Genomic DNA, 116179 nt, shown 5'->3' with positions numbered 1-116179 from the left:
CTTTAAAAAAAAAGGAATTAATTGAAACAAAAATAAAACTACAAATTACTCTTCTTTTTTTTATTTAAGCATTTTTTTTTAAAACAAAAATTATAGGAAAATAATGATGATGATAATGATAATGCTTCTTTCATAGGCACAAGGCCTAAAAATCGGGAGAGGCTGGAGTTAGTCAATTAGTCAATTAAATCAAGTACTCAACCAGTACTTTATTTTATTAACCCCTGTAGGGATGAAAGATCCGGAACAAATATCTTAAGGTATTTTGTCTGATGCTTTAACAATTCTATTATTATTATTATTATTATTATTATTATTATACAATAATGCAAAATCTCTCCTTTATGTATAGTTAGCATTGATCTCATATGGACCTTGCCTCTGAACATCTACAACAAAACTAATAAACAAACAAAAACACTAATTAAACAGCAACAATTGTTGAGTTTTGAATTGTGTTGGTGAGTACCCTAATAAGAGTTTCTCTTACACACATGCACTTATGCACACACATACACATGCATGCAAAGGACTTTAGGTTTTGCCTGACAGCTCGTTCAACCAATCTGATTGAATATGCTATCATGCAAACAATCAAAATGAATTTTAAAGAAAAATTTGACTCCACTTTGAGTACTGGGTCACCCGATTAGTAAATTATCTGTTTTTAAAATTGCATTAAAATAACAACCCTAAATAAACAAATAAGCATTTATATAGACACACACACACTAATAGGAATTATGATGATGGAAATGAGAAATTACTGACAGCAAACAAAATATTGATTTCTAACATAATAATAATAATAATAATAATGATGATGGTAATTATAATAATGATTTCTTTCTTTGGCTATATGAGCCCAATATGTTGGGGCAGTGCAAGAAGAAAATACAAATGATGAGGAAGACAACTTCTCTGTTTACAGAAGATGTTGAAAAAGATCGAAGTGCCTTGCACAGTAATACGATGTCCACAACAGGACGTGATTACACAACTTGGAAGTGAAGATGGTATCATCGACACATGGAAGGATGATAGTAATAATAAAGTTAATAATAATCTGCAGAGTAAGGGGAAGGAGTAGCAGCAGGAAATAAATCAAATACTATGCAAATGAAATGTGCATAATTTTTCTTTTGTCTCCGCCCCTTTCAGTGGTACTGGCAGCATCATCATCTTCCTATTTATATATATATATATGTGTGTGTGTGTTTGTGTGTATGTGTGTGTGTAAGTATTTACTCTGATTTTCTTGTTTCCGTTCTTCAGGAAACTCAGAGCAGTGATGGCGTGAAGCTACAGCTTCAAATAAAGGAATATACTCTAATACATGTATTGAGTACTTTTTCTCTCATTTATAAATGCGAAAGTATATAATAAAAATATATATACATGCACACATACATATGCATATACATACATGTACACGCAAACATATATATGTATATATATTACTAACATCATAAGAATTTAGAAGCCTCAAGAGATATGAAATAAATTGATTTAAACAGTGGAACACAAAGCTGTGTATAACTGTAAAATTTTGAGTTAAAAGACACCATTGGATGGAAAAAGTTGAAGGCTGCCAATCCAAGTGTTTTTTAACCCAATATTCTACATGCTAATATTTTTAGCTTTATCTACTTCAAGTTCCACTGTTAAATACTATATATGTATATATATATATAATTGTCACTAAATATGACAAGGGTGTTAGAAACACCTACATTGCTAAAAATAAGAGCTAAAATGCTCAAATGCTTTGACTACAGCATTAAAGCATTTTAGCTCTTATTTCTAGCAATATTTAGTGACAATTATAGTTTTCCCTTTTGGTAAAACATAGCTCACTGCTGTCTATATATATATATATAGAAAGAAAGAAATATATACACACACACACATACATGCATATATGTTCATACATATTTTGTTAAGATTTAAATATAGAACAATGTTTCACATTGTACATGTGTAAACACCAATTTGAGATTAAAAATGAATCAAGAAAGTCAATTGGTGTGGTTTGAATCGAGCCGTGTATCTATTACTTAGATGCTATTAGTTAAACTAATACAGAATTTCTCTCTTGGATTATGCATCAATGTCTATATGCTTTCACTGAACCTTTTGCTTCCACAGTTTCATTGGAATAATTCTTCAGCAACCCAGCTACCAAGTGACCAGTTCTGACCATAGCAAGGTATCCCATCTTGATTTGATGTTTAGACATGTTGTTTTACTGTATTCTGGACTATGGCTTTGCAGGGACATGGCTTTGAGGATATATTTGATTATATTTAGTCTATTACATGTAACCAGCACATATTTTATAAACCTTGGAAGAACAGCAAGCAAAGTTTGGCTGATTTAAATTCACATACAGATGTAAACAATACCTATTTCTTTACTGCCCACAAGGGGCTAAACACAGAGAGGACAAACAAGGACAGACAAATGGATTAAATCGATTATATTGACCCCAGTGCGTAACTGGTACTTATTTAATCGACCCCGAAAGGATGAAAGGCAAAGTCAACCTCGGCGGAATTTGAACTCAGAACGTAATGGCAGACGAAATACCGCTAAGCATTTCATCCAGCATGCTAACGATTCTGCCAGCTCGCCACCTGGGGTCAATGTAATCGACTTAATCCATTTGTCTGACCTTGTTTGTCCCCTCTATGTTTAGCCCCTTGTGTGTAATAAAGAAACAGATGCAAACAATACCACAAGGTACTTTATCAATATACCATACATCAATTCTACCCTATACAACCCATATTATGTATGTAATATAATGTATATCTGTATGTATGTATGGATAGATGATCTGTGCAGCAGTAATGTTTTCAAGAATTTTAGGATTAGTAGTTTACCTTAATAGTGGAGTACTCAGCCAGTATCTGAAGGATATGGGTTCAACTTCCATAGCCACCTGCAAGTAACTTTTTAATGAAGGCATATGTCTCAGTGGTTAGAGTGTTGGGCTCACAATCACGAGTTAGTGAGTTTGATTCCCTGACTGGGCTGTGTGTTGTGTTCTTGAGCAAGACACTTTATTTCATGTTGCTCCAGTTCACTCAGCTGTAGAAATGAGTTGTGACATCACTGGTGCCAAGCTGTATCGGCCTTTGCCTTTCTCTTGGATAACACTTGTGGCATGGAGAGGGGAGGCTGTTATGCATGGGCGACTGCTGATCTTCATAAACAACCTTGCCCAGACTTGTGCCTCGGAGGGTAAATTTCTAGGTGCAATTCCATGGTCTTTCATGACCAAAGGGGATCTAAAAATAAAGAATGTAGTGGGTAAGATGGCCCTTAGCAAGAACAAAGTTTTTTGTGATGACTGATGACCTGCTGCTCTTCTGAGTTACAGGTTCCTCTTGTGTAGTGGGGAAAGTAGTGAGGTGTTGATTGAGGTTGGTTTCCTCTCCCTGTGTGTCTCACTATATCTGTGTGAGTGTGTCTATAAATATACCCACCTCTTTCCTTGTTTCTGCTCGGGCAGTAAGTAAATGATTATACAAATAGTAAGAAATCTATTGCAAAAACTTGATTTACATTTTCTCTCCCACAATACTTTTACCCAATACTTCCACCAGATGAGAAGAAAATGTGACTTGGTGGGACGGCAGGAAAGTTGTGAGCTTACTTCTGCTAAAAGGAAACAAAAGCTTCTAGTACAATTTCACCCTGTTTTTCATTCAACTCTTCCTTCCTCCCCCATCTTTCTCTCTCTCTCTCTCTCATATATAATGCCTGTAATTTTTGCTTAGTTGATGCAGTTAACACCTCTTCCATAAATATACATATTTTCATATTCTGGGCAGTTAGTTAAACTGGCAGCAATAAAAAATTTATACTTCCCCTTCTAATTTATCCAGATTAAAGGAGGTGTCAAACCATCAACTGCTGGATATTTGGTGGTGTATCTGTACTTTATTTTGTCAACTTCATGAATGAACCAGAGACTACTAAACTGACCTGTATGTGAAGGGACATAACCACAGTAGAAAAATAATACCATAATTCATTTTTGTCTACACCACCAAATTTTTTATTTGCTGCTGATTATATACATACCATACTTTGATAGTGTGTAGACTGAAGTTCTTATTGGCAAGCCATTAGTAGTGTAATCTTTACTTAGGTTGAGTCTCCTGATTTGGATTGTAAAAGCTGTAATGTTTCTTTGATTTAGCACAACTATACAATCTACAGTAGATGCAATGTTCAAATCCTGATGGTGTTACAGCTTTCTGGCCCCTCTTTGTTTTATGTTATATTTATATCTACCTATCTATCTGTCTGTATAAAGATGCATTATCAATGATTTATTTAGCTTACACATGTTTCAGATAGCCTGACATGATACAAGTACTGCTTGTTGCAGTATGCATATTTAATTGATCCTTCATTTGATCAACTATCAGAAATAGAGAGCAGCTATTCTTATCAAAGTGAAAATATTTTGAGAAGCATTTTGGCTTTGATAAGAATAGCTTGGCAGCTATCTACTCTGTATTTCTGGCAATTTAATCAATCAAATGAAGGATTGATTAAATATGCCTACTGCAGTATGCAGCTCTTGCATCATGCCAGGTTACTCAAACTGCAAATGTTCATTTTGTTTGTCATTGTTTAACGTCCACTTTCCATGCTAGCATGGGTTGGACAATTTTGGATGAGTTCTGGTGAGCCAGATGGCTGCACCAGGCTCCAAACTTGATCTGGCAGAGCTTCTACAGCTGGATGCCCTTCCTAACGCCAACCACTCCAAGTGTAGTGGGTGCTTTTTATGTGCCACCGGCACGGGGCCCAGTCAGGCAGCATTGGCAACGACCTCGCTTGAATCTTTTTACACATGCCACCTGTACAGGTGCCAGGAAGTGATGTTGGTAACGATCATGCTCAAATGGTGCCCTTTTACGTGCCACGGGTACGGAAGCCAGCTGGCTGCTCTGGCAACGATCATGCTCAGATGGTGCTCTTGGCACCCTACTAGCACAGGCATAAGTGCCAGTAAGGCGACGCTGGTTTTGTATGTGAATATACATACACACAGACACATGCATGCAATGTGTGTCTGATCAGTTTTTGTCTACTGAGTTTCACTCAAGACTTTGGTGTGATAGAAAGCAGTGATCCAAAGTTCTTGCCCAATGAGACAAAAATTTAAAAACAAGTTTGGGGGAAGGGTAAATCGATTATGTTGACCCCAGTGTTCAACTGGTACTTATATTATCAACCCCAAAAGGATGGAAGATTAAGTTGACCTCACCAGAATTTGAATTCAACGCATACAAACAGATAAAATACTACTAAGCCTTTTGGCTGGCATGCTACCAGTTCTGCCAGCTTGCTGCCCTAACAATAACAACAACAACAACATTACGACCTTTTTGATACTCAGTTGTAAGATACAAGATTCTTTTGCTTATGGCAGTTATTCAGTTCCTACTTCCTGAAAATTGCCCACTGAACCTTTCTTCCTTGAATTATGATAGTCAAATCCTTGATGTAAAAAGACAGTTTGTCTAACAACAAATGTATTATTAGAACATTATATTTCAGTAGTCTTTCTTTTAAATTTTTTCAGTCTTCACTGTTTTTCTTTTTTTTTCTCTTTTCTTCTTCCAATTATAACACAGACAACGTAGAATTAAGAGGACTCTTCAGTGTTGCTAAAGGCAAAACAACTTCTATGGTGCCACAAAAAAAAAAATGCACTTAGTAGATAGTGTTAAAAAGGGCATACAACCAAAATTAAGACATTGTCCTCCAACCCATCAGATCCTATCAACATGTCCAACCTTTGGTGGTATGGAAAGTGGACAGAACTTAAAGATAAAGTCATTCACTGTCAGATATTTAACCAGTTTACTAATTCTTTCCAGTTTAGATTCAAAATATTACAAATGTATGTGTATCTACAATTATAGGGTAATCTCAAGATCTCTCAGTAGCAGTCCTACCTATCCCTTAACTCTTTTAATACCAACCCCCCTCAGACTTCTTCTGACCCTGTGATACACACTTCCTGATTTAAAGGGATCTAAATTAAAACTTTCCATCAACATTTCATATCATTTTTTGTTCCAAATACCAGCTTAATAATGACAGTTATTCCACTAAATTCTTCACAATTTTCAAAATTAATCGAAGCAAAAATAGTATATTTCAGCTGAAATATGTTAACAAAATGCTTAGAGACAGGATGGTCATGGCTGGAAATATATAGATGAGTTAGTGATAAGGTAGTCATGGTTGATCACTATTTTTGATCAAAGGTCTGTTCATTCAGTCCTGACCAGTCACACTGGTCAGTCATCTTCATGGAAGATTGCAAATGAATGGCACTATTTGTATGATAATGATGCTTGTTCACAAGTGCATGATGTCAGAACAAGAACACACACTCATATAAAATAGGCTTCTTTCAGTTTCCATTTACCAAATCCATTCACAAGTCTTTGGTCAACCTAAGGCTATAGTAGAAGACACTTGCCCTCAGTGCTCATGACTATTTACAGAGCCTCAGAATCTAGTAGGAGGGAGGGTCTTTGTTTTCAACTAGTCCCTTTCTCTTCAAAACTGCTGGCATTCTGCCTAAATTAGACACAGTAGTTATTATTACTATTCTGCCTCCTTTCAGTAATTTTTTATATTTCTGCTACAAACCCAGCTCAGTTTTCATGTTTCATTTGTCTGACTGCTGTGCTGGTAGGCTAACTGTTATCTAATTCTCTTTTTACCTCTTTCTTTGTCAATCTCATGCTTATCTGTTTCTGTAAACCATCTTTCTCAGCAGAGCCATTGCTTTCTCATTCTTCCTTCTCTAACATGACATAAAGACGAAAACTAGCAAACAAAAAAGATAAAAATAGGACACATAACTTGGTGGTTTATATATAGAGATTATTATTATTATTTTATTCAGTGTGGTGGAAAGGTAGACTTGGCAAAGCATTGGCAAAAATGCCTTGTGATACTTGTTCCAGTTCTTTATGTTCAAATCCTACCATGGTCAACTTTGCCTTTCATTTCTTTGGGGTTGATTTATTCAACAAACTCCCTTCTTCAAAATTGCTGGCCTTAATGCCTTAGAAACAATTATTATTAATCAATAGTTGCAGAAAAAATACCTAGTGGTATTTCGTGGCTATTCTTTCAGAATTAAAATCCTGCTGTTTCCAACTTTGCCTTTTATCCTATCCTATTGTAATCAATAAAAAGCTTATCAATTAAGCATTGGGAATCAGTTGAATCAATGATACTGTTCTATAAATCTGAAACCTTGTGTCAATGTTAAGAATAAAAAAAAAAAAGAACAGAAAGATATGGGGAATTGGAAAAACAATTAGAGCAGTGGAGAAAATGCTGTTACATTCTGAATTCAAACCTCACCATGGTGAACTATGCTTTTCATCCTTCCAGGATTGATAAAGTACTTCTATCGGTTTAGTGAACTAACCTCTCATCAATTGTAGCTGTGTTAGAAATAATTATTATACAGAGTAACTGAAGCCGACTAAATTTGATATTTTTAAACACTTGTTATGTGTACTGTTTACATTAGTCAAGATGGTGTCCTCATCTTGATTGTTGCTTTCACTACATTTTAGTTGCATAATATGTAAACAGTATACATAATATTAATTCCTCATCTCAGAAATATAGAGTTGCACTTGTTGTTTGTTATACAGATTTACGTTGTTTTTGTTTGTTTTCTTTTTTAAATTCTTTGGTTTGATATCATATAATAGATATCAGTAATACACAGGAACAATTCATTCCAATTAGCAGTCTTCCCTCAGCCCACTTCCACTGCTGCATCAAGTGTGAATTATGAATTCTAAGTGTTTTCCAAGTTCAAGGCACTCTTTACTTTGGTGGAAAAAGCATAAATACCACATCTTCCAATATCTCCCAGCCGCTCCATTTTCTTAAAATATTCAACTTCATGTCAGTATAATCAAGATCATGTCAATTTCGGTAGGATATGGCAGAAACAGTGGAGCATCAAATGAAATCCTTTGCAATATTTAGTTATATTACTTTACATTCTGAGTTCAAATCCTGCTGAGTTTGCTCATAGTCATGTACTGGAGTTGATGTTAACTGTATTCCTCCTTACAATATTTGTTGCCTTGTGCTGTGCCAATGCTAAAAATAATTATTACTGGAGATGGCCAACAACAGAGTGCCAGAATAAATGCATTATTATATTTAGTTTCATCTCTCTTATTTTCCAGGTTCAAAGCCTTAATTTTCAAGCATATACCAGTGACATATTAGAGTTGAATGATTGATTTTATACATTCTCTCTTTTACTTGTTTCAGTCATTTGACTGCGGCCATGCTGGAGCACCGCCTTTAGTCGACCAAATTGACCCCAGGACTCATTCTTTGTAAGCCTAGTACTTATTTTATCGGTCTCTTTTGCCGAACTGCTAAGTTATGTAGACGTAAGCACACCAGCATCGGTTGTCAAGCGATGTTGGAGGGACAAACACAGACACACAAACATATACACACACATACATATATATGTACATATATACGACGGGCTTCTTTCAGTTTCCGTCTACCAAATCCACTCACAAGGCTTTGGTCAGCCTGAGGCTATAGTAGAAGACACTTGCCTAAGGTGCCACATAGTGGGACTGAACCTGGAACCATGTGGTTGGAAAGCAAGCTACTTACCACACTGCCACTCCTACATAGGTAATTTTAAATTTGGGTATACACTTGGTAGTATGCCATTTAAAGCCCATTCACTGTATTTGGCTATCTGATGTCATCAACAGTATGGATATAAATGCCACTGGATTTACTTCATGAATTCCTTGTGTCTGTAGAGTTTACAGTATGAGAGAAAGAGAAAGAAACTGGAAATTACAAGATTTTTTATTAATAACTACAATCGTTTTGACCCATCATGCATTGGTCCCTTGCAGGTGAGATTCTGTAAAAGTAGTCGTGGTGCAACATTCAATGCAGATGTGCCTCATCAGTTGATTTGTCAAAAGGTACCTCATTCTTTAATCTCCATTTCGCTTATTTTATTTAGAATACATTTTGGTATTTTCCTGTAGCTAATTGCATACAGAAAAAAAACATGAGTTGGAACAAAGAACAGTTTTCTTATATGAAAGAATTGTTCTTCATTCTAACTCCCGTTTTCTCCTGCATGCAAGTAGTTACAGGCAAATACCAAATATTTTCTTTCTCTTTGGCCATGTGCCTTATAAATTATATTTCTTTTTAACCTACCTTCACACCTTAATCTGTTAGCAACCAATTGGTTTTTTTACTGGCTTAGACATGAGTAATTCATTGTTGCTATGTGAGAAAGTTTGTGTGGTGTTCATTTAAAGTCAGTGCAAATTGAATATAAATCTCTCTATTGCTAGGTAATTCTCTTCAGTAAAAGCCTACTTCAAGTATCTATTACTCACAGGTAGTAGAAAAGGGTGTCTTGCTATGAAATGACTTGTGGCAGAGTTGAGCTAAAATTTTATCATGGTTCCTATTTTAACTGTCTGCATGCAATTATTGATTAGTTAGGTGTACAATACTAGTGGTTGTCACTTACCTTGATTTTATATCCAGTATGTTTCGATATCTTGATATCTCACTTCACCTCATCCACCCACCTACCTTTCATCATTGACCTTCCTCTACCACAGCTAACTTTTACTGTCAACATATAAAACTTTGTCACTTAGCATTCCTTGTACATTTGCATTATGTCCATACCAACAAAACTGCATTTTATTCCCAGCAGCTCTTATTTCTTTACTACCCACTAGGGGCTACACACAGAGGGGATAAAGAAGGACAGACAAACAGATTAAGTCGATTATATAGACCCCAGTGTGTAACTGGTACTTATTTAATCGACCCTGAAAGGATGGAAGGCAAAGTCGACCTCGGAGGAATTTGAACTCAGAACGTAGCAGCAGACGAAATACCGCTATGCATTTCGCCCGGCCTGCTAACATTTCTGCCAGCTCACGAGCAGCTCTATTATGCTATGACCTTCATGTTAGATTACTACATTTATTTATTTCCCATTTTAGCAAATCTTCAGTGCTCAGTGAAATATACAATATCATTAGAAACAGAGGAAATCAGCTGGACTAGTCTCAATCTTGTTTTGAGATTTTCATCAGTTACTGAGTACCTTCTTTAACTATCCACAGAGATACTGCTTTTAACCCTTTAGCATTAGATTTCTTTGTCAAGTGTATTGCTTATTTATTGACACTGTTTTGAATTAACCATGCATTATCTCTTAGCTTTGATATTTCAATGATGTGACTATTTTTAGAATGACATTGTAAAGTAGGTGTGAGAGGCTGGATCTGGGCTGTTTGAACATAAGATGGATGAAATATTTTAACTGGATACAGCTGGTTTAAATGCTGAAGGGTTAAACCAATAATAATTAAGGGCTTAAACGAACTGGATAGACCAATTTATATATATATAACATATAAATAAAGTCTTCAGTAATGATACTGTAGAATAATAGACTATCATAGCTATGTAAATTAGTTAAATATCATCAGCTATTTTTCAAAAATTGAAGTTTTGCTATAGCTTAGTCATTTGAAATATCAACACCTTCCATTTGTAATGTCTTCATATTCTGATAACTGAGGGGAGGAGATGTCTGATTTTTTTGGTTTTTTACCCTTTGATATCTAACTGAAAGCTTGATTGAAAAAGTAACTAATGCTGTTGCTAGGAATGTTAAAGTACTAACTCAAAGACTCAAGTCTTCTGTGATAAAAAAACAAAATATCAGTTTGTGTCAATATATCTCAGCTGTCTTTATCTTGTGGCTATTTTTTTTTCAACAGTAATTTCAGTTAGCTGTAAACAACACAATATAGGAATATTATCAAAATTTTGCTTATCAAAGTGTCAGGAACTGGTGATAAGATAAGTTTCATTCAACACAATTATTATCAATTGTTGGTATTTAGTTAATCACAAATGTCAACAGGTAGGGGTTTAGATTCAGTTGTTTAGTCTCAGGTTAATCCTGATTGAACAGCAACTGTGACCAATCTTTTTAAGTATTATGGGACTAAATCATATGTTGCTTCCTTTGTTAAAAAGGTATGGTTTGACTATTAGGAGATTTGGCTGCCATCTCCCCCAGATCAGTCGACCTTCTAGAGCAATGGTTCTCAGCTGGAGTCCATATAAGATTCTGTGTTAAATTTATGAGCAATAAATTGCTTATACTTCTACAACATTTCAACAATTTTTAAAAAATACAACTCCTAATAGACGTAGGAGTAGCTGTGTGGTAAGTAGCTTGCTTACGAACCCCATGGTTCCGGGTTCAGTCCCACTGCATGGCACCTTGGGCAAGTGTCTTCTACTATAGCTTCAGGCCGACCAAAGCCTTGTGAGTGGATTTGGTAGACGGAAACTGAAAGAAGCTCATATATATATATATATGTTTGTGTGTTTGTGTTTGTCCCCCCAACATCGCTTGACAACCGATGCTGGTGTGTTTACGTCCACATAACTTAGCGGTTCGGTGAAAGAGACCGATAGAATAAGTACTAGGCTTACAAAGAATAAGTCCTGGGGTCAATTTGCTGGACTAAAGGCGGTGCTCCAGCATGGCCACAGTCAAATGACTGAAACAAGTAAAAGAGTAATAACATTTGATTATAAAAGTTTTATATGATTTTTCAAACATTGAATAGCTAGAAGGGTCCACTTCATTAAAATAAGAATTAAAGGAATTCATAGGTAAAAATAGGGTTAAGAACCATTGATCCAGAGGTTCATTAATCTTTCACTTAGTTCAAATTTCATCATTTGTCAGTAAGGTCAATACTTGGTTCACAACATGTTTATTTGCCAAGACCAACATATGATCTATCACAGGTGTCATTAGTGATGTCATCATTCAGTATATTTGCTTTGCCACATAACATTTAGGTCAGTGGTTGGTTTACCACAAGCATCATCATCTGTGCTTTAGGGCATCCAATTTAGCACAGATGTCAGCATTTGGTAGTTAAGTCAATAATTTGTTACTGTTTAGCTTCAGGTCAACCCCAATCAAACAAAACCAATGAACATGATCATTCCACATTTCTAGGGGTTTTATAAAACATTGCTAATATGAAATAATAATGAAATTATTGTATACAGTACTCAGGTGCACCACAACTTGTCAAAAGTGCATATAAAGAATATGCAGTAATGTACAAATGTCTGGAAAGTGAACAGTGTATGAGTCAGATACATGCTTACATGTGTATGGAGGGGAGAAAATCAGGTGTAGTGTTGGCGAATCTCAGGAAGCATGGAAGTTTTGAAGGATGCAGTGCTCCGACAACTAACAACTAATGCCAGCAGTTTGTTCCATGCTTCAGCAACTCTTAGTGTGAAAAAAACAATTTTCCCCTTTTCTAATTCTTTTAACACTAACCTGCCTTAGATCACTTTGGTTCTGTGATACAAATTTCCTGATCTAAACTGATCTAAAAACCTTCCATCAAAATTTTTTGTTCATTTATGTTCCAAGCATCAGCTATTGAATGAGTTATTTACTAAATTCTTCATTATTTTCAAATCTGACTGAAACAAGGGGTTAAAGTGATCTAAATTAAAATTTTTCATCAAAATTCCATGTTAATTTATGTTCTAAACACTAGCTTAATAACAACAAAACTATTTTACTAAATCATTTTTAAAATAAAGGTAACTATCTCAACAAAGTAAGAAAAGGGTTAAGACAGTGGAGTGTAACTTGAACAAGATTTAGCTGCAGGCTGATCCACCATGAAGGAGCTTCTTTCCCTGATTTGACATCATTTGACAGTAAGATCATTATTTGATCTACTCCCAAATGTCATGCAGCAGGTGGATTAAAAAAAAATTATGGAATAGTGAAATATCCATTGCTAAGACTCTGAATTCATAAACGTGTCAGTTCGTGTGAGAGCTACTGCTACTGTTGATGAGGATAAGTATGATAGATGAGTGAAAGACTGTAATGAGAAAGAAGAGAATGAGTTAGGTGTTATATGTGTCAGGCACTGTATAATTGGAGCAAGGTTTTATAACAGTTCTTTCATTATCATTTTCAACAGATTTACATCTGGCTGGATTATTAGGGTATCAGATTGTTGACTGATAAAGTAGTGGTTCATATTTTTTTTACTGGTGCCATATTTTATCACTCACTTAGTCATTTTACTTGTAAACAATAACTGGAATGAGATACAATTCACTTAAGTAAGCAGCTGACTACACGTGTGGGTGGTTTTCCACCTTGCAGCCTTCCAATCAGAGTGGCCCATAATAGAAGACCCACCACCACACAAATTATAATTCTGTTTAATCAGTCCTATCAATAGTTTAACAATAAGATCTAATTGTATTTATGACCACAGAGGGCTTTTGAAAGCTGTAGCTAAGTTCCAGTTTCATGGTATGTAGCTCATAAAAGATAGGATATTGGTTTAGTGGAGATACACTTGACAGCTAGTTAAACTGAATTAGGTAGACTTAAATACTTCCTAAAGAAACATCAAATCACTAACAGCAGATATGAACTCGCTACCTATGAGCTGATTGTCCAGTACCTTATCCAGAGAGCCATGTCATATCTACTCTGATAAAAGTAGATTATATGTATGAATTGACATTTAATAACTTTCAATAATTGTGGTATGGCAACAAGTTACAATAGTGATTCACTCATCACTACTTCAACAAGTACAGTAAAGTCTATATTTGTTTATTAGATCATAATAAGAAGGCAAATTGGCAGAACCATTAAGTAGAAAGTCTTGTGCTATTTATTACAATGCTGCACTATAAATTCAAAACCTGCCAATGTCACCTATGCCTGTTATCCTTTAAGGGTTTGATATTAAAAGAAAGAAAAAGTACCAACCAGAGTTAGTGGAACCTTTTGAGCAGTGGTTCTCAACCACAGTTCATATAAGATTTTTGGGGATCCACAATTTTTAATGGCTCCTGAAAAAATTTTGCTTTAGATGTATGTATTGGTATGTATTTCAAGAAACAGCTAGGTTTCTATCTCAGACATATTACATAATTCAACCTACATAAATGTGTGAACATCAAAATACGAATTTTTTAAGTATCTGAAAATCTAGTTTTTAATCATTGAATGGCTGTGGTGGTCCACCAGAATAAAATAGTAATTAAAGGGGTCCATAGCTGAAAAATGGTTGAGAACACCTGCGTTAGAATCAGAAAGGATGACTTGCAGTATTTGGTGTTTGTTTTGGCCCTGAAGGTGACGAGCTGGCGGAACCGTTAGCAGTGTATGTAGGCGTGTGGTCAACTCAGAATTGATTGACAAAAAAAGCCTTATATAATAATAAAAAATAAAAAAAAAAAAACATTCCAGAGTTGTCTCCCATATTTGCCAAAATAGCTGAAATAATAATAGCGGTTTTTTTTTTCGTAGTGATCATTTTAATAATCACAGAATTAAATATGTTAATACTAACTTAAATATTGTTTACTTTAGTTTCTCTCAACCGTGGATCGTGGTCAATCTCATTGGACTAAAACTAACTAACCCACTCAAGGTGTTTGGTTTTCACAAACGTGTCGAAAGTAAGTCAGCTTGGTAGAGACCTGTCACCAAGCTATACCTACATTCTATTTTATTCACAAAAATCCTCAAGTCATTTAACATCTGCTAGTAATGGTTAAGTTCTACTTCACTAATGAACTCTAACGAGACTGAGACATTGTCACTATACTGTCAGACACACTCCTCTCTACATTTCATAGCTAATTAAAATTTCAAAGTTGTCTACCCTCTCTGATTATACTTGCTCATTTAGCAAATAATTATTCTCAATGAAGCAGACATTTCTAGGTATTTTCTCTACCCATCCAGTTATTTTTATATCAACATATCTACAACAGTACTTGGCACTACAAACTTACAAAATATTTGTCAGTATGTAATACTGCTGTTATTTAGTTTTCTATCTGTTCTTTGCCTGTGGGTTGACCTTTTGAGATGCAGCGCACAGCAGTAATTCCTTCCTTAATGGTATCTATATATAGTTAGCTTGGGTATATTAGGATTAAGGGCTTCTGACAAAAATATAATGTAATACATGATACAAACTGCTAATATCTCAGCTAGCAGTCCCATTTCATAGCAACTTAGCTATGTCTGCTTTACAGTTGTGAGTGGATTAGGCTTAATGCTGGCAGAGAAATACTTTAAGTAACTAAGGTATGTAAAAGAAGAATTAAGCTTATATTTGTCACAGGTAACAGCAATGGGGATCCCTGCATATGTACTGCAATCAGGACTAATAGGAACGTTTTAATGAGGTCCTCTTGCAGACTACAAGAAACTTCATTATTACAGCTGATGACTTTAATTTTTCTGATACTGTATTCCTGTTGAAATACACTGCCTTTTGCTTCAATTAATTTTGAAAATAATGAAGAATTTAGTAAAATAAGTTTATTATGAAACTGGTGTTTGGAACATAAAATTAGCATGAAATTTTGGTGGAGGTTTAAATTCAGGGCAATTAAAGAACAAGAACTTTGTATCTTAGAACCAAGGGGAATTGGTATCAAAAGATTACAGGGCATGTTGGACAATGACATGATGGCTGCTATAGATATGGTACAAAGAATAAAGAGAGGTCAAAGCTCTTGGAGTTTTGTGATACAAATGTCCTATTTGGAAACTAACCAGCCACCTGATCATTAACCCAATTGATGAAGACACAGGCTATATAAACTTGGTATTTGCCAGGTAATGGGATAGACAACTGATTGTAAATGTTAAGTTCTCCTTGACAGTGAAGAATGTCTCATTCAATATATCCTAAGTTACTGGTCATCAGTCTAAGAGCTAAATGGACCCAGAGACACAAGCCGATATTGAGAAGGAGGGTATCAAAACCAAAAGATTTTCCAGTCAGTTAAATTCAAAGAGGTATTACTCAATTCATGTAACAAAGAGGAACTTAGAAACTTATAACAGAAGACAGCTGGAAGATTCTATGAGCCAACTTGCTATAAGGTACTGACAAAATCTGTGGATGGATCAAGGTTCCAGCCAGATAGGAGGTGATATAGAGGAATGATACAATAGATAGAATCATAAAAGTGACAAGCAAAGTTCAAAAGAAGGGCAGAGAGTAAGGAATGGCATTAGGAAACTAGATGTAAGTTTACATATCAAAAAGAGAAATTGAAAACTAGATACTTGCTTTGCAATGCAGAACACCTCATGCTTCTTTCTGATCTTCTTGTCATAGGCAGTGAGATACTGCCTCAAGTAGATACAACAGACTGACCATCTACTGAAGTTGATAAGATATAAATACAAGGAAAGCAACTGGACCATCAAAAATAGTCATTGAGATGCTAAAAGTATGTAATGAAGTAGAACACACATCAACCAGTATGACTGTAGGATTTGAGATGTCAGTTCTAATGATTCAAAAGTAGAGGAGAAGTTCTAGAAAGAAGCAAGTACAGGAGTATCAAATTAATGGACTATGTTATGAAAGCAACAGAAAGAATTATAACATAACCGATTAGGAAGAGAATTAGCTAAGATGGCACATCATTCAGAGTTATGTTGAGTTGAAGTATAACCAGTGTCCTCTTCCTAATGAAAAAATTACAGATAGTTCCACTATACTTAGCATTCTTCAGAATGAAGAAGGCACCATGCTCTCTAGTCTGGTGGGCATTAAAATAAGGCTAGTAGTAGTTGTATGGCTTGTGAAAGCCATGCAATCCATGTACAGAGATGCTGTCATCAAGGTACTAAAGAAGAATTTAGCTTGCAGGTAAGTATCCATCAGGGTTCAATTCTCAACCCTCTTCCTGTCTGTTGTAATTCTTCAGTCTATAACAGAAGAGTTTAAGACCATGGAAATTCCTCTATGACGTCTCAATTGAGTCGGTCTAAGAGTTAAAGGAATTCCAAACAGCAAGACCTAAATTCAAGATGCTTCAAAGTAAATTTTGCAAAAGTTTTATTCAACTGAAAAGAATAAATGACCCTACTGCTAACAGAGTGGTGGCCTCAATATACAGAATAGGAGTAGATAGGAACACTGTGTTATGTACCAAGTTACAAGTGAATAAGAGATGCAGTGCGATCACAGGTTGGCTGACAATTTTTTTCCAAATGTTTGGAATTAGTTGACAGTTTATGTTACCTTGGTAATTTATTTAACAGTGGAGACGAGTGTTATGGAAGCTTAGTAGCCAGAATAAAGGGAAAAGTTCAGGGATCTTATTTTTGCTAGCAGCAAAAGTATTCTCTGATTGTATGGTTATTGGATAAAAAGTGTGCTTTTGTAGGGTAGAAAAACATGGGCATTAAATATGAATGATGTGTGAAGGCTGGAAAGAAATGCAATGAGCATGCTCTGCTGAATGTGTGCATGAATGACCAAGCACAAATAAACTGAGAAAAAAACAAAGTATAAGAGGAATTAGATGTATTGTAGACTTGTGCTTCTTATAAAAGTAGATAAAGAAGTGCTTAGTAATATAAGTGGAAAGAACATGCACAAAAGAATGACATAGCAAGTATTAACCTCATGATAATAATAATAATAATAATAATGAAATTATTGTATACAGTGTTCAGGTGCACCACAACTTGTCAGAAAGTGCATATAAAGTACATGCAGTAATGTAGAAATGTCTGGAAAGCGAACAATGTATGAGTCAGATACATGCTTGTGTGTGTATGGAGGGGAGAAAATCAAGTGTAGTGTTGGCGAATCTCAAGAAGCATGGAAGTTTTGAAGGATGCAGTGTTCTGACAACTAACAACCGATGCCGGCAGTTTGTTCCATGCTTCAGCAACTCTCAGCGTGAAAAAATGTTTCCTGAAGTCATGGGAGCTGTGCTGTTTTCTTACTTTGTAAATATGTCCACGGGTGTTAGATGGGTGGAGTTTGAAGAGGTGCTCAGAGTTATTGTTTGTGCGATGGTTGATAATTTTATGGGTGTCTGCCAAGTCAGCTGCCAGACGTCGGAGTTTCAATGTGTCCATGCCCAGGGAAGTAAGGCGTTCAGGATATGGCAAATGCCTGATGGAGGGTATTCTTTTGGTTGCATCTCGCTGAACAGCTTCCAGACGATTGATGTCCTGGGCAAGATAGGGGTTCCAGACCGGTGATGCAAATTCCAGGTGAGGTCTTACCATAGCCATATAAAGCCGCAGATAGATAGCCGGAGAGCGGCTCACAAAGGATTTGGTGAGTGATGCCAAGACACCCTCAGCCTTCTTGACAATTTTAGCGATGTGTTTTGTCCAACGCAAATCACTGTCGACAATAACATCCAGGTCACGTTCACATGAAGACTTTTTGAGACTAGTGTTGTGGAGGGAGTAGGTGGACGCTGGGTTTCTCTTCCCAAAATGCATGGTGGTACATTTGTCCACAGCCAGCTTGAGTTGCGAGTCCATGATCCACTGCTGCATTGTGTCCAGGTCTGCTTGCAATAGAGATCTATAGTGTACAGGATTTGACCTCTTTATTTCGAGGTACAGCTTGATGTCATCTGCATATTTCAGCACTGTGGCATTCTTTAAGTTGGCATCTATGTCATTAACATATACAACAAATAAAAGGGGGCCAAGAACAGATCCCTGTGGTACACCAGATGTCATCTCATAGGGCGAAGAGTGCTGTCCTAGAACTGTGACAACCTCTTTTCGGCTGAAAATAAAGGACTTTAACCAGTTATAGAGTTTGTCTCTTACACCCAACGCAGAAAGCTTCACCATAAGTCTTTTGTGTGGCAATAAATCCGAATTGTGACGGCTGGATGAGGCTTCCAGAAGTTCCAGAGGGTTTCTCTGATACAGGATTCCATCAGTTTGGCGATGCAGCTAGTAAGACTGACGGGGCGATAGTTGACAGGCGATGTGCGGTCGCCTTTTTTGAACAGAGGGATGACACTGGCAGTTTTTCACTGTTCTGGAGTAACACCATTGATGTCAAACTACATGAAGGAAAAATATAAAGGCAAGCATGTGCTGCAGAAGACCTATGCAAGTATGATAAAATGGATATAAATATGATGACAATGACATCGCTAATTAGAGAAGTGTTTCAATATTGATATTATTTTTATCAAACTTTTTCCTAACATATTCTAACAAGCATATACTGTTTCATTTAATTTTCAAAATAAATCAAAAATATAGACCTGGTGTTTGGAATATAACTTGATAGAACATTTACCTGTCCCAAATCTCAGTAGTATATGTATAATAACCAAGATTGCAGTTAACTTTAACACAAGGCAGTTTGGAATCATGGATGAAAATGTCCCATCATCACCATTTTAACATTCACCTTTCTATGCTTGCATGGGTTGATGACTTTATAGAGGCAGAGCTCATCCTGTGGTCAATTCTCACCTGTTCTAGGCAAGGTAATAGTTCCCCTTGGCCAATATTTTTGCAGAATATTGGGAATGAGATTCATTTACAACATTATATCAAGACAAGGAGACACAAACACACATATGCAAACAACTAGAGTCTTTCAGTTTCTGTCTACCAAAGAACTTGCCCAAGATACCACACTGTGGATCTGAACCTGGAAAGCAAACTTCTAAACACTCAGCCATGCTGGCATCTTTGTGGACTGGCATTGAGAGGATTAAACCATGTGTTGAATGCACAGCAATTCCAGTTGCCTTAGTTTTTCTAATATCAACATCATCTCCTAGAAAAAACTATGCTACAAGAACTATTCAAAGATGGGTGAATATTTAATACAGTACAGCATTGTGAAATAAAAAAGAAGATTGTGTGTGGATGTACAATTTTAATGCTACGTGAACATTAGTAGTATGAATAAAAAGTCAACATTTACAACATTTTAGGAAACATTTAATTTACTTTCCGATGAATGAAAAAAAAATGAGCTGTAAGTGTTCAGTCCATGGTAAATATTCGACTTGCAATGTCCCCAATTAACCAATCCATTCCTTGCAGTAAATTCTCTCCAGTCAGGGCACTACAGTCAAGTATTAACCAATGGTGAGATTTTATGTTGTCCAGTTTTAAAATCTATAAAGAAAATAAGAGGGAGTTGTTACAATTGAAGGGTTATGAATGTGAATGGTCAGGATAGGGGGTAAATGATAGTGTGTCTGTATGAAAGAAAGAGAGAGAAAAAGTTAGGCTAGAGATTAAAAGAGAATGAAAGGAAAACGGTAGAGAGAATGAGTGAAGAAACAAGAGAGAGAAGACAAAAATGAGTTATAATAACTGAATGGTTAAGATATTAAATTATCATCTTACAGACTTAAGAATCAAAACTCTGTTAGTTTGTGTTCCTTATTGAAATATTACAATACTAGCCACAATGAAGTAAGTAACTAAAAACCCTTAATGGTGCTTGGTGTCCAGGGATCATTACAATAACAGATTAGGAAATTAAAACAAAAAAAAAACTTTGATATTATTTGGTACTCCTTGGCAAAACATTACAATACTAAAAACATCAAATCAGCAAAATACAGAAAAACCAAGTCAAAAATTGTGTTAAAAACTGTTGTGGCTTCACAAAATTTTGTTCATGTACATTGGATCTCAGCAGCCTCTAGAAGAGCCCAGAGTCTTGTTGCAAGCATGGTTGTGGTTACCAGTCTTCCTCTGCTCTGACTAAGTAATTGAAAATGAGGATGGCATTCCCAGAAGATTTAATAAGAACACTGCTTAAAGTGTTGAACATCTTGCCATGATAACTATTACCAGCTAGATTATTTAGGGGAAGGGGAATTAAGTGACCTTTGACCTTCCCAGGGCCACCATGAGATGAGTTGCTGACACTTAACAAACATCGTACATAGTACCATATTGATGTGATCAGATTTACAAGTGTCACTAATGCAAAATCAATCAAACATTTGTTTATTGTCAGGTATGAAAGGAATTACATATAATTATTAGAATTTGTGACTAGCACTTGTGTGAGGTTCTAAAAGATGATTCAGTAAACATCAGGGAAAAAACGGAGATGTTACGAAGAGAGGAAAATACCTAACATTTGAAACAGACTTTCATTGGAGAATGAAGCAATACTAGAAGATATCTTCTATGATCTTAAAATACTAGATGGTGTTTGATACAACTATCACAAAGATATTCTTTATGATCAGCACAAGAACACAAGAAAATACTTTTTATAATTATTACGAAAAATCCTAACATCTGCTATAACTATCAGAAGAATACAAGAAGATGTCTGCCATAAGTATGAATATAATATATTTTATACTTAGTTATATGGAAGGGTCAGTGCACATGTCCCATTTTAGGGTTTCTGAAACTGATGGGAAGGAGAGAAGGTAGCATTGGCATTCTCAAACAAGAGAGCTGGTCAAAATGGTTACATCAGTGTGGACTCTCTGAAAGGTGCCCAAGCACTAGGTGGTGGTGTTAAGCCGGACAATAGGTCTGCTATGACAATCATATGAATGTGAGAAGATATCCTTTGTCTTTCACAAAATGAAAAATCATTTTCTATGACTATCAAAGATTGTTTAACACTGCTTTATGAGGAGAGGAAGGTCACCAACTCATGAAACATGCAGTTATATCCCCTACAGACATTTTGTCATGTTTTGGGACAGAACACTTTATTTCATATTGTTTCAGTTCCCTTACTGTAGGAAAAGGTATGTCATTATTTGAGAATATTACTTTTCATATACAGATATCCTATCTTATGAAACCAAAGCTAAACGCACACACCCCTAACAATCTCCACTCTATATTCAAATGACATATCTTTTACATTATTTAATGAGATGTTCTAACAAAAATATTAGCTATTTTCTCTCTTCACTGCAATTACTAACAAAGCAGCTTTTACATGGTTACTTAACATACTTGAAATGGCAGGCAGATCTCTCTCATATCATCTATCATCTTAAAAAAATTACATCCTACCATCAATTTATGGCTGTTTATGATACTGGTGTCTTGTGGACAGATCAATACAGCCTGAGTGTTCATATAAAGAGTTACTGTCCTTCTAGACAGGTTGGTTTCTATGGCTGGGTGCCCTTCTTAAGATCAGCTACTTAACACATATACTGGGCACATTTTATTGCGGCACCAGTACTAGAGAGGTTGTCATGTCCTGGACAAGATTAAAGAGTCTGCTTAATCCTATGCTGTCTGCTCATTTTCAACCCCTTTACAGAGAGTACTGAGTACATTTTATCATAGTATCACCCCTAGTAAGGTTGCCTTCCACCCAACAAGACCAAAAGCCTTCACTAGTCAATAGTGTGTCCATTCTACATAAGTATGATACCTGAAAGTCTTCTCAATCAGGATTGACCTGGGGCTAAACAACAACACCAATTTTTCATTTTATTGAAAAGGTCCAGCTTGATGTAGGCCTTACTGATATGCCATAGTGCTAGCCAATAACAATATAATAAACCTTACAGGTTTTAAATCTCATTGGATTGGAAGGAACAGACAATCAAATTTTACATCAAATTGTGTGTCCCCTGCCCCTCATAGATAAGTGGGTAAATCTATTGATGCTAACATCCTTCACAACCTGGGACTTGATGTCATCTACTTGATTATCAGTCTAAAGGAGAAACTGGAAAAGGTTGGTCACTGTCATTGGTACCTCAGATGGTTGATTAAACATTATCTGTACACAGACACAATGGTTATAAGGTTACAAAGCTTGACCATTGATGATATGGTCAAATCTTAACATTAGCCATTGTCATCAGTTAAGCAGCACATTGTTTTGCTTAACTGATGACAAGTTCCATTTATGCTTTGTAGATAAATCATTACCATATTTTCCAGCATACAAGTTGAACTTTTTAGACCAAAATTTACAGCCAAAAAAAGATTGTTCAACTTATATGCCAAGTCGACTTTGGAGGATCAAAAATTCCATGTGAAATGCAGCATAATTTGGAAAAATAGTGACACTGTTTGAATGTTTTCACATGTTTACACTGTACTCAACTTGTATGCTGAAAAAGATAGTAAAAGGTGGTGAGGATGGCATCCACATGTAAAACTACCTACTGATCCAATAATATGCAAAAGATCATATTTTGTAAAGAAAAAAGCCCATCACATTTATGATAAGATGGAACAACTGAAAGTGAAAAAGAAAAAAATGAAAACGAAACAAACAAAAGTTACCTCTCTGATTTCTTCGGCTTTAAGAGCACCAGGTAAGTCTTGTTTGTTTGCAAAAACTAGTAGTGTTGCATCTGCTAATCGCTGTAAGTAGAAAGAAGTAAACTATTAGAATTAAATGCATCAACTAATTTTTTTTTTAAATGTTCTACAAATTTTAACCCTCTATGCTTGGAATTATGGGATCTCAGGAAAAGATATAAAAGGTCGAAATGAATTTTAGAGATTAAACAGTTTAAGAAATGATTTGAAGAGAAAAAACATGCTACCTTCAAGATGTCTACAAATCAGGATGAGAGCCTCTATATCAGTGGTTCCCAATCTTTTCATTACCAAGGACCCCTTATATCTAAATTAATTTTCCCTGTGGGCTTTTTGAAAGGTTTGTCTGCTCAATAAATCTTGAACTTAGCTCATAGAGCCTCAGTACTTTGTGGTTCCCCCAGGGGTTTACAGACCCCAGGTTAGAAACCATTGTTCCCAACCTTGTCTCTTGACTTGTTAGAACCAGGAACCCAATCTCTTTCAAAAACGAAATAAGATACTGAATATATGTAGTTCTGTATCAGTGGTTCTCAACCATTTTTTGCCTATGATCAAAAGTATGACTAGCTATGACCATTCCATTTTTTTTTACCAGGTATGGTTTATATAGAAGAGTAGTTCTCAACTGGGGTCCATATATGACTTTGTTAAAAATTTACGTGCAATAAACTGGTTATATTTCTACAATGCACAAAATATTTAAACAATTTCTTATACAATTCCTAATATTTAATCATAAAAATATAATAGGAGTTTTTAGGGATTGAATGGCTATGAAAGTTCCCCAACTCCCTGAGTAAAATAGAAATCAAAGGGTCCATAAGGTCTGCTTTTCTTCATCTTCTTTGTAGTCTCTTGAGTTTGCCAAAAAAGATGATTCTGAAAGTTCTTGTTGAACAAATGTTTGTGTAGCACATAAGCTCACCCACTCTATCAAGTCAACATTGCCGGGATAAGTGCAAAGTGTGCCACACATCAGTTGTGTTAAAGTGGTTGCAGAAAAACATGAAATAAAGTATTTTGCTCAAGAGCACAACATACTGCACAGTCCAGGAATTAAAACCCACAATCTCACAAGTGTAAGTGCAACAACCCAACTTCTAGGTCTGCTCAGTCAAAGTTAAAACAACATGAAGGATGTTTAAGTTTCTGCTTTATTTAGATCTTCATCAGCATTTGTTGTCCTTTTGTAAAAATTTAACCTACCAAACTAAAGTTGGTTCAAGATAATTGGATGCATATTCCATTGCCTTGCAAATACTGTGTTCAAATCTTGGTATGGACAAAAACAATATTGTAAGAAAGAATGTGATAACAAAAATAACAAATAAAACCAATAAATAATTTGAATAAATCATTGCAACTGACTTCTTCCACTAATAAAGCATCCAGTTCTTGCTTACAATCCTGCAGCCTCATTCGGTCAGCACTATCAACAACCCAGATAAGACCATCAGTAGATTCAAAGTAGTTTTTCCAGTAGGAACGGAGAGACTTTTGGCCACCAACATCCCATATGTTTAATTTATAACTGAAATGAGTGAAAATAAAAATCACAAATGGAAATATATTTTTTAATTATTTCAGATATTTTAAAGTTTCTTTGATTTGAAATTTCAAACCAGTAAAATTTGACATGTTTATTGGCATATTTTCATAAAACTAAATTAGAATGATACAAATGAAACTGAAATTTCAGTCTTTTTAGAAATTTTAATTAAATTTCAAAGACGTACCTGTCTTGCAAGTGATTTGATCTGAGATCATGTTTCAAAACTAAAACAATTAGATGACAGATACATGTTGGCCATTCAAAAACACACAAAAACTGTTAAGTTTACTAATCATTTATTATTTGGTGCCAAAATTTTCATCAAATGCAACCTGGTCACTGACACAGTTCTATTGCAACTGGTCTGAGATGAGGATGTTGACCAGCAGAATTCAGGTTTCAGGATTTTAAATATAATTTTTTTTTCTCATCTATATATGTTGGTCATTCTGGTTGCCATCAGCTGGTGTACATAAATTTCAACCAAAAGCCAAGGTAACTGACTTAGTTTGAGCATCAGGTTACAACAACTAGGATGACTGATCTATATAGAAAAAATATATTTAAAACCTGAAGCCTACAAATTTTGGCCAACAAGTGAACTGTGTTAATAACTAGGTTGCAGTCAGAGCAACAAAAATCTTGATACCAAATTACAAATAATTAAGTGAAGTTAATTGTTTTTTTATGTTTTTGAACAGTTAACATGTATTTTCCATACTGTAATTGCCAAGCTTTTAACTGAAAATATAATATCCTAATATCTTCTGTTTTTCCTTTCCAATTTCAAATTTATTAAAAAGAAATTAGTTTTATTAATAAGATAAAACACCAAAAAACTTTAATATTTCAATCTCTACTCAAAATTCTAATTGTATTATAAAAAAATGAAGAGAACGCAACTAAATCACAAATTTTGATTGTTTATGCTTACTGTTAGATGCAAACTTGAACACATTCTATTAAACAAAATTTAATTTTATAAAGAACATTTATAGTTACCATCTTGAACTATATATTTAAGAGACCTCATCAGATCTATATGTACTCCATACATACTACCTATACGCTTTCTTGGCTATTTGGTATCAACAGTCATCATTTACTCTCCAAGGTATCTATCTCTCTTACTATCCATCATTTTCTCACTCCTATTCTCTCTAGTGCTAGTGTCAAAACAAAGTACATCCAGTACACTCTGTTAAGTGTGCAGTTGGAAGGGCCCTTTAGTGTTGTTGATGACATAACACTCAACAGTTCCGGTGTCATAAAAAATGCACCTAATATACTTTGCAAAGTGGTCAATGTTAGGAAAAACATACAACTGTAGAATCCAAGCCCAAAATGGAACACCCAAGAAAGATGTGGTTTCTTGACTCGTCTAGGAGTGCAGCAATGACCTGTCTAACTCATGCCAATATGGAAAGCAGATACAAAACAAAAACAATGATGAATTGTTGTGGGTTGTCTTATAATTAGTAAAGCAACAGTATGCTTTCCTCCTTAAAGATTTGGAAAGCACTTGCTTAGATCATCCTTGCATCTATGTACCTTGGGTTAACTAGCCCAAGAACATGTAGCACTTCAAATCTAATCATCATCATTGTTTTCATCATTAATATCAGTTATAAAGAGAATTTCAGTCAGATTAGTACCTTACCTTAGAGGAAATACAAGACACTTTACTCCAAATGGACTAGCCTAGACTACAAAAAAATATATTTATTTTTAACTATTTAGTGTCAGACACAGTTCTTAGGTTATTAATCTCTTTAATCCAATGAACCAACTATAGACTGAAAAAAATAGAAATATTTGAAAAATATATATATAAAATACTGCATAGAATAAAAGGAAAACAAAAAGAAAACAAACTCACCCAAGATGTTCTAAAGTTTTAATGTTAAAGCCTAAAGTTGGAGATATGGTATCAACATCTTCACCGTTGAATTTTTTTAGCACTGTTGTCTTACCAGCATTATCTAAACCACTATTTGGAAAATTAAGGAAGAAATAAACTATTTATACAAAAACAAATATATATGTATACAGTGGTTGGACAAAATATTGAAGACACTTTGTTAAACTGAAGTTTTATTATTTAACATGGAGTAGTGCATTACCAAATGGAAGTGCGTATAAGTAAATCAAGAAGTTTAAAAGTAATGGTGCACTGTTTCACCATTACCATCTCTTGGATCACTGCTCATTTTTCTTCTTTGGTGCACATTGCTAGTGGAGTGGGCATGCTTACACTGTAAAGCCAGAAATAAAAATGACACAATCAAGCTCAAACTTTGATCACGTGACCACAATAGTACCATCTATAAGCAAGCATGTGCAGAAGGCGGTGTGACAATAATAAAGATATGTTATAGTGAAAGTGCAGATAATTTTTGACTTCTCATATATTGGGTTGTCTGGAAAGTTCAATCCGATTTATAGTAGCTTACCTTTTGACTTATTTTAGAACATGGTTGAGTCCATAAAATAGGATTTGACTACACCTCTATTTAGAGCACAGTTTAAGCTATCTTTTCGTGGAAAAAGGATTATGTTCCTATAACCTGTGTTAATTCTGTAACCTTTTAAAATGGAAGATAAGAAAGTTCATTTTCGGCACTTGATGCTTTTCTTTTTCCGTAAAGGGAAAAATGCCTCACAAGCAACCAAAGAAATATGCGCAGTTTACGGTGATGTTTCTTTATCCGAAAGAACTGTATGGAAGTGGTTCACAAGGTTCAAAGCTGGAGATTGTAGCCTTATTGATAAAGAGCGATCAGATAGACCATATACTACAGATGATGACCAAATCAAGTCATTAATTGAGAATAACCCACATTCACAGCCCAAGAATTGGCAGAAAGTCTCAACCTATCAAAATCAGTTGTTCATGAGCACCTGGTAAAGCTTGGGTACACAAATTGCTACGATGTTTGGGTACCACATGAGTTGAGTGAGAAGAACTTTTGGATCACATTTCCATCTGTGATTCGCTTTATAAACGGAATGAAAATGCGCCTTTTTTAAAGCAAATTATGACAGGGGATGAGAAATGGATTATCTACCGAAATGTTCAGAGAAAGCAATCCTGGAGTAAGTGACATGAGCCACCCTTAGCCACCCCAAAAGCAGGTCTTCACCCTAAAAAAGTCTTGCTTTGTGTCTGGTAGGATTGGAAAGGAATTCTGTACTATGAGCTTCTCCCAAGTAACCAGACAATTAATTCTGAGAAATACTGGATGAGTTAAAAGCAGCAATTCAAGAGAAATGTCCAGAATTGGCCAACAGGAAGGGTGTTGTTTTCCAACATAATGCAAGACTGCACGTTTCTTTGCGAACCAGACAAAAATTGCTGCAGCTCAGCTGGGATGTGTTACCCCACCCTCCATATTCAGCAATCTCATCTAATACATGTCTCTGTTTGCAATTTTCTTAATTTCTACAGTTGCCGAAGACCATCCTTCCATCCCTGTTTCAATGATGTGATAAGGATAACATTAAAATAAGAATGTGGATTCTAGTTTCATAATAAATTAATGTATTTCCTCATTTCAATAGCTGGAGCCTTGGAACAAGAGAATATCTTAAGCTGAAACTGAGGCACACTTTCAATTGCTTGTTGAAGCCATTTATGACATTTTAAAAGTTATTTTGCAAGGGCAGTGAATTAACAGACTGTTCAAGGAGTTGGATAAAAATGCCTTGACATATTTGTTCAAGCCTTTTATGTTCTGGGTTCAAATCCTGCAGTTTACTTTTTATCCCTCTGGGGTTCATAAAATAAAGTACCAGTCGAGGTCGACTATGCTAAAAATTATTTTGTATCATGCATTTTATGAAGAAAAGTATCCATATTATAGGTTTCCAACAGACCAGCCATTTATTCATTATATTTTTTATGGTAAGAGTATCAAAGGGGTGTCTGTGTAACTTGAAAAACACACACACACACAATTTCCCTAATGACAAAGTTATTTTATTAAATTTCTCATTATGTGTGTATTTACGTTTCCTAGTCCTGATATCGTTCTACGGGGTGTCGTTATCACACAGGCAGTGTCCTTCGTTTCCAGTCTTCCATGGAACATGTCCATCCAGGTGAAATAGTACTGCACTTGGAAATAGATGAAGGTCGGTGACGGAAACGGCATCAGACTAGAAAAGCTGGTCAGTTTCGTCTGGCCCATGCAAGTATGGAAAAATAGACGTTAAAACGATTGTGTGTGTGCGCACTCCTTTGCTAGTTTTAGTCCTTGGACAGTGGTCAATCGATTATATCGACCTTGGAAATTACGAAAATTAAATTTGACAGTTTATATTGCATATTTATGAAACCATATCACTTGTTTGGCTTACACCGGTCACGAGCTATTAACAGCTTGTCTTAAGAGCTATTTTGTTTAGCTCTATTTCCTCGCACGTGCTTTTGTCAATGATTGTCAAACAAAACTAGGGGCGTGGAAGACGCAACGGCAGTGACTTAGCATTAGAACGAGTCTTCTGCTTACCCAAGAATATATAACAGACCCAAAAGTGTCGTAACCATAAAAACGTGTACGGGGCAGACTTCACCCCCTACCATTAGCTATGCAAGTGTGCAACAATGCCTAAACATTTTCCTAATTTTGACTCTCCATTAAACTTCAACCTGATTTGGGTACAACTGTTGGTTAGAAACCTCGATCCCTTAAGTGAAAGCCTCCAGATTTAGAGAGAAAAGGTATTGTGATTGGGATGTTCATTTCTTCTCTCAAAACGAAATGTTTGAAACCGGGTAGTAGTGATGACTCGAAACCGAAGACTCGTTTTAGCAACTATTTATCGTTTCATTGGAGTGACAATTAAAAGACTGAGTGAAGTAGTTCAAGAATTTGGAAGGGTATAAAAGAAGCTATCGAAGAGTTTAGATACTATATCTTTCATATATGATTATTATGGAAGTACATAGGGATCAGAGTCTATATAAGAATGATAAATATAAAAATTACAAACCAAGAGTTAATATTTCTATAAAGTAACCTGAATTTAGATGGGATTCCTTCTCGTTATATGTTATAAAACACACGATATATATAAATATATATATATATATATATATATACATACACACACACTGACATAAATATGTAGTTTATGATGAAAATGATACAACACGCAATGTAAAATTGATAGGTAGGCAAAATTCGATAATGTGTGTGATATTACTGGTATTTATTTTATGAACATCGGAGATATTCAAGTTAAAATTCACTCCAGCAAGATCTGAACTTGGAATGCAAAGAGACTGGGGCAAAATTCTGTAGAGAGCACTCACTTCCTCTTCAGCCAGGAATGTTATGGTTGATTAAATCGATCGCTTAGTAATAATGGGCTTCCTCGCTTTTAAGGGTTCTAAATTCAAACTGGTGTTTCCACAGCACTTTTAGTCCTAAATTATAATGTTTCCATGCTGGTGGGTACACATGTGAAAATTACTATTGTCGACTCAATCGAGATACTGGTTGTTGCTGCTATACGCCGACAGTTTTTGATTTAGTACGTGCTCTAGAACTGGATGTGGTGCAAAAGTCATTTAATTCATAACAGTTGTGCATGTGAATAGTGTGGAGGGTCTACCAGACGAATTTCACATAAATTACATTGCGACGGTTATCGATGGAAATGCAGTGGATGTAATTTTGTAAAATCTATTCCTACTTGTTCGCATTTGTCATTAAAATAAATGAGAACGATTTGATCATATATTGGTAGTGCCGAGAACTTCCGCAAAAGTATGTATGGAGCGAATTACGAATATAATGTTATTTCTGGCTGAGTGGCACAATTTTTGAAGAGATCTGTGTGTAGAGTCGGATGTTTCAAAATTTAGTTTTAAAAAAAGAATTCAGGACTGTCACTTTTTCTGTTGACTTTAAGACCGTAAAAACGAGGTGCCTAGTAATAGGGTTATAATAATAATAATAATAATAATGAAATTATTGTATACAGTGCTCAGGTGCACCACAATAATAATGAAATAATAATGAAATTATTTTAACATTACTGGTTACTCGTTTTATCAAACATGGATAGGATGGAAGGCAATATGAAGCAATCCATAACCATAAAATGAAAAAAAATCGAAATTTATAACATGGAAATATACAGTTAGAGATAGATATAATCGTAATAAAACATAAATACATGAAAGGATACAGCATAAGAATTCGCATCTCTTTTTCTTTCTGTTTCATTTTTTTTAGTAGTGTTAACAGCCCCATCACCGCACAGACATACCAAATGAACAATCCCGGTAATTAATAGCAGAAATATTTATCCGTCGAAAGCCGACAACAAAACAACTGAGTGTCACTCGAGAAGCGAGTGACTCGGCGGCGTTTCGTAGTTGGCTTGTCATAAACTGGTTCGCAGCGCAATACTTCTACACACCCTTTCACTCTGTCACTTTGATTCTATGCTTGCTTTACTTTCGCTCCGCAGCGCAATACTTCTACACACCCTCCACTCTGTCGCTCTCACACTCACGTCTCTCTCACTTTGATTCTATGCTTGCTTTACTTTCGCTCAATTCGATGTAGTCGTGTATTTTATAATGACACTCTAAAAAAGCGTAAACATTTTTATTTTTAATTTTAAAGCAGTTAAGAACCGTTCTTAAAGTTTTAAATCTAAGCGTTAAAATCAGTTTATTTTTAAAGTTGTTCCTTTTGCTCTAAAAAAAAATCAATGTCAAATAAGATGAGAAACGTTCTTAATTCTTTAATCTTAACATTAAAAACTTGTGTTTATTTTAATGTCTTTTTTAATTGAATTGTCGTAAAATGAAAAACTTACGAACTCACTGTTGGTAAAACAGGTTGGTTCGACTTAGTAATGGCGACAAAAAAGTCACTGAATGGGGAGAAGATTTGGCATTTTGATGTTACGAACCCCGTAAAGCATTCTAACGGATTTACCATTTACAAAGTATCGTGTAAGGTTAGTATTTACTCGGGTTGTTTTCATTTTTTGCATTTATATACTATTTCATGCGTTTTTTTTTCTTCCTCTGCTACTATTATTAATATGTTCTTGGACACAGGTGCAAGACCAAGTTATATGAGGAAGTAATAATAATCGAATGAATCAATAAAACAGTATATTACTGGTACTTATTTCGATATCCTTACATTTTGTTTTAGTGTCAGGCATCACCTACAACTCATCTTATCAATATATATATATTTATCCATATATATAATTATATATATGGTTATGTTCATTTTTCTTAACTATATTTTTACAGTAACACCTTTTTTATTATTGTCACTATTGCTGTTAACAATTACCAAACCTATTTATTTTCTGTCACCTTAATTTAAGTCATGAATGAGAAGGGAACGCAAATAGATGTAGCAGCACACGCCAACAACAACAGAAATGCATTATTTATGTATTGTACGAATGACAATCCGAAACCTACTTGATATTAAAAAACACAGCTTTAAGTGATTTTTTTTTTCTTATATAAAACGAAGTCAATTTTTTTTTAAAGAAGTATATTTGTATTTTGTTTTTCGAATGACAAGGTGTGCGAATCTGTGAGAGGTACAGAATTTTTTTTTTATGGAATATTTAACTATTCACAATTTTCCTGCGTCTGCTAAGGTTTGGGGTTAAAATACTTAGGGATTATTATGTATGCGTGTGTGTGTGTGTGTGTGTGTGTATATATATATATATATATATAAACTGTAGACCTCTTGTGTCTCACAAAAAATACATTTATAACAAAATAGGGGCGTACACATCTGGAGGAATGGCATAGTGGTCTGAGGGCCCATCGCAGAAAACCTGTCAAGCCTGCTACAGGCATATGTCTGCAATGAGAAAGCGATTCTTGTACTCGAAATCGAATTGACGACCACTATATATATATATATATATATATATTATATATATATATATATATATATATATATACACATACATACATACATACAGAGACAACCATACATACTCTCTCTTACTCTAGACCGTTTACTATTAACACTTATTAACAGCTGTGTTCGGTCCGTGGTGTGATGTGATGCGACATGATCTGCCAAGACAAGGGTGTTTGCTCTTTCTCAATGTCTTCATCTACCATCTTCCAAAGCTTACAGGTGGTGGCGTGACGTATTCAATGAAGGAAGATACGTGTTTCTCCAGGTTGTTCACTGAACTTCAAAATTGAAACTACAAATATTCGAAAAACTGATGCGTTGTTATATAGTTCTTTACATCGGCCAAATCGTCGCGATTATCGCCATGGTGTGTAACACACACAGATGTATATGGTTTTAAAACTGCGAGGATTAAAAGCGACAATATTTAGTCGAATACAATTTCATTTTTCATTTTTGTACTTAAAAAAAAAAATCTATATCTTATCCTTCTGTACACTCCAGTGTAATGCAGCCTACCCTCCCAATTTTAAGCACAATGTTTTGTATATTTCTTAAAAATTTATACAGAAGTAAATATATTATATCGCTGAACGAGTAAGTACAGTCAGAGGAACATATTGATAAATGATAAACAATTTCTCTACTGCTACTAATTATGATATTTAGAATACTATAGAATAGATGGTCTCCAATTCAAATGTGTTGATGCATATACACATACATATGTGTGTGTGTATTATAAAGCATCGTTTACAATCCACTGTCAACTTTACACATACACATGTTAATGCTCATGTACATATATAGGTATTTCTGGTTGTACATAAATACCGAACTATATAATGTTTTGCCTCTTGATGAAATACAGTCTTCGCTGTGATGGATGGTATTTTTACTATTTTCTGGTTCCCTATAAAGATATAAGCTGATTTTTTTTCGACATGTCAAATGGTTCATTAGATAATTAAAATGAATGAAGGGATTTTGTTAATGTGTGTCAAGTGTAATCTGTCAACTAATCTCTCTCTCTCTCTGTTTATATATATATATATATATATATATATATATATATATGTATATATGTATATATATATATATATATTCAGATTACCTTCGTGTTATCTGTGTATGCTTATCTTTCTATTTTTGTATTTTAAAAAAATATTCATTACTCGTGTGCATAGGGATAAGTCGTTCTCTGAGACAAAATCCAATGGCAAAAGGCCATGTTCACTTTCGAGTGGGCAGAACGTGTTACGAATGGATATACACATCTTTTTTTTTTTTTTTTACTGCCATGCATACCCATAACATATTGGAAAGCCTTTACATGCTTTAGCTGTCTCCGTTTATCTCCAAAAAAACCCAAAAAACTGGCGATGTTTATCACTAAAGAGGTGAATCGCATCAAAACATTAGTGTCTGTTAGTTCACTGATGTCTCTTGGAGCTAAGTGTAGTGCTTAAACACATCTATAGAAAGTTGTAAATGAAACACAAAACGTTAAAAATGCATGCATTTAGTTGTATTTTATATACATATATATATACTGGTCAAAAAGCTGAAAGGTCAACTTGATTTCTTAACATAAATTCGACCTACTCTCAGTATTGAGTCACCATATCATTAAATGTTCTGTTGTTATTCTTAAACTAGCTTTAAAATAATAACTTTTATTCACTGTATATTGATTCCAATCATGGGCACTTTGTTTAGGTACAGGCATGACTGCGTGGTTAAGTCGTTCATTTCAGAACCATGTAGTTGGGTGTTAAGTTCCAATGTGTGAAAGTTGTTGGCTGATATTCTATACTATAACCACAAATTGACCAATATCTTATGAGTGAGAGTGGTAAGCAGATATATATATATATGCAGGGATATTGTATCTTCACTTCAATTATTTAGACAGAATGGTATACATATAAGATTCCTGTACCTTGTGATTAAGTTCCAATAGTATTTAAAATAGGTCATTCCAAGCATAGAGTTTGTAAACAGTGTTATTAAATCGAGGGTTTTTTTAAATCTTATATGTTTACCATTCTGTCTAAATATATGGAACTGAAGATATATTGTCTGTTAGTTCACTGATGTCTCTTGGAGCTAGTGTAGTGCTTAAACACATCTATAGAAAGTTGTATATCTCACGTCTATTTTCATTCCTCCACTTCACTCTCTATTTCATATCTTATCTAGAATAACTATTGCTTAACCATTTTCTCACACTGCCTTCGATGAAGGGATATATAAAATATCTTGGAAACAGCTGTGAAACCTATTTATAAATGATCTGAAATCTTTCACAGCCTTGGATTTTTATCTCATTGTTAATTTATATATCATCATCGTTTAACGTCTACTTTCCATGCTAGCATGGGTTGGACGATTTGACTGAGGACTGGCGAACCAGATGGCTGCACCACTCTCCAATCTTATCTAGCAGAGTTTCTACAGCTGGATGCCCTTCCTAATGCCAACCACTCTGAGAGTGTAGTGGGTGCTTTTATGTGCCACTGGCACGAGGGCCAGTCATATATATATATATATATATTTATTTATTTTATAGAAGGAGCTTCTACAGGACTAGAACTGTTTCATTCAAATGAAATCATCAGGAAGCTTGCTGTCAAAATCAGATTTTGACAGCAAGCTTCTTGATGATTTCATTTGAATGAAACAGTTCTAGTCCTGTAGAAGCTCCTTCTATAAAATAAATTAATTTACTCTGCTATGTATTGAGTACCTTATTTAATGTGGTTAACCCCGACTCAACCCGGGACCTACATACATATATATATATGTTTATCTGCTTTCATTCATGTTGCATTTATTTTTCCATGTTGGCATGAGTTGAATGAATACTTATTAAGGTATTATTTTATGGTTGGATACCCTTTCTTTCATCAACCCATACCAACTTTTCAAGAGAGGTGTTTGTGTGAGTGGATATTTTTTTTCATCTTCATGTGTGTTCACTGACTGCAAACAACAGCCTCACAATCACAAAAGTTGGTAGCTTTTGATTCAAGACAACTGCAAAAGTATGTTGATCTTCTGGACATTCTTTGGGTTGTTCATTGTTTGATGGACTAGGGGATTATTACACTGCGTGGAAACAAGTGGGATATGGCAGCAGGAAAGACATCTGGCTGCAGAAAAGTGTCTCAATGAATTCCATCTGACCCATGCAATCATGAAAAAGGGGATGTTAAAATGATGGTGTTTGTGTGTGTGTGTGTATATATATATATATATATATATATATATATATACATATATATACAGGGTGTGATGAATAAGCTATTGTCTAAATTACGCAAAAATGAAAATAACACTGATATCATTTTAACAGATATATTTACCAAAATTATATAAAAATATCATAAAATACTAAAGAGTAAATTTATTCAATAAAATCACCATTGGCTTCAACCATGGCCTCCAGATGACTTCGGAATCTCTTGCAATTCTTCTGGATGGTCTCCTTGTTTAAGTTGGTGAATGCTGCCATAATCCTTGCCTTCAGTTCATCTTTGGTGTTACAAAGAGTTTTGTTGGTCTCTTGCTCATCTATGCTCCATGCATAATAATCAAGGGGGTTGCAGTCTGAGGAGTTAGATGGCCACATGTTAGAGGTGATGTGGTCACAAAAATTGTCTGACAGTCATGACTGGGTTCTCCCGCTTGTGTGGCATGGTGTAGAGTCCTATTGTCAGACATAGGGTCTTCCAGCAGCTACCCTCTTCACCCAGGCACTTGATGTAGGCCTCCGTGTTGAGTCTGAGACCATGTGGGAAGATGAATGGAGGCATAACGTCACCATCACTAGTGATCACTCCAGACACCATGATGTTGCCTGGATGTTTGATTTTTATCACTCTTGGTACATGTCCTCAGATTGACGTCCAAACACTCTGAAATGTTTGTATTGGAGCTTCCAGTGCAAATGTCAAGCAGTACAGTATGTCATTTTCAATTTTCTGGCAGAGTGAATTGCATCATGGTGCTGTTTTTCTCAAAGACAGTGCCCAACTGACCCTACATTACTGTATCGTCAACAAAATCAAAAACAAACAATGCGCATGTGTGAAATTAAAAATATAAAATGGCAACAAATTTACCCATCACACCCTGTATATATATTGGGTCATCCCATAAATAATGCTGTGTTTTTATACTTTTTACTTTTCAAAATTAAGATAAACAAAGTTCTTTTTTAAGTTAAAATATACTCTCCTTCATTTTCTACAATACTCTTCCATCTATCTGGTAGACTTGCAAGGCCCCTCTTCCAAAATTCACTTGTCTGTGATGAAAGATACTCCTCCAGTACTGTTCTGATCTCATCTACACGTAAAAGCACCCACTACACTCTGGGAGTGGTTGGTGTTTGGAAGGGCATCCAGCTGTAGAAACTCTGCCAGATCAGAGAGACGTTAAATGATGATGATGATGATATAGCACTTAAAACCTCTCACCAGCATGAAACAAGTTGTCCATCTGTAATTTGCTAATTTAACTATAGCATTTTATGATTGTTGTGCCCTTTACCTGAAATTTCTGCACAGGTCAGAACTGCACTCTTATTCATGATTAGGAACATCTTTATAGCCGAAATATTGAAATACAAAGTAAAAGTGAAAACCTTTGTTTTTGTTTTGTTTTACCTCCTGTACCTTTAACTTTCTCTGTTGTGGCTTTCTCAATCATTTTTAATATATATATATATATTTATATATAACGTTTGCTTTCAATGCTGGCATAGGTGAGATGGTTTGACAGGAGCTAGCCAGGTAGATACGCACACGTACATATATGTATCTTCTTCGTAATCATTATTGATGGTTGCTATTGGTTTTCAATGCTTGACCTGGGTTAGATGAATTGTCATAATCTGAGTCAGTACTCAGAATTACTGCACTTCTAGATGAGTCAGAGGACTACATCTCATTCATTCAATTCAATGCTTGTACAGTTAGATGTTCTTCTCAACACCAGTCTTGGTACCAGCACTCCAGAGGTTGTCATATCCTCGACAGGACTAAACTGTTCTATCACACTCATGTCTTACTGTGTTCGGGATGCATTTTATTGTGGCATTGGCATTAGAGATATTACCCTATCAACAACATGTTAAAGAAGCTTTTCTACCTGCCATCTTTATTCACTCACTGCCCACAGTCCTCTAGGTGTTTTTATAGTGGTACAATCTCCAGGTTGGTTTGTATCCCATAAGATTCAACAGTCCTCACCACTTTGTAATGTGCTCATACATTCAGGGCTACAAGAGTAAGGAGATGAGTAGAAAGAGAACAGTAATGATAGAAACTGAATGAGTGAAAGAGGAGAGCAAGAGTATAATAGTAAAAACAGTTGAGAAGAGGGAGTGGGAGAAGGAATAAGAGAGTGAGGGATAGTAATAAGTGGAATAAATATATACATATATACATATGTATATAATTTATTACACATGTTGAAGCAAAACTCTTACAGGAATAAACTATTGATTAAATGTCTGAAATGAGTTATTGTTAATAAGATTATAATTTTTCAGATTATTAATTTCATTTGACTTGGTATGAAAAAATACATAAGTCTGTGTGTGTGTGTGTGTATATATATATATATATATTATATATAACGTTTGCTTTCAATGCTGGCATAGGTGAGATGGTTTGACAGGAGCTAGCCAGGTAGATACGCACACGTACATATATGTATCTTCTTCGTAATCATTATTGATGGTTGCTATTGGTTTTCAATGCTTGACCTGGGTTAGATGAATTGTCATAATCTGAGTCAGTACTCAGAATTACTGCACTTCTAGATGAGTCAGAGGACTACATCTCATTCATTCAATTCAATGCTTGTACAGTTAGATGTTCTTCTCAACACCAGTCTTGGTACCAGCACTCCAGAGGTTGTCATATCCTCGACAGGACTAAACTGTTCTATCACACTCATGTCTTACTGTGTTCGGGATGCATTTTATTGTGGCATTGGCATTAGAGATATTACCCTATCAACAACATGTTAAAGAAGCTTTTCTACCTGCCATCTTTATTCACTCACTGCCCACAGTCCTCTAGGTGTTTTTATAGTGGTACAATCTCCAGGTTGGTTTGTATCCCATAAGATTCAACAGTCCTCACCACTTTGTAATGTGCTCATACATTCAGGGCTACAAGAGTAAGGAGATGAGTAGAAAGAGAACAGTAATGATAGAAACTGAATGAGTGAAAGAGGAGAGCAAGAGTATAATAGTAAAAACAGTTGAGAAGAGGGAGTGGGAGAAGGAATAAGAGAGTGAGGGATAGTAATAAGTGGAATAAATATATACATATATACATATGTATATAATTTATTACACATGTTGAAGCAAAACTCTTACAGGAATAAACTATTGATTAAATGTCTGAAATGAGTTATTGTTAATAAGATTATAATTTTTCAGATTATTAATTTCATTTGACTTGGTATGAAAAAATACATAAGTCTGTGTGTGTGTGTGTGTGTATATATATATATATATATAGCTATGAATTTTTCAATTCTGAAAATGAAGTTAACAATAAGATAAATTAAAATCATATTAAAATATTGGTTTACCAGCCAGAAGGTTACACATTAAGGTCTGCTGAAGGTGTTTCATTGCATTTCTAAGGAAGGAGTTTTATTCAATATTGCTTCAGTTTATTTAAGAATAGGGGTCAAATTTTCTTAGAAGAAAATAAAATGCTGATCACCTATTGATATTTATCTTTCATTCACTCAGCTAATACCAAGGAATCACAATGAAGCAGTAACCCTTAAAAGTTTCCTCTGTAAATCTTAAGAGACATGTACTGTTTTATGTTATTTAAATATAGAATAAAATCAATGTGGATTTCAAGGAAACTGGTGATGGTCTATGTTAGCAATAATTAGAGAATAAGAGAGATCAATAAATTCTTTTCCATGAGTCTATTTTAAGCCTTGCCCTTCATCTGTAAGTATATATAAGAGAGAAAGTGTTGTTGCCCCTTGAGCTTTCCACATGATGAGTAAGACCTAAAGTGTTAGTTTCTGTACTCCACACAGCAACTGAACTTATAGAAGTTTCATTTTTTTAATATGAGAAGGATTAGCCAATTAACTGTGGCTTTGTTTGAATATCAGAAGGACCAGCTAATTAGTTGTTGCCTCAGTTATGTTAGAATTGTCTGTGATTGCAGAGTAGGTATGAAAACGTTTTAGTGAAAATCTGGCTTACTGTCTTATCAGACCACGCAGCTTACAATAAGTTTGTGAATCTCATTTCTGTTTCTTCTTGGGAACATGCTGCATGGGGATCAGTAAGAATGAGTTAGACTTAGTGCAGTTAGTTTTATTGCTTAGCTCAAAGTTATTTCTGAACCCGCAGGATCAAATGTAGGATCAAAGATGTTCTAATCATGATCATCCGATCTTTTTTGTTCCAGCAGTAGTTTATCTGCAACTGTATTGTTCTATGTGTCCAGTTTTTAAGATAGTAGGGTGTAACTTGAAGGAGATTAGTCCACTACTTTCTTACATATTGAGAAAGTGCATAGAAACTAACTCATTATCTCAGCCTACTATAGTTTGAAACAAATGGTATGGTTCCATAGCCTTAGTCAGTTTCATTAGCAGAGTTCCTTTTGTTCCAAGAATTCAAGGTAAAGCCCAGGTTGCTTCCCTGAGCTGACATTAACCTACAGATGTTTGGGCTGGCTCATGGTTACATCACTCTCTCTGTGTAGAAGCGCTTGCATAAGTCTTAAGTTCAAATCTATGAGAAGTAGTTCATTGTGTTTTTGGTGCATAGATTGATCTCCAATAATATTGAAGTTATGAATACTCAGACTTTGTAAATATTGAATTTTATTTTTACATAGCTCCTCTAAATCGGGGTTGGCAAACTTCTTATACTATTGACCCCTTTATGGATTTGTTGATAACTTATTGATCTTCATCATGTAAATTTCTAAAAGAAAATTAAAATGTATGGTTACTAGAAAATTTTTGTTTTAAAAACAAAGATTATGGAAATTGATAAATAATAAAAATTCAGACATATATTCATGTAGACAAAATATTTAATGTTTATCAACCTCTTGGATAGCAACAGAGACTCTCCCCTCCCAGGCCAATATTGACCACTTTGCTCACCCAAGCTTTAATTGAGGGATCAGTTTGTTTTTTAGAAAAGACCATCAACTAATTCTCTACTCTCCATTTGTTTAGCTGTTGGAAATACTTGCCAGATCTTTACCTGATTTACACAGTTATATATACATATATATATATATATATATATAATATATATATATATACAGTTCCCACTCAACAGTGTGCCTACATGATTTGCATCCAGTGAACAAAATACTAGTTATCTAAAATAATAATGTAGTAATCATTATATATGTAGTCCAACATGTCATTTTTTTAGTGATTAGTGTTGGAGAAAGGGCATTGTTTGTGAACTTTCTTTAAAAGGCTTTTGTGATTAATAGAATGAGTGACGGTATTGTTAAACTGGAAATCTGGTCCAAATACTTGCAATAGTGGACTCCAATAAAGGTACTGAAAGACCAAAAAGTGGTGTTAGACTGGGTTGCAGATTAAGTCAACTGCAAAAGTAATGGTGGGTCTTCAACTCAGATTGCCAACAACTGAAAAAAAGAAAAATACTGTATGGCATCCTGTCTGATACTCAAATGATTCCACCAGTCCACAATTTTGGACTGAGACTTGATTTATCAACTCCCTGGAGGAGGAAAGGCAAAGTTGAATTTAGTAGGACTTGAACTCAGAATGCAAGCAGAAAGAATAAATAAGGTACAACATTTTCTCCAATGGACTTGAAACAACAGAGAATGGAGAAGCATCAGCAGAGGGCAGACCATCGAGGAGAGAAAGACTGATTGCAAAGATACAAGAAGGGAAGAAAGAGAAGGCAACACACTAGCACCCTATCTCTTTGCCATCATCCTAGACTATGTAATGTGTAGAATGTTCAAGGGCACAGAGGAAGAACTGAGATTCAAACTGCATAGGCCAAGAAGTAAACGGCATCCGGCAGTAACAGTAAGTGACCTAGACTTTGTTGACGACCTGGTATTACTAACAGAGAGGACAGATCAGGCACAGGAGGTGCTGAGCAGATTAGAGCAGGAATCAGGGAAGGTAGGATTGTACTGTAATGCAAAGAAAACAGAGCTGCAAGTATTTAACCATGAAATGCCTGTGTCAGTGAAAGTGGGAGACGGTAAGTTGCTCAAGGTAGTTGAAAATTTCAAATACCTTGGTGTGTGGACACAAAGTACTGAAAAAGACATTGTGGCAAAGAAAGCTCTTGCCTGGAGCGCATGCCATAAATTGAGAAAGGTATGGAGTTCAAAGTTAGCAAGGAAATTGAAAGTGAGGTTGTTTCTGGCAACAGTAGAGTCTGTTCTTCTATATGGGGCTGAAACATGGATGCTCACTAAAGCATTGAAGAAGCAGTTGGATGGTTGTTATACGAGGATGCTTAGAATGGTACTTAATGTCTCCTAGAAGAGTCATGCAACAAATGCCAACTTATACCAGGAACTAACAAAAGTAACATTGAAGATACAGCATAGAAGGATGAAGCTAACTGGACACTGCATCAGCCATACTGATGAAATTGTTGACAAGTTACTGGTCTAGCAACCAACAGAAGGAAGAAACAGGAGAGGAAGGAGGAAGATGACGTATATTGATAACTTGCTGGAGGATACTGGTATGGAAGGGGTACAGGAGCTGAGGACCATTATGGGAGATCACGATGAGTGGGAAAAAGTGTGGAAACAGTCTTGGGATGTCCTGAGGGACGACCTAGATAGATAGATGGTACAAAGATTTGATTTATTAAATGATAAGAAGCAAGGCAAAGAAACAGACAAATTAGTGGAACAGGAACTAAAGCAAATAACAGGACATTATCAGGGAAATTCAAATGCTGGATACTGCAATTTGGACTATACCCAAGGATAATGTGGTCATTGCAAATGTACGAAATAGCCTTGAGTAAAGTAGGAAGGATGGTACAAAGACGTGATGTGTTTATCAGAAAATGGCTTGGTCTTCCAAAACCGCTGAATACAACTGCACTATATGGAAAATCCATGCTGCAACTACCAATAACATCAATCTTTGAAAAGATACTGGGAGCTGGCCATGAATTTGGAAAGATTATTAATATGTCCACTCATAAAAACAACAAAAAGACCGGACTTGATCCTATGGAATACAGACCAAAAAATTGGAATTTTGCTAGAGCTGCTAATGTGGAGCAACAGAAGGAGAGGAGGAATGATAGGTGGGCTGAGGAAATCATTTCTTTCATTGCGCACCCTCCTCCCTTATAATTCAGAGGCTTGTATACCAGACAGCTTGTCAGCTGTGGCTGCTGGAGTTGAAACTCACATGACTCTGTTGGAAGGTAGGTCTAAAGAGGGCGCGGGCTAAAACTATGCACCCTTACACGGGCTGTTGAAGCTTAGACTGTGTCACATGACAGCTTGCACTAGCTGCTGGAGCCTACCTGCAAGTATTTAAGAGGAAATTTGGCAGGGTGGTTATTTGCCCTCTGACATTTGTTGACACTGCATGGAAGATGATGCAACCAAAAAGAAAAAAAAACAAAAAAACGCACTCAACACCAGAGCTGAAGACACCTCTGAAAGGGGTGCCCCGCCACATCAGAAAAGGGTAGAGGAGTAGGGGCTGAAACCGGACGTGGTTCCTCCAGATGATGTCCTTAGCCATTGGATCCTATGAAGGAGTTGTTGAGTTTGTGAACCACAAAACATATTTGGAATTCCTTTCACTACTCTGATAATTCGCAGTGTTTTTATGATAGACAAAGAATTTATATAGCTTAAAGATCTTTGTGCAAGCTGACTACTAAAAGTAAACATTGGTGATATGTCTCCTAATTTATCACTAATCTACTTTATAACTGAAATGGAAGATATACAATTCTTCCTCACTTTGTGCATGTAAACATACTTAGTTGTATAAAGTATTATTCACAGCAGCATTTGTTACATTTGTTACCTTTTTTTGACCCATTTAATGTGTTTTTATTCATGTGTTCTTTTTTTTTCTTTCTTTCTTTTTTGGTATTGAGAATAATCACAATTGTTGATTTGCATGTTGCATTCATAATGACCGCACTAATATTTGTATGTTTCTTTCATTTTTATTAACCTGGAACATTTGCATTTACCTATATACGACTGATATATAAATAAAACAGCATTCAAGAAATATCAAATGAAATAAGTCTAAGTTTGTGCTGCATAATATGCTAAATAGTAATAACTAATGACAACAAATTAAGTAGAGAGAATGCCATATCACAAAGCTGACTTAGTTTCTTAGTAAAGAAACATAGCAGAGGGTGAGCGATCATCTTACAGAATAAAACAAGAAGGTTCCGTGCAGACTTCTAAATGGCTCTGCCTAGGGTTCAGCTCTCCAGCTTTTTATAACCCCAACAGAGTTTCTGTAATGTTCAACCAGGCTATTTGGTAGGAAGACTCACACACTTTGAAGTTCACCAAATCATTTTTTACAAAGCAGCCAATGCTGATTCATCAAACCATGTTCATGTAAGTGTTTATGCCTTGTTTAGAAACATACTTATGCTGGGGTTCTAAGCTAGAAGCATTTGAACAAACTCAAGCATCCCCTCCAACCAAATATGCTGAGAGTGATAAAAATCAAACATCCAGTCAACATCATGATGTTTGGAGTGATTACTAGTGATTGCAACATTTATGCCTTCATTCATCTTCCTACATGACCTCTGACTCATCAAAAAGGCCTACATCAAGTGCCTGGAGGAGGTAGTGCTAATCTGCATGAAGAGGGTGGCTGCTGGAAGATCTTGTGTCTGGCAATAGAGCTCTGCACCATGCCACACAAGCAGGAGAATCCAGTTATGGCTGTCAGACAATTTCTGTGACCACATCACCCCTTAACATCTGGCCACCTAACTCCCCAGACTGCAACCCCCTTGATTATTATGTGTGGGGCGCAGTTGAGCAAGAGACCAACAAAACTCTTTGTAAAACCAAAGATGAACTGAAGGCAAGGATTATGGCAGCATTCACCAACTAAAACAAGGAGACTGTCCAGAAGAGTTGCAAGAGATTCTGAAGTCATCTGGAGGCTGTGGTTGAAGCGAATGCTGATTTTATGGAATAAATTTATTCATTAGTATTTCAAGTTATTTTTATATAATTTTGGTAAATATACCTGTGCTATTTTCATTTTTGTGTAACTTAGACGACAATATATTCACCGCACCCTGTGTATGTATGCATGTATGAATGTGTGTGTGTGTGTATATATATATATATATATATATATATATAATTAGATATATAGATAGATAATGCTAGAGCTTCAAATGCAAATTTTTACAGTAATTAGTTATGCTCATCTGGGTTCAAATCCCACTAATAATGAGCTAGACTTGGTGTCAGGAAAAGAGCCACCCATTGAATAGTCTTAACCCTTTAGCATTTAGACTGGACATATCCAGCCCAAATATTCTACGTGTTTTATATTTGAATTAGCTAGATCTGACTTCTCACATCTACCCTACAATGTCATTCTAAAAATAAGCAATCACATTATCAAAATCTCGAAGCTTCAAAGTATGCAGGATTAATTCAAAGCAATGTGAATAAATAGGTATTACATCTGACAAAGGAAATTGGAACACTAATGGGTTAAGAAGTCATATCTAACTCAAACTAGATATATTGTGTAGAAAAATGCAACTGTGTTCTACATGGATCTTTTTTTTATGACAGCCTTTTCATATTTTCATATGAGTTCCTTACAGTTTGTTTGGAACAGTAAAGTTCTTAAATTCATCATGGTTTCAAGACCATCAGAAGTTCATATTCAGAATGGAGTACTATTGGTGTGTATTGCTGCCTCTTTATAGTTGCTGGGAGCCTACATTAAAGAGGTAGCAACGCATTGTTCCAAGTGAACTTGCAGGAAACATTGTTAAAAAAAAAAACATGAACATAGGCATGTCTTCAATATAACATGCCTATAAGATAAGCTGTTCCCCATATATATCTGTGTGTGTTTGTATATGTGTAACTAGAAAAAAAAAAGCTTTATTGCATTGGCCCTCCCTACTATGAACTCACACAAACTCATGTGCAAATGGTTAAAGAGTACTCAATATTTGAAGTTTTGTGCTTGATTTAGTTGCTTCTTAGTGTCTCACTATATACAATATCACAGGAACACTAATGTACTGCATTTAAAAAAAAAGGGGGTAATGCATTGGATTATGCTACATGCATGTGCATATGCACACACAAGCATGTGCACATGCACACATGCACACACTCACACACACACACACACACACAGAGTCAGAAATGCACAGACACTAATATAAATAGTACAGAAATGTGGAAAAAAAATTGTGTGCTGTGCTCATGCACACAGCAAATAGCTGACAAGTGATGATGATTCATTATTCATTGGCGGATGTGTTTCCTCTCTTTTACTAGACCTTTATTAAGACAGGGCTGTCATTGATATAAAGCAGGACAATAATTATATCCACCCTACATAAAGATATGTTTGACCTGTAGCATCTGAAACTAGAAATCAACTTATTTGTTTTTTGCTGTACAGTGAAAAATGTAATCATTTCACCTAATATGTTTCCTTGCAAAGTCATGTTAAAATAATCAGGCACATCACATGACTGTAAAAATCAGGACAAACAGTAAATTGCCAACATTTTGAAAACAGCAACAATAATATGGATAGATGGAGACCATCCTTCTACTCATCTCATATGTTCAGGGTTTATTCAGATACATCGTCACCACCCAGTTGTTCCCATTCTCTCTTCTACACTACAGCAAGAAACCTGTTGTACTCTGCTCCCTTCCCTCATACTTTAAACCCTAATTTCCTAATATAAAGCTACCCTCTTGAGATTCATGGTCTTGCAAACTGCATGGTGACCTCACTTGTGCTGGTATCATAAAAAAAAAGAACCCGGTACACAGTGTAAAGTTGTCAGTAGGAAAGGCAACTAGCTCTAGAAACCATGCTAAAGCAGACACTGGAGCATTATGCAATCCTCTAGACCCATCAAATTCTCTCAAATCACCCAACCCATGCCAACATGGAACATGGACAGTAAATAATGATGATATACATAAATACCATATACATATATATATATGTATTAGAAAAAGTGAGTGAACAAGCAAAACATGTGATGTAACTTAGTAAACCAAACCAAGCCCTTATAATAATATGTATTATATTACATCATTAGACAAAATTTTATATAAATATATGTATATATACACATATATAACGGGAAGCTTTATGAAAATAAACAAAAGACGAAGGCAGGTGGAATACAAACAAACAATATATGTATGTGTGTGTGTTTGTATGTGTGCATATATATATATATATGTATAGGTAGATTATATACATATTACATATAGTTTATATACATACACACACAAACATATACTCATACAAACATATATATATATATATATACACACACACAGATGTACATATATGTACATATGTGCATAAAGATATGGTAATTTACTCCAAGTTTCATCTCTAATTTCCCAATGAGACAATGAGTAGACTGTCAACTTCTGATCTAAACATACCTATCCACTCTCTCAAACATATTAAGTTTTTTATCAGATAATACTACCTCTTTGTAAAATATAAATATATATTTGTATAAATCTTACTCACATTACTATATATATATATACTAGCAGTATTGCCCGGCGTTGCTCGGGTTTGTAAGGGAAATAACTATATAAGCATTTTTAGAGAGTTATAGCCAAAAAATAGCAAAAAATGCATTAAAAATGGGAAAAAAATGATGGTAAATTTTTTTTAAATCGTTGACTCATCGTAGACATTTTTAGAGAGTTACTTCCCTTATATAATAGCGAAAAATGCATTAAAATGGAAAAAAATGATGGTAAATTTTTTTTTAAATCGTAGACTCATCGTAGACGCGCGCTAATACCCAGAAAGGCTCGATATGAATCACGACTATAAGATACCCGGTTTTGGTTAAACTGCACCGCAAAATGTGGGAGTAGTTAGGAATCTAAATCGTTGGAGACAGACACACAACTTGACTTTTATATATAAAGATATCTCAAAAATGTAACAACACATGGTCTGTTGGCAATTTGTTCTTCTCCTCCTTCCTGGGACTTTCCCCTTTCTTCTTTCTAAGAGCTATGCTCGAAATGTTAAACTTATTGAATGTCAAACTAATGTACTTCTTTTCCACATCCTCACATTCATTGTTTTTCTTTTTACTTTTTTTTATCCATTTATTTGAATTGTCTGTTTATATGAATTGACTATATATTTTTATTCTCTCTCTCTTTATTTTCTCATGTTCCTTTCTGTTGAAGAGCGTAGGCTTGAAACGTAAAATACTTTCTCACCTTCCCAAGCATTAAACTAATACACCTGTTTGATGTTTACACACCTGTCTCCATCTTTTGTTTTTTGTAAATTCCTACTATATATACTATATACATACATACATACATATACACAGACACACACACGCACGCACACATACAGGGAGAGAGATATGCATGTGTGAATGAGTATATATATCTATATATTCAAAAACAATGCCTTCTCTCCTTAGTAGTCTGTATTTTTTATGTTCAATGGCTGTGTGGTAAGTAGCTTGCTTACCAACCACATGGTTCTGGGTTCAGTCCCACTGTGTAGCGCCTTGGGCAAGTGCCTTCTAATATAGCCTCGGGCCATCCAAAGCCTTGTGAGTGGATTTGGTAGATGGAAACTGAAAGAAACCCATCATCTATCTCTTATTATAAAAGGCAGATTTTATCTGCCTCCCTTTGTCAGTTATCTCTTATTATAAAAGGCAGATTTTATCTGCCTCCCTTTGCCAGTTATAGAAATCTACAATATAGGATTTCTTCAATTACAATTTACCTAGCATTTTTAAGAGTAGAATGCATCGAGTCATGCCAGGTCCAGTTTTTAAAATTTAAACTCCAATTAAGCAAAATTTACAGAAAATTCACATTCTGGTGTGTATGTCAAATGCTTTTCTTAATGTGGTTTACACCACATGCACACGCACACACACAGTGTGCAACAAATAAAATGAAAGTAATTCACTGTGTGTGTGTTGACAGGTAGACAATAGAATGCGATGGCGATGTAATATTTGTTTCTGTCTATCACGCTGATAGATACATGAGTAAAATGTATGGCAAGCTAAGAGATAAGAGTGAGTGAAAATGTTCTTGGAAGAGAGTAAATAGCGAGTGTGATTTGAGGAAGACTTTACATTAAATAACCGTAGTGGCTTGTATATATATATATAATAAGAGATATATACATACATAAGACAGTAAGGTGTGATTTGAGGGAGATTTGGCTGCTATTTCTACCATGTCTAGCTGCCATGTAGGGGTCTCCCTCATAGGCTCATACATACATATATACATAGATAAGACAGTAAGGTGTGATTTGGGGGAAATTTGGCTGCTATTTCTACCAGGTCTAGCTACCATGTAGAGGTCCCCCTCATTGGCTCATATATATATATATACATACATAAGACAGTAAGGTGTGATTTGAGGGAGATTTGGCTGCTGTTTCTACCAGGTCTGTTAGGCCTTCTCATGTAAACTCAAGCTTTCTCATGCCTTGAACATAAGACCAAAGCAGAGAATGTATTCTTTTATTCTTCTGCTTTTTCCAGCCATTGGTCTGTGGCCATGCTGGGGCAATGCCTTGAAGAATTGTAGTTTAATGAATCAACTCCAGTTTTATTTTTGTAAGCATTGTACTTATTCTATCTGTTTCCTTTGTCAAACCACTAGGTGACAGGGATGTAAACAAACCAACATTCGTTGTCAAGCAGTGGTGGAGGACAATCACAAGCACAGACACACACACACACATACATGCATACACATATACACACATACATACATACATACATATATATATATGTGTGTGTATATATATTGCAGCGTGGAAGGTGTTTGTAAGCCATTTAAGAAACACACAAAAACCGTTAGATTCACTTCAACATTTAAATTTAATTTGCCAAAATATTTTCCTCGCTTTGAGACCGCGACCTGTTCACTGACAAAAATATTGTGCTAACAGGTCGCGGTCTCAAAGCGACGAAAATATTTTGACAAATTAAATTTAAATGTTGAAGTGAATCTAACAGTTTTTGTGTGTTTCTTAAATGGCTTATAAACACCTTCAACGCTGCAACTGTTTTCGTTCCAGCACACGATCTCAGATCAAGTACATCTCTGTAACTATATATATATTTATTTATATATATATATATATATATATATATTATATATATATATATATGTATATTGGTAAAAACAGTAAGATAACAAAAGAAAGAAAGAGACCTCAATATTATGTAAATAGAGGAAATCTTTATATATAAAAGTGAGGTTGTGTGTCTGTCTCCTACGATTTAGATTCCTAACTACTCCCACATTTTGCGGTGCAGTTTAACCAAAACCGGGTATCTTATAGTCGTGATTCATATCGAGACCGTCTGGGTATTAGCGCGCGTCTACAATGAGTCTACGATTTTAAAAAAAATTTACCATCAATTTTCCTCATTTTTAATCCATTTTTGACATATATAAGGGAAGTAACTCTCTAAAATTTATTATTAAATCTCAGAACGTAAAAAGCTACAGTAACACCCCTCCCCCTTTGTGGTTAGCCATATTGAGATGGCTATTATACTTTACATCTCTAAAAATGCTTATATAATTATTTCCCTTACAAACCCGAGCAACGCCGGGCGATACTGCTAGTATATGTATATATGTATGTGTGTGTGTGTGTGTGTTTTTGTGTTTGTCCCCCCCCCCACTATTGCTTGACAACGGATGCTGGTGTGTTTACATCCCCATAACTTAGCAGTTTGGCAAAAGAGACTGTTAGAATAAATACTAGGCTTACAAAGAATAAGTCCTGGGGTCAATTTGCTCAACTAAAGGCTGTGGCTCCAGCATGGCTGCAGTCAAATGACTAAAACAAGTAAAAAAATATAAGATATATATATACTTGTATATGTGTGTTTATCTTCTGAATATATTTAATTATATATATATATGTATGTATAAAGCCTAATCATGTTTATCTGCATCACTATCCCCATATCAGCTCACCTGGACTTTTCTTATGCCCAGTCTTTATCCTGTGGACTTAGAATCATTCGAGCACTATGTGCTTTCTATACCAGGCATTTTTAGCTCTCACATTTTGACTGTATATGTATTTATGTGTGTTGTTTTTTCTTTATTCTTTTACTTGTTTGTGTCATAGGACTGCAGGCAAGTTGCACTGCTTCAAGGTACCACTTAGAGTTTAGTCAGTCATTGATCCCATTACTTATTTTAAATCTGGTATTTGTTTTATCAGTCTCCTTTTGCTGAACTGCTAAATTACAGAGAAGACAACTCCACTACCATTTGAGAAAACAGTGAAACGCAAAACACATGATGAAGCAAACCTATGTTCAAAGGCACTCTAGCCATAACAATCCCATCTGATTTTTATTTATTTTGAGACATAATGTATCTAAGACTATACTATTCAATGTGTCCTTTCATCTTTTTGCAAAGGTTAGTGGGAGGTTGAGATTTGGCTGCTGTATGATGGTATGGAATATAGCTGCTGTTTCTAGCAGGTTGAGCAACTACCTACAGTCTCCCACCTCCTCGTTAGCTTGCATTCGCTATAGTGGTGTGGAGTGGCAGAGTATGGTTTCATATGTTGTAACATAGAACATTGTATTCGTATCTTATTTTCTTTCTATAGTTTCAGTGAGATTCTATTTCTATCCATAATTTCATTAAGGAAAAAGAAGAAAAAAAATGTAATTCATTATTGATTTCCAGCATTGATTTCAGTGACTTCGTTTATTTATTTTTTGCTATCTGGTTGGGGAAAGAAAACGTGGAATGGAATAAGAGTTCTGACGACATCCATAGCAGTTCACTGATTCATCAGTATTGATCATTATTTCTAAATACATACTTTATTTACCTTCACTCAAGGATTAATTGATTTGATCAATAGCTGCTGTTTAGTATTCATATTGGAAACAAATCAACTGTAATCCTCCCTTATGTTGATCCTCGATAAGTTTCTTGGACATAAGCCTCCTCGTGCGATAGTATAATGCCCTGTGACTCAAATCAGCTCTTCTACTGCTTTCCCCTCTATTTTGTTTTTTCCATTTATCAACAGCATTAAAAACATTTAGTAATAATGTAACCCAGTCTACATTATAAAATATGTTGTTTACAAGGTGATAGTGTGGCTGAATGGAAATTTGGTTGCTATTTTTAGCAGGTTTGGTAGCTATGTAGAGGCTTCTTCATTGGTTTGTAATTTTCATTTATGCAAATGTAGGCACATTATGCATAGTATTAGAATGACTAATAATGTGGGCAGTGGATATGATAGTATTAAAGGAAAAATGTTTGTCAGTGTTTTCTCTCACTCCTCCATGTTCTGAGGTCAAATACTACAGATACCGACTTAACTTTTGATTTCTCCCTCCCATCCAGAAATTAGTGACCTTCTGTAAGAAATCATTTCCAGCTCAGTACTTCATAAAATAAAGTACAAGTACAGGGGTTGATATCAATAGAGTTACCTGCTTCCCCTACATTTCAGACCCTGTGCCTTTGTTAGAAATAAATTATTTTTGTTGATTTAAGTGACTGTTTTCCACTCTTGAATTTTTAATTTTGTGTCTGTTAGAAGCAATTGTAGTTGTATGCATACACGTATCATTGAAAATTGCAACATTGGCTTGGTTTTTGCCTTATTTTTTTACCAAATAATAATCATTCTAGAAAGACAACAGAGTAATACCATTAGTAGGAGAGGTAAGGGAGATGGATGAAGTACTGTAACTTAATAAATTAAGGGACGTTAAGAGAAGTTAAAAGCAATTAAGAACAAGACAAGAAAAGGTGAAAAGAATTTTTTAAATATTTTTTTCCTTTTAAGAAATATTGAAAAAAAAGCAGTTATGACCATTATGATCATCATTTAATGTCCATATTCCATGCAGGCATGGGTTGAATGGTTTGGCAGGATCTGATTGATCCAAGTACTGCATGATACTGTAGTGTCCCCTTTCACATGCTTTTCCTAATGCCAACCACTCTATGCTGTGTATTGGATGCATTTTTGTGCCACCAGCACTAATGATGTTGCCATGCAGTTTTTGAGACTATGAACTCTTAGGAAGATGGCTTTATGCTAGGAGATGAGGGGTTAAGATATGAGAAAAGGGGCCGGTGGCAAACAGGTTTCTCACTGTAGAAGAGCTGCATGGCTCCTCACATTTTAGAAGAGAGGGTGGAAGTGAAGCAGGGAAAGATAGAAATAGTGATATTGAGGTTTCAGGGTGCATCTTTGAGGTAGTAGAAGTGAGGGGAGACAGAGGAAACAGAAGTGTGAGTGGGTAGAGGTTGCAAGGGTGTATGGGGGAGTAAGAGATTGGTGATGGAGGAGGAGAGGTAGATAACAGCTGTAAAGATTGGGTAGTGTTTGAAGGCTAAAATTAATAAATAATTCCTTTCAAGTCTTCTTATTTGTAACAGGGGTAAAACCATGTTGGTTTTAGTTTTGTATTTTCTACAATTATGAAGTCATTGAAACTGAGAAGTATCAACTGCTTCAACCAGCTGAACTTATCTAGGGACACAAAATTTGTGACAGGATATGGACCATCATCAACTCTCTGATCAACAAGCCAGCATCTTAACAACTGAGTTTTGCAATAATACATATGTTGTTGTTGTTGAACTGGTAACCAGAATATGTTCAGTTTGAATTATGAGTTGAATATTTGGAGATGTGGTCTTTGTCCTAAATGTTCTAAATATGACACAAGCATGGCTGTGGTTAAGAAGTCCACTTTGCAACCACATGGTTTTTGGTTCAATACCACTGTGTGGCACTCTGAGCAAGTGTCTGCTTCTAGAGCCTCAGATTGACCAAATCTAAGTGAATTTGGTAGTCTGAGACTCAGAAGAAATCTAATATATTTGCATTTGTGTTTACTTGTCTAGACTTTGTGCATTAATCAGAAACAAACTTTTGTCATATAAGCAGTGACACTTGTTTGTTATCTTTTGTGGAAACATCCTGATTTGGTGAAAATATTACCTTTCTTAGAAACGAGAGGATTGGCAACAAGAAAAGCAATTAGCCATAGAATATCTGCCTCGATGAATCTCATCTGACCCATACCAAACAAGGAAAAATGGACATTTAAAAGTGGTGATGATAGTGGCTTAATTTTGTTTTGAAATTTCCAATTATATATTACTGAGGCTATTTGATTAATTCTACTAGATTGTGAAGTCTCTTTTACACATGTTAGTCATTGGACTGTGACTACACTGGGTTACTTCCTTGTAGGTTTTAACCAATCTTATCGACTATAGTAGTTATTTAAGTCTAGTACTTTTCTTATTAATCCGTATTTAATGCACTGCTAAGTTACTGAACATAAACCTATAATACCATTTTTCAAGCTCTGTTCACGTAAAGCCAGCAGTCACATTAAACAAACACACATGCATGTACACACAAATGACAGACTTTCACACAATTCCTGTGTATTAATTTTATTCGCAAGGCATTGGTCATCTTGAAGTTATAATAGAAGACATTTGTCAAAATACCATGCAGTTAGACCAAATCTAAATCATGTATTGTTAAGACAGCTTAACAAACAGCCATACCTGCATTAAGTCTAGTTGTGTTTTTTTTTTGTTTTTTTTTTCTCAGTTTAAAACTATGAGCTCATTATTTGGGTCATCCATACACATGACAGTTAAGTTGTTTTATTTACAGATCAGTATTGGAATGTATTTACAGTCACATCTGTGATATGTATTAGATTTTTTATCTTCTTTTCCTTTTTTAATCGAGAAGGAACTTAGTACCCATGAAGGAAGGTAATATCCAATTTACAAGGCCTGTGAAACTGGTGGTGGGAGGGTGGAAAGAGGAAGGTACCCTTACACCAGAGACCAGGTTTGAGTTCTTAAAACAGAGCAGACTCTGTTAAAGCTACTTAAAATGCCAGATGGGGGTGTTAAACCTTCAATGTTTAAACTGGCCAGATTTGGCCTCTCACCCCCTACTCTACAATGTCATTCTAAAAGCAAACAGTCACATCAAAGCTGCAAGATTAATTCAAAACAATGTGAATAAATAAGACAAAATGCTTAACCTGATTACTAAAAGGTTAAAACAAGTAGACTCTGGTGGAATTTGAATTCAGAGTACAAAGAGCTGGAGCAAATATGGCAAGGCATCTGGTCAGCTATTCATACTGTTCCACCAATTCACCACACTAGATTGAATCAAAGGCAAAGTTCAGTGGGATTTGATCTCGGAGTACAGAGAGTTGCAACAAGTACTGTAAAGTATTCTCCTATACTTTGCCAGTTAGCCACTTAATCACAGTTTATTGTGTTAATTGCATGAATTAGACAAATCTCAGTGTCATCATATTTAACTTTTTTGTTAATTTTTTTTCTGGTTGTTTATCTTCTCTGTTATCCCTTCACAGCATGGACTTGGTTGTATTTTACATTCCACTGGCCTAGAGATAGTGTTTGTGCTAGAGCTAAAGGGCACCTTATATCTGCTGTCAGTTGTTAAAAGAGCTACTGCGCTCTTTGGTGGCTTACCAAGCCCACAGCTTCTCTCTTCCTGTCTCAAAATATATATTATCATCATCTTTGGTGACAATGAGTATCCAGCTCTAAAAAATCTGCATCATCAAATTTCATCAATGTGATCGACCGTTGTTAAGACAAAAGAGCTATTAGCATGACCGTTAAATAAGGGGAAAGAACTGAAGGGAAGAAAGTAAAAATGCCCATAGAAATTATGTATGCATGCATGTACATATATACACATGTGCAGCCCCCCCCACACACGTATAGGTGTGTGTGTGTGCGTGCATGTGCAGATATGTATATGTGTACATGTATGTGTTTCACGTGAGTATATGCATATAGGCACACGTACGTGGGTGTATGTGCACGCATGTGTATGTACGTACATGCGTGCATACGCGATTTCTATCAGCATTTTTACTTTTATACTTTTTTTACTTTCTCCCCTTATTTCACGGTCATTCTAATAGCTCTTTTGTCTTAAAAACGGTCAATAACATAGTAATTTCGTTTTGTTTAACGGTCATTTTCATAGCATTTTTTGATTGCCTTGATAACTGATGAGATGCTGGAGCAGATTTCTGCCCCAACATCCGAAACTCGGAGTTTTATTAAGGCAACCGAATAATTGTCACATATTTATATTACAGATATATATATATATATATATATTATATATATATATATATATATATATATATAATGCATCCCCCACTTAATATTAGGCTAGAATGTTAGTGTTAAATTGTTTAAATAAAAGAAAAAGAATATTGTTTGGAGATTCAACCATCTTCCAAAATAATAATTTTATAATTTTTTCTTTGTCTTTTCAGGTCTTTACTGTAACTCTACCAGAAAGTATAACAGAGGTCAGTCAGATTGTTTTAATGATGATGATGATGATTATGAGGGTTGCCCTATATAGAAATGAGGTTTAAATATCTTAGAGTGAGGAGAAAAAATTGTATGGTTGTAGCATTTAAATTATTCCTTGGGACAATAGCTACGTGTATAGAATGTTGTATTTTATGTTAATGAAAATGCAGACAGTGATGATGATGTTTTCTGACATTGGCACTGAGCCACACAATTTTTGGAGATGGAGTACAGATAATAAAATCAACCTTGATACATGACTGAGGTTGATCTTTTAGCTCTAGAGTGATGGAAGGATAAGTTGATTCTGGCAGCATTTATGTTTGAAATGCCAAGAGATAATTCAAAGTACGAGGTTTGAAATAGTTTGATGCCATTCGCTAGAATATTAGCAATGTCTGTTAAAAAGAGAAATAAAATCAACGAAAGATTTAATTTTTGCAAAAAAAAAAAAAAACTTTGCACAATGCCAACTTCACAACAGTAACAATAATTATTCTCAAATAAGTACTGTTTGTGATTCAGTGTGTATATCCCAATTGTAGACTAGGTACACCATATCCCTGCATGTTGTAAGAGGTGATTAAAAGGGTTGGTAAACAGGAAGGGCATCTAGCCATAAAACATTGCTTCAATTAGTGAAACAAAAGTACAATTCAGAATGAAAAAGACTTATGGTGCGGAATCCACTAGGCTAACACTTTTAATATTAACCTACCTGCAACTGGCTCTGGTTCTATATAAACTTAATTTTTTAAAGTGATCTAAATTAAAATCTCTCAAAACTCCATGCTAATTTGTTTCCAACCAACTGATGGAAAAATTTTTTTTACCTAATACTTCATAATTTTCAAAATTGAAACAAAAGCAGTGTTTTTCAACAGAAATGTGGTAACAAAAGGGTTCATTATAATCTCGGATTTGAGATAGGAAAGTGTAAGAGAGTTTAGTGATAAATTTACATAGTATCTATCATTTTCTGAATAACTCCATGACTAATTAGACTCCTTATTATATACTATAAATCGCTTCTGATATTTTAATATTTACCAGATAATTGTCAGTCACTTAATGCTAGCAGGATATGAAGAATGTCTAACAGTCAGCTGAATTTACCCAAGCAGCAGTTGTATTCTGATAGAGTCCATCATGCTTACCTCTGCTTCCCTCCCACACACACACATAGCCTACAGACTGGACAGTGGAGGGAGTATATGTCACGAGTAGCCACACTGCATATCAAAATGTGCTGTATGATTCTCAGCTAGGCAGACATGGTATATCTGGAACCAGAGATCTCTGGGTTGTGTTGTGGTTTGGTTGAAATGGTCCATTAAATTGACCATTGAAGTTAAAGCTGACATCAGTAATCTGGAACATTAAGAACTGTTAATAGATTTTGCAAAGCATTTTATCAAGCACCATACTAATTCTGTCAGTCAAAGTACAAATATAGTTTTATAGTTATTCTTTTACTTGTTTTAGTCATTTGACTGTGGCCATGCTGAAGCACTGCCTTAAAGGGTTTTAGTTGAAGAAATTGACCCCAGGACTTATTCTTTGTAGGCCTAGTACTTGTTCTATCGGTCTCTTTTGCCGAACAGCTAAGTTAAATATCAGGGGTATATATTCTGGGTGTGCCAGGTGTGTGCTGCACACCCATCGAAAATGACAAATTCATTATAGATATTAACTTTACTCATTAATTTAATCACATATCTTAATGGAAACCTTTTGTTATACACCTGCTTGAAATTTGGTGGTATTGGGTGTGGCAGCATGCACAATACCTCAACCACCATATGTTGCACTCCTACCACACATGCATGTGAATGCATTATTCAGTTTCTTCTTCCATTTATGAAAAGTGGAAAAGTAGCAGAACCATTAACACATCAGCTGGAATGCTTTGCAGTAATTATACTGATCTGTACTTTGAGTTCATATCTTGGAAAGATTGTCCTCTGCCTTTCGTCCTTTCAGTATTGATATAAAAAAGATGTATCAGGCCAGATGCCTTGCAGTATTTTTGATGGCTTTTTGTGTTCTGAGATCAAATCCCACCATGGCCTATTTGGATGAGAGATTTAATCTGTTGCCCAGTTTAACACATACACCTTAACCTTTTTGATACTGATCTGATCGAGACTCATCCTGATTCTTTGCTACAAGCTTTCTGTTTTAATGTGGTCTGTATTAAAACTTTCCATCAAAATTTCATGTTGTGTTCCAAACACCAACTTAATAATGAATTATTTTATTTAATTTGTTATTTTCAAAACAAATCAGAACTCACAAAATGTATTGCCACAGGAATTTGGTAACAAAAGTGTTAGATGTATTTAGCCATGTTCACTCTGTTGCAAGCAGTCAGAGCAAATCTATAGTTTGAGGATACATTCTTCCCTCTCTTTCACCAGTCATAGAACCTCCAGAAAAAGGGTTCATTAAAAGAAAATGTCTTTGAAGGAAACTGCTACTAGTTGTAGGTTGAGCTGTTGTTTAGAGAGAGGCTACCTCATTGGCTCATCTGGTTGAAATATCACACCAAAATGTATTCAGAGGGATAAGCCCTTTTTCTCAAATATAGACTACCCTCGTATTTTCTTATTAAAAAATAAGTTAGATTTTTTAAGGACTCAGACAACTCTTTTTTTTTTTAAGAAGTATGCAATGTAATTCTGCATTATCCCTGTTATAAAATTATGGAAAATAGCTATCAACTTGTGGATAAATTACCTGTTCTGGATTAGTATCCAATCCTGTTCTGTACTGTCATCTGTTTAACACAACAGAAGCTAGAAAAGAGTATCAGTCATATTAATACCCATGGTATAAAAAAAGATGAACTTCTATTCAGGAGTTGATTGGTCTTTATCTTTATTTCTTGTTTATTTTTAATTGTTATTTCTTGTTATTCATTCATTGCATGTTGTTGCATTTTTCTAACGTTTTCTGGAAAAATACAAAAAAAAAAAAATTAAATCAGGTTGTGTATTTTATGAACTTACTATCATTCCTATTGTATATTTTATGAACCCACTGTTATTCTTCTAAATATAAATATATATATATACACACACACACATATGTGTGAGTATGTGTATATGCATGTATGTATGCATGCCCTTGCTTCTAAAATTCTTGTACTTTCCAAAATTTGTACAGGTATGGTTTGGCAAATCTGTAGAAGAAAATGTGCATGCTAATATTACTAATGAAAATAATAAAAATAATATTGCATTTACTAATTATGATATTGACTATTATAATGAGTTAGAAAAGTCTGATGAGGAGGGAGAGTTGACAGGAATGATGATGATAAGGAGGAAGAGAAAAGGAGTGAGAGTGAGATAGGTGTATTAAACCATCGTAACTGAAACAAAAGTTTTAAGGGTAGATTCCTTTTCTTCAGTGTATCCACCACCATTATCAGCCAGATGTGATGAGAGAAGCAGATGGGGATAAATATAGACCTTTTCTTTTAAATGATTTGCAGAGGTTTTTTTTTTTTACCAAGTTCTCTGACACATCAACATTATGTAAGCTATATCTCTCTAAGGCTATCCATTATCATCATAGTCTCGACTGGCTCAGTTGATAGGGTGTCAGACTGTTTGGTGATCAGATGACAGATTGCATTCTCTTGTTATTGTTGCACTTGTTCATGATCTGCCATTCTTTCCACTCTCACTAATGAGTCTGTCTAATTGTAAATAAAAGCAGATCACCTGTATACAGCTAGCAATATCATTATCATCATGATTTTATATCCGTCTTCCATGCTGGCATGGGTTGGACAAACCAAAGGACTGTGCCAAGCTCCAATGTCTGCTTTCGCATGATTTCAATGGCTGGATTCCCTTCCTAATACGAACTTCTTTACTGGATGTACATGGTACTAGTGAGGTCACCAATTAACTCACAAGTTTCTAACTTGTTGGTTTTGTAAGTATAATCAAATGTACTGCTCTCAGTATAGGACTAGCTCTTTGTTTATTAACACTGATATCATTGGAATTCAAAATATAAAAGTAATGAAATGTAGTCAGGCATTTAGTCTGTTACTTTACGACTTCTGTCAGTAGTAATTAATGAGTTTTATTTAGTGCCATGTACAAATCATTGTAAGAATCTCAGGCTATGATAGAAGTGCTCATAGTTTAGTCCTGATTAAATTATTTAACATCTCTAAGCAAATACAATAACAAAAACTTTGTTTCTAACTTGACTTAATTAATTTGACACAAACAGTGCAAGTAAGAGTGTGTGTGTGTGTGTGTGTGTGTGTGTGTTACAGCATTATTTTTAATAAAATCTGGTGAGCTACATCTTTTTCTACTAAGAGACACCTTATCTATAACAGATTCTTTACTAATCCTATAATCCTGAATTACTTTTGTGCATGCAGTATTCTGGCTTGTGTATTGTCTGCATTTCTAAATTATATTCACTAAACAAACAGCAATAGTTGATTCGGGTCTTTTTAAAGACTATCAATTTACAAAGGTCAGCTGCTATTTAGAGTGGTCAAAAAAAAAAACAATGAACAAAAATAAGATTGGGAATTCAAATATAATTTCTAGTAATAGGACATTGCCATAAATCCAAATCTCTAAGGTTAACATTGTCTCAGTAATCAAACAACAGATTTTGGTATATTCTTTCACAAGATAAAGGATCACACATTAACACTAAAATAAGAGTTTAGGGACTGTTTTTTATTTGTTATGAAGAAAAGGAACGATGCCCAAAATCCCTTTAAAAAGTTTTATCAATGCAGGAGCTAAAAATACATGAATGAAGCCAATGTGTAACATGAAAGTTTGTGGAGAAACCTTGACAGAAAGGCAGTTTTACACAGGAATATAATTTGAAGCAGAAAATATTAAGGAGAGTGTTTAATTTGAGCTCTGATAGTTAAGACAGTGGATGTGTGAGAGGAAAAGAGATGGATGCATTATATGGGTCTAGATAGAGGCAGTAGTGATTGAGAAGTTATGGGGGAGTCCTCAACTAAAACTAGTTGCTAGAAAGTGTTGGTAAATGAAGGTTTACTTCTTTAAAAAAAGTCCTTTATTTAAGTAGTCCAGAATATTTTTGTGCATTTTAAATGCACTAACTCAGATGTCTGATCAGTGTGAGGAATTGGTTTTGCCAAGAAAACATATTAGTTATCTTCAGATTATGACTATTAACAAATAACTGTTTATTTTAGAAACAAAGACACTGTGATTAAAAATTTTTTGTTTGTTCCATGACTAGCAGTATAGCCCAGCGTTGCTCGGGCTTGTTTTCTTTTCGACCCTTTAGAATTGGAGTTTTTGAAAAGTAAAAATTTTGCATTATGTAGCTTGTTATTCCCTTTAAGTGAACATTTTTCTGGTTGAAATACACCGTAAAATGGCGACACAGTAGTAAAAAAAATCGTAAAAAATAGGGATTTTCATAGAAAAAAATCACCTTTTTGATGTAAATAATTTTTGGTGTTAACATGGTCCGATTTGAATTTTTCCTTCTACGGAAGGAAGAGCAAGCCTTCTTCTATCATACTCTCAATTTTGGTCAACTTGCACCGCAGGGTCTCGGTGGAGATAGTGTTAGTTGAAGGCTACCAAACCTGCCATACACAGACAACTTCAGCTTTATATATATAGATTAGTCAACAAAGGTGTAAGTTATTATATGGCCATAAACCTATTCAGTGCTATAGCTAAAACTTTTTACAACAAGATACATACCTTTAAACTTCTACCTCATAATTCATAACTGGCTTTTTCATTCATTGTTATGTATATTTAGCAGAATCTTTATGTGTGTATTTGCATTCTAAGTTGAAATCCTGCTGTGATCTACTTGGGTGGTTGACTTAATATGTCATACCATCATCTACCACCTCGGATGCTCTTAGTATAGTCCACTCTGTTGTATGCATTTTTGTTTGGCCTCCAGTTTGAGGATACCTTCCTTCCTACCTTCCCTTCTGATGAAAAGATATTAAAAATAAAATGGTTTTATTATAACAATTGCAGCATGGAAGGTGTTTATATGCCATTTAAGAAACACACAAAAACCATTAGATTTACTTCAACATTTAAATTTAATTTGTCAAAATATTTTTGTCGCTTTGAGACCACGACCTGTTCACTGACAAAATTCTGTGCTGCATCTGATGACAAATTAAATTTAAATGTTGAAGTGAATCTAACGGTTTTTGTGTGTTCCTTAAATGGCTTATAAACACACTCCACGCTGCAATTGTTTTCGTTGCAGCGCATGATCTCAGATCAGGTCACTTGCTATGCAAGTACATCTCCGTAATTCCAAACGGTTTTATTATAAAATCTCACAAACAACATAAGGGGACAGCAAATAACTCCATGATATATATTGTATATTTCTTTCCCTCTTTCTTCTTATTTGAAGACTGTTGTTTAAATTACATATTCAGTACTCACTGTGCGAGAACAACATTAGGGAGCTACTACATGATTACTTACTATGCTAGAAATACCAGCACAAATCTTCAGATAAAATCCACTAGCTCAAACAACAAAGAACACACTAAATAATGCAGTGTTAGACGCCCTTAGAAAGACAGGATGATCATGGCTTGAATGTTATTGATTGTTGGTCTGCTTGGTCAGGGATGACCTATGGCTAACTAACAACAACATTAATGCTTTGTAGTGTATTGTTTGGACAATGTAGCTCTTTGACCTATTCAACGTAGCAACCAGTCTTAAGTCAGTACGTTACCACAGGATGGCTAGAAGTAGTTGTATTAACTGGAGCAAGGATACAGTATAATTAAGGAGTAAACATATTTAACTTACAGTGCTGCTATTGACCCTGGAAGTAGCTCTAGTAATTGTACCTTCACTCACTGTGTGCAGTCCTTGCTACAATCATTACTGCCTTGAGTAAATGAGTCTGAAATTTGTGAGTCATTGAACATATAGGTATTTTCAAATATGTTTACTTTATTCAACACTTATCACTTGTTTTTTTTTTTGTTTTTTTTTTAACCTCACATTAAGCTTGATCCAGCAGACCTATAATCAAAGACATTCTAGTACTGGTCATCTTTTTTTTTTTTTTTACCAGGTGGTGCATTGTATTCATCAGCAAAATACTAAAGCTTTTCATTTCATGTTACTCCAGTCCATGTGGCCGTAAATGAGATTCAGTAATGGCTCGGAAGTTAACTCTGCATTCGACTGGCTTCCCATTCATGAAATAGTGTTGTAATCTCACTCACTTAAACACTATGGTAACTGGGTTAAACTCCAGCATTTTGATTATTATTATTATTATTATTATGGTAATGAAGTGGTAAATCGTTAGCATACTGGACAAAATGTTTAGCAGTATTTCTTCTAGCTTTACAAACTGAGTTAAAATTCTGCCAAGTTGACTTTAGCCTTCATCCATTTGAGGTCGATCAAATAAGTACCAGTTGAGCACTGATGTTGATGTAATTGACTATACCCTTCCCACCAAACCTGCTGGCCTTGTGCCCAAATTTGAAACTATTATTATTTGTTAGGATGATAGACTGACAGTCATTAAAGCATGAGACAAAATACCATGAGGTATTTCTTGTGGCTCTCTACATTCTAGTTTCAAATACTGCTGAAGCCAACTTCACTTTCATCCTATTGGGATCAATAGCATAAGTACCAGTCAAGTATTGGGGTTGATGGTATGGACTAATCCCTTTCTCTCAAAATTGCTGGCCATGTGCATAAATTATCATTTAGGGCGGTGGATTGACAATTATAATGGAACCAAAAAAGGTGCTTTACAGCATTTGTTTTGGCTCTTTACTGTCAATTCAAATTCCATTGAGGTCAACTTCGTCTTTCATTTCTCTGAGATTGATAAAATAAGTACAAGTTGAGCACCAGGGTTGATGTAATCAACTATCAAACCCCCTCAAAATTTCAGGTCTTGTGCCTATAGTAGAAGAATTGTTAGGGCCCTGCTATATTTGTTTCAGCTGCTTATGTTCTGAGTTCAAATCAAAGGTTAGCTTTGCTTTTCATCCATGTGAGGTTGATAAACTAAAAGTACTAGAATCAGTTTAGCCAATAATCCTTTCTCCTAAAATTTGAGGCCTTATGCCTTAATTAGTTATTAAGGTTGTTGGATTGGCAAAATTGTTAGACAGTCAGATAAAATACCTCAATGTACTTGCTCCAGCTTTTTATTATGTTCTGAGTTCAAACCCCACTGAGATCAGCTTTTGCCATTCATCGCTCCTGAGACAATGAAATGCCATGCAAGTACAGGGCTCGATAGAACTGACTGCTCCCCTATGTCTAAATTAGAAACAAGTATTATTATGTATGATTGCACAGTTGTCAAGAGAGCAAAAGATGTATAGTTTGATTCCTGCCAGTTTGTTCATTGATATTTTTCACTTTTGAAATACTGCCTCTATTATCGGCCCTAAACACCACTCTATAACAAGTTCTCTCTCTCTCTCATATACACACACATGCACAGATATATTTTTTAAACAAGCCACAATGTGTCTTGTTAGTACATTAGTATCATTAAGTTTTAACTCAGTATTGTCAAAGTTTTTTTTTACTGGGAGCCTTGTGAGGTCAAATAGTCCACATATAATATTTTGGGAATCTGTGGTTAAAAGCACCTTCTTTGTGTGTGTATGTATGTATGTATATATGTGTGTGTGTGTGTGTGTGTACATGCATGCTACTGAATGAAATCAAATCTCACCCATTGACCCCGCCAACATTGGAACACTTGCAATGGTCATGGACACAGGCCCTTCCTCCTGACTAAAACATCAAAAAACAAAACAAGTTTTAACAGTGGAGGAACTAATATGTCTATGAAATACTGAATAATATAATTATCGTCATTATTGTCATTGTTTAGCTGGGTGACTCTGATCAAACAGACCTATAATCAGAATATATTCTTGACATGACTATTACATCTGTTTAGGATTATGTACAACTACATTATCAAATGTATCTTTTCTTTTCTAAGTATGGTAATTTGTTATTTGGTCACTATTTCCAGCTGTTTGAGCAGCCATATGGTGCCAGCTCATTGGCTTATGCAATAATTATTTTAAGACAAAGTAAGTGAAAGCTATCTTAGAATGATCTTCCTATTAATTGGCGTATTATTTATCAATAAGGAAAGTATATCAAAAGGGTTTGTGATTAAATCCTCTACAGTTGTTTTGTGGGGTATTTAGAATGTTAACTTAGTTTCGCTAAGTCTGTTAACTTGGATGTTTAGGGATCAGTACCAGATAATTTTGGAATATTATTTGTGATAAACTCCTACCCAGGAGGAGACTAATAAGTCTAATAAAATATCTTATCTATTTCACATTTTGAAACTGGAGCTGTGCATTGATTTATATGTGAGAGTCACATAGGATGATTTGAGTAACTTCTTGTCCATCTGGTTCATTACTACTGAGTTAAGTGAAGTCTGCTGAATCATTTTATGTTCAGGGTGACTTTTGAAGTGTTTACTCTGATCTAAACATTCAAACTAGAGCCATGTTTTCAAGTTAAGTATCAACTGCACCGGTCTCAAATGTTTCAAGGGGCTTGCAAAGACCATGGGAACTGCCCCTTTTATCCTGACAACCTTATTAAAAAAATATTTACGAAGACCAACAACATTTTAGCCCTTGCAGATGGATTTTCCAGAATCTTTCTATAACATTTTCCCTCCTGGTTAGACCATTACATTTCTGGTTATATATCAACCCTACATAAGTTGCCTTTTTCAAAGTTATTTTAGTCCTCTTTACTTAGATTGAGGGTCTTCTAGAACTTTAAAATATTTTAGAAACATCAATGCCCAGCTAACAACATACTTAAAAAATTGAGGATATCACTGAAGTGTGTTGGTGTTTTGTTAAGTAAACTGATCAATATATTCAGAATGTCAGCCATTTAGCATGTTAGCATGCCACAGACACCCAGCTATGTCTGATCTTCTTTCTCTTTTACTGCTGCTTAAATAATGTTTAATCAATCAAGTCTCTTTTAGTGTGTCTCCTTACATATTTACTTCCTACTAGAACATGTCAAGAATCTCGCCCAGTCTCTTCAACTTGTTTTCTTAACGTCTTCCTTTTCTTTCCTTCCTTCTGTCACTTCTACAGCTGCATCCCTTCTAGAACTCCCCTAGTCACAATTGTTTGTTTTAAATTCTATTACTCCTCACCTACTCCTATTAAACTATAATTTTTAAATACGTTACTCAACTCTATACTTCATCAGCTCTTATCAACACAACTGCATGCTAGACACTCCCTGACTTTTCCTCTTGCTAATGATTACTGAAAATGTTTATAGATATGAAATGACTGAGGTACAAGAGTACCAATTAACATCCTGAGTTACAAAAATTTATTGCAGGCACTATGTTGTGTATGTGTGCAATAAGTATAATTCGCTGTACATGTTTCACTTTCCCTAGTTGAGGAATGTTATCTGCATTAGACTAGTATGTTAACCAGATACAGAATTATCCTGAATCGAGATTAAAACTGGAACTTTGCTCCACAGCCTATGTGTCTTTTGGGGATTCATGTTCATTTACTGGTTTCAATCAGTGAACTGTAGCCATGCTGGGGTACTCTCGTTTCAGAAATACTGCTTACTGTAAATTCTATCTCACCAACAATGTTACTACCTGCAGCAGTGACTGTACAAAAATCACTCTGCTGCTCTACAACTGCCCTTATTGTATTTGTTGTTCTTAACTAGCTAAGTATTGAACCTATGTGCCTGATTTGTTTATAGCTAAGATACATTCAGAATTATCTTACTAATCTTGTCTCCAGACTATTTTTATGTGCAAGAAGCAGAGGAGGAGACACAGCAACACCGTTGCTTTTAGTGATTCACTTGAGCTGGAGCTGTCTGGACATTGCAGACAGCATGTCCAGACTGTCATACTGTAGTCTATGTGATATAGATGTGCTGTAGAAAATCTCTGGTTTCAGTAAGATATTTTACCATAGCTATACCATTTTAAAAATTGGCCATTGTAACTCAAGATTTTTTTACCAGAAGCATAAAGTCTCAGTCACTGTTTGATGTAATTGATGACTAGCCTAAGCATTTCTGTGGTCACCTCATGAACAACACAGCTGCCTGTCAGTGTGTGCTATGTACTCTGCAACAAACCATAGGTCTAGTTTATCCCCAGTGGTCAATCTTTGAGTCACACCAAACTTGTTTGATCAGTGACTTGTGTTCTACTAGTGACTTTTGCTCCACCTGGACTAACCAGGAGTATGAAACAACAATAACTAATGGTTCCTAAGGTGGATCATTACACCTTTAACTGGGATGAGAAGCATTGGAACCTTTTAACATTTTTGTTACCTTATTTCTATTGATATACACTGCCGTCATTTCAATTAATTTTTAAAACAATGAAGAATTTAATGAAATAACTTTGTTCTTGTTAATCTGATGTTTGGAACATAAATTAATATGAAATTTTGATGGGAGGTTTTGATTTAAATCATTATAAAACAAATTTATCTCAGGCTCGTTGGTGTCAGAAGGGTTAAGAGAGTGAGTGTATCTTAGCCAAAAAATTACTTCTTGTAATGTTATCTTCTGTTGTATTGTAGAACCTCAGATATATTTTTATGGTGTGCAGTTATATAATTATTTAACCCCAGGTTGACTTCAAACATTCTATGTGACCATCCATTTTTTTTTTTTTCAGATATAGTATATCGTCAACTACATTGTCCAATAATTAGTGTTTTTAATATAGTAGGGTGTGTTTTGTGTGTTGACACAAAGACTATTATAGTGTACAGACACTAGGAATGTATTTTAGAACCAAATTTGTGATGGCCAAACAAATATTTGGTCATCTCTGTTCTAAAAAATAAACCCCCCAAAATTGAGTTTATAGGAGAAACTGATAAAAAGGCCAAAAAAAAAATTCCAGACATACTGCAGAATGTATTAGTGCCAATATTTGTCGGTTTCCATGTTATACTATGTATTCATGTGTTTAAGTATCATTCCATTGAATGGAAATATCCTCCGGGCTGGCTTGCTGTGTTTGTCACTACTGGGTTGTAACAAAGCAGGAGTGGAAGATGGAAGAAATTGTGTGTGTGCAGGCATGTAGGAGCTGTGTGATACAGTTAGTTGAAATATACAAGACCTTGTTATTTAACTCCAGAGCTGGAATTGATTGAGTGGAACAATCATCAAAGGTGTTTCAGCCGTGATCATTTTGGCACACTTTCTTTTTTCAGCCATAGTGTACTCCCAACTACACTCTTCAACATACATATTTGCACGTGTATATATATATATATATATATATATATATATATATACATATCTACATTCATATACTCACACATATGCATATATATGATGTCATGGTGTAATTTTAGGAAGATTTGGCTGCTGTTTTGATCAGGTAGAATGAATACATTGATACTTCCTCGTCTGCTCATAAGCAGCTGGCAAAATAATATCCGATAGAAAATTGGTGTCATACTTTGTCGGAAATGATATGATATCTAGAAACCTCATCATGTGTGATTTTACTCCAAGCAGTACTTTTTAGATCATTCCAGACAGCTACTTGTAAAGAATTCTATTACAGATCTTAGTGAAGAAGATGTTCTTTTTTTTAATTAAAAGAAATAAAATGTTTTTATCTTTTATTCTTCTCTTTGAATATATTCTTAATATTTTTGCTGTAACTGTTGCTGCTACTGCCACTACTACTACTACTACTACTACTACTACTACTAACACACCTTTAACATGTAACAATAATCTGTAGTTGCTGTGTATGTAATTATAGGAGATATGTTTGTATAATATATATGTATGTTTGTATGTGTGCATACATATATGTATATCTCTATGTGTATACATATGTATGTATATAAACATATTCACACATACATATACACACCCATATATATGTATAGTGCGTGTATGTATGTACGCTCATATATATATATATATAAGAGGTATTATCAAAAGGTTCCTAGACTAGTTTGTTTGATAAAAAAATAACTTAATTAAACTAAAGTTTAACATCATCTCCTTCAAAATAGTCATCTTGTGCAGCAATACACTGGTCCCAGTGTTCCTGCCACTTTTGGAATCTGGCCTGGAAATCGTTTTCTGTAAGCGAGTTGAAGACCTATAATTCACTCTGAATCTCAACAGCGATGTTAAAACAGCAACCTTTGAATTTAATTTTCATCTTGGGGACGAGATGGAAGTCCACCAGTGCTAAATCTAGTGAATCTGGTGAATAGGGTGGATGTGGAAGCGATAGCATGTTTTTGGCGAGAAACTCAGGAGTGAGGAGAGCTCAGCGACAGATTGCATTGTCATCGTGAAGAATACAATTCTTTGCACTCTACAGGTCTGTTCACTTTCACCAAATGTCCTCCCTCAGACGCTTCAAAACATGGCAGTAGAGCTCTCGATTGATGGTCTGGCCCTGGGGGGTTAAATTCTTGATGCACATTACCACATTTCCAGGGGTGACACTTGTGGCAGGTCTTCCAGATTGCTCATCTTCCAAGGATGTTCTTCCGCTTTTGAAGTCTTGTGCCACTTGAAACATTGCATATGATCCATTACCTCATTGCTGTATGCTTATCTAAGCATGCTCAATGTCTCTGTAGCAAACTTCCCAAGTTTAATGCAAAATTTCATGTTGGCTCTTTGTTCCTGTCTTTGATAAAATTACAGACTACAGCATATACGTGATCACAAAAACACGAATTTCACAACTTGTGAAGCAAACACAGTGGTGTCACTCAGCACACACTTCATGAAGATCACTGCTAACTCTCACTGTACATACGAACATATGCTGCAATCTGTTGGCATGATACAAAACTAGTCTGGGAACTTTTTGACACCACTTTGTATGTGTTTATATACATATATATATGCTAGCATGGAAGGTGGATGTTAAACAATGATGATGATATATATGTGTGTATGTATATGTCATAGTGTTGCAACTGACCAAGTCAGTTGATTGAAGACTCAATTGAGGTTAAATGATTCCTTTACTATGGTCTTTTGACGGCCAAATTACTCAACTTTCACTCTCCTTTTCTTTACTTCCTCTCTCTTTTCTCTCTCTCACTTTCTTCCTCCCTTTCTCAGTCACTGTAGTAAATTGGGCTCTACTCCAGTCTGCCACCTCTGATTTCTTTTCTGTCAAGCCTAGGATATGGCTCTACTCTTGTCCCATATCATATTGGCTCTAGCACTAATATACCTTCTTGCCTACTGTGCTTCATACACAGACAAACACACGCACATGCAATATCACCCATTCACCTACCTACTTGCCTCTTACATTCTTACTATTTTTCTTTCTCTTCCTCTGCTCTCTCTTAGTGCATGTTGTCACCCCATCCAACTTTTCTTTTTCTAGTTCATTCCAACCAAGACTTTCTTTCATTCCCACTTGTTCTCCTTCTAATGCCCTCTGATTCCTTGTTGTCCTTCTCTCCATATTTTTGTTACCTTCTAATTATCCATATTGTAATCTCACTATTGTTTCCTCAGCTATTCTTACCTTCACTTTCTTGATTCCACCCCACCCCCCAATCTGCCACTCTATCCCATCACATACTGCAACAACCCACTTCTAATTGGGAGCTCCTCAACCTGGTCACTCATCTTGCTAGAAACAGCAGCCAACCTCACCTTACCATCTTAAAAAAGAAAACTTTGGATATTATGGCTCTAGGTATACCGTGAAAATGAGATGGTTGGTCATAACTGGAATGCTTTTAACCATAGCTCTGCTGGACAAGAGTTGTTATGGGGCTAAACAACAACAGCAGTGTGTTTCAATCCAGCTGCCCAAACCCTTAATCAACTCATCCTCCTGACTGCCATCATCACTTATCATTCAGCCACCCTAATGCTGGCTGTGAATACTCTACAGATACATCGCCCCCAACTGCCCAAGCGTGTTGTTTTACCAAGTCAACAGTGGTGTTTTTCTCTTTACTTCTATTCTAGATAAATGTCTGGAAACGCTACAATGATTTCAAACGTCTTCACAAATCTATGTTAGCTCTTCATAAGGCGCTCCACCGCAAAGAAGATTTCCCCGAATTTGCAAAGCCAAAATATTTTGGTAAGAAGCCGTTTTAACCACCTCGTTCTCAAATGAACACCTGCGTGCATGTATGTGAATATATATGTGTGCGTGATTGTGTACTGAACTGAAAAAAAAATAATAATAATTTTTTAAAATGTAGACAAGACTATAAAATTAACCATTTTGACATCCCTGATGGTGTTTTTGGCACTTACGTACATCTTTACAAATGTACCCTTACTGTCAAAACAGGATAGCTATTTAAATGCAGTTTCTTTATTTTATTCATTCCCATCAACATTTCAGATGCTTTACAGTAAGTTTTGACTTTCTGTTAAATTTCGAGTGATTGCTGTTTAACATTGCCCTATTTCCCCCATTAAATGTCACAAAAATATCCTAGTTATGACAGAATATCAAATGGAATAATTTTGTTTTATTATTGATACTATATATTAAATAAAACATGTGGCAGAAATGTAGGGCACTAGTTATTTTTTGTTTTGTTTTTCTCATCACACCCTGGATACATTTATCGTTTATCTCTTTGAGGGGTGGGTTTGATAAAATGTATACCAACAAGTACAGAATCTATTTAATTGGCCTACGTTTTCCTCACGAAACTCTCTCAGAGTTTACACATCAGTATTACATATATACAGTTTGATTGAATTATCCTAAAAACTATTACATTTCTTTGTGCTCTAAACTTTATTGTTGGTTTAAAAATACTCATTTAAATTTCTCAGAATAATGGTTGAAATTATTTAACCCCTTTGTTACCATATTTCTGTTGAAATACACTTACTACCTTTGCTTCACTTAATTTCGAATATAATGAAGTGTTTAGTGAAATAAATTTAGTGTTATTAGGCTGGTGTTTGAATTCTAAATTAAACACGAAATTTTTATATAAGGTAATTTTAGAACAAGAAGTTTGCATTATAGAACATGAAGTGGCCTTAGGCGGGTTGGTATTAAAAGGGTTAATTGAGAAATATTTTATTTTAACTTGCATTGATGTACAAAATCCTTTGTGATGCTTTTTTTTGCAATTTTCCCCACATTCTACATTCAAACCCTACATAGGTCAAGTCTTCTGTTCATTCTTCTGTGAGTGATAGAATAAGAATGAGTAATTTGTCATCAATTTAATCTCATTTCCCTTCTCCCAGGAAACATTTTTGGTTTTGTGCTTAAGCTAGGAATCATTATTTTTAATTAACACTTGATTTCTGTTTGCATCAGTTATTTTTCATTAATTCTGTTTCCTCATTCAATGACAACCATGTTGTATACGAATGCAGGAAAGGCTTTTTTCCATGAAAATGCAATCCACATAGTATTACTTAAGTGAGGAAGTAGAATTAGAAAATATCAGATTTAAGTGGTTACACTTGTCACAATACATTTAAGAAATATATATAAGAAATAATGAGTTCTAATGTTTTGTTGTTTTGGGAGAAAATCCATGTATTTTTGTAACCTCATTCTACTTAGTTCTTGGAGGAATATTCTATGGAAACTAGAAATTGAACACTGCCCTTATAAATCTCTGTCATGTATGAAAAGGTTAATTCTTCAACCTTTTCTTAGACCAGGTTAAAAAAAGCACAGCAATCTTACTGATCTTAGATGGCTGCAGAGACATGGCCACAGCACCTTCCTCCAGGTTAAACCATTAAAAAAGATGTTGGTCTTTATGCTTGTATGTGTATGTCCATTCTCTTTTTGTCTTACTCTCTCTTCCTCTTCCTCACTCCATTCTGACTCTCTCAAGCATTCATTCTTGGTTCTGTTTTGAGTTTAGTAAACCCTGATTTTACAACAGTACTATTTTTAAATAATAGACCTACAGAAATTCAAATTAAATGGCAATCTGGGGGCAATTGTTGACACAGTTGGTAGAAAATGTAACACAATGCCTTTAGTTAACAGTTTAGTTCAGTCCCTCTATGCTTTTAGTTTAAAACTAGTCAGTGTCTGCTTTACCTTTCATCTTTCTACATTTGATTGAAATAAAGTACTGGCCAAGAACTGGTGGGGGGGGGGGGTCAATATACTTCACTGTTCTCATTCCCCACAAATTTGTGGCCTTGTGCCTATGTTAAAAATTTGCTGGATCATTAGATTTTCAGACAAAATGCTTTGCAGAATTTAGTTACAGCTCTTTACATGCTGAGTTTAAACCTTGGTCAACTGGGCTATCATTCTTCTGGGGTTGATTCAACTGAACCTTCTCCCAAGAGATTTTATGACATGTCCCATTTTTAGAAATCATTAGTGTCATACTCTTTGTTGTCTGTCCCCATCCACCATTGACTCTTTGTTTTATCTCCCAGTGAGGGAACGCAGGGTGGGGGTCAGTTGATATGGCTGCTTATCATTGTTAAGTGGTGTATTAGGTTTCTTTATCTCAGTGATTGCCAGTTTATTCTCTTTTATCATTAATTATCATTTATTAATTTTTTTTCTTCTCCTTCAATATTCTTTCCATATAATCTTGCAAACTGCTTGCCTTACCACTCCCTTCTCCTCAGCTCGTGTCTCGCAGGGGTGGGGACCACCAAGGTACCAGATTGTCATTATCTATCTCCTGCAGTTACTACTGATAATTTTCTCTTTCCCTCTCCCCTTTTCCTTTACTAGAAATGAGTGGTCATGCAGATCCTTGCTCTGCCTCCTCACTTCTCATAGTAATCCCTTCATCCCTGAACATGAAACTGACTCCCCACCTCCCCCAGAATCTGTAGTCCTGCAAACCGCATGACAACCTCAATAGTGAAGCTGGCATGAAAATCGCACTCAGTCCATGCTGTAAAGTCTTAGGTATTAGAAAGGGCATTCAGCTACAGAAACCATGCAAAAGCAGCCATATGAGCACGATGCAGTCCTATCAAACCATCCAACCCATGCTGGTATAAAACATGTATATTAAATTATGATGATGATATTCCACATTTTCTCTCAATCCTTTTATGATTTTAACCCTTTTGTTACTATATTTCTGTTGAAGCACACTGCCTTTGTTTCAAATAATTTGGAAATAATGAAAAATTTAGTGAAATATTTTTGTAGTTAGTTATTAAACTGGTGTTTGATAGGTAAAGGGGCTCCGAAAGAGGTCTCAGGGAGTAGCATCCCTGCCTTCCTGAGCTAGTTTTCCACCACGTTTCTTAAAAATTGTGGTAGAGGCTTTGGTCTTGGGATCACTCATGTCTACAAACTGAGGTTGGGGGTAAGCAATGGCATGCTTCCCATAGAAAATTCTGCTTCAAAAAAAGCTTCATGATAGCAAAGGAGAATGGGCACCAGCCAGCCCGCCCAAAGTTTGGGGTGGGCTGCACCCGCCTACCTTGGTTGCTATGGCATTGAGGTAGATCTGGCCACCCCCGTTAATGGGGACAAAACTTGGATTTAAAACACTAGATGATGATGATGATGTTTGGAACATGAACCAACCTGAAATTTTGAGAGTACGTTTTTAGATTACTTTGAAACATGAAGGTGCATGACTTAGTGGTTATGGCATTCAGCTTAGAATTGTAAGGTCATGAGTTCAGTTCCCGGTGACTTATTGTCCTTGAGAAAGGCACTTTATTTCACATCGCTCCTGTCCACTTAACTGGAAAAAATGAGTAGTACCTGTATTTCAAAGGGCCAGCCTTGTTACATTGTGTCATACTTAATCTCCCTGAGAACTTTGTTAAGGGTACACATGTTTGTGGAGTGCTCAGCCACTTGCATGTTAATTTTATGAGCAGGCTTCCATTGATTGGATCAAACTGGAACCCTCATTGTCATAACCGAGTGCCAATAGTAGTACTTTAAAACAAGGTTTTTGTATCATAGAACTAGGTGCAGTCTCAGGCAGGTTGGTATCAAGAGTATTACAAAGGATGATTGATTGGTGTAATTTGAGTCAAACAAAATGCCCTCTCATATTTATTTGCAATCCTTTACATTGTTAGTTCAGTGCTTGCTGAGGTCAACTTTGCTTTTCATCCTTTCAGGGTTGATAAAAATAAAGTACCAGTCAAGTACTGGGATTGATGATGGTACATTAAAAACACCATTCGAGCATGATCGTTACTTGTTAGCCTTACTAACACTTGTGCTTGTGGCACGTGAAAAAAAATATTCAAGCGAGGTCATTACTAGTGCTGCTGGACTGGCTGCTGTGCAGGTGGAACATAAAAAGCACCATTTGAACATGGCCGTTGCCAGTACCACCTGAGTGGCCCTCGTGCCGGTGGCACGTAAAAACAGCCACTACACTCTCGGAGTGGTTGGCGTTAGGAAGGGCATCCAGCTGTAGAAACTCTGCCAGATCAGGTTGGAGTCTGGTGCAGCCATCTGGTTTGCCAGACCTCAGTCAAATCGTCCAACCCATGCTAGCATGGAAAGCGGATGTTAAACGATAATGATGATGATGATTTACTCCCTCCCACTGAAATTGCTAGCCATATAACTAAATTTGCAATTATTATCATCATTATAAATAGTGATAAACTGGTAGAATTGTTACCACACTGAACAAAATGCTGGTATTTCTTCCGTTTCTTTACATTTTGAATTCAAATGCTGCTGAGGTTGACTTTGCTTTTCATCCTTTCAGGGTAAATAAGTATCAGTTGAGCATTGGTGTTAGTATAATTGATTTGCCCTCTTTCCTGAAATTTCAGGCTATGTGCTTATAGTAATAAATGATAACTAATAGAGTACCAGTCAAAATGTCTTGTGACATTTAATTACATCCTGTGTTTATATCCCACGAGTTGATTTTCATCCTTTGGAGATTGAGAGGAAAAGCACTCGTCAAGCATTGAGATCAGTTTTATCAAATAATCCCTCCCATTAAGTTCTAACCTTGCACCTATACTATTGTAATAATAATTATAAGACTAATGATTGTTTACTTTGCATTGTAAAGAAACCATTAGAATTATAATTGTTAAAAACAGAAGACAGAGGCATATTCTTTTCCCTTTTATTAAACATAGACTGGACTAGTTCACATTGGTGAGTGGGGAAAAGACAACATTGAAGGAGTGCATCTATCTGTTCAATTGAGACAACCATTTCACCAGTTTTTTTTTTCTTTTTCGTGTTTGTAATCTTGCAGATGCTAGATAGATAGCATCAAATAAATAACTAGAGAAACAAATAATTCTGCTCAATATCTTGGTTGTAATTGGTACTAGGAGAAAAATTCCACTAGAGAATAGTAAGAACAAGATTCAATCACTGGAAAAATACTTGTATTGTAAAAATAAACACAAAAGTGAGACTAGGCAAGAGTCTACTGAGGAAAGGACAAAATAAACATTTTATATGTTCACTTGAATAAGTTTTGATAACTATCAGTTGATTGTGTATGGATTAGTTCAAGTATGTTAAACATGGGCTAGTTCATGTCAGCAATGGGGAAAAGACAACACATCTATCTTCAACTGGTTCTTAGTAATTGCTATTGTAGCTATTATAATCAATGGTAAATTGGCAGAACATTATAGTACCAGATAAAATTACTTGCTCTATTTTAATTACAACCCTTCATATTCTCAGTTCAAATTCCACTAAGATCAACTTTTCTATAATCTTTCCAAGGACATATGAGGTTTGATATAATCCACTATATTCCCCACCACCTTTCTCCTTGAAATTCTGTGACCTTGTGCCTATGTTAGAAACCAATATTATTATTATTGAATATGTGTCAAGGTTGGTGTCTGGTAGATTCAGCAGTTAAAATGCTGATAGCTTCCTAGTTTTCCTGTCATCTGTCTGAGAGTTGTGATGGGGGAGTGATTGAATAAATACCAGCAAAATACTAGAATTGATGTAATTATCTGTTCCCTTCTGCTGAAATTTGTAGCCTGATGCCAATGCAAGGAAAAAAAAATGATCATTCAAATTGACAAAGTGCAGTGGATTGGTAGAATCCATATATGTCTGTGTAATTTTATTTTGAGTTAAATCCTATCAGGAGTTAATAATTAATTCCTATAAAGTTATAATTGGTTATATTCAATTACACCTCTGTGTTGAATTTAGAAATTTAAATGGTGGAGTAACAAAATCATTAAAGTTCTTTATAATGGAAAAATGCTTTTTGAGATTTGTTCTAGTTCTTTATGCTGTGAGTTCAAATCCTGCCAAAGTCAACTTTCCTTTCAGGGTAGATAAAATAAAGTGCCAATTATGTACTGAGGTAGATAATATTAACTAGCTCTCTCCCCTCGGAAATATTGGCCTTGGGCCTTAATCAGAAGCCATTGTTATTATTATTATTATTATTAATATTAATATTAACATAGTGAGCTGACAAAATTGTTAGCACATCAGGCAAAATGTTTAACATTCTGATTTTATGTTCTGAGTTCAAATTCTGCCAAAGCTGATTTTGCCTTTCATCCTTTCGGGGTTGATGAAATAAATACCAGTTGAGCACTGTAATCGACTAGCCCCCTCTTGCAAAATTTCATGCTTTGTGCCTATAGTAGAAAAGATTATTAATTATTATGTCTAACTTTTTCTGTAAATTTCTACTGCACTATGATGTGCATTTCCATCTTCCTGAAGTGTATGCTGCATTGTCTATGGAGTATATTGAATTGTTTGTGCATTATTACATCTGTTTGCTTTGGTATTTTATTTGTTTTGTCATTTCTGCCAATTATTTTAGTGTTTTGTCTGTATAGAGTATATGCAATATTGGTTGCATTAATTTGTTGGGTGGTGGTTGTGTTTCATATATGATTGAGATTATTTGTTTTTGCATCAAACTAAATTGCTGGCTTTGTGCCTAAATCAGAAACCATTATTATTATTATTATTATTATTATTATTATTATTATTATTATTATTATTATTATTAAGGTGGCAGAAACTGGCAGAATTATTAGCATATCAGATAAAATGCTTAATGATATTTCTTCCGGTTCTTTATATTATGAGTTCAAATTCTACTGTGGTTGCCTTTCATCCTATCAGGGTCAATAAATAAGTACCAATCAAGTACCCCCTCCCCTCAAAAATTACTGGCCCTGTACCAAAATTTGAAACCACTATTATTTTTGAGGCAGTAAGACTGACAGAATCATTAGTGTATCTGACAAAACTGCTTAGTGGCATTTCTTCCAGCTTTGTAGGTTCTGAGATCAAATTCTGCCGAGGTCAACTTTACCTTTCATCCTTTTAAGGTGATTTATGTAGGCTGTGTGCAGTATGGGTTGTGTTTCATATGTGCTATGCGATTGATGTCTTTTAGCGTCAGGCATTGATTATATAGTGTGTGCTCTCTGTGGGTTGTGCTATATCAATAGCTAGCAATGTGTAGAATGTGAGGTAAGTCATTGATGTCATATTGTAGGTTTGTGTGCTTTTATTGGATAGTGATTGTAGGGTATGTGTTGCATGCAGAAGGTGTAGTGTTTAAATTGCATAAGATGTGAGTTATGTCTCGCCAAGCTATTTTGGAATGCTTGTAAAGTCATGGGCCCTGCTATGGTTTTTATGCTATTGTTCATATTGCATGTTATTTCTGTTTCAAGTTCTTTTTGGTAGAGGAGATCAAGATGTCTTTCAACATACAAAATATTTCTGTTTCAGTATTTCATAATATCTGAATGATTTGCCTTGATCTCCTTCCCAGTCTGGACAGATATGTTCCAGATGACTGAGACCAGCTCATTGTTATGTACTATATTTTAGTAAACATTTTTACTAATTCTTTTTTACTTTGAAGTATCTGTGTATTGCCCAGTGGGCATAACTGCTTAATTGAGGTGTCTATAGTTATACTCAAACTTTGCAATAACTTGGCAACCAGAAGTGATGTAATGTCTCATTGTAATGATTGCATAGTCTTCACTTGATGTTAGAATCTTTTTTCAGTCATCATCATCATCATTTAATGTCTTTTCCATGCTTGCATTGGTCAGATGAAATTTGTTGAGTTAGATTTTCTATGGCTGGATGCTCTTCCTGCTGCCAACCCTCACCCTTTTCCATGCAAGGCAATATTTCTTCATGGCCAGACATGTGTTTTCACACAAAAAAAAAATTGGAAACAAACAACACTGCATGTGTGACAGTGAGACTTTGTTGACAATCATTACATGATGTCAAGATATACATGCACGGGCTTCTACCAGTTTCAGCCTCCAAATCCATTCTCAAGTCATTGGTTGGCTGGGGCTATAGTAGAAGACACTTGCCCAAAGTGCCACAAAGTGGGATTGAATCTGACACCACATAGTTGGAAAGTATGTCTGTGCTTCATTTGATTTTAGTAATTATTTGTGGCTAGGCATTGGTTTTGTACAGCTAGAATTAAATGTTTTTGCTTTTAGTCCTGAGCATTTGAACTGTTGACTTTTGCTCTGGCTTCCTTGCTGTTGAATCTTGAGGATAAGAGGCCATAGAATAGTTTCTATACCATTTTTTCTTCAATATGTTTTGAAATTCCATCTTAATTTTGTCTTTTTTTTCCCCACCTCTTTTCTATTGTTTTCATCTAAACCTTTTTCTTCAATGTAGTAAATTCCTAGTTTGAAATTTATTGTTTCCTTATATATTAAAGAAGTTTTTTGGGGTTCTTTTTCATATTTGCTTATGGCAGTAATCAGTTTCCCTTTGCTTGCTTCCAAGTATTTTTCTAGACTCACTGTTGTTACTTTGTAGTAGTTTTCTGAGTGGTGCAAAGCTGTCATCTGCCAGGAGCAGGGAATCATTAACAAATAGTAAATGCAGCAACACGCTTCAGTGTGTGCCCTTAATATTACTACTACTGCTCTACTACTACTTGCAGGGTATAGTCTACCTATATGGTGTCTTTAGAATGCTGTTAGTTTTTTCCATTTCTACTCTAAGCTCATCAATTAACTTTTAGTTTACTATGTTGAAGCTCTATTTATAGCTGGCATGGGTAGTGTATTTATACTTAATATCTTAATTCTTATATTGAATTCAGATTTTATATTTAGTATGGCTTTTTTTGTAATACTCTTTTAATTTTCTCCTTCATTTCTCTATTTAATATCTTACCAGTTTCATTTACTTCTAAGTGTGTGTGTGTGTATGTATGTATATATATATATATATATATATATATATATATATATATAGGTGGTTCTCTTATAATTCTCTGATGTCAGTGTCTGGGCGTTATGTAATGTTCTGAACTCTAGTTAGTTTGCTTTAACTTCTCTTATAGCTTTGGTACATTTGTCTAATTCCATTAAAAAAACCCAGAAAAATTGAGATTGATAGGATCCATATATGTGTTGTAGCACTTTACATTTTGAGTTTAAATCACCCTCAACATTTTTAAGTCTTGGCTGAATTTATGAATCGATTTTAGTAGTTTTTTTCCGGTTGTGCATTCACCCATATAAATATCACCATCATAATCATCATCATCTTTGTTGTTTTTGTTGTTGTTATCAATAAGGTGGCAGAATCGTTTGCATGCCAGATAAAATACTTAGCAGCATTTCGTCCATCTTTGTTCTGAGTTCAAATTCTGCCAGGGTCGACTTCGCCTTTCATTCTTTTGGGGTTGACAAAATAAGTAACAGTCAAGCAATGAGATCGATATAATCAACTTGCCCTCTCCCCCAAAATTGCTGGCCTTGTGCCAAAATTTGAAACCATTGTTATTAACCTAATTTACATCTAATAGTATACTTTATTCATACTCTTTTCTCATCTGTTCCAGGAAGATTTACAGAATCTGTGATTGAAGAAAGGCGGAAAAGTGCACTTGAGTTATTGAACTTCATAGGACGTCAGTCTCACTTACACAGAACGAAAACATTCCAGCAGTTTTTAGAGGTAATTTTTCTTTTTTAAAGCTTTATATTTAACTCTTTCAATACCAACCTGCCTGAATCCATTCCCTGCTGGTTCTATGATATATATTCCCTCCCTTTTTTTTGAAAGTCGTTTATATTAAAATTTTCCATCATTGTTTCATATTAACTCATATTCCAAACTAGCTTAATAATGACAAAGTTATTTTAATAAATTTTTCTGTATTTTCAAAATTAATCAAAACAAAGGCAGTATATTTCAACATAAATATGATAACAACAGAGTTAACGTCCCCAAATTTGTGTGTAGGTTTTTCATATGAAGTATAGACACAGGCATGGTTGTGTGGTTGAGAAGATTGCTTCCCAACCGCATGGTTTCGGGTTCAGTCCCACCACTTGGTATTTTGGGCAAGTGTTTTCTACTATAGCCACAGATGGGCCAACTGAAGCCTTGAAGAAATTTGGTAGCCAAAAACTGTAAACCTGTAGTGTGAATTGTGTGTGTGAAAGAGAGAGAGAGAGAGAATGTTTTGGTGTCTCCTTGTTTTGATATGTGACAGCATCACCATCGTATAAGTGATAACCTTTGTTTTCAGTCTTCCACATAAACATGTTTGGTCATGGGAAATATGACCCTACCTGGAATCAGATGAGGGTTGGTGACAGGAAGGGCACCTAGTCATAGAAAATCTGCCTTAAATAATTCCAGCCCTTGCAAGCATGGGAAAGAAGACATTACAATGATGATATTGATGTCAGATCAGTATTTTTATATAAGTATGAACACTGTGAATGTATGCAAAGACTGAAAGAAGTGTAACAAGCATGTGCTGCAGGATGTGTAATACCAGCATGCATAAATAATGGGACACATGGTTTTGTTTGTGTATTTTTTTATTCTTTCAGTCATTTGACTGTAGCCATGCTGGAGCACAGCCATAAAGGGATTTTTGTTGAAGAAATCGACCCAAGGATTTTTCTCTATTGGTCTCTTTTGCCGAACTGCTAGGTTACAGGCACATAAACACACCAACATTGGTTGTCAAGTGATGGTGGGAGGGACAAACACAGACATAAAGACACACACACATAAATATATACATATATATATGATGGGCTTTTTTCAGTTTCAGTCTGTCAGATATCCACTCACAAGGCTTTGGTCGGCCTGAGGCAATAGTAGAAGACACTTGCCCAAGGTGCCATACAGTGGAACTGAACCTGGAACCATGTGGTTGAGAAGAAAACTTCTTACCACGCAGTCATGCCAGTGCCTATATATATATAAGTTTTAACATCTGCGCACTTCCCCCCACTATCTGATGTCGCTGGGTCAGAAGTGGGGGCTGGTGGCTTTTGATAAAGCTATCGAATATAGCGCTGATGACGGAATTCAAACTCCCCTTTTTTTATATGTTTGTGATCCAGAAACACCGTGTTCGCTATTAACGGTAAGTGACTGAATTCGTATATTTGCCACTCCGGTTTTGTGTATGTGAGCCGCAAGGGCCTTCGTTTTTGGAATCTCCACTTATAGAAATGGAAAAAACGGTCTTTGACTGCCATTTCTAATTCCTTCGGTATGAGGCGAAACAGCTTGCTGCTAGCCAACTTATTTTTCTTTACTATATATATATATATATATATAAGCAATTAAGATTCAAGTCAATTCTAATGAATTTACTTGAATGCGGTACTTAACTTAGATGCACCAGAAAACTATATGGTGTTAACCATACAGTAATGTGGGGTGATTATAAACGAGAAAGAAGCAACAAGAATCCATTCTTGTTGCTTCTTTCTCGTATATATATATATATATATGGGGTCACTGATTGTGATTCATACACGAAGGCAAGAAAGGGATGCGACAAACTTGTGCTGCCAAATGTGTTACACAAGCATACATGAATGATGGATCACAAGCTTGCTGAGGGAATCTGTATGTTGGCCTTCACAAAGGAGATGACAAAGGATTGCTACAGATGACAAGCATAGTGCATATAATATATATATTTACAACTTCAATACCCATACATATCTTGTACCTATTTTCTTTCCTCCACCTCACTCTGTATTTTGTATCACATCTAAACTAACTATGACTTAAAACTTTCCTCTCACACTGTCTCCGATGAAGGGATATTATTAATAAATATCCTAGAAACAGCTGTAAGATCTATCTATAAATGCTGTAATATCTATACAGCCTTGGTTTTTTATCTTATTATGCAAAAAATTCTTATATATATATATATATGTGTGTGTGTGTGTGCATATATATATAATACACACACGTACACACACATTGCTTCCCAACCACATTGTTATGGGATGGCATCTTGGGCAAGTATCTTCTATTATAACCTTGGGCCAACCAAAGCCTTCGTAGTGAATTTGGTAATGAAAACTGAAAGAAACCCTTTGTGTGTGTGTATATATATATATATATATATATGTTTCAATGTGCATGTCTGTGTTTGCCCTCCTCCCCCACCACTTGACAACTGGTGTTGGTGTGTTTATGTCCTCATAACTTTGTGGTTCAGAAAAAGTGACTAATAGAATATGTACCAAGTTTAAAAAAAAAAAAGTACTGAGATCGATTCATTCAACTAAAATTTCTTCAAAGCAGTGCCCCAGCTTGGCTGCAGTCTAATGACTGAAACAGATAAAAGATAAAAGTATATATGTGTGTGCGCACACACGATATGCATCTATATTTATGTAGTATATAATTTACATATATATGTATATGTGTGTGTGTGTGTATATGTATACATATATGAGTTTTATTTTTACTTTTTTATCTGTTGACAGAAGAATGAATATTACATAAATGAACTGAATGATTACCAGAATCAAACAGTGAATTCAAAATCTAACAGAAAATTAATAATCTCTACTGAAACATCAAGCTTTGAGTCAGATTCTGAACTATCTATTGACCTGCAAACATCAGACTCAAACAAATCTTCTGAACTAATTCCTTCCATTCCAACCAATGATACTCAGCCTGTACAAAACCACAAGGACGACGAACCCAGCAAGTAATTGTTCTACTATATATCATTGGTTTCTACAATTTTTTTTTTTCCATTTTAAATGCCTTTTAATATATCTATTTATTTCAGACTTTATGTATACATTTCAACTTTATAGTAATCTTTGTATTTCTGTTGTTTGTTTTCTTTTCATTATTATCATTTTGCATTCATTTTTTCCATGCTGGTAAAATGTCTGATATCTTGACATTTTTCATGGTGATGTTCTATCTGACATACACAGCAACAAAGAAAATTACCACCAGTTTTTGTCAAGGTTGTCATACTTTTTACCTTAGATTTTATGGTTGGATGCCCTTTCCATCATCGACCACTTTACAGCACAGACCAGGTGCATTTTATCATATCACTGAAACTAGAGAGCTTAAGGGTCCTCTCCATCCTGTAGAAAATATCCAAGTTACAACTGAATCAGCATTATTGTTTTAGTGACTACGTTTCCATGCTTGTGTGAGTCAGACAAGAGTATGCTGAAACAGAGCTTTCTATACCCAGATGCCTTTCTTGTCACCAAACACCACTTATTTCTAAAGTAAGGTAATAATCTCCCAGCCTGTTGCACAAAAAACAACCTGGGCATTGCATTTGTAATGGCCTGAAAGTAAATGACACCATTTGTGAAGCTATTGTTTGCAACCATCTGACAAAACATCTCGTCTAGAGAAATATGAAAACATTTACACACACACACACACAAGCTGGGGTGTGACTGTGGATAAGAAGCTTGGTTCCCAACCATATGATCTTGAGGTCAGTCCCTAGACATGATTGTCCTAGCATTCATTAACCTGGAAAACACCTTTAACAGGATTCCACATGCTGTAGTTCTTGTGGTCTCTAAGTGGAAACTAAGGGTAGATGAATGGCTTCTGATCACCATGCAACCAAGCCTGTACAGGTGCCATCAGTTAGATAAGTGTTAACAACTGTACCACAAATAGATTTTCTCAAATGCTCTGACAATGCCCTAGAAATAGTTGATGTCCTTCTGTTACCTAGGTGACTTAATTAAAAGTAGAGATGGGTGTTCCAAAATATAGTAGTCAAAGTAAGAACAAGTTGATAAGAGTGAAGGACAGTACATCGAGTCAAAGAAACCAATCCAAAAATAGAATGTACAAGCAAGACATTGTCCTCTGATCTATCTCAGAAGAAGAATATAATAATTGACTTGGGCTATAACAAGCCATCTAACTCATGCCTTTATAGAAAATAGATGTAAAATAATGAATTCAGTGGATGTAAAATGATAAATAAAATGGATGTAAAATGATGAATGTTGCATGATGAACTAGCTGCAGTTTGCACCAACCCTCTTCCTTAAATTTCCATTTTCCTCAGAGATCCCTCCATTTTCAATCATCCTAGAGATTACTTCATTCCTAGACTCCCATGATGTCTAGATACATAAGCAACTGACTAGAATTATGCTACAACACCACTTGATTATTTCTGAAACTTGAAACATGTGATGTCCAATAACTGTTATTGTTTAAAATGTTGGTCTTTGGGCTGTTTTGTCAATGGCTCAGACCTTGAGATCATGTTGTTGTTTAGCACCAGTTTCGGCCAAAACTATGTCCAATGTATTTTTAGGATGTAACTGCAGCTATATTATTTAATGTCATGTGTATCCTTGATTTTTTTTTTTAAGGTGGTAGGGTATGAGTTGAAGATTTGATTGCTATTTCCAGCACACCAAGCAGCCACATAGAAGCTCCTTTGTTTGGTGTTCACCTGCACAGAGAAATAAATATGAGTCACTACTGAGAGTGACACATAATTCTGCTCACTCTGAAATAACTGCCTGCTCGTCTCTTTCCCAGTTGAGTGATTAACAGTAGGAAGTCATTCATCTGTAAGCCTATTCTTACTGTAGAAGCATATGAAACCAAACAGAAAACAGCAGTGAAGGGAAAGAAATCTTACCCATCTTCCAGACTTAACAAATACAACAAGAACAATAGCAATTAATGAGCCAATGAATATAGTATCTATGTGGTTGCTACTCTTACTAGAAATGGCCACCAAATCTCCTTCAACATCCTACTATCTTGCGAAAAGCAAGAACATATTAAGAAATGTAGTCTTAGTCATACAATAATTGAAACAAAGATGAGGAAGTCATGGCTAGATTGCCTTTGATCATTCTTGACCTGGTGTTATACACTAACAACTGCACCAGCAATAACAATGTAAGCACTAGAGCAGTGTTTCTGGAACTTTGTGGTTATCATCACTGCATATCGAAATCTTAAAAAAAATTGTTTTTAATGTATTGTATAGATGAAATTTTTGACACTGAATCCAAATTTGTTATTCATTTATTCCCCCCCAAAAAATGCAAAAATGTTACAGGTGTTCAAAGTTTGATAATTTTCAGTATTTTCAGCCAATCAGAAAACAGCACATTCGCTGCCTCTTCTATCATCTGTCACAGTAGCAAGAGTGGGGAGGAGCACCAGCATATCAAAGCATTAAACTAGCTACAGTAAACAGCGAAAAACATTAAAAGATTCGCAAGCAAATTAAATATTTAAAAGCTATGAGCAAACCAACAGGAGTTGTTAGAAATAACAGTCAAAACGTTGCTTAAAACAGGCATTTATTAGTTTAAAAACTCAAGAACAAAAGCTTGCAATACACTCTAGGATTTTATAAAATAAATTATCTTTCTCATATCTCCTTACAAAGAGTCAAGCATGGAACAGTGTATTCCACACTAGCGTTTGTTTCCACACTTTAAAGATACCCAAGTACTCTCAATTTATTGATTGCACTCAGTTTGGTAGTTACACTCCTTGTGCGCATGCACATCTTTAGTTACTACGGAAACAGAGTTCTTCATAATCAGCTATGGAACACGTACTTCTTTACTTAATATGCTAACAATACTCCACAGTGATGTGTAAAATACTAGCTTCTGATTGACTAAAATACCCAAATTTTGCAAATTTTAAAGGCTAATAACTTTTTAATTATGAATTTATAAAAAAAAATGAATTTCATTTTCATAATTAGTATACAAAACTTAATCCACATACCAAATTTGAAAACAATTGGAACAGAATTGTAGACAGTGACAATAACCGCAAAGATCCATGTTTTTCATTAGGGAAAGCCCATCAAGGTTGAACAAGAGGCAGACAAATTACCATGTTCAATGAAGTCAAGTTGGCTTTTAAACTTGTTAACCCTCTAACATTTAAACTAGCCATACCTGGCCAAAATATTATACATGTTTTATGTCAAAAATGGTCAGATCTGTACTCTGACACCTCCCCCTACAACATCATTCAAAAGATCTACAATCACATCATTGAAATCTTGAAATTATGAGATATTGCATGATTAATTCAAAACCATGTGAATAAAAAAACATTAAAGGTGTATGGCTCAGTGGTTAGAACATTGAGCTCAAAATCATGAGGCAATGAGTTAAATTCCTGGACCAGGCTGTGTGTTGCGTTCTTGTGAAAGACACTTTATTTCACATTGCTCCAGTTCACTCATCTGTAGAAATGAGTTGCAACATCATTGGGGCCAAGCTGCATTGACCTTTGTCTTTCCCTTGGATAACTTTGGTGGAGAAGGGATGATGGTATCCATGGGTGACTGCTGGTCATCCATTACCAACCTTGCCCAGACTTGTACCTCAGAGGGTAACTTTCTAGGTGCAATCTCATGGTCATTCATAATCGAAGGGGAGTTTTTATCCTGTTTGACAGCTTGATCTGATTGCTAAAGGTTTGAAACTTGTCTAGCACCTTGGTGATGGATGAAGAATTAAATGGGTGCAAATTCTATTTTGTTTTCTCAGCATCAAAGTGGGGTGGGTATGGAATTTTCACTTTTTTTTGGGGTAGAGGTCTGTTTGAGGACTGCTGCATTAACCTTTTAGCATTCAGATTTCTCTGTCAAATGTAATGCTTTTTTTATTCACATTGTTTTGAATTACTCATAGAGGGCAAAAAACTGGATTTGGCTAGTTTTAACATAAAACACATAGAACATTCAGGCTGGATGTGATAGTTTAAATGCTAAAGGGTTAAAGTATTGTCTTTTTACATTAGTAATGTTTTTATGCACTGATAATGTTTTAATAGAAATGAAACCAATAAAATCACTAAATAAATTAACTTCTTAAAATCCTGTATTTTTTGGTATTTTTTTCTTTTTTTCTATTTCCAATTGCAGTGTTGCACTAAAGGAACCAAACAGTAGTGCTGAAATTTGTAATGGCGTATGGAGTTATCCGAAAGCTCCAGATAACATCAGCATTAATTCAATGGAGGATGAAGAATTGGAAGAGTTTGATGGTGATGTTGCTGCAGTGCTCGGCACGACCCTACCGGATGCCGACATTTCCTTCTTTGACCCTCTACAAACTTCCACTACACACAATGCTGACAAGTTGCAAACCAGCAACAGTTGGTTGCTATCTGCATTGTCGACATGTGCTGACATAGACTCTGCTAGCTCCAAGAACACACCACCGCCTTCCAAACAACAAAGTAACCAAGAGACATTAGCGTTTGGTGGTGACCAATCCAAAATCCTTGATACACAACCTGAAGAAATTCCTGCATTAACCTGCAATCCCTTGGAACCCTCAAAAGCCCTTGCACATGTTGCCACTGCTGTTGAGAGCCCGAAAAAAGCGACACATGGCAAGAACAGTTCCAATGTCGACATTTCGGACTTTGATCCGCTTGGAACGGGGAGCAGCTGCAATGCTAAAGTGCGTTGCGGCAAGGGTGACTTTGATGTCGCTCTCAGCTTGTCACTCGGCTCGGATATGAATTCTGCCAAGAGAAAAATGCCATCATCACTGCCTTCCTCTAATTTTCTCAAACTTCCATCAAATCTGAGTCAGCTGCAACAGCAGCTCAGTGTAGCTTCACAGTCAAATGACATGTCTCTGAAAGTGGGTGGTAAAGAGGATTACATCTATGTTGCTGCCAACCAAATATGCCAGGCCCAAGAATGTGAAGCAAGTGGAAACTATGAAATGTCCTTTGCCTTTTACAGAAATGGAGTTGGAATCTTACTTCAAGGTGTTCAAGGTAGATACAGCCAGATTCTTCTCTAGTTGTGTGTATGTGTATAAACAAACAAACAGAGAGTATGTTGCGCTACATAGATATTCCTAGGGTTAAACAGAGAGAACATAACAAAGAGAAAAATTAGATGAAAACACAGCAAATGGAAAACTAGATGGAAACATGACAAACAGAAAATAAGACAAAAATGGATGTGTTTTCGTCTAATTTTTCTTGTTTTTGTGTTCTTTCTGTTCAACCCTTGGAATATATATTCTTTTACTTATTTCAGTCATTTGACTGCAGCCATACTGGAATACTGCCCTAAAGGGTTTCTAGTTAAAGAAATCAACCCCAGGACTTTGTAAGCCTAGTACTTATTCTATCGGTCACTTTTGCTGAATTACTAAGTTACAGGGATGTAAACACACCAACATCAGTTGTCAGTCGATAGTGTGGTCAAACACATACACACACACATATATAGTCACTACAAGGATATGTAAACCTGTTGTGGGGATTGTTTCATCCAAGTTACACTGGGTTACTATAATATATTTTGAGATATAAAAATAGGTATATTATAGATATCAAATATTATTAAGTAAGAAAATAGAGAGATTCAATGGATATAAATTAATTTATTATCATTTTAGTAAGGCCTACAATTGTTTCAATTCACACGCAATAAAAATTACAAACATATAGAATAAAATAAGTTTGCAGTTTGAATATTTACAGTAAAATATCTCAGGGCCAATGGACATTAAAGAAACTACATGTTGATCAATTAAGATTCCCCAACAGACTGTTGATTAATCTCAATTGATCAACATGTAGTTTTCTTAATGTTCATTTGCCCTGAAGATATTTTACATAAAATATTTAAAATGCAAACGTATTTTATTCTATATGTTTGTACTTTTTATTGAGTGTGAATTGAAACAATTGTAGGCCTTAGTAAAAATGTGAATAAATTAATTTATATCCATTGAATCTCTCCATTTTCTTACTTAAATATATATATATATTATAAGGTCCAAGGGTTTGAGTGTAGAAAGTTTGTAAGCTTCAAGCAGTTCATGGTAGGTATAAAAAATAACATTCAAGAACAATAATGATTTATTGATGTTGAAGTTTGTAAGTTTTTCCCATACTGAAGTTTGATAAGTTGAAAGAATTTTTTTTATAGCTCATAGTTAGTAACTTCAGTTGCTATGAATGTGAATAAAAATCCATATTGAGGAAGTGGAGCAGGTTCTTCCGGCTTCACCACTCATTTCAAAATACATCATTGACAAATTAAACTGGGATTCCTTAATGACAATGTAACCTTTATTTTAATTAAGGGATCTTTGGCCTGTTAAGTAGCTAGCTGAGTACCCCTCTTTGAGTAATTATTACATCAGAGGTTCTGCTAGTTAGGAAACATATGTAGCCTGGATTTTACCTGCTCCACTCCCTCAATTTGAATGTGTGTGTGTGTGTAGCATGGTGTAATATATGTTCATCTGCATATGTGTTTATTATTTTGTAGTAGAAGCAATATGATCTACTGGTTAAGAAGTTTGCTTCTCAATCATGTGGTCCAGGTTTCAATTCCACTGCATGGCATTGTGGGCGAATGTCTTTTAGTTTATCCTTGAGTTAACTCATATTTTGTGGGAGAAATTGATCAGACATACTGTGTTAAAGCTCATCAGATGGATTGTACCTATTCAGTATTGTTAGCTAGAATCTGGATTATATCAGAGTACTTGTAAAGTACCTGACAGGATTCAAAATCCCTGTTCCTTTATAATGTATGTATGTATATGTATTCTGTTTCTATAGGAGATTCCAATAAAACACGCCGAGAAGCTGTTCGTCGGAAGACAGCACAGTACCTAATGAAAGCTGAAGATTTGTATAATCGACATTTAGCCAAAGATGTAAATGATGAGAGGCGATGGGCCGTAAGTTGTTTTTTTTTTATTTATTTATTTTACCATTTATTCATTACTGTGTTGTTTGGTATCAGGTCAGCCCTGATTAGGTAGAGCTCAAATGAAAAAGCTTGACTTGAAATTTTTGAAATCCATACACAGTTTATTGCGAAGCGTGGAGAAATTGTTAAGCCACTTAAACTGATTGGTCTTTTTGGATCGTTTCTTAAAACGGAGTTAACTAATTTGCTTTGTTTTAGAATGAAACTTTAGCAATGGTATACCTTAAGTTTTTGGTGTCAAACTTGTAATCTTTTGTTTGTTTATGTTTAACTGTATCATTTTGCCAGAAGAAAATAGCTTGTAAATTAAACAACAGTAGTTTATATATCATTACATGTGGGAACAGTTTATAAGTTTCTATATCACCACATGTGGCCTGTAATAGTATTGAGAGTTGTTTGAACTTATCCATTTGTTCTAAGTGCTACACGTATTTTAAAACACTTGGTGAATTGAAATGTATTTATTTGAAATACATATACATGTCTATACTGTAAACCCTCATAGATTTAACAGATTAACAAACTGAATAAGAATACTGTATTGCATATATTGTCATGATAAAATGTTCTTTAATGGCATTGTCAATTAAAAATTACAGTCTTTATTATAGTTTAATAAATTTATATTGTACATTATTGTACTGGCTTCCGTATCCGTGGCATGTAAAAGGGCACCATTCGAGTGTGATTGTTACCAATGTCGCTTCACTTGCATGTGTAAAAAGATTCGAGCGAGGTTGTTGCCAGTGCCGCCTGACTGGCCCCCGTGCTGGTGGCATGTAAAAAGCACCCACTACACTCTTGGAGTGATTGGCTTTAGGAAGGGCATCCAACTGTAGAAATTCTGCCAGATCAAGATTGGAGCCTGGTGCAGCCATCAGGCTCGCCAGCCCTCAATCAAAATTGTCCAACCCATGCTAGCATGGAAAGCGGACGTTAAATGATGATGATGAAATTTATATTGTACATTATTGTATATTGTTTTAAATATCTTTTTTTTTTACATTAAAAGCTATAGTTTTGATTTAATGGGTGTACATTCTCTTTAAAACGAGTGTTCAAATGTGTGTGTATTATTTTGCCTAATATAGTCATTTGGCTACAAAGATCTCAAAGTAACTTTAGCAAAGACTAAAGTTTTATCCATCCATCATCTTCTGGTTCATCATGTAGGCAGAGTCCTCAGGCACCTCCTCCATTGGATCCTGTCAGAAGCAATCATCATTACACTTTCCTTCTGGATTCCTAAGTGTGACCAACTCATTCTTGGTCTACCCCTGGGTCTCCTGCTCATTGGTTCAGCTTGAAGAATCTGTCTTGTGATCCTTTCCTGTGACATTCTGTTGGACCTGAGCTGTGATCTCTCTCAAAAGTTTTAGTAAACAAAAGAGAAAAATAGCAACCTTGTTGCCATAAAGGAAATGGTCATGCTCAATAGGTAGAAATCCCATAGGGTATATTGGTGTAAACTATGGATTGTATAATCACCAACATGTTCATGCACTATCACAAACACACACACAAAACACTCTCACCATACATTGTCAATATATTCATATATATATATATATACACACACACACACACAAACTCACACATACCATTTCCTGTTAGCTGTGAATCACACCTTCCCATGCATTCACATACTATATATTGTCACCAACTTTATTTATTTCAGTTGGATTCCTTGTCTCCACCAATGGAACTAGACCCCACTTTGGCATTCCTCAGAGCTCCTATATCTGAACTACGTAACTACAAAGTACTAAGCACTATAGATAAGGTGTTGCTAGTACTAGAGAAAGGTTCCAATGAAACATATATCATAAAAGTAAGTAATAAACTGTTTGCTCCAGGTAAACCACTTCACACTCTCTGCTAAATAATGTCTTGAATCAATATCTATAAAGCTGAAATGTGATAAAGTTGTTTGATTTCTTGGTTATTTTGTCTCATTTTGGGATGGGAACAGTTTAAGGGGCAATAGATGGGGTCGGATTGGCACCAAAATTTACACTGGAAGGTAAAATGGGGTGGACGATGGTGTGAGGAGGGTTGCAAGTCGCTCGGGGCTACTGTTTGGTTGCCATGGTGAGGAATATGGGAAAAATTGAGTTTTATGGGATAGACAGGTTGTGCTGTTTGAATAATGGTGGCTTTTCGTGTTGCTACAGGTGCCAGAGGCGGTTATCTTTAATTGTGGGTGTAAAAACTTGGGGAATTTTGGAAAGGGGGGGGGGTAAAGAAGAGAGCAATAAGAAGAACCAGGCAAAGAAGATGAACAAAAGAAGAAAAGGAAAAGGAGACAACACGCACAAAACAATACCATCACCAAAACCCGAGCGAAGCACGGGTCAAAATAGCTAGTTGAGGTATATTTTTGAGTTGTGCCTATTTGGTGAGTGACTCAACACTTTATATTAGTTTACAATAATATTACAAAAGGAAAAAAGTGAGCAGAATGGTTTATATGTATTTTGAATGGTTAGCTTGACTCTTCCTTTAAAATTTATTTTAATTGTTTAACTTTTGTTTTCTTATTTAATATTTTGTAGACAATTCACAAATCTGGTGCTGAGAGATTGAATGTGAAGAACATTCTTCCTAGTTCTTGTCCATATATGGTTCAACTGTATAAATTTTATGAAGGAGCAGATGCTATATATCTGCTGCTACAATATGCTTCCGGTGGTAAACTGTGGACTTACATACTCAGTTATTTGCAGTTAGGTTCCCAAGAAAATTACCTTGGGTTCAGTGGCTCTGGCAGTGCTGGGGGTCGTAATGTCTATAAGGGTTGTAAGATGCACAATTCTTTAACATTCCATGAACAGTTACCAAATTACAGTTATAAAGAAGAACCTCCAGCCAAACAGCCAGAAAATCCTGTGATGACTGAAAGTGGGGTCAATGACCACCTGGAGCCCAGTTATAAAACAAGTGATTGTGCCACATCATATGCAGCTTTATTCATGAACAACAACAACAACAATGCTGACTCAGCAGAGGTTGATACACTGAAGAACAGCTATACTGACTTGTCTGCTTTGTCCAATGATGCTGCCTCAATATCAGAAACAGGACAGGAATCTGAAAGTCCAAGCCACGAAAGTTCAACGACCTCCACAACATTTCCTTCAATTCCTGATGAAATGTCTCTGAAAGAGCTTGACAACAGCGGTGATGAGAAGTTCCAAGAATTGCTGACCAGCAGTCGGCACCACTTAGCTGAATTTAGCATAACGAGCAACGATAGTGATAAGAAATCCCAACGCCATAGCAGTGGATTCTCTGACATCAACCACATAATCATGGAAGATGAAGCTGAACGAGATGACACGAACAATTCCGACACAGATAGTTTGAATGATGTTTTTAGAGAGAGTGCATCAGAACTACAGATCAGCGAATGTAGTGATACCAGCTGTCAGGACATTACAAAAAATTCTATTCAGTTATTAAAGTCTATTGACAAAGTCTTGGAAAATCCAACATCACATTCATTGACCACACAGCTAGAAACACCAAATAATAAATCTTCTGTGATAAACACCGCTTCAGACCATAGTATAAGTGTTGGACGTGATGAGTTGTTCAGTGAATGCAACGGCAGCCTTGATGATGTCTCTGATGAAGAGGTCAGTATTTATGACCTTCATAAATATTCCAGCAGTCTACCAAAGATGCATTCGCAGTCAAGCAGCCTTAACTCTAGAGAAAGAACCATTTCTGCTGGTGAGGGAGAAAGTCTATCAAAGTCACGTTTGTTAAGTGTTGTCAAGAGTGACTTAACAGAGAATTATTCCGAATCTCAAAGTATAAAAACCTTAGTTTCTTCTGTAACCAAAAGCTCTAATCCTAAGACAGACTGTTTAGAAGGCAATAGTGTAACAAAGAAAGCTTTAAACTCTAAAGATGAGAAAGAAAGCACAACAGCCCCATTAAAAGCTGCAACATCAGACTTTACCAATGACTGTAGCTGTCTCAGTCAAAAGTCCACCAAACACAATACAACATCATACACAGGCATTCCTAGACAGTCATTTATGGAGCCATGTCGGTCTGCATCATTTGAGTGTGATCTGAAGTCACCTTCAAAGAGTAAAGTGTGGAAAGTATTTGAAGAATTTGACAGTAGTAGGAACTGGTCTTCAGAAGTTGTGCTACCGGAATCTTGCATCAAACAGTGGGCAGCAGAAGTTGTGATTGCTCTGTCATACTTGCATGATCAGGGTATTATTTGTCGGTGAGTAATTTTCCTTTCTCAGTCTTTCCTTGCTTCTCTTTTCTCTCTTCCTTCTTATCTCTTCTTTTCTTCTTTGTATGAGTGTGGGTCTACATCCATTTGTTAATTTTACATTCTTTTTTTTTTTTTTTTGGTTGGGTGAGGGATTCCCTGCTGTCACAAGTTGGATAAATACTTACTGAAGTTTTATTTTACAGCCAAGCGCCCTTCCTGTCCCTAACACTTATCTGTTTTTTCAAGTAATGGATTTTTCTACATGCCTTCAAAAGCACAGAGCTAGCAGATAATTTGTTGAAAGGGAATGTCAGCACCACTTTTTTTCTTTTGCTAGGTGTCATGTGAAGCAGTAGAATGTAAACATCCACAGGCATGCACATATGTATATCATCATCATCGTTTAACTCCCGCTTTCCATGCTAGCATGGGTTTGACAATTTGCTGCACCAGACTCCAATGCCAACCACTCTGAGAGTGTAGTGGGTGCTTTTACGTGCCACCGGCATGAGGGCCAGTCGGGTAGTACTGGCAACGGCCACGCTCAAATGGTGCTTTTTATATGCCACCTGCACAGGAACCAGTCCAGTGGCACTGGCACACACACACACACACACACACTCTCTCTCTCTCAACAGACTTTTATAGTTTCCATCTACCAAATCTGCTTCCAAGGCATTGGTTGGCTACAGTTGAAGTTACTTACCCACAGTGCTGTGTAGTGACTTAGTAAAAAATTATATGCTTATAAAGTGATCTCTGTATCCAAACACCCATGCCTGAACCAGTCTGATTAATTTTGTTGTTTTGCATTCATTTTTCTCTACTGACAAGAAAATATGAATTGCATATTTTTGCAATTGTTTATAGAGTTAGATTCCTATTCTGAATTGGAAATTGCTAGTCTATCAAAGAGGGATGTTTTTTACTCAGTAGCAGCATCATTGCTAGCTGGAGTAAAGTTTGAAGCCTTGGCCATGAAGTTATAAGTTACCTTCTGTACAATCTCTTTCTCCCCCTCTCACACACACAATACCAAGTATTTTTCAAATGTTCAAGACATGTTCACAACTTCTTCAAACAATTGCACTCAAGATGTGTTTCACAACACTACAGCAGGTCACAACACTACATCATGTCCACTCACAAGGTACATACATACATACACACACACACAATACAGGGATCAACCAGTGAGACACTAAGGTTGACAGTAACATTCACTGTTGTTTCATATTAAATGTGTAACAAGTTTTATGTTGTATTTTTCTTTATTTTATTTCTTTAATTTATTCTTCCAGTGATTTGAAACCTTCAAATGTTCTACTTGGAGAGAAAGGTCACGTATTGATCTCATACTTTTGTCAAATGAACAATGTTGACCTGCCTTTAGATGATTGGGCTGTTGAAAATATGTATACTGCACCAGGTGAGTAAGAGAACTTTATTATTTATGAAAAGTTGATATTTTGCTCCAGATCAGATCACCTTTGATCAAGCAGATTTGTCTTTTTCCCTATATGCTCAGAATCCAGTACTATATTTTCCAACCAGTCCTTTTTCAAAATGCCAATGTGTGATTAAAGAAGATTTGATTGCTGTTTCTAGCAGGTTGAGTGACTGTGTAGAATCTCCTTAGCTTGGTGTATGAAGTGCTCAGTATTGCTCCTAAAAAGGTGATCTTTTACATTGGTTCACTTCCCAGTTGAGCAATTTCTCTGATCCCTTACACCTGTAGCAATTTTCTCATGGTAAAAGGAAGATTACATTTGAGAAGAGCTGGCTATACTCTTTACTCTTTTACTTGTTTCAGTCATTTGACTGCGGCCATGCTGGAGCACCGCCTTTAGTCGAGCAAATCGACCCCAGGACTTATTCTTTGTAAGCCTAGTACTTATTCTATCAGTCACTTTTGCCAAACCGCTAAGTTACGGGGACATAAACACACCAGCATCGGTTGTGAACCGATGTTGGGGGGACAAATGCAGACATACAAACACACACATACACATATATATACGATGGGCTTCTTTCAGTTTCTGTCTACCAAATCCACTCACAAGGCTTTGGTCGGCCCGAGGCTGTAATAGAAGACACTTGCCCAAGGTGCCACACAGTGGGACTGAACCCGGAACCATGTGGTTGGTAAGCAAGCTACTTACCACACAGCCACTCCTACGCCTATGTGAACTTCACACACAGATTAATTTATAATTGCTGAATAAATTCACAGGCACATTTATTTACTGATGACAGCAACAACAGCAGCTCATAGCAATGGTGGAAGCAGTTGCAGCTTTGTGGCAGCCATTTCTAACAATCAAACTGCAGCCAGTTGTTTTGGATCCTTACCAAAAGTTGAATCTCTACCAGCTTTGCATAAGCTTCCTTTCCTCCACTTCTCAACATTCTTGTTGAGAAAAACTATATATTCATTGCCTACGTTTATTGCACTCCACCAAACTAGCCACCATTCATACATCTAAACCTAATACATAAGTAGTTCTGGTTACTTCAAACCAAGGTCACCAATCCTGACAAGTGTCCTTTCATTTGTCTTCAAAAAATAAGCCCTGGAACTAGCATCTATTCATTAATCTTTTCATTCTCTCTATAGATTCAATGTATCCTAATCATTGGAAACACTACACTGTGTCCCATCCCACCCAAAAAGGTCACTTTTCCTACCTTTTCAACCACTCTCCTATTGCACTTCCAAAATTTTAAAGGTGATGGAGACAACCATTAACTGCAGGGTCTGAACTCAGAACATAGAGGAACATAAACCATCCTGCAAAGTATTTGATCATAGTGTGATACATAGTAGGAAAAGTTATGAGCAAAAATCCTAACTGTTGACTGTAGACACACCCCTTTGCAAATGATCAGCTATTATTTTGTAAACAATGTTTCGAAACTGTTCATGTGTTCAAAAGGAGAGATCTACACTCAGTGTAGGAGGCCCAGGTTGCCAAAGTTATTTCATTCGACAATATTACTCAATAGAGGGAGGAGTTGGGTGGGGCGGGGGCAGGAAGAGGAGGTCGGCCTGATCTTTGCAGGAGAAGGTAGGCCTCTCTATTCCTCTTACAAAACTTACCTCCGGGTGCCAAATTTGCCTCAATTGATGGTATTACTCGGTTAAGGGGTGGTGGTGGGACAGGAGCAGAAGCAGGAGGTCAAGCATGTCCCTTTAGGAAGGTATAGGCCACCCTATTCCTTCTGCCAAAGTTACCTCAATTGATGGACTTTATCTGAAAATAAGGGGTGGGGAGGGACTAAACCTATATATAAACCACCCAAGAGACACCCCCTCCTCCGAACACTCCTACAAAGTTGCATGCTGATCGGCCCAACCGTTTGGCCATGATGTGAGTGCAGGCAGACGGACGGACATTACACGCATTATAGTATGATGATGCTCTAGAAGTTGAGGGAACTTGACTGCAAAGTTCTTCCCCACCCAGCTTATTCCTCAGACCTTTATCCTAATGACTACCACTTTTTCAAGTACCTTGATGGTTTCCTGCTAGAGAAAGAGTTCAAAAATCAAACCAATGCTGAAAGTGTGTTCAAAGAGTTCATCAGCTTAAGAATCCCAGATTTTTATGTTACTGGAATAAATAAACTTATAACTCAGCAAAAATGTGTTGATTGTCATGGTACTTTGATGAATAAAATTTCTGCATTGTTGAAATATATTGTGATGAATTTCATGTCTTAAAACGTTACTTACTTTTTACTCAGCCTGATATTATTTCATGAATAACACATAAAATTGATATTGACATTATTTAAAATGTGGTTGTTGTTTTTGTTCTTTTTTACAGAAATTTGTAGCATATCTGGACATACAGAAGTCTGTGATTGGTGGAGTTTTGGTGCCTTGTTATTTGAGCTGCTTTCTGGAAAAGTCAGTTGATTTCTTTCTACTTGTTTGTTTATGATGTTGGTGTTGTGACAAGCAGGAGATATTGTAGTATAAGTTGTGAGCTTTGTATGGACATCACTCCACAGTCTGGCTCAAACAAAATATTTTATCAGAATTTCTTAACCAAGTTATCTTATCTTTAAAACTGTGGAACATGTTATTTTAACTGATTCAAGACAAAATGATATTTGAATTATATTTTAACCCTGTCACATATTCTGTGAGAATAGGTTAAACATCATCTCAGTTGGATTTCTGGTAAACACATAGAAAAAGATACTGCTGCCAACTCTGTCCATTAATTTGCCTGCAATTGTTACTCTTGAGCTATATGTGCAACTGTTTATTTTCTTGCTCAGAAGCCTTGATGGAGGGTAAAGTTAGACACAGGGACCTAGGTCTAAGAGGGTTAAACTCATTGGATGTTTTTTATTGTGAAGATATTTCACTGCTACTTTGAACAGGTTAAGTAATTGCATAGAAGTTCTCTTATTGACTCTTGTGTTTTTATTGCTGAAGAATATCAGTCAATCCTAAAGACCTGCTGTTTTATATCGGAGTAAAACAGATCTTCTATAACAATAATAATTGTATTTGATGACATAAAAAACATATGTGAAAATTTGATGCATCCCAATTTCAACAGTGCATATTCAGGAAAAAGTTTTTAGTGCATTAAGGCTTGTAATATAAGGCCTAAGGTATTTTTGAAAAAAAAAAAAGTATATCTTGTATGCCATCAGATACAGTACTTCCATTTCTATATCCTTCAGATCTTAGGACCAACCAAATATTATTTACTTATTCCAGACAGTAAGAAAAATCATTTCCAATAACATTCCTATTTTAAGTAGTACCACTTGCAAGTTCTTTAACACAAAACCTCTTTTGTTTTTCATAATTATGTGAAAATCTTCCATCAACATTTAACATCCATCCTCCATGCTGGTATGGGTTGGACAGTTTGACTGTAGCAAGCTCCACTGTCTATTTTGGCATGGTTTTTATGGTTGGATGCCCTTCCTAATGCCAACCAGTTTACAGACTAGACTCTATGCATTTTACACGGCATCAGTAGCAGTAAGGTCTGCTTTGGCATGGTTTTTATGGATGGATGTCAACCACTTTACAGAATGGACTGGGGTATTTTTTATGTGGCACCAGTAACTTGCAAGACAAAGAGCCTTTGGTAGGGGCCTGGTTATTGGAGGAGGTAAAACTAGAATATGACAAAAAGGACCTTTCCGTTATGTTCCAAAAAAGTTATTTCACTAAATCTCTCAAAATTTTTGACCTTTTTGAGAATTAATTGAGGCACATAAGCAAGTTTTTCATTAGAAATAGGGTCATGAGAGAGCTGACTGCCCAAACAGTGCTTTCACTTATCATGATTAAGAAAGTGGTGAGTTGGTTGAATAGTCTTCCCAAAGGTCAACTTTGCCTTTCATTCTTTCAAGTTCAATAAACACTGACTTCACAGTGAAGTCAGTGTAATTGACTTGTCCCCTCTTCTCAAAATTGTAAAGCTTTGCACCAAAATTTGAAAGATTTTTCTTTTTTTCATTTTCAGCGCTTATCTTCTTGTCATCCTGGAGGAATTACATCTCATACTCAGTTATTGATTCCATCTCATATCTCAATGGAGGCTCAAGGCCTGTTGGAAGAAGTGAGTCCAATTTTTATTATTATTGATCTCTGTCAAGATGCCATTAAAAAATCTGTCCAAAGAATGTTGTTGAATTATATATATATATATATAGGTAACATTGAAAAAGCACTCAGTACATGCAGTAAAGTGGCTGGTGTTAAGAAAGGGTATCCAACTGTAGAAACCATGCTATAGTAGACAGTGAGGCACAATGTAGGTCTTGGAGCTGTTAAATCTCATCAAATCATTCAACTTATGCCAGCATGAGCATGGACATTAAATGAATCAGTGAATGTGTGTTGGTGAAAGACTTTACATTTGATGTGCTGTAATTACTGTCTTGATTTTTATCCCCCACTTTGTTAGAACAAACTATACTGCAGTAGATACCATGAGAGAAGGTGGCGAGCTGGCATGAGATACTATGAGAGACAAGGTGGCAGAAACGTTAGCACGCCAGGCGAAATGCTTAATGGTATTTCGTCTGTCTTTACGTTCTGAGTTCAAATTCCGCCGAGGTTGACTTTGCCTTTCATCCTTTCAGGGTCGATAAATTAAGTACCGGTTATGCACTAGGGTCGATATAATCGACTTAATCTCTTTGTCTGTCCTTGTTTGTCCCCTCTATGCTTAGCCCCTTGTGGGCAATAAAGAAATAAACTTTCATATTGGCTTTTGGTGAAAAATGCACTCATTTATATTACTAGCAGGGAGATAAATTTCCCACCTCCAGATCATGTGATTTTTGAACTTCTTTGATCTTGTCAACGACAGACACTCAACTGCTAGAGATAAGAGCAACTCATCCCCCTGCCAGTGATATATAAAATGACAGTACTAGAACAGGCACTGATGTCGTGATTAGTCAGTGAGATTGTAATATTTATTCCCACTTAAACATGAATGTTCTGTTAGAACAAACTATACTGCAATAGCTACCATGAGAGAAACTCTCATATTAGCTTTGTGAAAACTCTTGTTTATATAGAATAACAGTGCCAGAATAGAGGTGCTGGGATCAGCCTGTGAGCTTGTTGACAAGAGTGCACTTTGCACCAAAAGCCATTATGAGAGTTTCTCATAGTATCTACTGCAGTATACTTTGTTCTAACAAAGTCAGAATAAATATTAACGCTTGGTATTAATATTGCCTCTGTCACTAATATATATGTCTTGATTTTGTTTTGTTGGTATATTTCTTAAAATTTCTCTTTGCTTTCCCTTTTCTTTTCCCAGTTGTTATGCTACAATCCTCGTGAACGTCTTGGAAGTGGGATAAACGGAGCTGAAGACATCAAGGCACACCCGTTTTTTGCCAACATTGATTGGAATGCAATGGAAAGTGACTATTGTCTATCTTGACCCATTCAGTGCATTCCTGTGGATCTATCAATATATTCAGAAGTATTCTATTCCTATCAAAGTTTTAATGGGAGAAGGAGGTTGTTGTTGTTTTTAAACATATATATATATACACATATATATATTACTGTTTTTGAATATATAACATCAAAAACAACAACAAAAGGTCAACAAATATCATTACAAGGAAATGAAAAAAAAAATACGATTGACATCAGAAAATAAGAAAATGACAGGAATGGACAAAACCATTACATCAACATCTCTATCTCATTTTTTGTTGTTTTTTTTTTTTATGAATTTCATCTCATATTTGCAAATGTGGTCCATGTGTGACTTAACATGTCAAGCTTCTTGCTTTTAAGAAGTGTGTTGTACAATATATATACCACACATATTTTGTTGTCTTTAAATTTTAAGTCTGTTTTTTTTTTAATTTCATTTCCATGCTGGCATGGGTTGGACTGATATATAAATTCAGGCATGTATGTGTAATCTTCCCAGAGCAGGTCTTTTAGATGGCTAGGTGCTGTCTTCTTTTCTCTGCTTCCAACAATCAGTATATGGTGCTCTGCTTTTTTTTTTCTGTCCATCTTATCTGTCTACTAATCCACCTCAGCTCAGAACTGCAGGGTACATACACAACTCATTGTACCCTCGGCTTACATGTGGAGTATCATACTGGAGAAAAAGGAGACCTTAAAGGCACCTCTATATGGGAAGGTGGGGAGGTAAATATGTCAACCATATTGGAAGTATTTTAAGTTTTCGACATCAAACATAAAATGAAGCACAAGGAACTAAGTAAACTATATCTGAATGATAAAAAAAAAAAATAAGAATTTTTTTCACACTCTTAATGAAATGTCATTTATTTTTCATGTGTGGAATGTATGATTATTATGAAAAGCTTAAAAAGGCAGCTTTCTTCTGAGTTCACCCCAAACCCACCAGGTAAACTTTGCCATTCATCATTAACAAAATAACTAGTCAAATTCTTGAGGTTGATTCTATAAACTAGATTCTTCCTTTACAAATCTGTGGCCTTGTTGTGCCCAATACTAGAAATCCTTACCATGAAAAATGTTTCTTAATTCAGATATAGACTTATTTCTGTGATCTCACTTAGGTTTCGTGTCAAAAACTTAATGACAAGCAGAACTTTTACTAAAACCTAGTATTTATTTGCTATAATTAAAATATAAAAATATATTTGTTCTTTTGGATTGTTTATTTATTTTAAAACCAAGGTGGAAAATGTTTCAAGGAGTTACCTCTCCAGGCAATGTTCTGTGTTAAGTTTGTATGATGTTTGTGTATGACATTTGAAATGCAATGAAAATAATATGTGAAGGCTGGAAAGAAATGAAGTGTGCACTCTGCAGTGGGTATGTTATGTTAGTGTTCAATGAATGATGGCACAAATGGACTGGGAGAAAACAGGGTATAAGAGGAATCCAATGTAATGCATGAGAGAGAGAAGACTGAACTGGTACAGGCATATGATGCATAATGGGTAAAAAGTGCCAAGCATTCCAAATAGAAGAAACTTGTAGAAAAGGATGACTTATGAAGATGTGGTGAAGGCTAATATCAGGAACATGAACCTTGTAACAAGTGGCTATGATGAGGTCTGTTTGTCTAGTTTTCTCTTTATAATCTCACATGGAAATTCATTGTTTCCTCATTGCCTTTTTTTTCTCTTATAAAAATGGATTGAATTATGGTGCACTTGTTGTCCATATACAAGAGTAACTGAATGGATATAAGGTATTGAAGTACCTGCACACAAGTGTTGAGTTCAAATTCATTGCAGTTTAGTTGAAGGCCCAAACATAATACCATTAGTCTACACCTAGCTAAAGGGAGTAAATTCTAGATCATATAAGAACGTTATCTTTCATTCTTTAAGGCCAAAGCTAATCACTAGCTTTTAAAAGTATCTGCACAACTTAAGACATTTATTATCCTTTCATTGCTTTAATGATGAAGGGGTCTAAGCCAGCTAAAATTGAATATTTGTAGTGGTACAGTCTTTGTGACAGAATATGACTCTTAGTCCAACTCTACCCACAAGTAAATACACTTCTTCATAATTAGTATTTATAATTATTTAAAGTATTGAATAAAATGTCTTTCAGTATATAGTTACACACACACACACACACACTTTACATTCAGAGTTCAAATCCTGCTGAGGTCCACTTTCCTGGCAAACACACAACAGCAAAGACTGGTTTTCTTTTTCAGAATCAGAAAATACTTAAGTCAATCCCCTTCCCTCCTAACAATTATTATACACTCAGATTAACATATGCTCAAAGTATACACACACACTTCTTCTTGAAGGCCTTTTGTTGGTCTTGGATAACCATTCATCTGCACATGCATGCAAATCTCCCTTTTGTATTTCACTTATCTAAAAAGATGAAAGATAAAGTTGACCTCTGTGAGATTTGAACAGAACAAATACCACAAGGCATTCTATCCAACACTAGCCTAGCAACTTTGCCAATTCACCACCTTATATACACACAGACACATTCAAAATAAATTTACATATAAGCACAGGTGCAGCTGTATGGTAAGAAGCTTTCTTTCCAACCACATGGTTCTGAGTTCAGTTCCACTGCACGGCACCTTGGGTAAGTGTCTTCTACTATAGCCTCATGCCAACCAAAGCCTTGTGAGTGGATTTGGTAGACAGAAACTGAAAGAAGCCTGGCATATATATATATATACATACATATTTGTGTGTGTCATGTACTGAAGTTGATGCAATTGACTAAACGTTTCCTCTAAAATTGCCTTCTACCAAAATTCCCCTGCCATTGCTTGACAAATGATGCTGGTGTGTTTATGTCCTTGTAACTTAGCAGTTTGGCAATAAAGATTGATAAAATACGCACTAGGCTTACAAAGAAGTCCTGGGTTTGATTTCTTCAACTAAAACCCTTTAAGGTGGAGCTCCAGCATGGCTGCAGTCAAATGACAAATGAATACCAATATGCTTACTCTGAAAATATGAGAAATATAAATACATATCTAAAAAAAGATTGATTAGAATTTTCAAGTGAGTGGTCACTTGATAGATAATTTTATAATCTGAATAGTATTGTCTTTACATCCAAGGATAATCTCATCAGTGCCATCTTCATCAGTATCTGCTATATCCATCGTACTCACCCAGTCAGGTGTGGTGTATTGGCAGATTTTCTGTAAACAAAGTGAAGTAAAAGAAAATAAACAGGTTTGAAATTGAACCTTGAAAGCAATCTCTCTCTATATAAACGGCAGTTTGTCTGTGCGTGTTTCTGTGTGTCTGTTTGCTTGTACCCTCACCCTGACCACGGCTTTCAACCGATTCTGATGAAACTTGACACACACATAGCCCAATGTCATAATTCAAAACTAACGCAGCGAAAATTTTGTAAAGTCCCCCCAGTTCTGAAAAAAATCGATAAATTCGACATGGGGTCGAGAATCAGAAACACAAACCTCAAACTGTCTAGGGGACGCAACTCCACCTTTTTTAACTCTCAAAAAAATTTACCATCATTTTTTTCCATTTCTTGGCTATTTTTTGGCTATAACTCTCTAAAAATGCTTTATAGTTATTTCCCTTACAAACCTGAGCAACGCCGGGCGATACTGCTAGTTTTGTTATAAAGTACATTTAGGCGCAGGAGTGGCTGTGTGGTAAGTAGCTTGCTAACCAACCACATGGTTCTGGGTTCAGTCCCACTGCATGGCATCTTGGGCAAGTGTCTTCTGCTTTAGTCCCGGGCCGACCAATGCCTTTGGAGTGGATTTGGTAGACAGAAACTGAAAGAAGCCTGTCGTATATATATATATATATATATATATATATATGTGTGTATGTGTTTGTGTGTCTGTGTTTGTCCCCCTCCAACATCGCTTGACAACCGATGCTGGTGTGTTTACGTCCCCGTCACTTAGCGGTTCGGCAAAAGAGACCGATAGAATAAGTACTGGGTTTACAAAGAATAAGTCCCAGGGTCGATTTGCTCGACTAAAGGCGGTGCTCCAGCATGGCCGCAGTCAAATGGCTGAAACAAGTAAAAGAGTAAAGAGTAAAAGAGTATATATACACATGCACCATTTTAGTTGGGTTTTGTGTTATTCTTTCACTGGACTACTAATATGTTGGTGCACTGTCTTCAAAAGATTTAGTTGATCATGTAAACTCCAGTACTTATTTCAGTCTGTTTATTGTAATTGCTATCTCTTTTACTTGTTTCAGTCATTTGACTGTGGCCATGCTGGAGCACCGCCTTCAGTCGAGCAAATCGACCCCCAGGACTTATTCTTTATAAACCTAGTACTTATTCTATCAGTCTCTTTTTGCCGAACCGCTAAGTTACGGAAATGTAAACCCACCAGCACCGGTTGTCAAGTGATGTCGGGGGACAAACACAAACACAAATATATATACATATATATGACGGGATTCTTTCAGTTTCCGTCTACCAAATCCACTCACAAGGCTTTTGTCAGCCCAAGGCTATAGTAGAAGACACTTGCCCAAGGTGCCACACAGTGGGATTGAACCCGGAATCATGTGGTTCATAAGCAAGCTACTTACCACACAGCTACTCCTATGCTATGTTAACTTTTTGATGTAAAAAGCTTCAACTGAACACACTATTTTACACTGGTATGTGCAAATAAAGATGCATACATTGACTTTCCACAATGCCTTAGCTATTTTTAAGACAGTAAGGCGATTCTGATAGAGACTTGGGGATTTGATGCCTCACAGATAACAAAACTGAGTAGCAGTACAATGTATTACCGATCTCTCTGACATGTACCAGCATGAGAATATGACTGTTATAATGACTCATAAATAATAAAATTCTATTTATCTTGTATCTTTCACTTGCGTCAATCATTGAACTGTGGCCATGCTGGGGCACTGCTGGGAAGGGTTTTAGTGAAATAAATCACTCCCAGTACATACGTTTCTTTTTTTAAACCTGGTACTTATTCTACTGAGCTACTTTGCTGAACCACTAAATTATGGAGAACATAAACAAACTAACACCAGTTCTCAAGTGGTGGCAGGGGCACTAAAAGAAAGACACACACACATATACAAACGTATGTTTATGTATATATATATGTATGTATGTGTGTGTGTGTGTGTGTGTATGAATGGTTTGAACACAATTTTCATCCCCCAAATTCACTTGAAGCATTGGTTGACCAGGTACTATATAATTCAAAACACTTGCCCAAGGTGCAGTGCAATGGGACTGAACCTGAAACCATGTGGTTATCAAACAAGCTTCTTAACCACAAAGCCATGCTTGCACTTATTAGTTGTTAAAACAGAAAGTTAAAACGGATAACAACAAAATTAAATTTCAAGTCCTATGAAAATCAGGTTAGTAAACAAAAATGAACTTACCCTGCCTTCTAAAAACACTGTGATAGCATTATAATAGCCTGAACATAGAACCAAATCTGAAGAACAATCTGGAAGGCGAAGTGGTTGTAAGTCGAGTATTGGCTGAGATACTCTGGCATATTCATCGACAGATATCTGAAATATTATGCACCAAAGTTGAAGTTGTAATACATACAATGAAAGATGTGAAGTTACAATAACCAGATCAAGTAGATCAAAATATGTATACTACTGAGAAAATACACATTTTGAAACTAATTTTCAAAGAGACTTTTTTTTTTTGGTCATAACCTTTTAGCATTGAAACCAGCCATATACGGCCAAAATATTCTACCTTTTTCTTTTTCTCTTTTTACTGGTTTCAGTCATTTGACTGTGGCCATGCTGGAGCACCGCCTTTAGTTGAGCAAATCGACCCCAAGACTTATTCTTTGTTAGCCTAGTACTTATTCTATCGGTCTCTTTTGCCGAACCGCTAAGTTTCGGGGAGGTAAACACACCAGCATCGGTTGTCAAGCGATGTTGGGGAGACAAACATATATATATATATACATATATACGACGGGCTTCTTTCAGTTTCCATCTACCAAATCCACTCACAAGGCTTTGGTCAGCCCGAGGCTATAGTAGAAGACAGCTAAGTGGCATTTTGTCCATCTTCATGTTCTGAGTTCAAATTTCACCAAGGTCAACTTTGCCTTTAATTCTTTCAGGATTGATAAAATAAGTACAAGTAGACCCATTCCCTAAAATTTCAGGCTTTGTGCCTATAGTAGAAATTATTATTATCATTATTATTATTATTATTATTGTGGATTGGCAGACTCATTAGAGTGTTGGATGAATATACTTTGGTCTTTACATTGCAAGTTCAAATTCCACTAAGGCCTAGTCTGCTTTTCATCCCTCCAGAGCCATTAAAAAAAAAAGTACCAGTTAAGTATTGAGGTTCATTTGATCGACTAACCTGTTAATTTATGACTTTGTTAGAGACTTTCTGATAATAAAGGTTGATGAATTGGCAGAATTGGCAGAGTATCAGAAGACAAAATGCTTTGCAGTATTTATTCTGGCTCTTCACATTCTGAATTCAAATGTGGCTGAGGTCATATTTTCTTTTCAATATACTGGCATTAATAAAATAAAGTACCATTCAAGAGCTGTAGTCAATTAAATCAATTACCCACCCCCAAATTTCAAACCTTGTGATTTTAATACAAAATTATTTTATCATCATTATGACTTCAAAAATCAAAATCGATCAACATCAATGGAAATTGTAGCTGTGATACCAGTGCCGGTGGCACATAAGAGAACCATCCGAACGTGGCCGTTGCCAGCGCCATGCCGGTGGCACGTAAAAAGTACCATCCGATCGTGGCCGTTGCCAGCCTCACCTGGCCTCCGTGCCGGTGGCAAGTAAAAGGCACCATCCAATCGTGGCCATTTGCCAGCCTCGTCTGGCACGTAAAAAGCACCCACTACACTCACAGAGTGGTTGGCGTTAGGAAGGGCATCCAGCCATAGAAACATTGCCAGATCAGACTGGGCCTGGTGCAGCCTTCTGGCTTCCCAGACCCCAGTTGAACCATCCAACCCATGCCAGCATGGAAAGCGAACGCTAAACGATGATGATGACTTATGGAATGGCCATTATATGTTCAATTCCCACTAAGATCAACATTTTTTCCCCTCCCTTCCTGGGAGTCAGTTTAATTAACTGTATTGTACCCCAGTACTTATATTGATTTCAAATTTTGGCTCAAGGCCAGCAGCTTTGAGAGAGGGGTCAAGTCAATTAAAATGACCCCAGTCATCAACTAGTACTTATTTTATCGACCCTAAAATGCTGAAAGATAAAAATCAACCTCGGCAGAATTTGATATCAGAATGTAGAGATGAACAAAAGGCCCCTAAGCATCTTGCTCAGCATGCTAACGATTTTGCCAGCTCACCACCTTAAATCCCCAGTACTTATTTAAAAACCTATTTCAGATTTGGATACCAGGCCAGCAATTTGGTGGGGACAGTTGATTACATCAACTCCAGTACTTCACTGGTTATTTTATTGACCCTCAAAAGGATGAGTTGATTTCAGTGGGATTTGAACTTAGCATGTCAGGAGCCAGATGAAATGCTACTAGGTATTGAGTAAAGAACCTGAGAAGTGCATGAATGGTGTACAACATTTCATCATCATCATCATCATCATCATCAATATTTAAAGTCTGTTTTCTATGTTGGCATAAGTTAGACAGCTTGACAGGAACTGGCTAGGCGAGGGGTTGCTCCAAGTTCCATAGTCTGTTTTGGTTTGGTTCCTAAAGCTGGATGCACCTTCCTAATGCCAACCACTTTACAGAGTATGTTAAGTGCTTTTTACATGGCACCAGCAGCCACACAATATTTCATCATCATCGTTTAACGTCCGCTTTCCATGCTAGCATGGGTTGGACGGTTCAAATGGGGTCTGGGGAGCCCGAAGGCTGCACCAGGCCAGTCAGATCTGGCAGTGTTTCTACAGCTGGATGCCCTTCCTAACGCCAACCACTCCGAGAGTGTAGTGGGTGATTTTATGTGCCACCGACACAGGTGCCGGACGAGGCTGGCGAACGGCCACGCTCGGATGGTGTTTTTTATGTGCCACTGACACAGGTGCCAGACGAGGCTGGCAGACGGCCACGCTCGGATGGTGTTTTTTATGTGCCACAGACACAGGTGCCAGACGAGGCTTAGTTTTATAAATTAATTGCTATTATTTTAATATGTAAATGACACTAGGCATTATAAACACCAAAGTAGGCCTGTTGCTATTTTTACTTTCTTTCTCAAATTGGTTTGAAAACATTAATTTAGAAAAAAGAAAAAGAAAAAAACCAATAGGAAAACATAAAAATAACTCACCGTAAAATTGTGAAGGAAGTATATTGCACCATTCTCAGTGCCGAGGAGGACTTGTGTATTTTCTGATGGGTCAGTATCTCTGGCTATGTCACCATTGGGTTGTGCTGGGTAACCTAATATATTGCTGTTTACAAATGAACCTTTACACATCTGGAAAAAAAAAACAAGCTCATTAATTGGAATAAACAGAATATCATCATCAAAATTATTATCATTTCAATGTCTTCCTTTCCATGCTGGAATTTGTTGCGGCAGATTTTCTATTGCCATCTGTCCTTCCTCTCACCAACACTCAACTGTTTTCAAGCAAGGTAATATTATTTCTCCATGAACGGTCATATTTTGCACAGAGAATTGCAAAAGAACCTCACCTGTATAACAGTGATGCTTGTGTACAGTAATCACATGAAAACAAGGGTACACATACATATGTATACGACAGGCTTTTTTCATTTTCTTATTTCCTCTTTCTTTACTGCCCACAAGGGGCTAAACACAGAGGGGACAAACAAGGACAGACAAATGGATTAAGTCGATTATATCAACCCCAGTGCGTAACTGGTACTTATTTAATCGACCCCGAAAGGATGACAGGCAAGGTTGACCTCGGCGGAATTTGAACTCAAAATGTAGCAGCAGATGAAATACCACTAAGCATTTCGCCCGGCATGCTAACATTTCTGCCAGCTCGCTGCCTTCTTTCATTTTCTGTCTATCAAATCCACTCACTAAGCTTTGGTTGTCTTGGGGTTATAGCAGAAGACACTTGCCCAAGGTGTTGCATAGTGGAACTGAACCTGGCATCTCAATTTCTATAAATATCAAATGCTAAAACTCAGTCCATTACCTATCATTGACTATTCTTAACCACAACATGCCACTAAATATCATCATCATCACTTAAACTCCATTTTCCATGCTTGCAAGTTGGAGAGCTGCACTAGGTCCTAGTCTGATTTGGCTTGGTTTCTATGGCTGGATGCCCTTCCTAACACCAACCACTTTCTAGAGTGTGTTGGGTGCTTTTATTGTGGCACAAGTATGGGGGCTTCTTACGTGCTCTTTACATGGCCTGGCACCTGTGCTTTTCATGTGGTGCCAGCACAGGTGCTTCTCAAGTGAAACTGGCATGGTTGCTTTTTACAGGGTACCAGTTGATTTTTTTATTTCCCACAAGAGGATAACATAGAAATGGGTACCAGTATGGGTAATTTTTACATGGCACCAGCATATATATATGGATAAAACAGGAAAAGTAGATGAATCATTGTAACAATACTGGTACTTTTATAGGACGTATAAAGTTAAAATTCTGTTGATTTTATCATTGATTTTTTTCCCAATTTTTTTTAATGAAATATGAGTCAGTTATATATCACTACAGTCCACTAATACAGAAAACTAACAACTACAACCCACTACAACTAAATTAGCAGAGGGACACGAAATCCCAACAATGACCAGAAGTGGAACCCACTTTATAAGTGGACCCTTAGATACAAGACAGTAAAAGAGATACTTACAGCCACTACAACAGCTGGTGCTGTCAGTAGGTTCACAATAGAGCCATCTCGTAACACAAATATTTGCTTCATGTTGTCTGATATGAGCACATAGCATGACTTGTGGCCATGTTGATCAACGAAGTCCACAGACAAGAGGCTTTTCACAATTATCTCACCCTTCAGTTCCTGCAGAGTAAACCAATGCATAACATAAATGAATAAATAGATAATAATCTGTTGTATTTAGGAATGGTCATGTTGCCAGATTAGCCAATAAAAACACATGCACTATATATTTGGTGTTAATTTGCTCAAGATTAAGATTAATGTAAAAAAGTAAAAAAATAAATAAAGCTGAAGCAAATTAACACCAAATATATACTGCATGTGTTTTTATTGGCTAATCTGGCAACATGACCATTCCTAAATACAACAATATTGTTTCAATACACAATTTCACATAAAGAATCTTGCAAAATAAATATATAGATAATAATCGTTTTTAATTTATGTGCAAAGTCAGCAATTTTGAGGGGAGGGTTTAGTTGACTACATCAACCAGTACTTGACTAATACTTATTTTGCTAACCCCAAAAGGAAGAGAGGCTAAGTTGATCTTGATGGAATTTGAAATCAGGTTATAAAGTGCCAGAAGAAACACAATTAAGCACTTTCTTCAACATACATATGATTCTGCCTGTTCATTACCTTAATAATGACAAGAAGAAAAAGAATTATAATAATAATCCTTTCTACTAAAGGCACAAGGCCCGAGATTTTAAGAGAGAGGGCCAGTCAATTACACTGAATGCAGTACTTGACTGATACTTATTTACTGAGCCTAAACGGATGAAAGGTCAAGTCAACCTTGGTGGAATTTGAACTCAGAACATAAAGACTGACAAAATGTTTAGCTGTATTTTGTCCTGCATGTTAGCAATTCTGTCAGCTTGCTGTCATAATAATAATGATGATGATTTCTTGCACTGGCACACAGTTACAAATTTGTGGTCAGAGGAAAAACCAGCTATATCAACTCAGCACTTAAGTGGTACTTTATTTATCAACCCCATAAAGATAAAAGTCTAAGTTAACTTTGGTGAGATTTGAACTCAGAATATAAAGAGCTTCAATTACAATGATTTCTAATATAGGTACAAGGACATAAATTTGTTTCTATCAATCCAGTGCATGACTTGTACTTAATTTATCAACTCTGCAAGGACAAAAAGGTGAAATTGACTTTAGCAGGATTTGAACTCGGAATGTAAAAAAAGCTAAGTAAATGCCACAAAACATTTTGTCAGCTAATTTACCTGCATTGCAGTATTGCAGTGTGTCATCCTACCCAGAAAAGCCTAAGAAAATGTACATTAGAACAATGTTAAACGAGAACAATCTACTGATCATTTTTGTTTTTTATCCTTTGCCATCAGAAAGATACCTTGTAGTGACTGTATCAATTCAAAGTCTTTGTTCTGAGTTCAAATTTTACTTCCAGTCAACTTGTAGCAAGAAAATAGAGCTTTCAGGAATAAGCTGTGGATGAGAGGTCTCCAATGTCAAACAGAGCAAAACATTGATTGATGCATCATCTCAGTTGCATCAATGCAACAAAAAGGAAAATTATCAGAGCTGCACTGAAGTAGGATAAATGCTGAAAGAGGGAAAATACAGCGCCTTCTTTAATAATACAAAATGCATAGTGGCATTTCATCTGGCATGCTAATGGTTCTGCCTGGTTTACCTTATCATCATCATCGTTTAATGCCTGCTTTCCATGCTAGCATGGGTTGGACGTATGACCGAGGGCTGGTGAACCAGATGGCTGCACCAAGCTTCAATCTTGATCTGGCAGAGTTTCTACAGCTGGATGTCCTTCCTAACGTCAACCACTCTGAGAGTGTAGTGGGTGCTTTTACGTGTCACCGGCATGGGGCCAGTCAGGCGGTACTGGCAACGACCTCGCTCAAATCTTTTACACATGCCACCGACGTGGGTGCCAGTAAGGCGATGCTGGTAACGATCATGCTTGAATGGTATTTTTTATGTGCCACCAGCACGGAGGCCAGATAGCCACTCTGGCAATGATCATGTTCGGATGGTGCTCTTAATACCCTACTAGCTTATAATAATAATAATATTTTCATGTGATGAAAATATATACATTACCTTTGTGCATTTGTTATTAAGGTTTATCTTCCATAGTTCCTCTGAAACTTTACTGGCACAGACAATACCAAACTCATCACTTGTCACAATGGCTAAATCACCGGCTGAGGATAAGAATCACCAAAAGAAAAACAAAAAAAAAAAAGGATATCATTTAAATTAATTTATTGCAGCATATGATATAAACTATAGTGTTTGTGAAAATATTTTTAGTTTTAGCTGAAAAACTCTCAAGCACAAGAAAATATAGCAAGAGACTATATTCTCAATGATTTCAAGATTCCTAGAATCTCTGCAGACCTTATATAAGAATAATATTCTTTCTTGTTCAATTGTTTATCATCATCATGATGAATACTCAATATTTATTAAGATATTAGAAAAATCATTTAAAATAAACTTCCTTACTTTGATCGGTCCTTATCTGTAAATGACTGATAGCACCGTTGGATAGTTTCTGACGGCTGAGAATTTGTTGGTTGCAGAAGATAGTTAACATGCCCAAAGAATCGGCAACTATTAAGTCTTGATCATAGAACTTAGTCACGTCATGAACAACCATGCTCTGTATGGGACCACTTTTTGTTTCCAGAATTATCTTTGGAAGAAAATATTTAAAGAAATCAAATAATTTCCAAGTTTGTTAATTTCAGAGGTACAACTTTTCTTTGTTTAATTTTTACAAATTACAATTTGGTGTTAAATAAAAAAAAATGTGACAAACACCACTTTAATAAACCAATTGAGAGAACCGCAAGAAATAGCAGTTAAATCTCTTTCAGACATACAGCCTACTGGAAGGGATGAACACATGGAAATCTCTTGGATTAACTATTCCCTAGAGAAGGACAAGATGGTCAGAGCTGGAATCACTTTGTTCAGAAATTTACTCAATCACAGCTGAACAATAACAACAACAAAGAAAAGTGACCAAAAACAGTTGGGAAATGTTGTTTTCTGTTCCAATCACACATTCCAAGGAATGTGAGGAAGACATCACAAATGAAAGATGTCAATCATTACAACTAGAAAAAGGAACAAAGAACAAATTAAATGAAATTACTCAGGAACCATTTTATAGAATAATTAAATACACACATTCACATACAACACATGCATACAACTCTCCTAATTTTGTTTTGAAAAGTTAAAAAACACTGGTTTTCCTATTTTCTCAATGATACTTACATCCTTTACCAATATACAACTGCAAACAAACTTGTCTTATTGGAAACTGAATTTTGAAACCTGACCCCTTTAGCTCACATCAGTTACATCCATACACACTTTTCTTTGCTGATGGTTTGAGCCAAACAGCATTAGCCTTAACAGTTTCACCAGTATGGACAGGCATGCATAGTTTAAGGGTATAAAAAAGTTTATATATCATCATTTATATATATAACAATTTAGAAAGTGATATGAAATAAATCG

At 35.7% G+C, this 116179-nt stretch overlaps 3 protein-coding genes across 5 annotated transcripts in view; 1 reads left to right on the top strand and 2 right to left on the bottom strand.

Annotated features, from left to right (window-relative positions):
* Positions 1-19865: 19865 nt before the first annotated feature.
* On the bottom strand, positions 19866-31276 carry LOC115217097 (ADP-ribosylation factor-like protein 2). Its single transcript, XM_029786693.2, has 5 exons — positions 31041-31276; positions 26722-26832; positions 24659-24821; positions 23249-23329; positions 19866-20125 (listed from the first exon to the last, which is right to left on the bottom strand). The coding sequence occupies exons 1-5, from the start codon at positions 31103-31105 to the stop codon at positions 19991-19993; spliced, it is 555 nt and encodes a 184-aa protein (XP_029642553.1). The 5' UTR covers positions 31106-31276; the 3' UTR covers positions 19866-19990.
* A 314-nt stretch (positions 31277-31590) lies between these two features.
* Positions 31591-103942, top strand: LOC115217016 (ribosomal protein S6 kinase delta-1). Of its 3 annotated transcripts, XM_029786542.2 has the most exons (13): positions 31591-31823; positions 56445-56480; positions 71550-71667; positions 81356-81471; positions 84273-84502; positions 88715-89583; positions 91393-91514; positions 93228-93380; positions 94105-95795; positions 97091-97218; positions 99620-99702; positions 101291-101386; positions 102605-103942. In XM_029786542.2, the coding sequence occupies exons 1-13, from the start codon at positions 31719-31721 to the stop codon at positions 102728-102730; spliced, it is 3873 nt and encodes a 1290-aa protein (XP_029642402.1). In that variant the 5' UTR covers positions 31591-31718; the 3' UTR covers positions 102731-103942. The 3 variants fall into 3 exon arrangements, with proteins under 3 accessions (XP_029642402.1, XP_029642403.1, XP_029642404.1); XM_029786543.2 differs by lacking the exon at positions 56445-56480 and having other exon boundaries at positions 31692-31818; XM_029786544.2 differs by lacking the exons at positions 31591-31823; positions 71550-71667 and having other exon boundaries at positions 56446-56480.
* Positions 103943-105784: 1842 nt separating this feature from the next.
* LOC115217345 overlaps positions 105785-116179 on the bottom strand; it is a 12215-nt gene continuing 1820 nt past the window's right edge. The window contains exons 3-8 of the mRNA XM_029787009.2: positions 115154-115343; positions 114746-114849; positions 112592-112759; positions 111069-111218; positions 108165-108299; positions 105785-105946 (exon numbers count right to left, since the gene is read on the bottom strand). Coding sequence (XP_029642869.1) covers positions 105812-105946; positions 108165-108299; positions 111069-111218; positions 112592-112759; positions 114746-114849; positions 115154-115343 — 882 coding nt within the window. The 3' untranslated portion in view covers positions 105785-105811. The remainder of the gene's footprint in view (positions 105947-108164; positions 108300-111068; positions 111219-112591; positions 112760-114745; positions 114850-115153; positions 115344-116179) is intronic.

Source organism: Octopus sinensis, linkage group LG11, assembly GCF_006345805.1.
Source record: "Octopus sinensis linkage group LG11, ASM634580v1, whole genome shotgun sequence".
Taxonomy (NCBI): domain Eukaryota; kingdom Metazoa; phylum Mollusca; class Cephalopoda; order Octopoda; family Octopodidae; genus Octopus; species Octopus sinensis.
This window is presented reverse-complemented; position numbering and strand designations above follow the sequence as displayed.

What these genes read in the sequence shown, in the direction of transcription:
- LOC115217097 (XM_029786693.2), bottom strand. Translation starts at nt 31,105, where the DNA reads ATGGGGCTGTTAACACTACTAAAAAAAATGAAACAGAAAGAAAAAGAG. An exon ending in GAGATGCGAATTCTTATGCT is followed by an intron (nt 26,833 to 31,040) that starts GTATCCTTTCAT and finishes TTTTCCAAATAG; the next exon opens with TGGTTTAGATAATGCTGGTA. An exon ending in AAAACTTTAGAACATCTTGG is followed by an intron (nt 24,822 to 26,721) that starts GTGAGTTTGTTT and finishes CACTCATTTCAG; the next exon opens with TTATAAATTAAACATATGGG.
- LOC115217016 (XM_029786542.2), top strand. Translation starts at nt 31,719, where the DNA reads ATGGCGACAAAAAAGTCACTGAATGGGGAGAAGATTTGGCATTTTGAT. An exon ending in ATGAAACATATATCATAAAA is followed by an intron (nt 93,381 to 94,104) that starts GTAAGTAATAAA and finishes AATATTTTGTAG; the next exon opens with ACAATTCACAAATCTGGTGC. An exon ending in TTGAGCTGCTTTCTGGAAAA is followed by an intron (nt 99,703 to 101,290) that starts GTCAGTTGATTT and finishes TTTCATTTTCAG; the next exon opens with CGCTTATCTTCTTGTCATCC.